At 33.3% G+C, this 104,578-nt stretch overlaps 20 protein-coding genes across 27 annotated transcripts; 14 read left to right on the top strand and 6 right to left on the bottom strand.

Moving 5' to 3' along the window:
- Window positions 1-6,740: 6,740 nt before the first annotated feature.
- On the top strand, window positions 6,741-11,052 carry Bm5821 (Uncharacterized protein; the record flags this gene model as incomplete). Its single annotated transcript, XM_001897527.1, has 5 exons — window positions 6,741-7,219; window positions 8,666-8,735; window positions 9,318-9,401; window positions 9,533-9,706; window positions 10,864-11,052. The coding sequence occupies 5 exons, from the start codon at window positions 6,741-6,743 to the stop codon at window positions 11,050-11,052; spliced, it is 996 nt and encodes a 331-aa protein (XP_001897562.1).
- Window positions 11,053-11,875: 823 nt separating this feature from the next.
- On the top strand, window positions 11,876-12,477 carry Bm14192 (Uncharacterized protein; the record flags this gene model as incomplete). Its single annotated transcript, XM_043074662.1, has 2 exons — window positions 11,876-11,931; window positions 12,321-12,477. 2 exons carry the CDS (start codon window positions 11,876-11,878, stop codon window positions 12,475-12,477), a joined length of 213 nt encoding a protein of 70 aa, XP_042930596.1.
- Window positions 12,478-14,678: 2,201 nt separating this feature from the next.
- On the top strand, window positions 14,679-21,764 carry Bm4182 (Uncharacterized protein; the record flags this gene model as incomplete). The annotated part of the gene is made up of 15 exons (XM_043074661.1): window positions 14,679-14,728; window positions 15,453-15,613; window positions 16,272-16,447; window positions 16,560-16,802; window positions 16,925-17,122; window positions 17,445-17,601; window positions 17,859-17,945; window positions 18,140-18,257; window positions 18,380-18,516; window positions 19,398-19,562; window positions 19,953-20,142; window positions 20,574-20,700; window positions 20,784-20,974; window positions 21,243-21,390; window positions 21,549-21,764. 15 exons carry the CDS (start codon window positions 14,679-14,681, stop codon window positions 21,762-21,764), a joined length of 2,364 nt encoding a protein of 787 aa, XP_042930595.1.
- An 869-nt stretch (window positions 21,765-22,633) lies between these two features.
- Window positions 22,634-27,421, bottom strand: Bma-ostd-1 (Uncharacterized protein; the record flags this gene model as incomplete). The annotated part of the gene is made up of 14 exons (XM_043074660.1): window positions 22,634-22,649; window positions 22,928-23,060; window positions 23,491-23,566; window positions 23,652-23,837; window positions 23,989-24,093; window positions 24,248-24,452; window positions 24,695-24,819; window positions 25,073-25,291; window positions 25,636-25,803; window positions 25,934-26,023; window positions 26,148-26,265; window positions 26,442-26,710; window positions 26,856-26,930; window positions 27,278-27,421. The coding sequence occupies 14 exons, from the start codon at window positions 27,419-27,421 to the stop codon at window positions 22,634-22,636; spliced, it is 1,929 nt and encodes a 642-aa protein (XP_042930594.1).
- A 1,315-nt stretch (window positions 27,422-28,736) lies between these two features.
- On the top strand, window positions 28,737-34,273 carry Bm9784 (Uncharacterized protein; the record flags this gene model as incomplete). The annotated part of the gene is made up of 12 exons (XM_043074659.1): window positions 28,737-28,864; window positions 29,224-29,300; window positions 29,716-29,854; window positions 30,084-30,195; window positions 30,386-30,614; window positions 30,723-30,883; window positions 31,249-31,325; window positions 31,401-31,550; window positions 32,050-32,123; window positions 32,196-32,357; window positions 33,484-33,611; window positions 34,178-34,273. The coding sequence occupies 12 exons, from the start codon at window positions 28,737-28,739 to the stop codon at window positions 34,271-34,273; spliced, it is 1,533 nt and encodes a 510-aa protein (XP_042930593.1).
- Window positions 34,274-34,603: 330 nt separating this feature from the next.
- Window positions 34,604-35,660, bottom strand: Bm9785 (Uncharacterized protein; the record flags this gene model as incomplete). Its single annotated transcript, XM_001897531.2, has 3 exons — window positions 34,604-34,816; window positions 35,154-35,358; window positions 35,539-35,660. The coding sequence occupies 3 exons, from the start codon at window positions 35,658-35,660 to the stop codon at window positions 34,604-34,606; spliced, it is 540 nt and encodes a 179-aa protein (XP_001897566.2).
- Window positions 35,661-36,415: 755 nt separating this feature from the next.
- Bm1302 (Uncharacterized protein) lies at window positions 36,416-38,443 on the top strand (the record flags this gene model as incomplete). Its single annotated transcript, XM_043074658.1, has 5 exons — window positions 36,416-36,545; window positions 36,966-37,165; window positions 37,600-37,687; window positions 37,906-38,091; window positions 38,289-38,443. 5 exons carry the CDS (start codon window positions 36,416-36,418, stop codon window positions 38,441-38,443), a joined length of 759 nt encoding a protein of 252 aa, XP_042930592.1.
- Window positions 38,444-38,554: 111 nt separating this feature from the next.
- On the top strand, window positions 38,555-40,312 carry Bm18162 (Uncharacterized protein; the record flags this gene model as incomplete). 2 transcript variants are annotated; one of them, XM_043074657.1, is made up of 5 exons in its annotated part: window positions 38,555-38,777; window positions 39,217-39,281; window positions 39,530-39,612; window positions 39,919-40,078; window positions 40,247-40,312. In XM_043074657.1, 5 exons carry the CDS (start codon window positions 38,555-38,557, stop codon window positions 40,310-40,312), a joined length of 597 nt encoding a protein of 198 aa, XP_042930591.1. The 2 variants fall into 2 exon arrangements, with proteins under 2 accessions (XP_042930591.1, XP_042930590.1); XM_043074656.1 differs by having other exon boundaries at window positions 39,443-39,612.
- Window positions 40,313-40,336: 24 nt separating this feature from the next.
- Bm9786 (Uncharacterized protein) lies at window positions 40,337-41,904 on the top strand (the record flags this gene model as incomplete). Its single annotated transcript, XM_043074655.1, has 4 exons — window positions 40,337-40,379; window positions 40,663-40,844; window positions 41,230-41,435; window positions 41,730-41,904. The coding sequence occupies 4 exons, from the start codon at window positions 40,337-40,339 to the stop codon at window positions 41,902-41,904; spliced, it is 606 nt and encodes a 201-aa protein (XP_042930589.1).
- A 1,447-nt stretch (window positions 41,905-43,351) lies between these two features.
- Bm3630 (Uncharacterized protein) lies at window positions 43,352-45,300 on the top strand (the record flags this gene model as incomplete). 2 transcript variants are annotated; one of them, XM_001897534.1, is made up of 4 exons in its annotated part: window positions 43,352-43,537; window positions 43,814-44,011; window positions 44,441-44,741; window positions 45,191-45,300. In XM_001897534.1, 4 exons carry the CDS (start codon window positions 43,352-43,354, stop codon window positions 45,298-45,300), a joined length of 795 nt encoding a protein of 264 aa, XP_001897569.1. The 2 variants fall into 2 exon arrangements, with proteins under 2 accessions (XP_001897569.1, XP_042930588.1); XM_043074654.1 differs by lacking the exon at window positions 43,352-43,537 and having other exon boundaries at window positions 43,835-44,011.
- Window positions 45,301-47,372: 2,072 nt separating this feature from the next.
- Window positions 47,373-49,995, top strand: Bma-dhhc-10 (Uncharacterized protein; the record flags this gene model as incomplete). Its single annotated transcript, XM_043074653.1, has 5 exons — window positions 47,373-47,584; window positions 47,891-48,083; window positions 48,463-48,711; window positions 48,926-49,020; window positions 49,872-49,995. 5 exons carry the CDS (start codon window positions 47,373-47,375, stop codon window positions 49,993-49,995), a joined length of 873 nt encoding a protein of 290 aa, XP_042930587.1.
- Window positions 49,996-53,110: 3,115 nt separating this feature from the next.
- On the bottom strand, window positions 53,111-58,905 carry Bm2774 (Uncharacterized protein; the record flags this gene model as incomplete). 2 transcript variants are annotated; one of them, XM_043074651.1, is made up of 14 exons in its annotated part: window positions 53,111-53,246; window positions 53,940-54,092; window positions 54,540-54,690; window positions 54,827-54,947; window positions 55,409-55,536; window positions 55,627-55,658; window positions 55,959-56,059; window positions 56,356-56,547; window positions 56,831-56,924; window positions 57,085-57,287; window positions 57,387-57,561; window positions 57,990-58,134; window positions 58,353-58,563; window positions 58,792-58,905. In XM_043074651.1, the coding sequence occupies 14 exons, from the start codon at window positions 58,903-58,905 to the stop codon at window positions 53,111-53,113; spliced, it is 1,956 nt and encodes a 651-aa protein (XP_042930585.1). The 2 variants fall into 2 exon arrangements, with proteins under 2 accessions (XP_042930585.1, XP_042930586.1); XM_043074652.1 differs by lacking the exons at window positions 53,111-53,246; window positions 53,940-54,092; window positions 54,540-54,690; window positions 54,827-54,947; window positions 55,627-55,658 and having other exon boundaries at window positions 55,527-55,536.
- A 589-nt stretch (window positions 58,906-59,494) lies between these two features.
- Bm14758 (Uncharacterized protein) lies at window positions 59,495-65,960 on the bottom strand (the record flags this gene model as incomplete). Its single annotated transcript, XM_043074650.1, has 17 exons — window positions 59,495-59,593; window positions 60,000-60,190; window positions 60,334-60,421; window positions 60,581-60,704; window positions 60,976-61,211; window positions 61,351-61,494; window positions 61,657-61,778; window positions 61,903-61,981; window positions 62,201-62,768; window positions 63,111-63,219; window positions 63,537-63,666; window positions 63,866-64,002; window positions 64,201-64,444; window positions 64,751-64,837; window positions 64,995-65,150; window positions 65,682-65,739; window positions 65,860-65,960. The coding sequence occupies 17 exons, from the start codon at window positions 65,958-65,960 to the stop codon at window positions 59,495-59,497; spliced, it is 2,673 nt and encodes an 890-aa protein (XP_042930584.1).
- A 2,357-nt stretch (window positions 65,961-68,317) lies between these two features.
- Window positions 68,318-75,280, top strand: Bma-tbc-7 (Uncharacterized protein; the record flags this gene model as incomplete). The annotated part of the gene is made up of 15 exons (XM_043074649.1): window positions 68,318-68,374; window positions 68,654-68,833; window positions 68,995-69,133; window positions 69,404-69,535; window positions 70,605-70,939; window positions 71,350-71,454; window positions 71,656-71,800; window positions 72,026-72,168; window positions 72,331-72,495; window positions 72,765-72,974; window positions 73,232-73,411; window positions 74,038-74,237; window positions 74,351-74,603; window positions 74,946-75,065; window positions 75,260-75,280. 15 exons carry the CDS (start codon window positions 68,318-68,320, stop codon window positions 75,278-75,280), a joined length of 2,385 nt encoding a protein of 794 aa, XP_042930583.1.
- A 949-nt stretch (window positions 75,281-76,229) lies between these two features.
- Window positions 76,230-78,178, top strand: Bm3915 (Uncharacterized protein; the record flags this gene model as incomplete). Of its 2 annotated transcripts, XM_001897542.2 has the most annotated exons (4): window positions 76,230-76,329; window positions 76,676-76,874; window positions 77,278-77,482; window positions 77,948-78,178. In XM_001897542.2, 4 exons carry the CDS (start codon window positions 76,230-76,232, stop codon window positions 78,176-78,178), a joined length of 735 nt encoding a protein of 244 aa, XP_001897577.1. The 2 variants fall into 2 exon arrangements, with proteins under 2 accessions (XP_001897577.1, XP_042930582.1); XM_043074648.1 differs by lacking the exon at window positions 76,230-76,329 and having other exon boundaries at window positions 76,690-76,874.
- Window positions 78,179-79,338: 1,160 nt separating this feature from the next.
- Bm5207 (Uncharacterized protein) lies at window positions 79,339-80,648 on the top strand (the record flags this gene model as incomplete). 3 transcript variants are annotated; one of them, XM_001897543.2, is made up of 3 exons in its annotated part: window positions 79,339-79,520; window positions 79,825-80,005; window positions 80,478-80,648. In XM_001897543.2, 3 exons carry the CDS (start codon window positions 79,339-79,341, stop codon window positions 80,646-80,648), a joined length of 534 nt encoding a protein of 177 aa, XP_001897578.1. The 3 variants fall into 3 exon arrangements, with proteins under 3 accessions (XP_001897578.1, XP_042930581.1, XP_042930580.1); XM_043074647.1 differs by having other exon boundaries at window positions 79,825-79,926; window positions 80,478-80,511; XM_043074646.1 differs by lacking the exon at window positions 79,339-79,520 and having other exon boundaries at window positions 79,829-80,005.
- A 226-nt stretch (window positions 80,649-80,874) lies between these two features.
- Window positions 80,875-81,941, bottom strand: Bm443 (Uncharacterized protein; the record flags this gene model as incomplete). Of its 2 annotated transcripts, none has more annotated exons than XM_001897544.2 (3): window positions 80,875-81,029; window positions 81,347-81,455; window positions 81,729-81,941. In XM_001897544.2, the coding sequence occupies 3 exons, from the start codon at window positions 81,939-81,941 to the stop codon at window positions 80,875-80,877; spliced, it is 477 nt and encodes a 158-aa protein (XP_001897579.1). The 2 variants fall into 2 exon arrangements, with proteins under 2 accessions (XP_001897579.1, XP_042930579.1); XM_043074645.1 differs by having other exon boundaries at window positions 81,019-81,020.
- A 2,567-nt stretch (window positions 81,942-84,508) lies between these two features.
- On the bottom strand, window positions 84,509-99,056 carry Bma-inst-1 (Uncharacterized protein; the record flags this gene model as incomplete). Its single annotated transcript, XM_043074644.1, has 34 exons — window positions 84,509-84,715; window positions 85,133-85,319; window positions 85,753-85,936; window positions 86,272-86,388; window positions 86,595-86,776; window positions 87,064-87,293; window positions 87,515-87,609; window positions 87,759-87,867; window positions 88,110-88,283; window positions 88,586-88,768; window positions 89,198-89,398; window positions 89,922-90,005; window positions 90,069-90,209; window positions 90,449-90,649; window positions 90,918-91,031; window positions 91,262-91,345; window positions 91,801-91,950; window positions 92,187-92,348; window positions 92,473-92,602; window positions 92,711-92,899; window positions 93,047-93,199; window positions 93,274-93,367; window positions 93,791-94,001; window positions 94,384-94,507; window positions 94,701-94,840; window positions 95,034-95,210; window positions 95,444-95,585; window positions 95,921-96,075; window positions 96,467-96,667; window positions 96,903-97,114; window positions 97,408-97,495; window positions 97,916-98,116; window positions 98,367-98,495; window positions 98,925-99,056. 34 exons carry the CDS (start codon window positions 99,054-99,056, stop codon window positions 84,509-84,511), a joined length of 5,283 nt encoding a protein of 1,760 aa, XP_042930578.1.
- Window positions 99,057-99,590: 534 nt separating this feature from the next.
- On the top strand, window positions 99,591-99,961 carry Bm1303 (Uncharacterized protein; the record flags this gene model as incomplete). Its single annotated transcript, XM_043074643.1, has 2 exons — window positions 99,591-99,626; window positions 99,905-99,961. The coding sequence occupies 2 exons, from the start codon at window positions 99,591-99,593 to the stop codon at window positions 99,959-99,961; spliced, it is 93 nt and encodes a 30-aa protein (XP_042930577.1).
- A 1,541-nt stretch (window positions 99,962-101,502) lies between these two features.
- Window positions 101,503-104,139, top strand: Bm9788 (Uncharacterized protein; the record flags this gene model as incomplete). The annotated part of the gene is made up of 7 exons (XM_043074642.1): window positions 101,503-101,516; window positions 101,908-102,023; window positions 102,226-102,386; window positions 102,468-102,545; window positions 102,721-102,772; window positions 103,010-103,620; window positions 104,128-104,139. 7 exons carry the CDS (start codon window positions 101,503-101,505, stop codon window positions 104,137-104,139), a joined length of 1,044 nt encoding a protein of 347 aa, XP_042930576.1.
- Between the last annotated feature and the right edge of the window lie 439 nt (window positions 104,140-104,578).

Below are 104,578 nucleotides of genomic sequence, written 5' to 3'. Positions count from 1 at the left end.
GCCACACTATCTGCTAAGAAATAGGAGTCATTTTGGGTTGTTCCATGTGACAATACAATGCTTAGATTTTGGACGTGAAATAATATCTGAGGTGAAGAAACCATAATCCTTATCGATCGGAAATTTCTGAGATGATATCCTGAGTTCTTGGTATAGTGTTCATTACTTCTTTTAGTTTAACTTACTATATTATCGAAATAAAGCTATTGAAAAAGAGCAATCATATTTGTCTTTGATTATTATTGAACTAAGAATCGATAACTGTAATGTAAAGCTCCGATTTTTTACAGTGGGTAACTGCTGTCACTTTTTTTGATATACAAATGGAAGAGAAAGAGGATGTAGTTCATCACAGTTGACAGTATGTGTATGGTGAATGCACCGGAAACAAAGTTCTGAGCACGGTCGCATTCACATCCCATCCAACCTTTCCGTTCATGCCATCATCTATCTTCTTCCATATATATGATTTCTGGTTTTGCATGAATTGATGAATACATACCCACTGCAGCACTGTTCAACGTTCCATCAGCCATTTCCTTGCAAAATTTTATGTCAGATCCATTTTTTTCTTTATATATATATATATAGTTATTGGTGTATGCTTCTTATTCCCAATCATTTTTTTTTTTATCCCTCTTAGTTACACTGTACGGAAATATTATCAGGAAATAATCTCTTTGTACTTTTTGTTTTGCTGACTGTCTTCCGGTCTAGAATTTCATGAAATGTATTCTGGTTGAATAAATGGAGTGGATGCTACATTGCTGTAATTGCTCAGTAAATTGAAGTTTTCGTTTTAATTAGGCTTCTTGATTTTTTCGTTCTTTCAAGAATCATTCGCTGGTATATCTTCGGACTGATTATATTTGTCATTATTAGAGCAAGCGACAGTATTATCTTTTGATGAACAAAGTATACTAGTTGTTGGTTTACATAAATTATCGTACGGTTGTCACTCCGGTAAGCTGATTGATTCATTTTCCATTGAAATATTTGACCTATTTGGCTCTTTCCCACAACTAGATGTCAAAAATAGTTTTAAAAGTTATTTATCTGTTGGGCAGATTTGTATGTTTTTTAATCATTGAAAGTCAAGAAGAAGCTTTCGTTTTACATGTTTTTTATCCGGTTATCCAGCCTTGTTCGTCGTCTTATTCCATCTACCATTCATTATTACCGTAATTTTGAATCATAAATATCCAAAGAGTATCAGTGTGAGTCATCTTCATTTGGATCAAGTTCTCAGATTTTGAAAATGATCATTTTAACGTTGTTTGAAAGAAAATACTAAAAAAAAAAAAAAGAAAACGAGTGTAGAGCTAAACTATTGTGAATTGTTAGCCTTCGATCTGTCATATTTTCTAGTTATCCTAGTTGGTTTTTTTCTCTGTGATTGTTTATTAACCTTTTAGATAAAGCCATCGATATCGGAAAGAGTACCATCATAGAAACTTTCCATTTAATGCCCTCAACGATTTTTCAGATTGATTAACTACAGTGGAAATAAAGCATGAATTCAGCATGTGAATGATGATTTAGTTCTGAGACAAGGAACGTATGACTTACGATTTGCTAGATTGACCATCCTATGCTTCGAGATTATTTCTTTTAGTTTCTTTAGGTCCTTTAATTTATTCTTTTAATTAGGAAGCGGATGAATTTTAATTTCGGAGTGAAGCTTAGTTTTCAGGTTTTTCTTAAATAAAAGATCGACTTTTTGCAATTTATTTATTCTTATCATGCTAAATTTGCAGATAATGATTCCAACATAGTCATTTAATTGTGCCAGTTGTCACTGCAGATTAAATGTTATCATTATTAAAATTATTGGTTAAATGTTCTTGCTGAAGGGATGAATCGGCCTAAAATTTAGTCATAGATTAAAGGCAGCAGTGGTTTGATGTACTGGGTAAACAGTGGCCGTTTGACATACATGCATTTATAGAAACCTATTGAAAACATTTGAATTTAATTTTCTTGTTTGCTTTTCTGATTGATTGTTAATTAAAAAACGGCAGTGTGAAGAAACTTTGTAAATCGGACACGTGACTTGGAGGAAGGAACATTATGGGCATTAACTTTGAAATAAATTGAATAAAGAAATAAAGGTTTGGAAGAGGAATAAAGTCTTTTTGCCAGCCTCAGTGAAACAACTTCCTTATTTGAAAATTGGCTTCAATGACTTTTCATTCTTACAAGGCAAAGCTATTTATGTTATATAGAAAGATAAATCTTTTCTATCAAGTTTCGGTTCTGAAAGGCTTCGAAGTATGTGGAAGTGCTAAATGGGTTGTTAAAGTATGCAATTCTTTTGTGGTTAGTTTCCAGTCGTTTGAGAAACGTTTAAGCTATAAGCGAAGATGGAAAGGATATTGTTGCCTTATACGAGGAACATTAAGTTATTATATGCTTTCTTGTCACATTTTGTAAGTGGTCATGTGCTGGCATATTATTTCTGCTGTTTTGTTTCAAATTTTTTGTCTTCCAATTACGTTACCTATATGTTCCAAAATACTATAATGATTTGGATAGAGAGACATATAAAAATTGATCTTATGGTGGAAATTGCCTATTTATTATCCATTTTTTATTTCTTTTGTCTTATAATAGATGTGATAGTTCTGTTACCAATGCGATCGATTAGTTGTGCATTTTTTGGATTGATTTCTAGAATATCGAAGAAAGAAAGATATGGGAGGGTTGTGTGGTAACTTCGTCATATAAATTTGACTTATAATACGCTTATATGTTGTTTCATCACCCAAATGTGTTACGAACGAATTGTATATGATAACTTGATTCGTTTACCAAAAAAGGGAAGTGGGAGATGAGCAACTCATGAGTAGCTTGCTTGTCTTATTCATATTTTTAGTTTGCTTCCTCTCTCAAACATTTCACCTTAAAATTTGGCTGTTTTGTTAGGGGCAGAGATAAGAAAGGCGAAAATATTCAATTATTCACATTTTGCCATTACTGCCTCAGTAATGATTTGAAGGAATATGTCATAAGACTACTATACTGCCACAGTTCTCATTATATTTATGTTATCATACCCTTAATAGTTTTTCCCTTTCAGTACTTTTTTCTCTTTTGATTCTTTTGTATAGTAGTTTGAGAGTTTATTGTAGAAAGTTCTGTTCTGTGCTTGTCGTATTTCTTGGTGGTTCATGGTTCAGGCATTCTCAGTTTGCACTTTGTGATGTCGCCTGATTCCACATATGCATATGCTACCGATTTGTCTGTTCGGAGTGGATGAGTGATTTGTGACACGATACATTTATTTCTTGCAGAAGTGTTGATGGGAAGGAAAGGTTGAAAGAAACGCTTTTTCTAATTGTACCGATCTTTTTCATTCCTTTCACTTCCGGAAACAGCTGGTTCCTTTAGAAAGGGTGTGACAGTGAGCCTTTCAGTGGTTTACTTAAGCTGATTAATTTTTCTCTCTTCAGAAGGCTTATTTTTCATCGTAATGTAGTCTCTTCTATTTTCGTCAAATGGCTGTTCCAGGTTGATAGGCGAGAAACACAAAACAGTTATGTCGAAATTTGAGAAACTTCGTTTAGGTTTTTCTTCTGATATTTCATAATTCTGAAAACTTGAAAAATTTGATAGCTTCTATTTTATAAGTTTCAGCTACTTGATATTTATCTTCTGATTTGAATTGTAAAAATAATTTGTAGTTTAATGTATGCTCTCTATGAGACAAATCAAAATATATTAGTTTTGACATTAACCTATCATCCCAATCCAGTGAGTACGAGGAATTCAGTAATGTGTAGCCTGAAAGAAAAATCTATCTCCATAATTTCAAGGTTTCTCCTTCCCTTCCTTTTTTGCCTTCTTTATTTATTTTTTTTTTTTTTTTTAGAATAGGGAAATAATTGAATTTTTGCTTCTACTTTCCCTTATCAGTAAATATTATCATCTGATGATGAAATATCTTTTTTAGTTTCTGAGTGGAAAAAAATAGCTTTAATAGTCCTCTGATAACGTGATTTGTTTTTTCTGTAAACTTTCCCTCTCTTGCTTTTTTGATAAAGAAAAGTAATTTTAATGTCCTAATCAACTTCGAAAGGAAATTTTTTAGGATTGTTTGTATAAATTAAAAGTGCAGTTCGGCAAAGAGATTGGAGAAATAAAGCGATGTTTTTCTTAGAAGTGCTAAAAACATCCAGAGTGTTTGCTGAATACTTTGGCTTGGCTCATGGCTAAGAATGTTTGAAAATTTTCAAAAGTACAACGACATAAGATAGTTTCAAAACGAATAACATTAGTTTCGTAAGCGTCATTCCTTAAATGTTGCTGCTTTTTGTATTTTGATTTTTTCCATTACTGGTTCGCAATAAAATGGGAAATTACTATTTGCGAAGCACTTTGACAAAACTTTTTTGAACTAATTTATGGTACCTCTGTGCTCCTTTTTGAAAGGAGCGGAGAAAAATTATTTCCTTTATGTAACACTCATGCATTCTGTAACAAATAATTTCTAAATTTTAAAAATTTTTGAACTTTCAAACATTTTTCCGACAGCACTCATTACGAAATGATTTTCTTAATTTTTGTTAAAAATGCTTTCATATGAACTTTTACTGCATTTCATATGTTTAGAGTCAGCATGTTAATTAAAAGCCATTTAAAATTTCAGAAGATTGCCTGGTTAATGTTTATTTTGGTTTTGCATTTTGAATGAACCATGAAATTTTTGATCAGAGGATTTTTATTCGAATTTATTATTTTTTCATTTTTGCATAAATGCAGATGATAAATTATTGACCTGTTTGTCTCGTTTTAGAGTTTACTAAAATATTCTAGAAAATTATTTTTCTATATCATTTTAATATAAAATCAAAGGGAAGCAACATTTCTTCGTGTTTTCTACACAATTTAATCGTTTTTTTTTCTTTTGATTCGGAGTGGTTTTTGAATGAAAAGTGTTGATAGTGTCGCATTATCATAGCTATATGCTATTTAAATATATATAATTGGGTTTATAGTTATGTTTCGGAGGCATGGTAACATTCACTAAAGGTGAAGCTCACTTACTGCCGAATTTGATTAGAATTAGTCACAGATAAATATAACTCGTATAGTTGTCCTTTATATGGGATGACAAAGCATTGTTTGGAATGTTTAGTGAATTTGAAGTGAAGTTACGTTTTGAAATATTGTTTAAATAAACTCTATGAAACATCGCTCCTTTTCCCCACTTTTCATGCTCATATCGTTGCAATAAACTTTTTTAGACGGTTCGTGCTCCCAATTTTCGTAATCATTAAATGATTTGATATGATGCTCCGTTAAAGAGTAAATAAAGTTAGATTTATGAACATTTTCATATAGTTTTAACTATCAAAAGGTTGTTCTAAAATTTTGATAACTTGATTGTATATTGTGAAGTGCAATCTCAACAGTAACAGACCAAAACCATGAAATCAGCATCATTCTTTTTCCTCTCACTTTTTCAATGTATGTGCTCATGTAGAGACAAAAAAGAGAGAGGAAAAAAGTACTGAAGGAAGAGAGGAAGTGGTGATTGGTTTGGATGCTGCTAGCTTTTTTTATAAATATTGCCAGGAGCAGTTGCAGTTTTATTGCAGTATAATGGCTGGGTAGTCTTAGAATTTATTGTTAGATATCTTCGGGTACATCAGGAGTACCATTTTACCTCTTGATACACTCTCAGAAATATGATTTCCTAGTTTTTCAAGCAGGAAGACAACTTATTTTTGGTGGGAGATTCTTCAATGACGTATCTGTTAGGATATAATTGCAATCGACTGAGTTGATTTATTAATTAAAGTATGTAGTTTTGAATTTCTCTCCCTCTCTTTCTCTTATTCTTCCTAACATGATAACTAGTGTGTAAACAGTATGCCATGACAGTTAAACTGCAATAAGCAGGTATATATTCCAAATATGTATCGTTGATTCTTGTAATTATTATATTCTATAATGATGGGATATTTTGATCTTTTATAATATAGCTTTTTTTAAATCTAATATACTTTTAGAAGTTGAAATGAAACAGTTGTAGTAGTAATACCAGAGAAAATTTCTCGTTAGACATCATATTTTCATTGTTTTTATCCACTTATTTTTGGTATTCATTCGAACTTTGTGGTCTCAGTTGACCAATAGATTGCATCTTCCCTACCAGTTTACTTGTTGTTTACATGTTATAGGTTAATGCTATTTGACAGATGTGAAAGTTAGAAGTTTGAACGATTGTGTCAACCAGCATTCGTTGCTTGTTTCGGTATTATTCGGGAAAAGTTCGCGGAAGATTAGTTTCCAGAAATTTTCGGATGGAAAAATGCATTTTTCATGACTTGCTATTGCAGAGCAAGGAGAGCTGGAAGCAAAAACGCCTATATTTATATTTTTGGTCTTTATTTTTGTTGCTCTTTGAATTTTTCTTTTTCCACCCTTAATATCATTCAATCGTGGATGCGCTATTCATTCAGTCATCTGCCAGAAGGTGCACACATGCAAAGCGCACATTAATTATTGGAAAGGTGAATTTGCTGGTACTGGAAAGTTGAGAGAAAGAATAAATATTACTGAGATAAAAAGTGCATATTCTTTCTTCTTTGATCGTGGATGTTTGGTATAAAATCCACCATCGATCATATGTTGTTTTTCTCCCACTAGCAGATCTGTTGCCTGTTATTCTGGTTTATGGGAAATATCCAGAAGTTACTGATAACTAATCGATAAGTGAACAAAAGACAATAAAGATGGTTTTTCTGCGTAGCTCACCTCCAACATCACCTTCCACCTGTTGTATGGAATATGCGCGCATTGTATCGATGAAGGACTTGGATTCAAGTTTGGCGATCCTTTGCAACTATAGTCAGTCAACCTCTAAAGCACAGCGGCGACAAACTATTGCATCGTGTATGAGTGGAATGTTAGTGACTAACTTGGCTACAGCAACAACATTCGATAATCAATCAGGAGCCTTAATTACCCCACCAACTACGCCGGATACCGCTCAGGGTAATGCCGTACATCGGTGGAGTGCTTCATCGATTTCGTCGATCAGTTCTAGAGGTTCCGCTAAGATCCAACCAACATCACCCTCACTGTATACAAGTCAGCAGTCTAGTTCGTCTACTTCGTCAAGTTTGGGTTTCGGTGAGATGCCCGACAAACCAAATCCTAAAATATCCACCAGCTCATCAACTGTATTTCTTGATTTTGTCGAAGTTATGAGGTAAGCATCGTTCAGTCTCGTGTCGTTGATCCATTCGGATTTCGTACAAACCAAGGAGGAAAGATCTGATTTACGATAAATAAGATTTATGATTAAATTTGAAGTTTAATCAGCTTTTTATGACTTGTTTGCTTTCCTTTTTTGCTATCCTTTGTAGAACAAAGTTCGGGGCAATTTCTCGAGTCGCTGCTAATTTCTCGAATTTTTTTGGTCTAATGTATTAGACTTCTTAGTATTTTGACTTTGTTTCATGCAAAGCTTTAAGTGTTACAATTGGGGTTGCTATCAATGCCAAAAAGAGATAAGGATTGTTATATTCCCATTACATTGGGATTTACCTAGTGGGTATGACAGTGTGATAACGAAATGTTTATCACTGATATCACTGCCACTCCAAGTACTACATGATATCGTGTGTACGGTGAAGGGAATGGTATGTCAGTATAACCTCTATCTCATGATTATAATCACATACGTCGATTTTGGATGTATACCACTATTTCACTGTTTCACTGTTCTTTTGTAATTTTGCATATTATTTCAATTTAAATTCAGCTTTACTTTTTTTTTAAACCCCGTTCTTGATACTCTACCATGAGATTTGTTTTTGTATCTGACATTGATAGTTGAAGAGTTTTAAGACGTAATCCTGATGACGTTAAAATAAGTCAATAAAACAAAAATTAGAAACTCTAATTGTAATCAGTTTTCGGCTGAATTAATTATATTTGGTGTGCTTACTTTATTACTCTACCGAGCATTTTTTTTGGTTATTTATGATAATTCATTTAATTATATTTTTACGAAATCAACTTGAAAAAATATGGCCAGGATGTATTCATTAGTACAAAATGTAGTTAGTGATTATCAGTGAGTCAAAAGTATGTTCTTCAAATCTTTTTTTATACTTCAACTTTTGTTACCTTATTAAAATAAAGGATTTAAAAGTTGGTCGGGACATCCCTGCTTTTCCTTGCACTTCATTATCATTCGTTATTCTTCTGGAGCATTTTACTAGATACTTCTCTTTTTAATAACGTGTTTATTATAGCTGAACATTGTGTCCTTTTTTCGCTCTCCTCTTCTTTTTTTCTTTTTTTTTTTATCTCTCTTTGTAATTGATGCTAATTCCAAATATAAGGTGTATCTTTTCGTTTTGACTCATTCAGAGATCTTTTTTGAAATGAATGAATTCATCTCAGGAATGAGTAAGGATGTGCCAGAGAGTACTGTTCAAATTAAAAATCGATTATTACCTAATTTTGCGGTGACTTGCTACCTAGTTAGCTGCATACTTATTTTTATATTCGACAAAGAATTTGAAGTGAAAAATTTCTGCGAAAATAAGGCGTGGTTTTTATATAATTAAACAGTTTTTAATTGAAATTTATGTTAAAGTGTAACGAGTTAAGATAAAAATGTTAATACTCAATAGTGTGCTTACAGGGCAGCAACAAGTACATCAACAACCGGTCAAAATGTAGTACCTATTGATAATAAAATTGAACAAGCTATGGTTAGTTTGCTTTGTCCCATTTTTTCAGAATGGTTTCAGGTATATGCATATAGTCTCATTATTATCACAATCCCACACCACTTCAGTTTTATAGTTATTCATACATTGTTATTGTTTGAAAGCACCTTGTTATATGCTGAACTCGTTTTTTTGTTTAAGGCTACTTTTAGCTTATTCTTCGGTCTAAATTTTCGATCAAATTTTTTGAATCAGGAAATGACTTTTCTATTTGTGTTGGTTGCGGGTAGAATCTTCATTAGAATTGTTATTATTAAAATTTAAAAGAGTATTTCTAATGTTGTTTTCTATGATCTTTGAGAAGTTTAATTATAATGCTCAAATTTTTGGGATTAAAAAAGAAAGGTCATCTCTGATTTCAAAGTTGTTATTTGAATATCAGCGTTATTTAAGCGGTTGGTATTAAACATGAATGTTTGATGTTTGCTCATTAGAAATAAAAATCGAATCTAGCAGATCATTATCCATTATTAGTAAGTCATGAGTCATTAGTATGCCATTATTAGGAATATTACTACTCTTTTCTGGTCTTTTAAAAGTTTACATATTCTGTTATACTTTCAGGATTTGGTCAAAACCCATCTGACATTTGCTGTCCGCGAGGAAGTAGAAATCTTGCGCTCTACAATTGTTGAATTGGAAGCAAAGGTAAATAGTGATTTGCTTAAAACTCTGGCCCTGTGATTTTGTGACCAGGGAAAAAATCATTTATGGATAGTTTAAACTTATCTCATGATTTTGTTTATTGAGACGTAGGAGTGTTATTTTGCTGTTTTCAGGTTGCGCAGTTGGAAAGCCAAAATCAGGTTTTGAAACAATTTGCTCCAGTTGAAGTAGTCAATTCATTGACAGTACTTGTACAGCAACAGCAACAAAGGCAGTTGCAATTACAACAGCAGCAGCTTTCCTCCGGTGCAGTCTCACCAAATCCTGTGCAGCCCCTTTCTATTCAAGTATTACATCTTGTATATTTTTAAAAGTAAATAGATCAGATTTTATTGAATACTTAAGCATTTGAAGCACTAGCTTTTCGTATTTCAAAGTAAAATTTGATTATTTCTATTATTGATTTTGAGTTTGAGGATATTTAGAAATTCTAAGGAAGCTCGGTCTTTCTTCGAGCTTAGAAATTCAAATTTGTAACTTATTAAACAAAAGGTTTTTTTTTTTTTTTTTTTTTTTAATAAGCAGTTTAAACATATGGAGAACTGACGGTATTGGAATGATTCTAAGATGGTTGCCATTACTCAAGAAAAAGATAAAGAAAGGGTGCGAAAGTTTAGAAAACTAAAGTACAAAATTTATTTTTTAAAAAAAAAAACTCTGAAGTATTTTATGCATTTTGTTTTTCATCCTTTTCAAAGAAACTAGTTAAAAAAATGTGGCGGAAAGTATGAATGAGATGACAAAGATTTTATTCCATAATTTTTCTGTTAGTTATCTTTTCAATAGAGCTCGGGCAACTACACAAATAGTTGGAGATTACGAAATGTTACTTCATTTAACAGCAGCTGTTTAAATTTTTCTTTATGTTCTAAATCTATCAGTTCATTTTGTGCTACTGAATGACTCATGAAAACATTTTTTCCTCCCTTTGTGTTTTAATTCTTTTTCCAACTTGTAAGACAAGCCATATACTTCCATCTAAAACTTCAGTTTTCCTGACTTTATATCCAGTGTTTAATAACATCTCCAGGGAGAGTTTAGTAATTGAATTTCTTTATTGCTCTCCTAAATTTGAAGCAACAAAATATTTATAAACAATCTCTAGTTCACAACTTATTTTACTGTGAGTTTTATGTTTTTACCGGAACAATGCAGTCATCTAGTAGATGTAACTTTTTCGTGACATTTTGGTTATGACTTAATGGCTTACGAATGAGTTCCATGATGGAATCATTATCAAACTATTCAGTCTTATATGCCGTTTGCTTAGAATACCGAATTACTCTAACAAAAGCATCATGAAATCTGAATTTCCCATCACGTTGGGGAAGAAAACAATGTACCGAGTAGTAAAATATTTCTGGGAATCTACGCTGATAAATTTTTTCGGTAGTGTAAGCATTTTGATATACTTTTATCTTTTGAGCAGTCGATAATGTTGCAGAATGTGTCAGTATCAGTTCAAGGCACCCAAAAACAATCGATGCCTGCGATGACATCTGAAATTTCTGTTGGTCCAACTTCTTTTCCAGTCTTTGTTCCTCCTGTTGGTTTACTATCCGAAGTACAACCTGGTATAGAGCAAAAGCAGCTTTCCGCCACTGGTAGTATCACTGATTCCGACTTGCAGTAATTAACAGTAATGTTGGTTTGAATTACTTGTGCTGCGCTTTCTCTTTCTCGTTATTTTGCATTCATGTACTAAAATTTGTACTGCAGTTGCAAGAGAGCTGTGTTTCCAAGAGAGAAAAAAGGAACCCCACTCCATCATACCATTAAGGGAATTACGGTACTATATTCCATCATCTGTAGTCTTGATGAAAAAGATTTTGGCAGTGTCGGGGAAAAAAGAAGGTAGATGTTATTATTATAGGAAATACTTAGGGATCTGTTGTTTTTCACTAGATTGTTTGCATTGCTTCCTGTATTATAACAGATTATTAGCCTATGTGTTTCAAGCATTTCACATTTGTTGTATACTGGTAGGAAGTCAAGTTAATTGAAGTTAAATGTTAAGTTATTACCAAAGTTAAGTTATTGGGATCAATCAATGATCATTTGTAAACAGCAGTTGACATTTCTCAGATTGCTGATAGGATTATGACTGTTTTTTGCTGTGAACCTTTCCAGTCTTTGTACGGTGGAAGAATGATGGACATCGGTAGATGTGAGACATTTGATTTGTAATATTTTGTTCAAATTAATGTTACGCTTGAGAGAAATTTATTAAATGAAGTTTGGGTGTATGCTTATGGGAAATTGGTGTTGTGAAGTGAAAATGCTAGTATCCATGTGTATTCGGAAATTTCATACTAAAGATTCGTTTTAGTTTTTATTGTTCCTATCTTATAACATCGTTCATCTGTAATTATGGTTTGTGATATGAAGCAGCGGTGTCTGCACATTTTTCATATCAAAGTCTATTCACAATTTATGATGCATGTGGTATGATGTTAATGATTCGAAGCATTGGTTTTCAAAGAAGGATTGATATTTGGCTTATTTGTTCAATGTATTATTAAGTGATCTTGTTACTATCCATGGCTTTTAAATTTTTAACTGAAATTTAACCCATTTATAAGGCAGTCTAGGCCAGTGTGATCCATTCACCATTATAAATGGAAGTGGAAGCATCTGTTATGTTGGGGTTAGATTGCAAATTGTGCTTTATGATGATAAATGATAAGAAGCAATGAGGAAAGGGATTCATGATTTGTTAGGTCATCTGGTTTAAATATCCATCCTCCTCTAATGATATTGGAATATATCTTAGACATTCTTTTTTCATTCAATCGTCACTTATCCGGAACAGTAGTAGTAATAGAGTGGATATATTCTTGTAAAAGCAGAAATAAATCAATTAACGATACATTTGATAAAGGATGTTTATCTGTATTCCAGGATATTTGTATTTGTGAATATGGATATTTGGCGCTCCAACTTATTTCGTCTCATTTTACCTCTTCTATTCCACTCTCATAGAAGAATAGCAAAGAAAGATGAAACTTCTTTGTATGCAATAAATATCAAACCAGAAGAAAAAGGAAGCAAAGAATAGCGAATTCATTATTCTATTGAATTTTTATATTTGCTGTCCATAACTGGTATAAAAGAACAATTTTCACTTCTTTCAAACAGTTTTTTCTTTCCTTTTTACTGTATGCATTTACTCTATTCATACCTAACTTTTCCTTTAGATAATCTGGGAATGTAGGAAAATTTAGCAACATATGTTGAATTTAATGATTAGTAATGCTTTATTTTTTTGTTTTTTCGAAACCATTAAAATTTTGCAAAGTGGTGGAAAGAAAAGGGAATGAAAGAAGGCAAAGAATCAGGAAGTAAAAGACATTATTTTTAAAAACTTTTTTAATGCTTAAAAAATGAATAAGGACGGAAAGTATTCTTCCTACAGGAGGCATTTGCAACATTTAACACAACAGCAATTAACAATAGTTATTCAACAGATAACAACACTGCTACCAGAAATGTTTCCTATATTTTAAATAGAATAATTTGAAATAAATTAATTGCTTCTTAGCTATTTTATCTTCTATTTCTTGGGTAATTTGATTAATTAATCTCATACCGTATCTTTACAGAAGTTTAATTTAAAGTAAACTTAAACAATAATGAGGAGAAGATTAATCATCCATAACGTGGCATTATCCCACAAATTTCATCCACTTATACTGAAAGTTTTCCTTTGTTGCAGACGAGTTATCAATATTATTAGTAATAAATGAACTGAATAGTGTGAGTCACTGTGATAGCTAATTCTCTCAGTGTTGAATTTCTCTTCCTTTTTCTCCCTCTTCCCCTTCCCTCTCTTTTTTAAAAAACCAGTGCCAGCAGATATTTTGTAAAAAAATTTCACTCGTTTCATTATTTGATCACTTAAATCGGACATTTTTATTGTTCCGGTAATTGACATATTTTATATTTGACTTGTTTTTGCATTTATTTGATCACTTCTGATGTGTGTATTTGATAATAAAAGATAAAGAGTGCATCGCGCGATAGTTCGTGTTGTTTTCTTTTTTTTGCATTAATAAAGAATGAAACCATCGGTTATTCGGAAGCCTGTGGAAATAACAAAGAATTGCTTATCAGTTCATAACTTCACTTTCTTAGCACTAATTCATGAATGGAGTACAGAAATTGGCTTTATGTAAACTATAATTTCTCGAGATTATAGTTTATTCTTGCTTCAGATGGTTTTTCTGAAAATTTTCGTGCTATTATTTTTTAAAATGGTAGCAAGTTAGTGGATTAATCTCGACCTATGATTTGCACTCCTAAATTTATTTCTGAACAGCCTTGATTTCTCTTGCATTTTAGTACAGCATAAAATGCTAGTCAGCTAAATTGAGCAAATTCAGATATCAGCTTGACTATAATATTCATTTTCATGAATACTTACCCTGTTCAAGTCAAATGATGCAGTTCTAACCAATCCATTAAATGTTTCGAATGCATCGAGTAGGAAACTAGCGAAACCGATTAAGCAACGAAAGTGAGGAATGTATCTTGGAATAACTTAACTGCTTGAAAAATTTTTAAAAGTAATACAGTTGGATGATGCAGTTACCACTAATTGTCGTCGTTTGAAATTGGACGGGTTTTTTTTATTATTCGAGAAGAATTGATCAAATAATTTAATTTTTGGTAGAATGATTTAAAACGATGACAATCGCTTTTGATAACTCGTTTTTTCCTTCTTTTTTCTCTTATTTCCGATAATATGTTGCAGCATTCCATCTGATCTTTGTTACATACAACAACCATTTGATGTTCAAATAATCAGATAATAAGTCGACTTATTTCATTGCTTCTCACTTTCATCCTAATTTCAATTATCACTTGACCTTCTCACTTATTGCTTAATTATTTATTTAAGTAATTGGCAATTTTCCTCTCAATTATTATCGATTGGATATTGTAATGTGTTTTTGGCTGTTGTGTTGAATTCTTCAAGCATTTCTGATTGCGTTATCAAAGTTAGATTTTGATTTTTTTTTTTTTTATTTGTTTCTGCGTTTAAGTTACTTTGAAAGCGCCATATGATCGTTTTGGCTTCACAAAGCTTCTAGGAGTAAATGACGTCATGTTTGATTCTTCATCGCAATCTCTATAATTCGCATATCGCGTCGATGGCGAACTACATTTTTGAATAAAAATATACTTTAAGTGCCAATTACCGATTTTCAAGCTCTAAATTACGATTGGAATTACTATTTTAATTGGTAGTAGTACAAAATGGTAAAATTAAGAAACGACAATGGCGGCATATGGTCGTGCCTGATAAAGTTAGTATATTAATATTAAGTGACGAAAAATCAGGTAGTGAAATTAAGTTACCCGGAAATTGCTAAGTACGGTAAAAGCAAAAAAATTTATTGTTGACTTTTGCATGCATCATCGTGCCGCGTACATTAACAAATTAATTCTGATAAATTGAAATTTTTATTAAATTGTAAGTTTTATTTTCCTCAAAACTCTTTCATTTTTTGAGGGTGATTTTATTGTTTGATTTTGATTTCTAGACAAATATTTAATTTTACATTTATGAAGTGAAAACAAAAATGGAAAATGATTTTTCTCATAGAAAGAAGGAGGAAATGATAGGAAAGAATGCATTTGCTTAATCTAATGAGGGAAAAGAACTTCAAAGATTCCTCTGGATACTACTAGAAATAATTTTAAAAAATATTAAGATTAAAATTTTTCCGAGAATAAATTTTTTCTAAATATTTTCCTGAAATGGGGTTATACGCCAACCTTATCTCCTCTTCAGATGAGGCAAAATTGTTCTCTTTTTTTGTTGAGTTGATAGATTTGCTTCGATCAGAGATTAAACAGATGTTGCGTATTATCTAAATTTCTTGTTAAAAAAAAAAAATATGGAAGGGAAGGGAAAATAAATAACGAATAAATAATCAAAGGAATTAAACAAGTAATTAGAAATTAAATCCCACAAAAATGTGTTTAATGTTGAATATTATAATAGCTTAATATTCGTAGCGATTATAGACGTTTCAAAAAAGTGAATCACATGCATATATTTTTCGCAGTATTTGCGATTGTACTATTAGTGGAATCAATTAGTGTTACGTATATCATTTCCACAACCCAAGCAATTGAACGACAGTTCCAAGTACCATCGAAGTTATCCGGTTTTATGGTTAGTGCCAGTAAGTCCTCCAATTTTTCCTTCTAACGACATTCAACGATTAAATTTAATAATTAAGGCCCAATTAACCTGCATATTGTATTCTCGTAAAGCTTACTAAATATGCATCTGGTGGATCTCGTGGACAATTATTTTATTCAAATTATTCAAAAAAGACTGTTTAGAGGAAGAAAAGTAAGACTAACAATAAAGAAAAGTCTTTTAAAAGACTAAGGCTAATTGGTATGACAATTTATACGATGAAATATATGTATGCATAAAATACTAATGATTTTATTAAAAGTGAAAAAATAAAAAAATGATCTTTTGAAAACTAATGCTTCTCATGGAAAAGCAGTAATTTGCAAAAATTTAAATTAATGTAAAAAAAAAAAAGAAAAAATATAAGAAATTATGAATGATTTAGAAGATTGTATAAAAGACTAAAGGAATTATTATTTGCTACAAATATGTTTTGCCTATAGAATTACATTTCTGGAAAATTTGTTATAATTTAGTTAAATGTCCATGAGACTGGATTAATTCAAATATCCATACATTAAATTTTATATTTCTGTCTTAATTGGAAGCTTCGATTAATTAAACTCATTTTAATGAAGTGAATTATGTCATATGTCATTTGTAATTAATTAACTGATTACAGCTACTTGCTGTTGCAGGTGATTTTGCATACATTCCTGTGGTTATCTTTGTGTCATATTTTGGCTCTAAAGGCAATCGAGTTAAATGGATTGGTATTGGTACTTTCATGACAGCAATTTCACATTTACTCATTTCTTCATCCAATTTTTTATTTCCAGTTGAACAACAAATTCTTAATTACACCACTCTTCAAGCATGTTTTTTTTTTTTTTTTTCCAGAATTTTATTCAACAATTAAACGTCTAAGAAAAAAGTTGAAATATTTGCATTGATATGATAAACATTAAATTCTAAACTAGTTTTAGAAACGTTTGTTACCATCTGACGAACTTTTGTTGCCGAATGCTGAATTAGCGAAGTTGTTTGATTATGAACTTATAAATGATCGCATATTTGGAAGTGTAAGAGAAGATTTTCTGAAGAAAGTAATATCATTGAATGATCATTCGTTCCACGTAATGCCACGAAATGCCAGGAATTTGCAGAATAGCAATGAGATATCGATTGCCAATGATAATTATACATTGAATGAACCTTTATTATCCAAGGTACAGATAACCTTAACAATAATTTTGTTTGCTAAGAACTAACAGTGATTGAAAACGATTATATGCGATCTGTTTCTCTGTGACAAATGCTTGGATTAAATTACCAAAAAATAAAATTTCAGATTATTCAGAAGATGCATACAATGATTGATGGGAATATAAGTAGCAGTGATATGAGCGAAGTTAAAAATCTGCTACAAAAATATGTCACTGAGAGAGCTAATGAGACGCTTAATGATTTGAATAAAATACAAAATAGTGTTCAAGCACCATTTGCTTACTGTTCGAAACTTATCAATGAAATGCGACAGATTATCCGAGTAGGAATTATTTCATGTTTCCAATATTTTTCCCAAAAGTAGATTGAATTAAAACAGATTCAAATCGATTTTTATTTTTGCTACTTAACTATACCAATGATAGCACACCTGATATCAGATATTAATTGTGAATGGTAAGCAACTTCTCAAACGAAAAGCTTTTAATGGGTGTAAAAAAAATGTTGTGTTTAATTTAATTTACAAATTATCGACTTGAATTAGCCGAAATATATTTTGATTGAGAATAAACTGTTTGAAGCTTAAAATAATCACTGGAAATTAGTTGTCCTTTGATAAAATTTTAAAATATTTTTCCTTTCAGACAACTACATGTGGGAAAAAATTCCTGTATAAAGCACCCATTCTGATGTTATTTTTTGGCTTAATTGGCTTTGGTGTCGGCCGTTCTATGCCGTGGTCACTCGGTGTACCGCTCATCGATGATAGTTTTTCTAAAAAGAATCTTCCGGCATTCTTTGGTAAATTGTTTCACTTTTGCAGGACCAATAAATCATGAACGAGAAATAGTTCCAAATGGCATTACACATTTAACATTCGAAATTATTTGCCATTTTGTTGCTTTCCAAGCAACAAAATAGCATTTAAATCGCTAATGTCTTCTTAAATTTTCATTTTGTAAAAAGAAAATAATCTAAACATATAATAGCATGGAGCGTGCAGTACTTACTTATCAATAAACCAAATGTTATTAAAATTACCTCAAGAAATATTTTAGCTGGTATGAATTTTATTCGAATTCTGGGACCTGTGTGTGGATTTCTGATTGGAAGCTTTTGTAGCAGTTTTTACTACACCTTAAAACGTATGAATTTATCTCAGTTACTCTTAATATCTTAAAAAGTTCGTGGTGAAAAAAAATCAGGAAGACATTGCCTTCCAAAAGTTTAATTCAACTTTATGTGAGAAAAGATCAGTAATTCGTAATTTCCGAAAGTTTATCTATCTTCGAGAACATTGAAATTTAACAAATTACTGGATGAATGTAATTAATTTTAGCTCCACCTGGTTTATCGGCAAAAGATCCCACTTGGATAGGCGCATGGTGGTTGGGTTACTTGCTCATTGGTCTGTTGCTAATCGGACCATCAACAGCACTGTACTTTTTCCCAGTGAGGTAATTTTTATGTTATTTAAATTCAAATATTTCTCATTTTAAGTACACTGAAATAACATAAATGACAAGGAAACAAGCACTGATAACTCACAAAATCCTATTTGCAAAAAAAATAATTTCAGGACTAAATCTACAATAATAGATGGTAGCGTTAAGGATAACGGTTGCGTGGATCAAAAGGATATTAAAATTTCAATATTTGACAAACATCGCAGTAATGATATCATAGAATCACCGTCTATTTTTGCCAAATTTCGAGGTTTGTAAGCTGCCACATCTTTTTCTCATAGCATCACCGGCTAATTAAAATAACACTGTTAACAGTAAGTAAAAAGTTATTGTACTTCCCGGTCCCTACAATGACTAGCAATTCTTCTGTCGAATTATTTGATTTTAACTTGTGATGATTTGCCGACTGCTGGGGGCATCTCAAAAATAATTGTTTATCGACTTTTCACCATCCATCAATTTTTCTCACCAAGTCTTGCCATCATTACAGTCAAATTCTAATGACAGTTGTTGATAGACTGAAAGATCATATTAATAATTGCAGTTATTCCTATGAAACTTTATAAAATGCAATTAGCAAATTTATTTGTTACGTAAATTAAGCATAGGAAGCGCATTGCTGTCTATCAGATGTTGATCCATTCGCAAGGGATTAATATAATTTAATGTAGCAACGTCATTGGGAAATGGTTGACAATAGTGAAGTGAAAATAGTGAAGGTGAGATTGAGAGATAGTAAAATCTGTTAACTGTGCTTCAAGCCAAATTAGGATAGGTGTGAGTGGTGAATGTGGGTTACTTAAGGTTACGTGAAAATTTTGATAACGATATCCTCTCATTATTCATTCCTAGTTAATGCGTCACTAATAAAGTGGTACTATTGGTAGTAATTCGCATCAATAAAGTGACAAATAGGATAATTAATACTGCAATTAACTGAAAGTAAGATCGAAAAAAAATGAACTGATTTTTTAAAAAGTTGAATAGTTTAGTTAGATGATTGCAGCGATTTTAGTAGAGAAATAATCACTGCCACATTATTAAATGTTTTAATTAGTGGATTATAGGAGAATTACAACAAGTAATACTAAAAAGCAGCACTATTTGTTCTCATATAACTTTTCATTTTAGCGCTCCATAAAGCATATGCAGAAATATTGCAGTCGAAAATATTTGTTGGTCTCTTAGTAGCTCGATCGCTTGATCTATTAGCATTTCGTGGTTATATGGTTTTCTTGCCGAAATATCTCGAGACGCAGTTTGGTATACCACAATATAACGTATACATACTTATGGGTTAGTTTCTGCTTACTCAGAAAGAGGTCAATAAATGTGCAATTAGGAGGAATTGGTACTTAAGACGATGACAGGACTGAAAAGAGAGAAATGAGAAGTAGAATACAAGACCATCTGCTTCCTAGTTAACTTAGATTACTTCAGCATAAGAACATTGGAAAAACATTAAAGAAAAGTTGAAGAGTTCAGTTTCACAAATTATTAGTTTCTTAATATTTTGTGCAATTTATTGAGTAAATAATTGTAACTTTTCCTTGTTTTTATTTGCTGAGAAAAAAAAATTTATTGGAATATTCTTGTCCATTTTACCCTTTTACCCAAATCTCACAGTTCTTTTTTCGACTACGCAACGCAACGTACGTAATCACCAGAAGATAAACAGATTTTTAGCATTCTTTGGTATATTTGGACTTGCAATAGGTGCAATAAGCGGTGGTGTAATCGTACGACGTCATAAGTTTAGCGGTCGTGGGGCAGCAATATTAATTTTAGTCCTATCTATGGTTAACATTGCCCTCTTCTTCAGCAAAGCCTTTTTTGGTTGCTATTCGACAGTAAGTACAGTTGGTGCTAATGGCCGGTATGTGTCATTATTCATTTTCAACGCCTTTTAATCGATCTGTGACCTTTAAGAACAGAGTGAATCCGAATAATGAGAAATAAGAACTATTCCTTATTCCCACTTTCAATAAAACTTGTCGGAGCTTTTGGCTATTATTATTTCTTGATATAACAGTGTTACTTCTTCCTAAAATCGATGATAGGCGACAGTAATAGTATTTCGGACTTCGCAAATAACTAATTTAGGTCTCTCATGTTTGTGTCGGAAGAAATAACCGCTTATTAACCATATTTGAGCGTAAATTTTTCTTTAGAAATTACCAAAAATTTCGTAGGATTATGATTTAAAGAATGTTGTATATATTGAAAAGTTTTGTTTCTTTTATGCTTCTTCCTAAGCGAAGCGGAACATTCTGAAAATCTAGAAAACTTTCTGGGACTCATTTTCAGGTTAACTAATTACAATTATACACAACCGTGTAATGCAAATTGTGACTGTCAATCAGCACCATTGTATCCGATTTGCGACAAGTCCGGATATGCTTACTTCTCACCTTGCCATGCCGGTTGTCATGATGTTTGCATTTATTTACTCATTAGTCGGTACCAGTCATAAAAAGAGAAAAAAAATGATAACTACCTTTTAATACTTCATTTCAGGTTAGAATGATTGATGTGAGAAAGCAGGAATTGGAATTTTCATCATGTGAATGCAAACCTGAGGAAGTGTTGTCGAGAAAGAACTGTCAGGATAACTGCAGCCTGAAAGCAGCACTTTTCTTCATTCTCATTATTATTGGATCATTTGTCGTGGGTAATTGTTTGGTACCTGGAATGCTTTTACTTTTGAGGTTATCATCATGTCTCATTTCTAAAGTTGAGGTATAAACGAAATCTAAGTCTAAACTTTTTTTGAAAAATGGAGAACTAACAAAACTTACTAATCTATTCTTGTGTTTTACATCTTCTGAGGAAAAGAATCTCAGTTTCGCTGCAGCAAAAAGTTTGATATAGCTAAAAAGAAAAAAAAGTGATCTATTGCAAGATTACATCCCCATTAATTAAACAAATTATTATTCAGTTCTTTCTAATCGACATAAAAGTAGGCAAAGCGTTTAGGTCAGTACCGCCGGTGCACCGAAGTATCGCCCTTGGTTTTCAAGGCTTTGTGGTAAGTTTGTTTGCTAGCCTGCCCTCACCGCTTATTTGGGGAGCCGTTGTGGATACCACATGTTTGGTTTGGAGTTATACCTGCCCTGAAGCTAAGGTACTTTTCCTTCTTCTTTTATAATGACTTATTTTTCAACTTCATGATTAGATTTATGATGATAATCGATAAGCCTATGTCAAAGCATTGCATTAATCTCTGACAGTTATGACTATGCAGTACATTGTTTTATCAGACAGAAAAGTTTTTACCTTAAGGGTGCGTGCGCAATTTATGAGCCCGTACTGTTACGTCAACGACTACACTTCACGTACGTCGCTTTCCGCCTTGCATCAGCTTTAGCCGATCTTTATGTGATTAAACACGCCGGTGGTATAAATATTCTTGGTGAAGAGGATGAAAGACAGAAGTATCCTGAGGATATGGAGGCACCACAAATAGCTGGGCAATCAGTACGGTGTACTCTTTGCTGAGGTGCAATTGTACACCGAGCGAGGTAGAGCATCAGCTGCCACGATAAACACTCTCAGTCAAATGGTCTGCAACCGCACTCGACCTCCGATGGAATTTGCCAGATACATCTGGACATTGTACGTTATCGATTGTGGAACATTCCACGTGATGATGTTACTCTGCTGGTGTGACATTGTTTGTAGCAATAAATGAACTAGCAACATTTCCTTATGATATAATTGATCGATTTACATTAACCGGTAAACAGCCTATTGTGTATATCGTCCTACTTCAAATAAATCACTCTCAGCGTGTGGAATGGTTACTGACAGGAAACCAATTCATTCTTACTTAAATAGAACGATCGATACCTGTTCAAAACCTAACACCCAGTAGAGTGAATGTTCTATGTAGCGACCAACAACCATCCTCATTTCACTATGAAAAATACTGATGTATCTAATCCATTTTAACGTTAATTATCTGCATTTTGATTTTATTAGCATATATCTAATTAATTTAAGCTGTTTCAAAACTCTTGAAATCCATTATCGTCGCATCGTTTCATAAATTAGAACAAGTAACCATTTTTGCCATATGAAACACACAGAAATACATATATTATTTATGGATCCTAATAGCGAGAACAGTAACATAATCAAAAATTGAGGGCCAAGTACAAACCTGCCGTAGCAAACAGATCAACAATATAAATAAATGAATAATCTTAGGTCTAAATTCAAAATCCAGAGAACTCAACAATTTATTCATCGAGACAGCTGTAAAACTCAAGAAAGCTAAGGAAAACTGGTGTTCACAGAATGCGAAGTAAATGAAAATTATGTAAGCAATAGCTCCATTTCCCATTACAGCAGTTCGTTCATTCGTATTAATTGGTTTTTTCTCTGCAACAACATATTTGGCATTGTGAGTCTTATTTCTAACATAGCACTTGAAGCTACTGGAAAATTTTAAGTACCACTTTTTCCAGAATTTCTTACTAAAATATTCAGTTCAACATTCAGAAATTTTTTTTTGCACCCAGGACTTTGGTAGATATCCAATATGATACTTTGAATTTTCATTATTCTCCAAAATATATATATATATATATATATATATATATATATAATGAAGTTTTATAACACAGAATAATTACCAAAATAAATTTCAAATTTCTTACTTTCGTCTTGCTGCAAGTATTCTCAACAAACGGTTTCCCGAAATAAATGTTATGGTACCAATCACCGATAAATATTTCAGTGTTTCAAACATAGTTAACTGCAGCCAGAAAATAAAATATAATCCGAATATTCCTTCAAAAAATAAATGATTCTATAACAAGGTATTATGCAAAGTCCTTGGAATGTACTAAAAATTGGAGCAACAATTTCCAGTATTTGCTAGATGACAAAATTATTAAAATACGGCAAAGAAGTGAAATTTATGGTTGGTTACGACATATACATAATCTAAGTTCATCAAAAGGGCATCTTAATTCCGATGAAAGATGTCACTGTATTCATGAATGACATCTACTAGTGGGGGGAAACCTGGCACTATTTGTTTCAGCCCAAAAAGCCGAAATAATGAACTGAACTTCTTAACAAAGCAATTACCTGCAATGCTTATAGCATAAATAAGTAGAATCACTTTAAAGACCTGGTTTGTTGCTTACAGTTTGCTTAGCTCATGATCATTATTGCTTACTAATTGAAAACCATAAAATAAAAAATTTTGGCTTACCTATTAAACCACCATGAAAAAGCAAAATAAAGGGAGATGCTGGCAAGTTTCCAAAATTGATTCCAATGAGTAACCACTGAAACCTTTCATAAATCAAATTTGCATCTGAAGTAATACTCTGATACTGTCAACGAAAAGTTTTAAATATTCGACCAACATACCAAAATAAGGACAATGAGCAATGGAAATGCAGACAGAAAAACAAAAATAGTTGAAACAATTCGTGGCGGCCGTTTTTCCGGCTCCCGAAACAAATGACTGATTTCCGGTGCTTTCTCGTAGACAACGCGTTCGGATTTTTTTATTTTTGAAGCAACTACTGCAGGAAGCTTCAAGTTAATATCCATCTGCAAAGATATTAGTAAAAACGGATAAAATCGCTGTTTGTTACAAATGCTTCATTCCTAGACCAACTCAATTAAATGCTAAACGCTTATCGAGATTTATGTCAAATATAATAGGCATTTTATGTTCCTTGAACAAATTTCATGTTCATACTAAGTTCCAGTCTAAAGGATGCGATATTGCTGAATCACCCACTACCAATCGAACTGCATATCGGCCTGATAAACCTTCAAAGTCTTTTGCAACTTTCTCGAAATCCTAAAAAATCAAGCAATATACGGTGAGTATTTGACGGCTTTCATGTAAACCTATCTTTTGAGAATAGCTGTGCACAACACATACTATATCAGTATAAAAACGTTATTTTTTCGATATAAAAAGATACTTATTTTAAGAAAAAACCCAATCATACCACGTCAAATACGTAATTGTTGTTGTGATCCGGTGTGGCAACAAAAATAATTTCTTGACGGGTATTACTATGAACAAATGCTACGAATGCCTGATGAACCAATATTGTTTCCCCGGTTTTTGCTTCTTTAACTTTGAATCTGATCTCCATCTTGTTGTGTAGATCGGTTTCCAAAAATTTTCCGATCTTTGAACTTTCCCTAACTCTGAAAGATATGAATTCCATCCTTCTCAAATTATAATCGTTTTTGTTCTTTTTAACAAATTAATTTTAAAATAAGAATAAAGCGTTCATTCAATCCTATTCCAACAATGGAAGTGAATTCACAAATTTGAAGCTGAGTTAAATTTAAGGAGAATTCTCCAATAATATCGAAACATATAAAATCTTGGGCGAACGAAATATTGTACTAAACATCTTGATTTTGGACTATATTTTGGCACCTACGAGATGACTGATGACGGCTTCAGAAGTTCCCGGTCGAACACAGCCACTGTGACATCTTCGATATGCACTTTTACAAGAACTCTCATCATGAGTGATACACCATTTGTTCCAACCAAACGTTTGTCCTAGAATGGAATACACCTAAATAAAACAAAATAATATATAAAAAAAACAATAGGAAAAAAGAGAAAAGAATACACAAAAATACTTTAACTACTTTCTGAAAAAAAAAGCACCAATATTAAATCCTTCCGGATAATCAAATGCTTCCATCTACAATATTACTTAAAACACATCTCTTTCAGATATTCCAAAATACGATTATAAAATAAATTCTTCGATTTAAATCTCACGTAGTGCGGTATGATGGATGATTACCTGACTTCCAGCGCTTAGGGCAAGATTATAAAATCCACGTTGTTTGACATTTTTAACATATACTTCATATAACGTGTTGGTTTTATCAGATACAACTGCTTTTAACTGTTGTCGTACAACTACAATTTCTTTGGAAATTAAATGTGTCACTGTATCCAAAATGACTGATAATGGTCCAACCGATTCGCCCAACACATTCGAAACACGAATTACCAAAGGCTGTAATGAACTTTTACTATCAATAATGACAATTTTGATAAGAAATTAGTGAAAGTTCAATAACGAGATCATATATAAAAGATTTGAGTAACTCTTTTTTTAAGTACCTTCATGCTTTAATTATTTTCATTTTCTAGAAAAATTATGACTGTAAAATTTCAGTGCAGCATAACAAAAATATGTCGCAGATTTGAAGACCTTTGGTGTGGAAAATTACCCTGTATCTTTGGTACTGAAGATTTTTTCAGAAAATGTAGTTTTGATAAAACACATCAATAGTAGCACTACTACTCCGGAAAAAATTAGCAAAAAAATAATAGAAATTGATTGCGAAATAAACTCACTTTGTCCGTATCCAATAAGAATGCGCTTGATGCCAAAGAAAAGACAGCTGGAATTTGGAAATGGTTATTCGCAAGCTTCTTCAATGTCAACAATAGGAGATACGCACCGCGATCCGACTGTACATTCCTACGACTAAGCAAGTAATTTACTAATTTCACTGCTTCGTCCTAAACAAGGTTTTCTTAGTACCACTGCTGAAGCTGACTTGTGATTTCGAAACACCTTTATGGAAATCAGAGACAAATGATGAACATTACAACAGTTTCTCGTTTTGTTGACGTTTAAATAAAAACTAACGCTTTTTACACTTGGTGACTTGTCTAGTTTATCAGCTAGATTATAAATTCCATAAACGCCAAAAGCAGTGATTGATAAGCCACCTTCCAACTGCAACGGTTAATGTTATGAAATTCATTAACTTCCCAATGTAATTTTCCGTTTCCCTCCCTCATCTAGTTCACATTTATCCGCTTCCCCACTACACTTCGATGAGCAAATTTATAAAACTTACATGAAGATATTTGCCATCCACTTCTTCCGCCTGACCCACCAGATCCTCGACTCGTATGAAGAACTTTCCAGCGTTAGTGTTATCCAGTAGAGCTGCCGCATTCAATCCATATGAAAGACTAAAACATAATTTGATACAGAACAATTAATGTTAGCAAAGCAAGGCAGATAATATCAATGTTAACGTTCAAGTCAATATTTTTTTTAAAGATTTAAGGTTTCCAACAAAACTAGAGGTAATTCGTTAAACTGACAGAAAGGCAATATCAGATGAGGTATCGGAGTTAAAAGTAACCTAGAAGCACCATCATCCTTTACCAGTGCAGCAGTTAAAGCTTCGGCAAAATCTTTATAGTTCACTTTCAATTTCAATTTATCCGCAATAGAAAGTGCCAAAAATATGTTCTGAGAAGTTGGAGAATCTTGTTTTAACACTGCTTCGACAGTTCCCTTAGCATTTGGTATGGATAGAGAACAATCTTTCAGAGCAACCGCAGCACTAACTGCATGATATAGTTGTCCCAATTCTTCACCATTTACTTTTTGAACTCTACTACAGAGAGCCTGTAAAACAGTTAGCAATATCAGTACTGATATCAAAAGTTGAATATCAGAAGAGGAAAATGAATCATATTTTTGTAGATTTATCTACTTTTTAAAATATAGGAAACTTGAAAGAAATGGATAAGTCAAAACATTTTAAAATCACTTTATTCTTGCTAGCTTCAATTGGGATGTCCGCAAGTTTCAAACCAGCTGCACCACGATGTATAGCAGATAACTCCTGAAACAAAGAAAATATATTTGTACTGGAAGATATGCTACTGCAAATAAAACACTGCCCCAAAAACTGATACCATAACTATTATAGCTAAACCAACACAACTATAAAATTATGGTTACAGCTCAAACCTGCTCAAACTATTACTACGAGATTCCTAACCTCATCTTCATAAAATCGTTCCCTTTCTGAGGTCAACTATCTGGTAGACACAAATCTTCCAAATCGTTTATGTCTTCAGGACTATAACGAAGAGCTTATGAACTAAAATAGACAGTAAAAGAATTTGACGATATTGTACGGATTTCAAAAACTTGGATTTAAGTTTAAAAACATTTGGAAAACCAAACGTTGCTATCAAGAGCACTGATCAGAACTGTGTGTAATGACTTCTGACTTCTTTCATCCAAATAAGCATTCAAAAACGGTATTGCACAATCGACCGCAAAAACAAACAAAGATAAATTGATAAATGATACATGCCACATCCGCATTAAAACTCTGCAATTTAGAAGTACTCAATTTCGAATCAGAAAATTTTCCTTGAAATTTCGAAATTTAAGTGAAATTAGGCATGAAAATATTGATTTAACATTTTAACTTCTAGCCCTACAGCTCAAAATTTTGCTGGAAACTTTAGAATTAAAATTCAAGCTCGGGACGAATTATCCAAAGCCCTCGTCTATGCTTATCGAAAACGAAAGATGTACTACCCTCTCACCCCCACACCTCCCCGTCAATAGCGCTAAGTTCAATGAATTATGGGACTGATTCCATTATGCAATTTTACATTCCCAACCATTTTTGTTGGAACAAATTACATAAAATTAATGCTTAAATTTTAAACTGAAATTCTTACTGCCAGGTCCAAAACTTATTTCAACTCTATTGGGAACAACTTCAAATCATCTACTATCGTAAGATTTTACTGAAAAATTTTTATGTTTTTGTGAAATTCTGTAGAGAATTGAAAATTTAATTTTATCTTAAAATTAGATTTCTTTTTGCTTTTGCTAACATTTTATTTAATTATGGACCAAAGCATATTTGAAAAATAAAATGATACTTTGAAGAAAATTTTCAGTCATTGCATTTGGAAGAGATTTATTTCAACTTTGAAAATTTCACAAAATCAAATTAATTAGCTTCGTCAACCGAAGTTATCAGAAGTCGAATGATCCGGGCGTTATTTCATACTTCAAAATTCAAACTGACAGCTTTTTGGCAGATTTAGCATAATAAAATGACTATTGCTATCAAAAATATTGAAAGGTTTTAGAATGAGTTTCTTTCATTAGATTAAGACATCTTTCATCTTCATTCGCTACATTTCTACTTTTAATTTAAGGTAAAATTTAAAAAGAATTAAAAAGCTTTTTGTACTTATATTTGTCACAATGATACAAAAAGGTAAGAAAAAAGCTTCCATATTTTTTGAGAAATTTGGAAAAAAACTTAAACATAAAATTTTTATAAACGTATTTTTAGCGAAAAAAAAAAAAACATTACATCGATGATATAAGTGCTACTTTTTCTTGTTGGTCATTGAACTTTCTGGATGGAACAAATTTTCTTGGAAAATGTTACAGGAAAGATGTCACAGAGTTTGACGAGAGCTTGTTATCTGTTATAGCATCTTCAAGTTAAGCAGTTGTTTCTCGATATAATACAATATTCTTTCCCCTTCTTCTCAGTCAGGTTCAACAAATTTTATAAACCACTGCTTCGATGCTTTTTGAAATTTTGATTTGTATATGACAAAAAGGTCGTCCATTGATAAATCTGTAAAGTTTTTCAACTAAAATCCACATGATGGCACGACAGTTACTATTGTTACTACTATTGCTATATTCTCTCATGTATAACTTCTGTTGTTCGGAAGAGACAATGAAAACTAGCGGTGACATCAATGAGGAATCGAATTTGACCTCTTCAAGGTCCCCATCATCTATCCTTTTTTCTTCTTGAAATTTATCACAAAATTATAATTAACTCTTTTCCTCTACTTTTAAAGGAACGATTGGATAATACTAAATATGACAATATATATGAGTATTTGTGTTAGACAATGGATGAAGCTAAACTGATCAGAATTACAGTTGATTTCATATGAAATGGTTTGAGATTGATAAGTGGGTTACCAAAGATAAGTCATCCATTGGATTATCAGATAAGGTAATCTTAGAAAAGTCAAGCGTAACTTTAGTGATTTCCAAATTCAAGCAGTTTTTCCTTTTTGAAGTTATTTTGGAATCTCGGAAAATCGAACATTGCATGCAGATACTTCTTTTTTTAGACTTCTTTATCATACAGTACCTGAAGTGCCAAGGGATTATGCATTATATTTAAATGGGTTAACAGGATTACGGTTAAGTACGCCAGTATGGCAAACTTTTGGAAATAATATGCGTTTCGCATTTGCTGGAAATATGGGCAACAAATAGAAGGTGGCCAGCCAGATTCGGCAACTATAATTGGTTTGTGTTTTTTCTATCTTTCATAAACTTTTTTCTGATTTTAAGTATCAGTGTCAAACACTTCTTTTTACTTGGCAAATTAAAATAGCTGTGTTAAAGATCTTATGTCTCCTTTGAGAAGCCAATACTTAGTCATATCTGCACTCAGTTATCCTATCACGATTTGAGCAATAATGAGAACACACGAACTCAAAAAAAATGTCAGACTATTTACAACAAGTATGATAAGATTTTCTTGATTTGATATCATAAACACCTGTCTACTAATTTGTGTTAAAGATCTGCTGCCAAGTTTGTTAATTGAATTAAAGGACTTAATGACATATGCGGAAAAGAGAGGGATGTAACAACGTGGAGGATTTCAATAGAAACGGAGTTCAATGACGAACACGGAGCTCATTTAGCAATATCATTGACTCCAAAATTAGCACCTGGATCATATCAGATCAGGTTATCTAGCCACTAACTTTATCATCTGAACCAATCATTTTAACTAAAAGACATGGAAAGAAGCAGTCCATGCGTCACCTAAGTAAAATCATTTTTCCCCTTCGACTTCGAGAAATTCTCGCAGAATTCTGACTTAAAAAATATTTGATTTTTTCTGATCTAATAAAGTGAGAAAACTTAACAGAATGTAAAGAAACCTTGCAAAAATTTTCGCAGTTAATTATTTAAGAAATGAGAAACCTTATCGTCTCGATGAATGGATTCAAATAGCAATTGCATATGATTCGCATCAACTTTTACTTCACGTGAATGGTGCACGTGTTGATAAATTGGTACGTGAGGTAACGTTTTGTATTCCAATTATATCTCATAGCATGATCTTTTTCTATCAACAGGATGCAATTTAATTTGTTGGAAAACATCTCGCAGATAAAAATTATCCATTTTTCAAGATTTTAATGCAGTTTTCCTAAGTTCAACTCTTAACTTACAAAAATCATTGTAATTTAAAAAATTTTTCAAATACTCAAGATATTGTCCCAGTTTGGTGTTCTTTATTCGGAAATCCGGAGTGCATGCAAAAAATTGTATTTGGCGATAGACAGCAGTGGTCGTGACCAAATCGTCGGATTTCGGGGTTATATTGGGAAACTGCGCATATCGGATCGCTTTATGAATCATTCAGAGTTAATTCGAGAACAATGGGAGGGAAATGTCACTGAAGAGAAATTTTCAGACTTCCGTCATTGGAAACACCTTGGTATGCATCATTGGTTGGGTGTTAGTATTTACGATTCAAAGAGATTTTAAGCTTCCCATTGCTAAGAGATTTCTTATTAATGGGAAGCATAATCTTAGTCAATATTAGGGAGTCATTTGGGTATACGAAAGCAAGAAATCCTGCAGAAAGACAAACCACGAAATATAGAAATACCTTATTGTGGTCAGACTGTTTGCGATAATCCAACAGTTGAGAGCAATTATTTACATCAATGGAATTTGCAAGCCGTCAAGAAATTGAAATATCGGGTAGTATTGATTAGTGATGATAATGGAAGGTGAGACTATTTGCTCTACATTGAACTGTCTCTTAGCTTTCTCTTTCTCCTTTTCTCTTCCCTACCTGTAAGAGAAATTAATTGAAAAGAAACCAATGGAATGAATAAATAATTAACAGAACTAAGGGAATGATAATTACCACTTTCAAATATTCTTTATAATGGTTTTACCTTATACTTTGCTCATTATGAGATAATAGAAACAGTAAAGGGTTCAAACTATTAGAAACATTCACGAGAAATAATTTGTTTCTTTTACATTTGGTAATGAAATTTGTCAGAATTCGAGTTATTTCAATTAATTGAACTATTAAATAGAATCCTATTTACTTGCAGCAATGTGAATATACGGATGGTTCAGCGATGCGACAACACGCCGGACTTCTGAAGGCTTTTGCGTCATACAACATCACGTACGTTCAACTACTCGTCTTTTTTCCCTTAGATTATTTGATGCTAGCAAATTTCCTACTAACACTGCGCTACAGATGGGATCTTGAAGTGATCAATATCCGCAACACGTCTTTAAGACGTAAAACTATTGTATTTGGTTGTCGGTCATCAGTGATCGGTAACAAACGCTGTGACACTGAATGTTGTCGTGCGATTACCGGTGATGACGGTGGTGATTGCAAGATGTAGGTAGTACAGATTTCATTAAATTGTCTGCTGCCATTTCACTTAATTGACTCTTTTCCGTGTATTCTCAACAATGGAGAAAAGAAATGGAATTTGTTGAAGAGTTAGCCTTTCCGTCATTTAATCCTTTGAATTTTGTTTTTTCAGAAAAAAGTTTTTGAATTTTCCATGCATTCCATCTCGCTGTTTCTGTTATTTTATTCTTTTGAAATATTTCACTAAAAGAAAAACTAATCAATCGCTTACATCAGTGGAATAATTTGATTGGGAAAAGTTGAATTCCCTTTTGCAAGTACTAAATTTATATGCAGAATGACTCGATTTGAAATAAGAATTAGGCGTGCCACGAAATGTCTTACACTAAATCACTGGCCATAACCAATAATGAAAATCATTCCTATTCCAATTTAATTGCATTGCTCTGAGAGGAATTTAAGTGTCATTTGCTTTTTAAAATGCTGAATTTTAATTTCAAAGACAGAAAACAAATAAATCCAGGCGTTATATCAATGTCGAAGAATACAAAGCAGTAGTTGGAGTAGACAACGAGAATGGATTGACAGTACAGTTTGGTGATTGGATGGTAAGTGATCTAGTGGGCTTTTCAACATTTCCATGGGAAAAAGATATTTATATCAGTTAAGGTGGAATACTACTTCGCTATGATCGTTTCGGGACACCTGGACAAATCAATAATTTAATTCATGAGACTGGCCATATTCTCGGTCTTTGGCATGTTCATCACGGGACCAGTGAAGTACCATGCAGTAACCCCTGTAGGGAAAAAATACCTTCTATGGTGACTGGTAATAACTCTTTCTTTCATCAGATTTGTTGCACACGTATCTTGAAAGAATTTGAAGGTGTTGCGTTTTGATTTACAATTCTGATGCACAGATTTTATACTATTTGAAAGGAATGAAATAAAGTGGGACGAGTTGTAGTAACATAGTACTGATATAAAAAAAAGTACTAGGGCTAAAACTTTATACGAGGACAAAAAGGAAGACATGGTTAAAGATATAACTTATGTGCGCAGGGGCAGTTACTGAATAAAAGTATTAAAGCAAAGCTGTCGAAGCGATCATTAAATTTAAGTTTAGATGACTGGGCACAACAAGTAATACGCCCTATGAATTCATCCTTCCAGTTCCTAACATTATAGGAAGTTGATTAGTTCGAATACTTATGCAGATGCTTATTAATATTAACTTATAATGTTAGATGATTACATCAGATATGAGACCAATGCTTAAAATGCGTCAAAATATAGCCTACAGCTAATATCAAAATATTTTCAAGAATGAGGATAGAAAAACCTATCCAGTTATTAATACATTAAGGATATAGAAAAATACGCTGCTGTACCAAATGAAACGAGTGACTTCACTTCATGCTTCGAACCTACTTTGATCAGGCTGTGAAGTCCTAACATCACAGTTTCTCCTCAGCAATTCGACTGGAACAAATCGGAAAGAAAGTTGAAACAATAAGCACCAAAGTATAGCAGCTTGATTTCTTATTTTATACCTACATGTAACAGAAGGGTAGAAAGTTCTTAGATAAGGGATAAACTGGTCTTAGCATAGTTTATTATAATTAACTATTCAAGTTCAAGCCATAAGAGATTACATTCACACTACATCAACAACATTAAAATCCTTTACAACAATTTTATAAATAGAACATAGCAATGGCCGTCCCGTAATTTCTTGATAATAAAGATTGATAACGGTTCTAGAATCTCAACTGCTTTAAAGGAAATACATTATCTGCAGTACTTTTGCCTTCTTTTTAACTCTTCTTTCTTGGTTGTTCAAAAAGATCATACCACATCTTCGCAAGATGCAGAATCTTAAGAGAAATTCTTGTGAGAAATATCTTATGCAAAATTACCTCTACCGTTTCTTTCCTATTTAATACATTTTTCAGGTGATATGCTAAGCGATACGAATCCAACGGTTAAAAATACAGCGCGTGCTGACCCAGAAACAGTTGATCCATGTGATGCAACTCAACGATTTAAAAGTACACCTTTCCGGAATTACATGAGTTACAAGGTGCCTAGAACAGTATATGACTAGAGTGGTAATTTACATCATTTGAAAAATATAAATGAACCATCAATAATCACCAATACATCTATGCAACTGCATATAATTTCAAAAACTTTCGGTTCATCTATTTGGATATCCATATAGCTTCTGTTTAGAAGACAGTTGTGCCAATACATTCATTGCGCAACAATAAATATACAAATTGGATGGTACGTCCAGTGACTCCTAATTGTTATCGGTCCACAAATTATACCATGGCCAAAAAGAATCTCTAAAAGTATCAAGATTGTAAGTGATTACATCGCTTAAAAAATTAATGAAATTAACCAGTAACAAATGTGGCTTTATAATTAGTTTCATCTGGTCACGTAAAGGAGAAGTCATTTTATAAGCTAACAAGTAAAGCAACGGAAACGAATTAATCAATATCTTTTCAAAAATTGGTTGAAAACACCAACGAAGACCAGCTATACAAAATAAATGAACTTAATGTTAATTTTGACAGTTGACAGTAATACTTTGTGATGGAAACATTTAAATTAAAGTGATTGTTTTGATGATTTCTTTAGATGTGGGCATCACCATTAAGCAGTATGAATTGCGGTCCACGACAAAAAGGTGTACAAGAAACGCATTGCACCACAGACAGACGTGTCATACAATAGGCTATCTCAGCTAGTTCATCTGAACCATTCCAAATGTCAGGCTTTTGGGGTCCAGAACAAGCTACCGGTAACGCTTCATTTTTTAATCAGATTTGATCACTTTTCAATCTAATATTTCTCACACTGATAAGACTGTTCTGTTTCCATTTTACTAAGGTTTTTGTAGCGTTCTCGTTAAATCAAACATTTTCTTTCAGAAACTATGAGAAAATATGAGAACACTGCTAACTCCCTTAAGTTGCACTTTTCTTCACTCTCAGTATATTTCCGCTCCTTTTCTGTACGCAAAATTGAGTAACAAAAGACCTGCCTGGTCTGGATCACGACAGTTTAATCAATTCGATCCAAGCTGAAACCAAGATCTACAAGACTCTTGCAGTTTTCCATTTTCTTCAACTTATCCACTTGGTTTTTGATACTTTCTCGAGCTTCGTTGAGAGTCGCACCAATAACCTTCATGTCATCTTCAATCATTTGCTTTGTTTGGTCGATTGTAACCTTGAGAAATGTAGTACTTCCAAAGCAAACCCAATTCTTCCTTTTCTGCAAAAGAAAAGAGATGGAAGCTGTTTGTTGCACCGATACCTTTTTTGTAAAATATCTGTCAGGTAATTTCATTAAAATAACGGAAACGTTTCCGAGAGAGACTAACCGCTCTAGCTAAAAATTTTTGTTATGGTGTCTTTAGTTCAGTAGGAGCTGAAATCATCAAACTCATTTGAAACTTTTAGAACATTTATTCGACCATAACTTATTCTGTGCCATAAATCGCTAAGCTATTTCTCATTAACATTTGTCCACATTATCTGACAACTCTTGTTCTAAAGCTGGACGTCATTAGTTTCTTATACAGAAATAGAAATTCATGCTGTTAAACAACCTTATTTGCACTACTATTTGCTTTATGCAATTGCCTCAATGCTTCGCGACATTTCTGACGTCGTTCATCCAACTCTACCATCGTCCTCTTGCCTGTGATAATACTTTGTCCTAAATTTTCCCATTCAGTCATATTATCTAGCATTTGTTTTGTCTTATCATCCAGCGACAAGTTTCCCGACATTGCTTCTGCTGACTCTTCCATCCTGCAAAACTGTGCAAATTTGAACTCTACTGAAAACTCTATCTAACCAATCCTGCTCACCTAGCAATCTTATCACACGTATAATCCTATTTAACAAAGAGTTTTGGTGGACATATAATTTTATTTGTCCGACAACATTATTTAACTGCTAAGTGAGAGCTTATTCATTAACCAGTTTTACTTGTTAAGTTCGACAGTCCCTCTTTCCAAGCAAATGAAAGAAACGCAACACTTATAACATTTAGCGGCCCCACTGCATTTTCTCGTTACGAACACATTTTGGGGTTCAGCCGTCCAGTCCATCGCATTGTGGTGAATGAAATTGTTAGGAGTTGTGGGATTTATGTCTTATACAACATTTCTGTTGACGTGTAATACGTAAGGGACAGATGAAGCTGAAATACACTCATAAGACATTTTCCCTGTCATGTCTAGTCCGACTTCCATTGACAGAGAAACGATTAATGAAATAGAGAAATGGATGGGACTTCATCTAATCTAATTCGACGTTTTTCAAGCTGTGGGATTTATTATTCTAAAACTAGTAAAATGCTATGTAATCTGTTCCCTTTATTTAGGTAAAAAATGCATCGCATTCTTCAGTAAATACCAAATCCTATCAAGCTGGTGAAAAGATGGATTAATGAAATAATCCGTTCCTTTCCACTCACAAAAAAATTTACCGCATTTACTTTTTGAGTAAATACAGAATGCACATAATATATAGGTTAATAATACTAATTTTTGAATCAAATACGTCGACTGATACGATGAGCAATATTAATGATCTTTTCATAAAACTGATAATAGCGTAAAATGATGAAAAAACTGAAAACAAATGCCAAGGAGTGCCGGATTCTGAAGTTTGTACCGCATCAACGAAAGCTTGGCTTCCGGATGTACAAGATTGCGATGATGGAACCGGTAAATGCACATTGAAATTAAAGCCAGATGTTGAAACACAACTGGAAAAGCTTTCCATATGGTTTGCTTCAGTAGCAGTAGAAAGTGCAGGAATTGAGGGGTTGCATTCACCAAGTACCATTTACTCTTATGATATGAGTGTGTGTGGAGATGGCAAACGGAGTAAGGATGAGCAATGTGACGATAGAAATTTAAATGATGGCGATGGTTGTTCGCAGAATTGTCTCGCTGAGGAGAAATTTCACTGTGTTAAGGATAACAAATGTATCGTTTTTTTTTTTTTTTTTTGGAAAAAAATCTCGTAGTCTACAAATTTAAATTTAATTGATTAGAAGTAAAAAAAAATAGGAGATTTAAGGAAAAAATAAGAAAATGTAAAATAATTGTCATGTAATTGCTGGAGAAGGTAAAATTTATCCAACAAAACATGATTGCATATAAAATTGGAACAGATAGAAATTTTAATCATTACTACTACTTTATTCTCACAGAAATGAAAATGATTATCTGATCGGTTTGCAAAAATATGACACATTATTAAAATGAATAAACTAGGGAAGTCGAACTGATAGCTTTGTCCATAATAGTTCAGAAATAGCATGAACTCAAAAGATTTTCTAATTGAAAATTGACAGATAATTCGATTGATCCTAGTGATTGACCATTTTTTGGTTGTTCTTCCAGTGTCCTCGAGTGTGTGTTATATTTACGAAGGAGACGGCGAATGTGAGCCGTTTGAATGGGATGGTTATAATAAAGATTGCAATAATATCACTGCTTCAACACTTCATTCACAGTACTATCCAGCATCGATCTATGCATATTCCACTATACTGCAGAAGAACTGCTCGTTGCAGTTCCTTTCCTGTGCTACCTTAACTACAGTAAGGATTGTTTCCTTCACTTATTTTAAAAATGATTGCTATGAGAATGCCAATCTTTACGATTCCATCGATCGGATAGTAATGACTAGCTATATTTTTTAGCAATATTTTAAATATTGCGTTCGCAATTTTCGATTTAGAAGGAAAACAAATTGATATATTATATTAGCTATTCAGAAACACTTAGTTATGAGTAAGATCAAAATGCTAAAGGTTGTCAGCTTGCTCTACTCGTTCACCCTGGTTAACCGGCACTGAAATCAGTGTAATCCAACGTACTTTGAATGTTCCCTGCTTTTTGCTATTTCCCACTGTTTCCAGGGCGGTCATCTGGTTGGGTTACATGTTCTCAGCTTGCAGAAGCGGGTGAAATTTCACTGCATGCTTCATTCACAGGTGAAATCTTTCCAATCAGCATTCTGACAGGTTTTGAGATTGTTCTGTCAACTGAATCAAAGCCAGTGTTGTCCATTATTGGATTCAATTTGCAATATGCCAACAAAACGACGATAAGTATGGAAGGTGCATTACCATTATAGTATCTTTTTACCGCATGTTTAAATCAAAATCTCGAGAAGTTCTAATTAGTAAATAAATGGTGCATATCGCAGATTGGGGTTGTTAGAGGATTAAACCATTAGTATTCATTATCTTTTAAGCTTTCAGGACTTTCCAGTCTTTGTTTAAAAAAAATGTCACTTAATAAATTTTTTCTCATTTTGCATAGATGCTTTGTTCAGAACAAGGAATTCTGTCGTGTGCTCAGAATCCTTTGGAGATTGCAATACCGTATACACTTGTTGACCGACTGTCAAACGTCAAAGCCATCCATCTTCATGTGTCAAATGCATCTCGAATTATTGTCACTGCAGTCATTCTGCAATCATCCAAGATGTTCAACTTGTTGGCTCTTCAAAATTGTGCAGGTAGACATAAATAGTTTGTAGAGAATCTCTTGGCGGAAAGAGATTGTTCGTCCGTTCATCAGTTTTGGTCCTTTTTCGCTGGCAGACAAAAGAAGAGAGACGAAGAACGAAGAGTATTTCTAAATTTACGGCATCAATATTCGGAACTTTAATTATCATCGACTGTTTGATGCAAACAGATTGTTGTTTCCTTGCAGTTGAAAACAAGTACTTCGATCCGGTGAGTGCTTCTTGTGCTGCAAAAGATTGCAGGTCATTAAGTATTGGTTCACGTACTCCATTAAATATCCCAAGATCATGGGTTAGATTTTATTTTGTGTTCTTAATCCTTTCAAGTATTGCCAATAACTAAAATGCAATAATTTCAATTTTTTTTCCGACATTTTATTCATTATTTTTAATTAGTTTCTTGATCATAGTTAACTTATTTTGTTTGTCTTTTCATCATCATTGTCACGGCACAATGTGTACGTATACATGCGAAGCCGGATTTATGTTCGAAAATTCGCAAAAAACGGTGACAGTACAATGTTTGAACAGTCACTGGATCGGAAATATGAATTTGGCTTGCCAAACAACACAATATGTACTTCCGAAAATTGAGCAAGCTGACGTTAATTGTCCAAATGGAACAAATTATCGTGATCGCTGTATATTTCGCTGTAGGAATAATGCAATAATGATTGGTATTACTTCAGAATGTTAAGGAATTGTAGGAAGTTCATCATTCCTTTAACAATAAATTTAATCAGCGAAAGTTTCTGAAAATTATGAAGTTCTCGAATGAAAGAAGAAAATTACAAAACTAACTAAATTGCTTCTTGATAAACTAGATTGTATTGAATCTATTCCGCTTTTACCATACCTTTTTGCCATTCTATTAAGACTTTCTGGAAGTGCATGTTCCATTTTGCGCTCTTCAACAATTCTTTTAGTCTCATTATGGTGTTCAGAGAAAATTTCATAAAGTTTTGAATTAATAGATTTTTTAACTTTTAGAATTTAATTTGCTAGCAAAATCTGCTTGCTACTCTAGTTCATTAATTAACTGGAGTTTTTTTTTTTTTTTTTTCAAAACCATCGATATTTTCTATGAAAGAAATTTCTGAGTGTATGCTTTTACAGGACAAATAAATTATATCATTTGCGAAGAAAATGGTTTATGGACACTGCCGAAAGCATTTTGCCAGGTATATAAAATTGTACATTCATCTAATTATTTAATTCAACGTGCCATTCGATGATACTGAAATCAGAAAACTGTTAAAGGAATTTTTCCATTCAGTTTGCGCATTCGCTACTGTTCCATGTAGTTTTCGCAGTCTCACAAATGAGATCTCGTGGATTCTAGATTGTTTGTTCACAAGAAGGGTTATTGGCGCTTAATATTTCATATGATTCAATTAACTGTAAAGTGAAACGTATTTATGATATGCAGACTTCCTACCCAGTATCCATCGTATGCAGACTGAATTGCTTTCGACAATACCGTGCATCACAAATGCAAACATTGCATACTAAGTAATTCTTGAATCAGAATTTTTTACGGAGTTTTCTTGTCACCATATATTGTTAGCATCTCTTTGTAATTGATATGGAATCATTTTTACTTTTTATTGATACCACCCATATATCTTCGTTATATGGAGTAGTTTAAAGTAAGTTGAGAATTTGAAGTGACACTAATGAAAGGTAATAAGATGAATTTCATCAGTTGACAGGGAGTTTTTTTTTTTTTTTTAAAAAATTGAATATTTGATAGTTATATCCTTGTTAGTCTTCCGAAATAAAGTTGCTCCCAAAAAAAAAATAAAAAATAAACTACAGGATTCGTTTGGTCTGTTCGGACGACGGTGTTTGGATTGGTCCATCCTGCATACCAGTTACATGTCCCTCACCAAAAATTGTATATATCGGGTCGTACAACTGTACAAACGGTTTCGAGATTGGTCCCAGTTATCGGTTCCAGTGTCCTGGAATAGCTCAAGTTAATTTTTTCTTATTCCCTGATTTATGCTTTTCATATTCTCTGAGGCTAGCCAAGATTGCTGATAGCATAACTGATGGCATCAAAATGTTATTTGTGAATCGAAGTACATTTTCAATTCATAGAAACTCTAAAATATCATCTACTTATTGCGGTTCTGTTTTGTAGCACAAGTATTCGTTGTGCAAGAAGGATGGTACCTGGTCAAATCGCTTTCAGCGTTCATCGCCATAAACAGCCTGTCTCTCGCCACCGAGTATGCGGAATATCCAGTTCACATGTCCGAGAAGATTGTATCCCGGTAAAAGAACTCTAGCGCACAAATCTCAGTAGTTTCGAATATATAATAAACTTCTCTTCCGTAGAAATTGCATCATTTTCTGATTTCGTTTTATTAAGTCAAGTATCAGCAGACAATTTAAGTAAGAAAATTTGACGCTCGGCATCATAACTTCGATTTCTAGAACTGTATTCGGCTTATAGGCAGTATTTTTTCTTGCACAGTATTTTTGTAAAGCGTTTAATTGCAATATGCTAAGCGGAATGGCCTTTTAAAATGCTTGCAAATATAATTGAACTTTCAGGTGCTGTGTGTGTGGTACAATGTCGTAAGCAAGGTTATGATGCAGTATTGGAGGAAACACAAACTTTACCAAGTGGTGAAAACTTATTGGTACTTCGTACGGTGTACAGTATTTCATGCACCATTTCATCAACATTTTATCCTCAAGTGGATGCTTTGAGTTGTGTACGTTCTTGTAATAGGGTACGTCTTCTTCATCTAAACACAATATGCTTAGCTTGGAAATTCATCTTTTAGAACTTTTCATAATTTATTATTAGCAAAATGCATTAAGCCTTAACTGATTCTATTTAATCGCTGAAACTTGAACCATCAAAGGAAAATATAGATTAGTATTGCGTACTTCTGCAGTCGATTGAATGAAAATGCAATCTAACGGTAAAGATGCGCATTTTTTTTTTTTGATGTTAGTTGGTTTTACCTACTGTATGGACGAGTTATGCCTTGTGACACGCAGATAATGAACCAGTAGACAGAGTCAAATATACTTTCTTGGACTGTGAAAGTCCCGGAAAAAAGTTCTTTTTTTTTTTGTTAGCGGTTGCAACTAGCATCGTTCCTATAATAGGAATTCATGGATGATGGTTGGTGTGATTTTCAAAACAATCGCGGTTATTGTGACTGGGATGGTGGCGACTGTTGCGCGAGTACTGTACGTGGTGGATGTGTTCGCTTGATGTTCCCCTCCTTATGCACTTCATTTCTATGTCAATGTATCGATCCATTTGCTGCAGAAAACATGGCATCGATTAGTGATGCCGGTAGTTCCAACAAGTGTGCTTTTAGTTATAATAATAATAATAAATTTAATTGTAATAATAAATCAATCGAAAAGGAAAGACTGAAGCAGAACAAGTTCAGAGGTCATACATTTTGTGGATTGAAAGGACAGAATTTTGTAAAAGAGAATTTAAACGGAGAAGAATTTTGGGGGATATTTTAAGTTGAAGTATGGCAGTTTTTGAAAAAATAATGTTGTTGGTTGATTTTTGAGAAAAAATCAATTGGAAGCTGAAAAATATTACTAAATTTGACATTTCAGCTTCTTTTTCACATGTATAATTTCAGCGCATTACACGAGCGTAAAAGTACAATAAAGCGTACAATTCGATACGGACGGCATCATTCCATCACTGAACCGATGTCATATCCAGTTGTGGATGCCTCCCCGGATATGTTCACAATTTCGTTAGCAGACGCAGCTTTTTTATTACGGAATGACGTATATCTGGATCGAATCTGAGATTCAAATCAACACCAACAACGTGACAATAAACCAAAAAGTATGTCATCAAAGAGAGCCAAGGACTGGGAGGCAATTAAGCAGTTTCTGGAAAATGCCTTGACAGTGTATCAACAGCAATTCAACAACAAGGTTTGATGGCATCGAATTAAGCCTTAGCCATATACTTGATGATTTAATTTTATGACAGTAAAATGTTATCGCATACATTTCTGCCGTATAAACAAAAGTTTGTCCACCCCGCGTATCTGTTCTTACCCATGCAGATTAATATAGAAAGAAAACATCCAAATACGAATGGAAATATGACCCCAAAAATAAAAAGTAGAATTTTAAAATTTATTATATGAATGAATATATTTTATATAATATATATTATATATGCTATATATTATATATGCTTTCCGAAAATGCTCACGTGCACTCATGTGTTTTTAAAGAATGATTTCCAGTAAGATCAACAGTGCCGGTTGATGCATTTAATACGTATATTAATATATAATTAAATATAAATAATTAGTATTAATGACCTTTGCAATTGCAAATGAATAAATGTGGAGTTTTGCGCGTAGAAGATAAAACAGAGTTGAAAATAAGTCCTAATGCGTTTCTGTATGCAGAAATTAGTGTGAGTGTTATCTCGCAATGAAGACGGTAAAATGAAAATGCTAACAGAATCTTATGTATTGGTAGATAGTTGATCAGTAATGTAAATTATATGGGCTATTTTCGGGTAGAATACATTTACACACATTAATTAGAGATAACCCGTTACTTGACGAATATTCTGATGTCATATGACGCCTATTTACCTGGGCTTAACAAACATTTCATAGAATCCTAAGATCTCCTGATTCTGACCTTTGCAAATACCTAATGTGAGAACAATTTAGTCTACTAGGAAATCTTCATACGTCTATAGCAATACCATCAATATTTAGCAGCTGCTCATGGAGATTCAGATGTTCCGAAAGACTAGTAAAATGTTTGATATAAAATTTTATAGTATACTGTTTTGAAATAAATATGGCAAAAATGAGAAATAAGTGGAATTCTTACAAATAAAATTTGCAGTAAAGAGTCAACTATAGATGGGTAATTAATGCAAAAGACAGAGTAAGTGAGTAGTGACACTCATTCACTCTCTTCCACGTGACATGAAAAAGTTAATGCTTGGAAGCTGAAACCTGAAATAATTAACTTAGTCTTTATCATCTTTTGATTCAACTTTATCAAATCATCCTTATGCAAATGGTCCAAATATTTTTTCATATCGTGTAACCGTCAAAATTTGTTTCTGAAAGATAAATTAGTGTCATACCTGGACAGTGGATGGTAAGCGGTGGTTTCAGGTGTGGCGTGGGTAAGTTACGTATAACAAAATAAAGCTTTCAGGATGAGTCGAATTTAAAAGGAGCAAATCAGGAAAGGAAGGTGGTCGTGTATGATGGTCGATTCGGAAAATGAGGAACCGATGGAAATCCATTCCAGTACAGTTACAACTGATTATGAGCATAACCGACCGGGATCATCCATGTCGACCGCCACTTCGTCAACACTTTGCCAAAGTTTCGAAGATTTTGATGGTAATAATGCCGCTGAAATGGAGGATACTATTCCATCTGTCATTGATGTATGTATCATTTGAACTTTATTGTATAAACGTATGACTGGATTCAGCAAGATCGTTTCAAAGTTAATTTGTACTCTGCAATATTGCACAGCCCTTTGTCAGTTTTTATGAATAGTCACATAGGATAGAAATTCAAATAGATAATCCTGATTTTGGTTTCTAAAGCAGTTTCGAAGTAATTGGAACATCTTGTGATACATAGTTGGTGCGCTTTTTTTTTTATCTGATGCAGTGGAATAAAACGAAATCTTTGTAGCTGCAGTCTCATCTTTGCAGTTTACAAGGCAGTCAAAGCTAATGGCAAAGATACGCGATAATAAACGAAAACTTCCATCTCGTTGGGACGATGACGATGATGATGGCATCTTGGCTAAGGATATGAATGATCCAAAAGAGCAAGTATTGACTGCAGCTGAAGATGGTAATTTGGAATCGCTTAAAGATTTGATCGAAAATAATCCGTCTTTGCTATCGGTTCGAGTTTCTCTAGTTTTGTGAAAAGAAATTAAGATTAAAATGCACTTTGATAGATGAATAGTGGCTCTACCACTAGAACTAATTGGGAAGTACCACACACTATAAATTTTGGCACTCTGTTATTGTTGAAAAGAATTTGTGAGTTGAAGCGAGGCAAGAAGGAGTGAGATGAGAATTGAAACTTTTCATTCCAACAACAGTATAGTATCACCACTGCTAATTTATGCAAGATTTTAAAAGAAATTATGAGAAAAAGTGTTATCCGTGACCAGATATCTTTCTGGCCTTTGTTCCACTCATCTGTAGTGGGATGAAAAAAAAAGTAACAAGTATAAATAAAAAAATTACTTATTTTTATCATTAAATTTTAACGTTTGCTAGTTCTATATATAGATTGCACGATAGAAGTGCTAATTTCTTTAATAGGCTCGCGATGTGGACGGGTATACGGCATTGCATCGAGCTGCTTACAGTGGACATACTGACATTGTCGGATACTTACTATCGATTGGAGCTAATCCGGAATGGAATACGAATGATGGTTGGACGGTGTTACATTGCGCAGCAACGTGGTCGATGTGTGAAGTTGTAGCGTTGTTGCTTCGTCATGGCGTTGATGTTAACAGTCGTTCGCACGGCAATCTTACACCATTACATCTTGCGATCACGTCGAATCAATCAGAAGATCGTGTTCTTACAACAGTTCGCTATCTTCTTGAAGCACCAGGTTTTATTTCCTGTTATGCTGTATAAGTTAATTTTGGGATTTTTGCTTGGTGTCTGGAACAGAAAACTTTCATTATGCATTCTGCATTCATAATTGATATGCACACACACACACAAGAAACACAAATGAATATGCATTCCTTGTACAAAGTATAATGGAAATTTCATAAGAAATGAGAAATAATTCAATTATAAAAGACTTTTGTGTATATCTAAGATGACGAGTATAATATGATAGGATATTACTGTGCATTTTAGCTTTATATGTAAAGAAAATGAGTAATAAATTTTTAGGAAAAAGTATCCGCATTTGTTATGGCATTATGCAATAATTGGGATTAAAAAAAATCTCCTATCGTTACCTGTGAAAATAGAGTCAAATTAAATTAAATAGGTTAATTCAATAAAATGATTTGTTAATTCTCACTTATATAAGAATAGTGTTTTCAGGTATTGATGCTGCAGCAGTATCGAATTCTGGTGATTCACCCTTACGGGTTGCAGAAAGGACGTCAGCCAAAATTACCGAGATGCTGATGCGTTACTTCAGCAAACCTTAGCAATTAAATTCGCATCTGATAATGCCAGAAGTTGGTTAAAGTGGCGGGAAAAAAGGACAATCATTCATTCAGATTAAAAAAGGTAGAATATATTATCGTGTTCATTGTATTTTAGGGTTTCCAAATAATTCTTATCATACAATTTTATTATCATTTAATTTCGATTCAATTGAACTGGCGATGACAAAAATAAATGCTTAAAGGAATGAAATCTTTTGCTTCTTTCGAAAAATGTTAAATTTAGAAGTGACTTGGCACTGTATGTATTTGTCCGGATAATTATTCACGTATTCTATAAGTCAGATTTACAAAAAACGAAAGCACTAGAAATTGTTTGGAGATACATTTGGTAGATAATTAGTCATGAAATAACAAGTTGATTTATGCTGTTTAACATACTGTTGGGATTGTTATGCCAAATACTACTGCAAGTGCCATTCAGCTTTTTGGAGGTTGATCATTGAGTATTTTATAAATAAATCCGATGTGATGCATCTGCGGATGGCGATGCAACAGTTTTCCAAACAAAACTTAGGTCAAACTTTCTTGCTAAGTTACTAGTTGATTTGGCTATCGATAGGGCTTACTTATACACGAGGTCACATGTGATGAAATTTGAGCGTCATTATGTCTTCGTATTTTTTTTTGTCGTATGTTTTATAGATGTATTTATTGAATTGTCATATCTAAGATTTTTTTCGCTGTTGTAATTCAAATCAGTCGTATAAATGAGATTAAACATGTTTGAATACTACGTTATTTGATCCATTTTTAGTCTTTGTGACAAAATCACCAGGAAAATTTTTTTCGTGCTTTCTTTGTCCACTGCCATTTTGTTGTTATCACTATTAAGAATAGATTACACTGAAAAGATGCAATACTCAGCATGGCGTAGAAAGATATACATCCATTGTAATTTTTTTCTATATGTTACGCTCGGATACTCGGGTACTTACTATATTATTGCATCTTTGGTACTTTTTGGTAAATATTTTGTATGTTTCTTGTTTTGAAAAGGAAAAACTAAAAAAAAATATATCTCTTTTATCTTTTAATTTTTACTTGGACGAGTTGTGTTTATGGACGTAGTTGACAAATATTTTCTAACTTTCTAACCTGTTAATTTCCTTATTACTTTATTAAGTTGAAAAATATTTAGTTTTTTGGTGATTCAATAATATAGTGTATTTATGAGTGCTGTTATACATGGTCTCCATAAACTTTAAAAGCAATGTACAAATGATCTTATTGTTGTGATATATATATGATGTATTTGAAACATAGGATACTGTAGATTGAAAGTATAGTTGAGTTGGGGTATAATTTTAGTGATTAGAACCTTGGGTTAAATTTAACATTTATTACAGTTGGAATAAATTTCAAATGTGTTCACTTGCTGATAACCTGTTAAGTTTTTGACGTTTTAAGCTGCAAAGCTTCAGAGAGTGCTTATAGGTTGTGCTTTATCTGATGGAACTTGTAGCTCAGTGGTGTTTTAGTTGTGAGCGGTACCAGAGGAAAAGCCGAATTGAGAGATGACTCGGATATTGGGATTGCTTGATAAAGTTTCTAGGTTTCGGATCATGGCACTTGGTAATCTCGACAACCAGTACAAACTGTCTGTTATTGTTTTGTCGGGAGTTTGTGCATAAGGTCAGTTAATAGATCCTTTGGAAGATTCGAGACATTCAATAGGAACAGACGAGCGACTTGAAAAATATGGAGCATTTTGGATAACCTGCAATTTTTGTAGAAGGTAAATCGAAACGACAGGATTGGGGAGTTAGAGTATAACTTGGACCTTTTAATTTTAAAGATCTGAGAGCGGCAAAGACCTGAGGTAAGGTTGGTTACTGTCAGCAGTCATGCTTTTATATATGATGAAATGAAACATGATAGTGGTGAGGCAGGGATGGGGAACTAATTTGCTCCAGGTAATATATCTCGCTTCAATTCCTTAAATGATAGTGGTGTTGTATATTATCATATGTAGGGTACCTTCTTTTCGAAATAATGAGGTGTAAATGAATCGTCCAATATTTAAATATTAGGAATCGAATTTCCAAGACGATATGCGGCTAAAGACATGGGGAGTGTATGAATGTGCCAATATTGCTGGTGTTGTTTATACGCTATTATTAATCTTTGGTATCTACTTTCTAATATTGTTCTATACATGTCCAGCAACTTATCAGCCTGATCAGTGTGCTCAGGCAAATTGTTTTGGTATTGTCATCATTTTGGAATTGCTCGTCAATTTTCTTCTATTCATCATTTATAGCAGGTATTCATTATTTAGGTTCTAACATTAACAGCATTGAACTTAAGCTTCAGATCCAACATTAATGAAATTGAACTTAAGCTTCGGTATCGGTAGAAAAACATGTTACAGAATTGTGTAGTGTATAAGAATCGCGATTTGTAGTTTGTCTCGGTAGTACTATTCATGCGACAGAATGAAGTGGTGGTACTCATAATTGAATCAGTTCCACAGAATTACTTTATAAATTTAGTTCGTAAAATTAAGACTAATTTTCTTAATTCTGTCAAATGAGCTGATTGGATTTCGCAAATATAATCATCATTTTAGGCGTAATGATCCACAGCGTTGGTTGCAAGGCGTTGCAGTTTTGACAACCGTGAAAGGTGCTGGTAAATACTGTTTAGAATGTAATCGAATAGCACCACTAAGGAGTCATCACTGCAAACTCTGTAATATGTGCATTCTGAGAAAAGATCATCATTGCTTCGTAACGGGTGCTTGTGTTGGAATTGCTAATCAGGTTAGCTAATGGAAAAGAAATTTTGCAGACACTTAAGATGAAAGATGTTGAAAATTAAAAAGTATGGAATGGTGTTGCTCATTTTGTTTATCATTTTATAAATCTATTTTAGTCATTGTTGCATGTACTCCGTGGAAAACGGTTTGTGTAATACGCTCAATTACTCAAGCAGAAATGCATTAATTTTATAAGTTTACAAAATTAATAGAGTAACATATTCAAAAAGCTATTATCATTACTGACTGGACTTTATTGTCAGCGACCATTATTATTACTATTATCAACTACTCATTTTATTTCCTGTCATTATGAACTACTCATTTTATTTCCTGTCACTTTTCATATTTTGATTTGATTGTTCTTAATAAAGCAGTTTTAGCGTTTTTTCATCGTTTTTGTCCTATGGGCAAGTATTGGTGCTGCGGTAGGTTCATTTTACAATCTGATGTATTTGCTGCGGTACATGGATTTTAATATTTACCCATTTGGTTGGTTAAAGCTTCTGGCACCGGTTGCTGTCCTTCGGTGGATTATTTCCTATGAAATATTTACCAACACAGCTATTTGTGTTTTATTCAGCATATGCATGGCCATCTCCGTTGTTGCGCTTATCTTTTTTGGTTCACAGGTGAAGTTTAATTTTCCAGCTCCTGTGTTTTTGATTTGATTTTTCTCATTATTGTGCTTGTTTGAGATATACAAGTATGCTGCGGAATGAAATCTTGATTTTTTGAATACCACTTTATCATTGTCGTCAAATCGTTGTTATTTCAATTGATTCAAAGCCATTTCTAAAATTTTATTTAGAAAAAAACTTGCTTAATAAGTTTGTATGATTTTAGATGTTTTATACATTAAATGGTTATACGATGTACGATTATCACACATTAAGCAGAAAAATTGAATTGCATGGTGATGGTGAAACTTATTCAGAAAGGTATGAAGCTAACAAAAGTAGTTCTTGTTGTCGTTATTATCGTTTTCTTTTTATTGTTAAATACTCTATTATTTTATTTATTCCTTTATGGTAATCTAGTCTCAAATTGCACTACTTATCGACCAACGTGTAGCATTTCTATTATTGATTCGCTTGAAGTTTCTTAAAGCTTTCATCATAAAGTCGACACTCACTGTTATACCTTTATTTTCTGTTCCCTATGTTGATCCAATCATGGCGTTCTCAAAACAGTTCAAATTAATAAATTCTCTCTAATAAGTATATAAATTGCATGTTTACGTACAGTTTATACAATACAGTACACAGGAAGCCAACGATTACTTGATTACTCGTTTCATCAATGAATTTTGGAGATGACGAAACGCCAAAATTATGAGCCCATGAACACGCATGAAATTTAATTTGTAACATAAATTCAGTACTAGTTATACTCTGAGGTGATAGATTGATGACAATTATTTAGAAATTCGCACTCGGAAGATTGTTGTCTGTCTTCTATCATTATGATAAGCTTTTTTTTATCTAGTCTTCCTTCAATTTTCGTTTTTTCCTCCGGTTGACCTTTGAACTTCCACGAAGCAACCCACACGATATCGTGAGATCTATTGTGAAGGCCAGTATCAAAAGGCTGTAGGGCAGTTTTTGGTGTCACTTTACAGAGAAAAAAGAAACATTCAGTTTCGCAATAGTGTGTGAGAAAAAGGATGTCGGAATGTCAAAATTCAAGTTTTATAAGTAGAACTTGGATCAGCCTGGAGTGAAGTTTTCCAAGAATTTGGAGATGGAAAACAAAAGGATTGTAAATGCTACCGCTATACTTCTCTTTCCAGGTTAAGGATGATATTTGGTCATTATTGGGCGGTGAACTTCATTGTCCCGTTGCTTTGTTTTCCAAATCAGTTAACTGCAGATGTTGCTCGAAATTTATTTTCGTCTTATTCGAAAGATATGTAATAGCTTTCCGATTTTTACTTGTGTTTACAATATGCATTTATAATTTTGTTCTTCACTTATGTTTATCTGGTTTCTCAGTTTTAACTTTTCAACTTATTTAGTATTGTCCTAACTCAATGACATAGTATAATACTAAGGAATCCCAAGGCACTGACAATTCGTCTTGCTACTAACCTGTAGCTTACTTGCTGCTTTTCTGATTTCATTTGGAATTTTCAGTCATTTTTTTTTTTTTTTGATCTCGCAAAATATTGATTTATTTCCACTGTGATAAATAATATTTTTCCTTTAGGAAAAGTAGGTATAATCGTCCTTAATAGTTCAGAGAAAATTTTTAAAAATATTAATTAAAATATTCGACACTCCCTATCAGAACAAGGAGATGAGCTTGTTTGCAAGAAAGCCCTATCTTGTTTTCCAAACGGAGAGAACTAGTTGTAGTGAATTTCGCAAATAAAAAATCATACGAATATTCATATGAGATACAGCTTAGTCGTAACGCAGATCATCTACGAGTGCAAACAATAACAGCAGCAGTTGATCTATGGCGTCTACTAATTATATGATTGATTACGATAATAACTCAGACAATCCTCTCCACATCTAACAGTGGTACATAATGTCTTACACTGTTTTTACAGCCAGTCAGATTGATGAATTATGTGATATTTGTTAGTTTGCATTATATTTATAATCTTGTAAATCATTTTTGTCAATTTGCAGTGTTAATAATCAAGTTTTCATAATGTTTACAGCCTATTTTGTATGTATGTATGACCGGGCCTATTTTTTTAATGCTACAATCAATTCTTCATGATATTTACATCTTTCAAGAGGACGGCAATTTACCACGCTGGTGACAATATTAGAATTTATTAAAAAACATAAGTAGTGGAATAGAATAGAATTCCAAATTTGAAAGCAAGTAGTGCCACTACTTGCTTTCAAATTTCACGTGGGTTCGTCTTTTCAATGAGCAAAGACTTTTCTTTTTGCACTGGCCTCAAACCACTCGAACGCACAAACTTTTTCAGTATTTTGAAATATTTCTTATAATTGCTTGTTCAAAGGAAGCAAACTATCGAGCACATGCTGTAATCTTTACAAACTATTAAAATAAAACTGTTGAAAACATGAAGCTTATATGTGCAGACTTCCATACAATAAAATGAGGTAAAGCTTTAGGATGATCTGAGATACTCTGCTAGGATTTCCATGTCTTGTCTTCCATCGGTGCGCAAATATTTCTAAGAAATATTGATTGTTAAACGGAAGTAAATAAGCAGTAATGTATGCGATTATAATGAATCCTACTTTATAAACATGATTTAAGTGCTACTGAGTCTAGTTCCAATTTTTAAAATATTAAAGCAACAAAAATTAGCCATTTCAGGATAAGAGAGCCAGGGACTTGAGACAACTCTATTCAGATGATGCATGTTTCAATGATATTCGAAATCACATAAAAAGCTTAAGCTACAGGACTTTTCATTTTCTGGTGCCGAAAATGCCAGATAGGACATTATGCTTTGTGTTAACCCAGTTACAGCGTTTTCAAGACAGTTCATACTATTAATACTCTTAATGAATTCTGTCTGATAAATGCACAAATTACAAATGATAAATGTACAAAAAAAATTATACGTTTACGTACCTCCGTGTCCCATAAGAAGCCAACGATTACTTGATCATTCGTTTCATCGAGTTCTACATGTGACGAAAGAGATGGCGAAAAGCGAAAAAATGGGATACATTGATCATGAGCCCAAGAACGTGCACGTGTCACACATGGTCCATTGGAAGCTGTAATCTGTAATATAAATTCAGTACTAGTTATACCGTAAGATGACAGCTGAATGATACTGGTTAGAACTTTGCACTCGATAGATTGTTGTCTATCATTATGGTGAGCTTTTCTCTTCTTATCTACTCTTTTTTCATTTAATGTTCATTACATCTTATGATTGACCTTTGAACCTCCATGAGCAACCCACACAATATCATGAGATAGTCTAGATGCATATGACAGATGTGAATGGTAACGGAGCGCTCTCCGTAGTTTACTATTTTTGGGACGTTCCGACATCGAAGGGTGCCGGGATCAGACTTGGGTATATAACTGGAACTTCAAACAGGACAACAGTTCTGCTTGGTAAATAATCTCAGACTTCATAATGTTTGTGCTCGTGTACAGGACGTTACGAAGACTTAGAGCTCTGAAAACTTATAAAAATTGCCGGGAAGTTCTAGATTTCATCAAAGAGTATGGGCTTAATATTAATGATAAAGTAGCGATGTAAATACGTCATTTTTTTACGAGTTAATTGCATCAGAGTACAAGCAAATTAATTCAATCAATTCTGAACAATATCGTTCTCTTCTGCATCCGAACTGTTATGAATGCTGTAATGTAATAAGCAAAGAGAAAGAAGTATGAAAATATTCTTCAGGTCCATCTCAGACTGCACTACAACTGGATTGCGAAATTTGAAGTAAATTGACTTAGAAATACCCAGATAAACGAGTAATGTGCCCTATAAGAAAATTTATAAGTCGAGTAATTCATGTCATGCTTGAAGAAAAAGAATGAAGAGATGAAAGAATTTTGGCCTTTTAAGAGATAATAAAAACTTATTTTTACAAAGAAATTGTGTAAAAAATCGTAGAAAACTTGGTGGAACTTAGTCAAAATGCCAAAAATCCAGAAAAGATGTGAATAAACCGACCTGTCCTATAAGAAGATTTTTCAAACTCATCAAATCCTGAAACATAAATGCGCCTTCAACAAGACTCCAGGCAGACTAAAATTCCATCTCATACTTTCTAACTCTTCAGGAGGCGCTCGACCAGTTCCCAATGATACAATGCAACCAATATGTACAGTTTCTTTTTTCTGAAATTAAACATTTTCACCGGAGATATGGAGGAGAATCATTTTAAATGAAGACACCAATCCGTTGGACAAGTTACTTAATGTTTCGGATCCTTTTGTTAAATGACTGCAAATGAAATGCTTCTACATTTCTGGTGATTACTTAACACCAAGATCTATAATTTTATAAGCAAGCAATAAAATGATCTATTAACAAATGCCACATGTGAAATTAAAAAAATTTCAACCATAACTTGCCACTTTCATGCATGCAGCGTTATAAATATGTATGTCTGACATAAGATCAAGTGTTGGATTATTCGATATTAATCCGCCATCAATAAAATTATCTTTCGGTGTAAAGAACGTTGGAGCAGCGCTACAAAATATAATCATTGCAAAAAAATATAAAGCTTTCATTTTTCGAGTCAACAATTCTCTCTTCCTTTTTTCACGTCCGTTAATTGCAATCGACAAGATAACAAAGGTATAATTAAAGAGTATATCTCTTTTATGTGTATAAAGTGATATTAAGTAATGAAGTGATTAACAAATTTCATACGCTTTTTTGAAATAAAAAAAGAATTTTTCAACAAATAAATAGCCATTTTCATATTATAACGTTATAACATGCCGCACTATAAGTTAAAATATATTACAATCTAAAACCATCACGCTATGTTGACACTAGGACCACTGTAATCTATATACTTAACCCATCAGAAATCCTTCCTTCATCATATAATGCTTGAATTTACAAAGCAACTTAATTCTAGCAATTTCTACTATTTTCAGTAAACATGTATATAGTAAAACCACGCGTTGACAACTAAATAAATCATCTCGACCAGTATAAAGCCTAACATGAAGATTTCTAGCTTTTTTAGTACCTGATGCATTATGACTCATATTTGCTGACCATCGGAAAGATCTGACTTTACCCTACAACAAAAAAATCCAAGCCATTATGTACATCCAGTTATCTATTACGCATAAATATCCTCAAACATTTCTTATATATAACTTCAATAGATTAATAAATATATGAAGTGATTAAGCATCCATGGCTAACCTGGAATATCGTGCACATTTCCATACTAAATTCTCACCAGGATCATCAAATCCCAAAGCTTTGTTTTCAGCTTTGCTAACTGGTAAAGTATAATTGCGAAAGAGTTTTAACAGCGGTGGGCTTTTTTGTACACATGAAGCCGTTACAATAACCCTGAAAATAGGAAAAGGAAAATAATTTGTCTCAAATATGATGTATAAATAATATTTTTTGTATTACAATTTAAAATGACAACATTTAAGATAGTAAATAAATTGTAACAAAAGTGTTATTTGAAAGAAAACCCTACCATAACATGTCTTATAAATTTTTCATTATTACAGATTTTCCTAAATTAGCAAAAGACAAGTCAACCTTCTTAATTTTTTTACTTTGCTTATGCAATTAAATTACGTTCTTTCACATCTTTTATCGGTCCATCATTTAGTGATCTATGAGATAGGCAGATTGATCCTTGAAATTTAAAGACAGTGTTACACGAATAAATCAGTAGTAAAAATTGCACCTTATAAATGATTGCTGAGTAATAGAGAAGTACAGTAAAACTTAGAAGGAAATACAAAAAAAAATAATTTTCTAAAAAATGAAACTAAAGAATACTTTTTGGATCTTAACTGCGCCATTACTGTTTCCTCCCCAAAAATTTCACAAAAAAAACTTTCGATCATTTTGTTTGAATAAGGTCGTCGACCAACAAATAGTTCATCCTTTATGCGTAGATAGAGATTTTGACAATGCTTCAATGAATATCCTGCAAGGAGACTTTTTTTTTTTTTTAAACAGGAGGAGAAAGAGAAGAAAAAGTACTATGCGAACTTACAATTTGTATACTTATATAAAAGTTGAGAAAATAACACTTATTAATATAAATGTCAAAAATTTTGGACTTGAAATTAACAAGCCTTTTGCTAGTCCCAGTGCGATCACTGCTCCAGTACTAGTTCCGCATAACCACTGAAAATGTTCCATAACAGAATGACCCAACAATTTCTCAATATGCATCAATATCTGAAATAGAATAATTTTGTCGAAGAGAGCGGTCACTGCAAAAGCCGATTAACGAAGGGATAAGGAAAGGTTGGTTAACATAATTAATGGTTTTCTCTATGATTATTACATTTATTTGCTATATTTAACCACTCAATTTATTTTACTCCTTATTTTTTATCGTAGGCTCAGTTATTCATGCCTTCTTCAACACACCTCCAATTTGAATAAACAAGCAAGATGTATATAAACATTATTATAAGACTTCTTAGACATTTTATGCTTGAATGCCGTTGCAGAAAGAAAGATTTTTTTCAATGTTTTGAAACAGACACCTGCTCTGTGAAAGGCAACGCAGTATATTTAGCAGCTCACTACTTATTCCTTTAATTAAAGGACCAGATGGTAAGAGAAAACAATCCCCTATAGCAACAGAAAGCAGCAAAAATAAAATCAACAGAAAGAACTAATTCGAAAAATACCTGCAAAAGTATTAAGCCTCTTATTCCACCACCATCGAAACTTATTACATTGACTAAACGCTGCTTTTCTTCTGGTGTCATTTGCTGTCGTTCCACTAATACTTTCTCTTGCATAAGATCAGAAAGAACTAAAATTCATTTCCTATAAAATAATCATTAAAAGCTGAAGTCAAAACGGTCAAAACTAAAGAGATTTGCAACACTTGAATTTTTAATACCTAGATGAAAAGCCAAAATTAATCGTAAACTTCTTGAAATTAAAAAAAAAAATAGCTAAGCAAGACTAAACTGTTTACAAAACAGCTCCTAAATGAGGTAGAACGATTGATGGTGAGTGAACGAAGAGTCTCAGACAATCCATAATTTTTGTGCTGAATTTGTACTAAATTTTAAGATCTGTTATTATTAACGAGACATTCACAGTTCTTGAACAAAATTTTCGAAGGGATATTCAGCAATCAGAATTAAAATCAGTCACTTTTTTAATTCCACTCCTCAGAGAAGTTTCCAAATCTAAATGTATCTCAAAAAAAAAAAAAAAAAAAAGCACTTGTTTCTGCCAACATCCAAAGCTGTTTCTCCACGACCATTCTTCAGCTCTGCTGATGCTCCAAAACATAACAACAGCTTCACAAGATCAACGTCCCCATTCTGAAAAAGTTATTTCCGAAGAATACCAATATAAAAGCATTTATATTCTATCCTTTGATCTATTCGTAAGTACATTCTCATTCTTTTGAATATTAACAATAAGAACACATAGCTTCAAGACCCATCACAATGTTCCGGAAATTTGAAACAATTCGGGAAGATATGAATTCTTATTGCAGAGAAATAATATTTGTCCGATTAACAGTCGGTAATTTCAGTAATCTCAAAATGATTTCTTTAATGTCTAATCTAGAACGGCATAATTATTATCCATAGCTTGTTGAGAATAAGAATACCTTGGAAGATATATGTAACGGGGTGTTCCCGTCATAGTTTGCGATATTTAAATCAGCACCATAAGTCAGCAGCGTAAAACTTTGTGACAAATCATTTCGTGCTACAGCACAGTATAGCGGTGTTTGACCCAAATTATTTCGAACATTTATATTAACGACATTCCTAAGATCTCCCAGAATACGGTGTAACAACTGCAACGCATTTCTTTCCGAGAAATAAAGAAATGAGATAAATAGTTCTTTTTTTATCGTGAGTGCATTATATTTCTTGCTTTCTCATTTGCATGTTATGAAGTTCTTTTCATGAATTTGAATTAATGCGGCAAAAACTATTGTACCAAACCAGAAAATATAAACTAGATACAAATATTCTACTTCAACATAGACCAACTTGGTACATTGAATTACATGATCAAAAATAATCATAATTATCATGTTTTTATGAAGCTGCAAATACACACATGATTAAGCCTACTTTTGATTCCAATTTTTCATGGAGTATAGTCGATGAACCATCGATTTCTTCGACTAAAAACTGTGGAGCTCGTATTAATAATAAATCGACTATCCTTGAAAGAAATTACTAATTTTTTTGAGTTGTTGGAAAATTGGAATCTGGCCATATTAACAACCACTAGCTTTGAGGAAAGAGTATTAAAGAAATATACTGTAAATCTCAAAAGAGAGAATAGAAAGAAATAGGGTAGATAGAAAAGACAGAACAAATACCTCGGTAAATCTGGTGATAAAGCAACCATAGAAACCATGGCCGACAAAGAACCACCTGGGAAAGGACCAGTTGAACAGTTTGCATCCAACAACACTTCCACACATTTTGCTTTGGCTGAACGAATAGCATGACAAAGTGGTGACAAGCCATCTTTGTCAATTACATCAATAGCGTCCAAGAAATCGTGAGCCCCAGCTAACAACTGAAAATAACAAAAAGCAATGTTATTAGTGTACTACAACAGAAGAATGCAACAAATTATGCATAGGAACAGCAACAGAATCACTACCAAATAACATACCTTCAGTACTTCTGGATTATTCCCCGCACCATAGTGCACAGCATTTCTAGAATGACAATCCTGTTTTGCAGTATGAGCACCTAAACTCAGTAGTACTTGTACAGCTTGTTTAGCATCATTCTCTACTGCTATGTGCAGTGGATAATAGCCATCAATGGATACATCATTAACAATGCTGCAAAGAAGTATTTTATCTTGAACGGTCTGAGCAAAACTGTGTTTCTTATTAATTCCAAAGATGATAAATCGTCATAAGATAGGAAAGGAATTATTCAGCACTAAATTTTATGTTGGTTTACTGGATTTAGTCCTTTTTTTCTCTTTCCATCGAACAAATTACAAAGCTAGCGCTTTCTAGTAGTTGTTTCTATAAACTAACTTTTGTGATATTTAATAAATTAAAAACTTTGAATCCTTAAAAAAATTTCAAAATACACCTCACTATGATACTACTTTTAGTTATGTCTCAATTCAACTACATTTCAATAGTTACCGTTGCCAGTAAACATCTGAAATTCTGTTATTTCTGAACAGTTCCTAATAAATAAACGTACGCGCTTCAGAAATTTTTCTTTAATGCCCTGTTGAATCAAATTTATGAACCTTGGACGATTCTTGCACAATACAGCGATAACTCTCGGGAAATTACAAGCAGCTGCATGATGTATATCATTAAAACTGGGATTTTTGATCACCGAATCTCTCAACTGTTCCATCTCAGCCTCGAAAAACTTAGAACTTATTTTTTCTGAAAAAGAGTTGGTGAATACTGCGTATGAATTATATCGTATAAGAGGGAAACTTACGAGCCAATTTAACTTTTCCTGGTTGCTCCACATACTATCATTCCAGCAGACGTTCGCTGTTGACTAATCACGCTACTACTCAGATGAGTAGATGAGGGAAATATCCAAGAAACACCTTATAATTTTGTTCAATACGCTTTTGAATTTTCAAAAATATTACCTAGAATATTAACAAGTAGTTTTAGACTGTTCAACTGATTTCTTAGCAATTCTGCTTGGTGACGTTCCTGCGTGCGCCAAATCTTCAACGATCTCGGCAAATAAACAACGTAATATGTCACACCCTTTGGTTTATCTACATATAGTGCAAACGTGTAAGAATTATCACATTTTTCGAAGGTTTTCAACTTCGAAGCATCTATGGCTTCCACCTGAATAGAATAATTGTTGTTCAGTCCCATCCAAAAAAGAAACTACCACAATTTTTAACCTAATTCAACGGATATCGTTTAGCTAGCAACTATTCGTTATAGCGGCTATAAAAAACACATTAGCATCTCGCACACTTTACTAAACTGTCCGATAGTTCTGTACGGTATCCTGCAGTAATGACTTAACAACATCGCTCAATTTGGAAGTATTTCGAAATAAATTTGAACCTTTTCTGGTTTCGATGAAAGAACAGCAGCAACAGCCCTGCCACACGCATTCACCACCGCTTCGCAATTTTGCATCGTTGCCACATCACGAACCTTTTGTAAGATCCCAAACATAATCCCGCGCTTCAAAAATCTTTTCATTCTGGACCGTTAAAGTTTCCTTGCAGGTGGAATCAGATGAAACGAAAATTAATGCAGAACACATCCTTAATTTCCATTTTATAATCTGATTCCTTGATGAACAATCTCGCTCATATATAAACCAGTGTTTATTCTATGGAATGCAGTTATCTTGACACCCGGTAATCTCGCCGTTCCAAAATATAACCCAAATAGTAAACAAGATCACTACGCTTAATTCCACAAAAATAACAAAAGCTTATAATGGACATTCTGCACACATCTAAGAAAAATAAATGCCTAAATCCACTTTCTTTCCTTTACTTCTGATTAAAGCGAAACCTAATACTTCTACTAATGGTAAGATAACGATTAAAGTCAAGAGAAAAAGTGAGTCGAGGGAAGTATACTAACCTTCAGTGCATTTTTGTTATATTAAATATAAATGAAAAGAACTGTCACTATAAGGGTCGAAAAAAATTCATAATAACACAGCATTCTAAAATTTTACTGTTCTAAAACATTTCAAATAATTTATTGCATTAGAAACCAAGAAACTATATTCATGAAAGAAAAGATAGTACTACAGAATTAACAATGGCCGCAAAAGACGAAACGATTGCTGCACATATGAGAATGAATCTCCCGCTGCTAGAAAAACCGCTGTGACCAGTTCTTCTATCTGCAAGAGATAAATAAAATTAGCATTATATGAGAAACATGAACTAAATCTTCGTTCAAGCAAACCAACATTATTAGCTGAAAATTAAAACATTGAATATAATTGTTCTGAATTATACTCAACATGGTATTCTAAAACTCCTCAGTCACTCAGCTTCACTTTTAAAAATAAAGTGAAAAAACAAGTAAATAAAAACATGTATGCCGAATAAAAAGAAATGAAGATTGTAAAAATATGTAACCAACGCATATTAACACAAGCAAATAAGTTTTCTCTCTATATATATAAGTATTTGCCAAGTCATATATATATATATATATGTAGAGAGAGAGAGAGAGAGAGAAATCCTAATTTACAAACATATGGACATGCATACGCAGGAAAACATTATAAGCAAGAAACAAACTTCTTCAGAAGGTGTATCAACTGCGCTAATGTGTTGAGCAAACTGATTACTGAAAAATGAAATTTGTCGTCCAATTAGGCTATGGAATTCAGAAAATGGTTCCTGCTTCACTGTTGTATTCGTAATTAATAGCAGCTGTCCCAGTTTATGAACTGACTGCACACTTTCAGCGGTAAAATCAGCCAAACATTCTACACATGATAACATGAGATTTCCGAAATAAGATAGAGCGAGAGTATAAAACTGCCCTCGATTTTTATATTTTTATTTGAAATTAAGATGTAATTTCTGAAGAAAAAGAATTACCAAGTTTAGCTTAACAAGCTGAAAATACCTAAGAAAAGTTCGAAAATCTGGTCGCTAGAATCCGATCTTTCCAAACGTTCTTTACATCGTCTGTAGGAATCTATCAGACCCGAATCCTAAAAAATAATCGCATAAGACAAATCCAAGATCATCCATGAAAACAAACGACATATAAAAGATAACATAACATCTTGGAAATATGTCAACACTGGTACAGAACATAATTTCAGTATCCCTTCATCCAACAACATAAAACAGATGGAAACCAGCCTCACGTTGTAAGGTAGAGGGATGGATAACAATATTTCTTTGAAATCTTCTACGAAATCTTCCTGTTGATTCTCCTGATATTCCTCCAAAGTATTTGCCAAATCATCAGCAAAAATTCCGTTTACTTCACTGGAAAGGTTAAAAACCTGAATAATGAAAGGCTGAATTTTAAACTACAGGATCCAAAAATCAGAAAAGAATAAGAAAACTCAGGTGACTCAATAGCCACCTTCTTTAATATGATTTCCAGCATCTTTTTTTCTTTTGGTATGTTTTTGGACAATAAACGCTTCAGCTATGCTTTCCAGTATAAAAGGGAGCTTTCCAAAGTCACAGAATATAAATTAGTGCATTGGAACTCAGAAATTCAAAATAAAAAAATTTAAGAATGATAAAATACCTTCTTCTTTGTGGTGGGATTTTTCTTAAATGATTTTTCGAAAGCATTTCGAGGCCTTCCAGATGAAGCATACCACTAAATTTCTCGAAGGAATCAATAAAAGTCAGTTCGCGCTTTGAAATATAACTAGTTTCAAGAGCCGCTTCTTCTGCTCGATTTTCACGTAGCTCTCGCAAAACTTCGGACAAATTTTGACCTCTTTTCGGTTCGAAAATAAATCGTCTTTTTTCGGAACCCTAATTTTTAAATATTCCGAAATGAGAAATCGATAACATGTAACTCATATCAAACTCGAAGCAAAACAATGACACACTTTATTTCTTCCATATGTGCACTATTACTTCATGCCACTGTATAAATAAAAGAGTCGCAAACCTGTTCCGGAACAGTTAGCTTTTCAAATGTCTTCTTACCAAGTGCTTCAAGTACATCTAATGAACCCGTTACAACGTTAGCCCCAAAACCTGCGAACAACTTGCCATATGATTTTATACCAGAGTTAGTTACTTCCTCTCTTTCCTGCAAAATCTAGCATTTTGAGTCTTTGAAACGAGAATAGAATTTAATTTCGAGTTTTAAAACACTGTAATAAACTAATATATTCTGAAATCAGAATTAGTAGGAAATCAAGATTAAATTCATCAGAGATAAAATGAGCGGCTGTGAAAAAAAAATGCCAACTTTCGTAATTACTGCAGAATTATTTGTAGATCTCTCTACCGATTGGTTTCTTACCAGTTCTGCTGGCGCCGGCAATCCAAGGCCTGATTCGACAGCACTGGATATGTTTGTTAGGCCTTCACCTCAAGACGTAACATTCATTAGGTAGCAAATAAAAGTAGAATCCAAAGTATTTGAAGAAAAAATTAGAAAAAGTACCACCAACATGTTGAATTTCACCAGCGGTGTGATATAAGCATTACTCACCAACAGCAGCGACCACATCTCCAAATTCGGCCCAATCCCAAAATGATTTATTTGTTACTTCTTTTGTTTTTATTTCAGCCTGAAACATATAAAAACTGAGTTTTTCACAGAGTTAAAGACGGCATGGAAGTCATTAATCCCGTACTTAATTTGAATGCCATTTCAATTCAAAAAGTGACTTAAATTGAGACATATGTCAATCTTCTGAACAGGATTTATGCAAAGGAGACATTATTTGTTCAATTTCTCTACTTGTAAGATATTCACCGACTAGAACAAAGGATACTAAAAGATCAACCTTTGATTTCGAATTAGTAATAACTCCATTTTCCACATCAGATGTTCGCATCCACGACGGTTCACAGTTTTCATCTAAGATTCCGCCATCATTACCATCTTTTCCTGAATAATCCAACTCCCAGTCATCCCACCCGTCATGACCACCAGTGATTTTTTCTTCTGATCGATCTGTTTTTCCTGTTATATTGTGATCATCCACATTGTTCATAATCTCCGATACAAGTCCCCACTCAGAACCCTTACTTCCAATTCGAGACATTTTATGACTATCTATCCTAAACTCCTGCACTCCTCTGCATTTTGAAGGTTTGTCGAAAGTTGTTAAATTCCGAAACATTTGTTTCTTCCGGTTTGCTTCAGTTACTCTGGATTTATTGTCAGAATACTTATTTTGTGTTTCATTGGATCCACCGAATTCATATTTATTATCTCGGGCAGCGTCGACCCTCTTTCCTTCACCAACCTCTTCATTCTTTTGGTTAATGGCACCGGTAGTGCTTGCATCGTCCCGATCCGACAAGCTATCGACAGCACTGTGAAATGATTCCGTATCCGAGTCAGTCATTCTAAAATTATACACAGCATTAGATTTCAGAACACACTGACAGTATGAAACATTCATAGGCGTTACGCACATTAATGACAGTGAGATGGCTTGAATGACGCATACGCTCTAACATCTAAATAGTTTTGCAAATCCGAAAGGAGCTAGAGGTATAACCTTCTTCTCTATCTTCGCCATCAATATTCCACCGTAAAATACTCATCGGCCTGGGCCGGAAGTCTCAATAGGGTGAGATTATGGTGCTACGGATGTGACGACCGCACGTATAATTGTATAAGATACATGATTTATGGACAATAACACCGTAAAGGTAGATGGTTACCTATCGATAAGGTTCCCCTACGACATTTGCGACAGAAGGACGATGCGAACACGATATCCAACACGGCTCACCGTTTCATGCAAGCAGCATAACACTACCACTTTTAAGCAGAATATACTGCACAGATTCCCTGCTACTTACAGTCTTACATTACCGTCTATTCTCCCACTCATAGTTTAAAACAATTTACAGCACTCAGGCTTATGGTAAAACATCCAGAAGAGAAATGTGGTTCATGGGATCCTCTTTAGAAAATATTCCGATTTTTATCTCTGTTAGTAATTGCAGCAATTGATAGATGATTGGACGGCTGTCTTATATTAGTCCGGAACCTGATACATTGTGGGGGTTTTTAGGCTATTCCAGAAATAAACTTCACAAATGTGATATTTTTGATAGAAAAAAAGAGGCAAGAAATTTATTCGGAGTTTAATTTTTGCTAATTACAGTTTTGAAATGAAGTGAAATCTCGATTCAGCACCGAATTTTCTGTGAAGATATCCGAGGAACCGTTTCTAGCAGAGCTGATCTTTCTTGGTTTTAGCAAAAATACAGCATCGTCAAGATGGTAAAATGGCTGGAATATTTGAAATTATGGATTTCAGATCGTTTTTAAGGTTTTTCTTTTCGGGAAATCCTAGATCAGCGACGATTTTAACCTTAAGAAAAGTTATGATTTTTTGGAAGGTCTGGAACGACTCTTCAGCAAAAAAAAAAAAAAAACAAAAAAAAAAAAAAAAACAAAAATCAAAATAAAGTAGACTGTAGGATCAAACTCTTCTGAAATCTCCTTCGCTTAAATATGGCAGTTTGCCCCATTTAAGTAACTCAAATCCTGCTGGTTCCAGAATATCTGCGACTAACGAACCCGCCTGCTCTTCGAACGTTTCACCTTTGATCGCGATTTTTACATCTAAAAAAAAAATTTCGTGCGAACCAAAATGACCATAATTTTTTTGGGTATTCTGGTGTAAAATTTGATCCTGAAAACTTCATACAGAAGCGAATACATGCAAATTCACAAATATGAATAACCTCTACTGATCTACTTGTAAAATATATCGCGAAATTATATACAGGTAGTAGAAGCCTCTGAAAGAATACACGATACCTGGTCGATTTGCTCGACTTGTAGGATGAAATTCCACATATTGATGCAATGGTAAGACAACAGTCAACAACAGCAATGATTCTGAACGTAGAGTTACTGAGTATAATTGAGCTAATAATAAAGATGGATTGTAATGACGATCTAGCAGATTGAGCGCTGAAACCAAATGATACGTCCCATACTGATACCACATATTCATTGGAACAACTTTGAATCCACGTTGCTTCAAGCGCCATTCCATTATCTTTAATAACAAGAAAGGATAAAAACCGAAAACTTTAAGTGATCAGAAATGTAACTTCACGAATCTCTGTTCGTTAACTTCTTCCGTAATTTGTGACTTATATATTCACAATACCATGTTTAGCACTCTCCTTGCTGCAACTATCAAATTAGCACATGCGTTATCAAATTAGGGATATATTAAAACGGAATGCTAACAGCTCAAATAATCATCGGGAGACTTATTATATTGGAACAAGCCTAATTCAAAATATCCAAAATGAGATTTTCTAATACCCAAAATAGGCGACTGAATCACTAAATTTACCTTCGACGCTTCTGTAACTGAAACAGTTCTATATAGTTGTGCCATTATGGTAGTTATCTGACCATCTCCAGCACCCAAATCCAGAAGCTGAATGAAAAGATTTCCACATAGAAGTTAACTGCATTAGAATAAAGACCCAAAAGAACTTCCTAAATTGTTGAAAAATTCTGAAAACATTCGAAGCAGTGCCAAATCCGAATACAAAAATGTAAGAAAGAAATGATATCTGATTGAAAACTTCAACCTCTTTATCGTGAGAAACCCATTCAGCCGAAACGTCCAAAAATTCTTGCAACTGACTGAGGGAGAAAAGATGCATACCACCTCGACCCAGGACACCATTAATGCTTGTTTTCGTCAGTACCATTGACAAAAACGAAGTAAGAAATGTATACCAGACCTGAAATTTCGGAAAACATTAAGATACTTAATTTGTTCAGTGAAAGCAAAAATTAATGATTTCTGATGACTTTATCTTTACCACACAGGTGCGATTTCATAACATTCATAACATCATCTAATATTGTAGTCTCTACAATAGAAAACCAATGGAAAAGAAAACCCAAAAAGCAACATACCTGGGAAGGAATAACGATTTAAAGTAAATTACTATATGGATAAAAAACTAGAAAAGCATCCACATGAACCATCATTTACCCCAGCAGTCACCGAAATACAATATTTTTTTTTCAGGGTGCAAAAATCTTCGTTTCCTTTCTAGAGTTCATTGAGTAAACCGTCTTTTATAGAATCATTTTGCATTTGACTTCGTTATTTCTTTCAAACATCACTGACAAGATGATAATCGGATATTAATACCATCGAAAAACCGAAATAGGAAAGAAGTAAATAGAATCAAAAGTAAAAAAAGACATGCCTGTAAACATAGTGAATTACTGGTCTCAAGAGAATCGTTTAGAAACGTTTCCACACCATCATCCATGGAGAATTGATGGAATTTTTTTTGCATATACGAAGTTACAGCATTCCTTGAAATCAACTACAGCAATTGGCACATTTCCATTCTCTTCCCTCGATTTACAATAAGTTCTGAATCCATTAGACTAATTTGACGTTTCTTCATCTGTATGGTGATTTCAGTGACATACCTGTCAATACAATACCACTCGGAATGATCATCGCTAAGCAGACAATCATCTAGTTCTTCCTTTTCCAACAACAAACGTGCAATTTGCTGACTCCGAAACATTGATGTTAATGCCACCTCATTTAGAATTCATCAAAATAGCTACAGAATTTTTTAACCTGAAAATAATCCATCAAATCTTCTATGCCAATAGTTAGTGAAATAATAATTGAAACTCCGATGATGTAACACCTGACCAATTTTATAAGTCTGAATTACAAACTTATCAAACGAAATAATTTATCAGTTTATACCCATGTGAAACTGAAAAAAATGAAGTGCTATACTTAATTCAACATAATAACATGTTCAATACTTGGTACACTACAACATTCACTCGAGAGAAATAAAACCTCAATGATGCATTTCAGATCTAAACTTTATGAATTCAAATTTTAACTTCATAATTCAGACCCGAAGTAATACTGAGGTTTTCGGAAGAGTAATAGCTTCTTATAAATTAGTGAAACTAAAATAAATACTCTACATAACATACAAATTATACACCGATAGGAACAGAAACACAAATATAGTTGGTTCAAAATATTCAAATATTCAAAAGATTGTAGAATTTAACTCAAACCTTAAATCTCTAACGTAACTGGCACGGGGCATTATATGATGTAACAAAATAAACTGCACATATGATGATGCATACAATGCAGTCTTACGAAGAATATGGTAAACAGAAGAGGGGTGAAGAGTACAGTTCAGTTGACAATAAACTATATTAAGTAATGGTTCAGGGAATTACAAGGTTAAATTGCACAGTAAGACTAAACTATCTTCCTACTTTATTCAACAACTATTCACAAATATATATGCATACCTTTTGTTAAACGTATTACTTGGCGAGACCACGTGCACCTGCCCCAACGTATACGCTCCAAATCAGATGTTAACAAGCGCCGTATACGAATTACTTTTCGTCCAATGAGTTGTTCGAATATTGTTCGTCTGTCTCGATATGCAGAACTGACTCCTGTATGTGTCCTGGAAACTTTATCTTCATGTCATTTAATTGAATGTGGCGATAGTGATCCAAATTTAAAAGTCTAGAACTCAGCTTTGATAATTTTTCGTTATATTTAGTTTATTTCACTTCTAGTTATAATGTTTTGAGTTGAATACTTAATTCCTATTTTCGAGATCTTGCAACTGTTCTTACTTTGCAATCGCTTGGTCCGGATCACACTGTTTACATCTTTCAAGCTATCCGTGATCTTGACAAAAAGCGAATTCAAATCTGTCAAATTAAAGCAAGCTAGAAAGGACTTATATTTAAGTTATCCACGGTCATAAACAAATTCATGGTTTCTATCTTCCTTGGAGAAGCTAATGGAAACAAGTAAAATGGAGTGAAAGAAAAAAAAGGGGGATGGAATTCGCGATATTTTCTGAGTGGATTGTAGCATCCACCATGTTGAAAATTTGCGTTTTCCATAAAAAATGCAAATCTTCATCTTAAATGAATTGTAACCTTTTTCCAGATAATTCATTCATCTCTTCAGTGATGTTTAGTTTCTCATCCCGAACATCTGTAAATGAACATGAATGATTCATTTCCTCTTTCATTTAGTGATTCATTTGTTTCAATTTGCTTTTCTGATCTTTAATCAGTCTAAATTTTTCGACACTGGTAATGATCATAATAGTCTTATGAACACATGCGGAAGGCATCCAACTGCAAATTATCTGCTAAATTTTCCTTTTCCCTTCCCTCAATGCGACAAACAGTACCCGTTTTGCTTATCTAAAATTTGTGAGGATTAGTACTCTGTCATTACGATAAAATGTCCAAATCGGACTTTTTTGTGAATTAAATATCTTTTAATCATAAAAGATTAGTTCAGTGTAATGACATATTTGTATCGTATTTTCTTATTTTACTTGAATTTTTTCCACTCATTTTTTTTCCATTCTATCAAGAAAGTTCAGTATTAAGTGAATTTCTGTTATGTTATTATCCATCCAAACGGCATAACATTATCAAGTGGGCGAGGAAATAGTGGGAGTGTAAACTAAATGGGAGGATAATTTAGGTAGTTTGAATATGAGTGATTCGATTAGCAGTGATTTGAGACAAAGAGAAAATGATCTATTCATGTTCGAAATGAATCCGTAGATTAAGGCGGTCGGGGAGCTTTCTCATCGAAATCAGGTCTAGGATTAAAGCAATGTAGGAATTTCCGAACAACCTGTAAATTTCATTGCAGCAATGTGTTGATACTGACAGAAGGACAAAGATCGGCGACTGTTTGTTGTGTTAAAAACAATGCCTTTGGAGAAAATAGGATGATTTATGTGCTTTGGAAATGATCATTAACTTTCTAGTCTTCAACAATTGATCAGTCGTTACCATCAGTGTCCTTCACAATAATATTCGATCGATGGCCTTATAATGGCACCCTGTTTTTTAAATGGCATTATTACAGTACCGACCACTTTTGGGTTATCAACCAATAAGATATTACAAAGTACGTCCCGTTTTTTTCTTTTCCTTCTGATAACGATGAAAACATTTCTATTTTTCAGTTTTTTTTTCGAGAAATTCAACACTGATTATCGTTTCTTAAATGATTTTGGGAAAATATGAATAATTTTTGTGATTTACTTAATATCTGAGCAGACTTGTCGATAGATCCACCAGCAAAATATGTGCTAGGTGGAATATGTGAGATTCATTACAAAAACTGAGAACTGTAAGAAATTTGGTTCAGATTAGGTAATAAGTTTGAATTTGTGGTGTACTATAGATTTCTGTGGAAAAATATGTGCAAATAATAGTATTAAAACAAATATGGAGATCTAATTGTGGATCACGTGCATTACTCGTTTGGTATGGGAGCGCCTTATTCTTGGTGAAGACGATGAAGAAATATGGTACTAGAAATGATAAGTCGAGACTGGAGCAATCTTTATATGGTTTTCGACATGTAATTACATTGATGAAACCAAGCATGTACCTACTTTTATTCCATTCCATCGTCGGCTGAAATGAAATTGGTATGCTGATGGTATTCTACTGCTGTAATAATTTTCGTACTGACCTGTAGGTAAGAAATAGCACTCGGACTTCAAATTTAGTGCCTTTTAGCATTTTCCATTGATCATCGAACTTTTAGTATTTTTTTTAACGCTTGGACCATTATCATGTTTCATTAAAATGTATGGAAATGCCGTAGATAGGTTTATACGAGGAAGTAAAGATGAAGTTAAAAAACAGTTGGGTAAAGGTACAAGGGACTGAAAATGGAAAATAGAGAAAAGGAGCGAGAATAAGTTGACGGATGAAGACTTGTTGAACGGGTTTCTCAAGTTTTTACTTTTTGTGGAAAATTTTAACCTGAAAATATTTACACATTGTGTTTCATTTGCTACTAAATTCTTCAAATACTTATTGCAGAAATTGAACAAGGAGTGTGGACAGTAGCAGACAAAAAGGAAGAAAGAAGGGAGAACGGTTTCAAATTTTTGTCTATGTTTGTTTGGTGGTCAAATGTCAGGAGATCACAGTAGCTCCACGATGAGATCATTTTATCGTAGCAGCTTGATTGTATTTCATCGTAGCACCTGGGATAACTTGTATCAATCATTTGTCAAGCGCAGGAAATCGATTAATACGAAAAAAATGACAGGTAAAACAATGCCTTTCTTCCTACTCTTTTAAAGTGGATTATCCCATCGATCATCTTTTAGGGTAAGTTCTTTTTTGGTTTAACAATTTTGAAGATCACGTATTAGTTTTTTGCCTCTGGGGGGAGGTAAGGATGGGAAGAAAGAGAGGGATTTAACTTCTACTGAATAATTGGTCAAAAATATTAATTTTTACTAATTTTTTCGAGCTTTTGGACGTTATCAAAATTTTTATTCTAACATTTTTCCTTACAACTATTATTTTCCCGGTTTTCTAAAATGTCAAGATTCATTTCAAACGTTCAAATTTTTAATATTAGGATTCTAGGTAGTTCTATGTGGTAACGTATTCTAATTGAAATCCTAATTGAAACTTTCGAGTGTACAGTTTTTCACGGCTGTCATTAGGTTTCTTCAGGAATTTAGTGTCACATCGTAATTAAGTTTCCTAGCATATCGTCAAGCGAAATAAAATAGGTATATATATGACATTTACGATTATGATGTTAAGATGTCTTTCTCTCAGGAATTCTTCGTTTTTTGCCCGTTCAAAAACGATCTTTGTTACCTTAACCATATCCTATCTTGCAAATTACTGGGTCATGAAAGAAGTGAATGGAATCGTGAAAAAAAAGGGAACGGAAACGAGTCTTTCAGCTTTTTGTTTTCCTCCTTATCGATCAGTATCATCAGTTTATTATCCTATCCATTCTTCTTTATGGATCAGGATCTAGCCTGCATATTTTACAGTTCTGATCCTAATACAGATTAATGTAGTGAATAACTAGGTTACAGTCATTGTAGGACTTACCAATCAATTTTTTAATTAAGGACTCCTAATGCTTGTTTCCGAATAGTCCAGAATAGAGATTATATCATAAAGGCAGTGTAGTCTTAGGATTCATCGGAAATACTGCTTTTGAAAATCTTTTCAAACATATACTCGGCTGTAATACAAACAAATTATTTATAGAAAAAAGCATACTGAAAGCTTCTTTTCTCCACATTATAGGTTTCCCAGTTGGAAGAGGCCATTTCCTAATCGATCAACAAGTATTTTGCTCATTTCAGATGCGCATACGACTGCTGAAGAGGTTAGAGATAAGGAACAAGCATCGTTCTTTTCTTTACCCACAACGTCCGCCATGACTTCATTGCCAGATGTTGAGGATGATGGAGCTGGGCCCAGTAGCATAGAACTTCCAACAACACCTATAACGCTGACGCCATTGGTCTTACAACGCACTGAGTCAAGTACATCGTTTCTTTCGCGGTTGAGTGGTCGATTAAGACGTTCACTTCATTTGCCTTTGAATAAACGTGAACAGTTCGTGAAGTTTCTAAGAGGTGACGAAGTGGCGGTCTGCGAGGAAGTGAGACAGTCATTGTTTCACGAATCTCGTGAGGCAAGCTTTTTATTGTATTCATAGTTGACAACTCAGTATCAAGTGAATCGAAATTCAATTTCTGTTTGAAAATTATTGAGTTAATTTTGGAATATTGATTTGCCTTATGGGTTTATTTCATATCTATTCATAAATCCTTTCCAATAAATTTAACAACTATAACTGGCTAAATATTAGTCTCTGGAAAATAAAACTGTAATGCGGCATAGTTAGTTAATCCATGAAATAATCTGGTAGTAGATATGAATTAAATCATTACTCTTAGTGGTAGATATGAATTGAAATATTAAGTACTTATGTTTTACATCAGTAACATTGATAATGTAAAGCCGTTACCTCTAATCTTAGTAAATCCAATTTATATATGAAATTTAGATCAAACATCTTTGCACATAGCATTCTGTCTGCAGGAAACATTCACGAATTATGCTCGTATCATTATTGTTAATTACGATGAGTCATATGGCAGTATTAAATTAATTCGACAAATTCTACACCGGAATCGACCTGATGAAGTAAGAGCATCGATGTGAGCAGTAAACAAAGATCAAACAATCATTGATAATGATTCAACTAGGCATGAGCTAAATGAAAACTGAAAGATGTTGACATTGAAAGGTAGCAAGCTCTGAGCCCCTATTTAATGTTTACTGTACACAATTCATCAAAAATTATGTGATATTGTGTTGTGATTTCAATTTTGTTCTTGATTTTAGATAAAAAAGATGCTTCGAAAAACAAACTGGCCAATAGGACACAGGATACGAGCAAATTTATGGCAAGAAATCTGTAAATTAAACAATCCAGACTTTAATGCACACAAAGTTAGTTATGAATCTGATGGATGGGAAGAGAACGTTGGTAATTTTTTCATACGATTTTATTGCTATTATCCTGTCTATTTTGAGTTGCTAAGGTTAAGGCATGCAAAATGCAGAAATTTGTGCAGCAAAGGTATCAGTATCATGTTGGTAAACAGAGAAGCATAATGTTTTTAAAAAACCTCTTGTTCTTATTACAGTCTATTAAGAGCTGGTTAGACTTTTGAAAGGTATGAATCTAAAAAATTAATTTAGGTTTGTTTAGGGCATTTTCCACCAAAAGCTCGTTTTCTGCAATCTTCGGATACTATACATGAATGTTATGAATTAAATGCAGATGGCTTAAAAGCACTACATCGTCTCATTCGTGCTTTAGATGCTACAATCCCGACATTAAATTATGCACCGGTTAGTGTTAGATTGATTTTTATTTATTTTATATTATTTTTTGACTTACTTAACATATTTGTTCCACACTAATCGGTGTTTTTGAAAATATTTCAATCAAACTATAATAAAATGGTTTTATTTATTCTCAGCATTTTTTGTAATTGTGGCTCTTTCTTATAGTTGATGCAACCTATACTTGCATTATGTTTGCATTATATGAGTGAGGACGATGCATATGCATGTGTTTTTTGGATCCTTAAAAATCATTCAAATTACATGAAATGTTCTGCTTTGGCAAGTAAGGCTACGGGGTACACACTGCTTGCACTTATAAAAGTCCACAAGGTATGCTTTCCCCACCCTTTTTTCTCTCTTCTTGATTATCTAAGACATTTTGTTGTTAGAACCGACTTAGATATTCAAGCCTTAACATTTCTCAAACTGTTCTCCTTTTTTTTTTTGAGAACCATTTTTTTTCCCTTAGTTTTTCCTGATTACTTTCGTTAAAAATTACTGGTGACAAATTATGTAGTCACTTCGCTTATTTATTAGATTGTTGTTAATTGAAGGCGTCGAACTTTAGAAAACAGCTACATTTTAGTTTTTCTTTTCAGACAGCAGTTTATAAAACATTGAAAAATTGGATTGGGTCGTCTGACGAAAACATTTTGGCAAGTGCTTTGCAAAGTTGGCCAAAATGGATATTTTGCGCCTTGCCGTTTGAACATTTAATTTGTGTTATTGATTGCTACTTATATGAAGGGAGCAAAGTATTAATGAGAGTTGCCATCATATTGCTTAACATTTGGCACAAAAACATCAAAGTTGGTTTTATATATTTTATATTTCCATAGAAATTGTAGAATTAATGATAAAGTTTTGTTGATATTTCCCAGTGAACTCCTCGGCAGCTGTTCGGAAACTGTGAGATGATAAATTGCATATTGAAGAATCCTATTACAATTTTGTAAATTTTCTTTAAACTTTTAACTTAACCATATTTGTATGTTCCACTTTATTTGACATGTTGAGAATTTTTAGGACTACAATTTATGGTTCTTAAAAAAGCCTTTATCTTCAGATGCCTGACGATTTGACGGACAAAACTTGCCAAGAACGGATTGATTTATTTGCGGAAAGGATTGTTCAGAGCGTAAAACATCAAAATATTTCTGTTACGGTTTTACTCGAAGCCGCTATAAAGATTCGGAATTTTAGTGGTACAAAAATTACTCGTTTTCAGGACAAGTATGAGAAAATGGTAGATTTTTTTTTTTTTTTTTTATCGTAAGTAAAATAGTTTCTGCACTTTTTTCTATGGTTGATTACGGCGTATTTTAGACAGAAAGTTACTGGTGCCACTGAGGAGCAGAATTAGTATAAATACAGAGCTAAGTTTGGCTGTTTTTTCAAACTGGAATTGTCACTGAATTTGATTAACCTTGAGCATGTCCTCTTAACTTTCCTGCTAAACTAAAAAGCTTAAAGAAAATCCCCGTACGAAGTAGGAAACAAGTACTACCATCTAAATCGATGATTAGACGAAATAATCTCATTTTAATGAACCAAGCAAGACAATTGCTTTTTTTAACAACTAGTCGCAGTGAAGAAATGAAACTACAACCTTTTAAAATATTTCATTATCATAAAAGTAAAGGGAACGAAGATTACTGCATCTTTTTGTTTTTTTTTTTTTTTTCTTTTACGTGCTCTGCATAAAAGTGTCTCAATGTTAAACTAACAGTACTTATACCTTCTCCATTTTATTCGCAAATAATGTCATTTTCATATAACCGTTATATATTTTTTAGTTCAGCTAATTACAGCACATTTTTTTGGGAATTTTATGGCGAGAAGTGACTTGATAGTTTTGGTGATGGTTTTCAGATTTTGAAGTCAGAGGGTCCTGATCTTCCAGTGGTTGATTTACCAGCCATGTATATAAAGCCCTTTATTTCAAGCATCATTTCATCAGAAACTGCCTTTAAATTAATGTGTTATTTGCCGGAAAAATATCAACTCAAAACTCCGATGCTGATTTACCATCTTTGCGATGATGGGACCTCATTCTATCGTTTGTGGACAAAGTGAGCGGATATTTTATTTTCAGTATGAAATTGTTTAAGTTCTAAAAAAAAACCACAACACATAAAGATGTTAGCGTAAGATTATCATCACAGCTAAAATTCAGCTTTTGTAGGATCGATGAAGCGGAATCAACGTTGTTAATTATCAAGACTGATAAAAGTGAAATTTTGGGAGCTTTCTGTGACGAACCGTGGGGAAATCGAATAAAGACATGTGAGCGTGGGAATGGAAAATACTTTGGCGGTGGTCTTTCGTTTGTTTGGAATTTAGACGATAATAATCAAGTGAATAAATATGATTGGAAAGAAAATCAAGCAGAATGTTTTATGGCTGCTCCGTGTGGTCGAGAGCCTACTGTTTTAATGGTACGTTTTCTAAAGTTCACCTTTTTGTATCATTTATATATGCAGCATACTACAGTTTCAAAAACATATGCTCCGTGGTTCTGAAAATTTGCTTATTTTATTGTACGGCCATTTTAGAATTATGACTTGAAACGTATTTTTTGTATCGTGAATTGACTAATTTTTTTAATTGCTTGAGCAAGTGTTTGAATTTTTTCATTAACCAAGATTCATCTATCATCCTGTCTTTAACTAGCTATCATTTATAGACTGATAACTAATTGTGCACCCTATATTTCACTAAATAGTGTTGAAAAACTGAATGAAACAAATCAATTTTTTGGCGTAATTCTTATTTTGTAGATTGGTGGGAATGCAATATATATTGTGGATGAATTGATAAAAGGTTCAACCTTACCGGGTAAAACATTCCAAAATCCAGAACTGGTGAAGGGTGGTACATTTAAAATCGATGACATGGAGGTAATTTTTTAACGATTGCAAAAGCTTTAAATATTGACAGAGAGACTATAAATTTTCAGGTATCTATTTAATCGAAATTGTAAATCTGTGTGCTGAACTTGTCTTTTTGAGATGAAATTGAAATTTCGAAGAAACTTGAATTTTTAAAAATCTGGAGAATAAAGCAGTAAAACAGACACTTTTTTATTTTCCAGGTATTTCAAGTATTTGAATAAGAATCAAATGTTGAGGAAAAAGTCAAGGGTTTGAATGCAAGGAGTTCTGTAAAAACATTTGGATGCATGAGAGGACAAGTTTCTTTTTTCCGGGATCTGTTTTTTTTTCTCAGTTGTATTTTTTTTATGAAGTTTTGAGATGTATAAAATAGATTGTATGGGTATATGAATTTTGTCGCTGTTTTGTAGTAGTATTTAATAATAATCAGTAAATACCTACCGAATATACCTATTTAAGAAGACAGATGAGTGATAACTTGTAGTATTAAAAATTACTTGAGTTTAGAATTGTTCCAAAATTTTTATTTCCAGCCGCTTTCAATTTCAGTCCACTTCAGTATTTAAATACATGGTGAGAAAGTTTATTTTTTTCTCAACGGCTGTAGAGGTAGTAGCAAATGTTGTTACTTTTTTATTTGATCTGATGTCAAATGTTTAGTGTTTTTTGTTTTCAGTATTTTAAATATGTTGACAGTGAAGTGATTTTACGGTGTATGTGATGATCTTTTACTATGCTAATTTATATTTTCATGCTATATTTCGAGTATTGTAGTTTAATATTGCATCTAATAATCGCAATTTCCCAAAAATTTCCGTGGAATTGTGATTTAACGACAAAAATTACTTATTGCCTAATGACATTTCGTTTGTCGCCGTGATTCTGTTCGTGGTGACGTTATATATCAACACTGATTGGAACAGTAAATTTTAATTTCAAATTGATGGATTTCTGAATCTGTTATGTCAGCAGTTAAGAGAATTTTTTAAATATTAAGAGATTTCGTAGTGAAATCGTGGAAAACTCGTAAAAAATGGGGGCGAGATATCGTAGTAATTATTAGACATGGAAATCCAGATGGTGATGCGGAATTTAGTTGAATTAAAATCAGACTGATATTTGGTATATGACATTTTATCTATCCTATTTTTAGTTAATAGTTCAAAAGTGATGAAGAATCTAATTATTTCAAAAACTGATCAATTATTGCATTTCGTATTTCCAAATCGATGTTACGAAATAATGCTTCTGAAATATAACCTCCTTCATCGTAAGTCTTTGATACCTATGCCCTTGACAGGTACTGTCCTGGAAACACCTGTTTACTTTTTTTTATATAGCAATACAAAGGAACCACCAGCAGATAGTGTAACTGTTAATGCATCTAAAATTTGTCACCATTGTAACTTAACAGTGGACTTCGACAGATTAATGAGAAATAGTTTAGAGAGGTCGCCTGTCAGATAAGCTTTGCTAATTCTGAACTGCGATAAATCAGTACAAATGTCACTTTTTCTGCTCACTTTGTACTATCTAAGCATCGATGGTAGAACTTACTTTATAAACCGTAATGAATTTTTATGAATCAGTCAGTTATCCAATCAGGAAAATTGCAGAGGAATGTGTATCGATGCTTATGTCGCGACTGCTTGGACTTGGTATAACTGTTATGTCATTGCTTCTATTCATACCACAAATTTTGAAAATTCAGTTTGCACAGTCGGGTGAAGGGATTTCATTGTTATCGCAGTTGTTGGGATTCTTTGCCTGTTTTGCAGTAACATCTTATAGTTACGCTAAGGGATATGTTTTCGTGTTTGTTTATTTCTAATTTCCATTTTGGTTACTTTTAATTGTGTAGGCTTGTAAATCCGTCTTACAATTTAGTTCCGCAGAGCAGCGCTAGGAACAGTATTTATTGAAACAGATAATTCATAAAGGGAAATGTACATTGTTGATTATGTTGATTATTCTTCTGAAACACTGTTAGTGAGTCCAACATCATTTGATAAGAATCGATATCATCTGAAATATTTCCCATTATTTCAAATTATGTAGTGTTAAGGTAAATTCTCTTCGTGTTGAAGAAGATAAGGAAAGTACAGGATAGAATTGCTGAAATTAATAGAAATAATTGTTTAGTCTATTTATTCCAGTAATCTATGGACAGGCTGTTTGAGATTAAATTCATATAACTCATATGAATGAATCGTTTCAGTCAGTGGGGTGATTCATTCTTTGTGACAGTCCAAATGGTCATAATAATTATCCAGATTTTATGGTTTTCATCACGGCAAGCTTACGCAGCAGTATTTCTTGCATTTTGCTGGACAATTAGTTGTGCAGTAATGGGTGAATATATCCCAACTGACGTTCTTGCGTTGCTTCAAGCTATTAGTATCCCAGTTGTTATTGTTGCCAAAGTAAGATTTAAATGAATATTTGTTAATTTCTGAATGCCTGCTTGCTAGTGGAATGCTATTACGTCTTTGGCTACGTTATATAATGCATCAGTATGAAAGTGACAGTTGTGTTAATAGACATCGTTCAATAATTAATTATATGAATCAAGTCGAATCACTCAATTTATCGCTTCAACATTTCTCTTGCACATAGCTATTTGGAAACTGTTACATGAGACATACCATATACCCCAACGCAAAATCCAACGATAATAATGTCAAGGCAATGCAAAGCAGACCTTTGGACGCTGTAGACTAACTGAAAAAGCACTATGGCAGGATGTCCGCTATAAAGCCCTTAAGATGGGTGGATAAATGATACGGCGCAGTTATGTCTTTCCTGGAATAACTTGCCAAGATTGGCTGAATAATTCTGATAATACACATCATTTGTTTTATTCACAGCTTCACATATTTTCCTTTCAGTTTTTACAAATTCGGGCAAACTACCAGCGACAGAATACTGGCCAACTATCAGTGATCTCAGTATTTCTCCAATTCGCAGGATGTTTGGCTCGAATATTTACTTCCTTAAAAGAAACGGGTGACCAGCTGATGGTTATCACTTACATTATTGCAGCTTTATTAAATGGCATAATTTTTGTTCAGTTTCTTCTCTACTGGAGCAATGTGGAAATGAAGAAAAAGGTGTCTTGAAACACACAAATATTGTTTTAATTATACCATCAGAGTTTCGCTTACTAATATCAAATAAAACTGATACACAAGAAAGTTGCCCGCTACAACTCGTCCAAGGTAGTTGGAAACTTTGCATCCAACAGTCATTCAGGACTTTCTCATTCTTTTTTAAGACAAGCTATAAGTCCTCCGAAAAGTATTGCTAAAACCAGTTCCCTAAAGCTTTTAATCTAGATATCCCATCGAACACGCCAAACGTTCTAAAACTAAATGCTTTCGATTTACCAAGCGCTATGAACTTGCTAAACGTCTTAACTTACCGACTGCTCCTCTACCTCAAATATATCCATCATTAGTAAGGCATAATGGTTTTTGTTAGTTCTAATTAACAGTAATACAAACACTGATTTTTTGAAAGAACGTGTTAATGAAATGATATCATAGTGAATTAGTTGAAGTAGTCGTTTCTCGATGTTATTCACTTTCGGACTAATCAGCTGTGTGAGAAAACGTCGCATGAAAAGTGTAATATTAGCCCGCACTTAAATCCCTTTCTGAAAGACGAAAAACTGATGTCAAGAAAAGAAAGAAATTGATGTATTTTCGTTGTTTATTACCGGCATATTTCCGGTGGTAGCTGAAAAACCTTATTCTTTATTCTCACAAATCCCGAACAATCACTCACACTAGGCACCGTGGATAAAAAAGTGGTACATTCAGGATGGAAATGCCTTGATACGCCTGGCTTACTACGTAACGCATCCCGTGGCCAACAAAATGAGGCCACCCTTTCCATAAAGTTGGTAGAGCATTAAGTCCGATTGGTATTTCGTGGTCGATGACAACTTTTTTGCAGTAATCACTTCTTGAGTATAGAGTCCGTTAAAATGAAATCAGCAAATAGATCGGTACTCGCTTCATCCTTATATTAGACTCTTCGCGTGTCCACGTAACCTGCTGGACCATTTTACGAAACAGAATCGAATGACTGAGAGAAGTTTGAGTGGAATCTCGAACTCCCACTCTTTCTCTTTTGGCTTCAGAATTATTAAGTGTAAAAGAATGGTAATAGCCATCCCTTTTCTAAATGTTTAAATCAGTTGAGGATAAGTAAATAGGAAAATTGTTGAGTCATTCCATACGAAAGACTTTTCAGGATTTTATTTAACTGACGACTAATGGCATTCCTGAAACGATGGTGTTTCACGTTCATTGACTATTGGAAAATGGTCGGAAATGACTACCTGGTGGTCGTTGAAGATTTGTTGAAAGATGCGAAAAGGAGACCGATTATAACGGCAATGAAGCTATTGCCATTTGGAAGTGCATTTTATGCTTATAAAACTAATCCGAATGAAAGGTAGTGTACGTCCGTGTATAGTGCACATTTCATACGCACATTTTAACGTTTGCCATCGTGGTTGATGTCCTGAAAATAAGCCAAGAATGATGCGCATTGTCGAAGTTTCCAGATTCCTTTCAGTTTCAGTTTACATCTTCTTCCGATGTTATGTAGTTTTCACATTTATATAGTTATTTTAATAGCTGACTTATTTACATTTATCGCGTACACAGTTGCATGCATTTCGGTAAGACGAGGTTTCTACGCTAAGTTTGCTGAAGAAATTTTTATTCATTTTGACATTTCAGTAATTTTCTTACAGAGATATGCTCAATTCGTTGGTGGAAAAAAGGAGACAAATGGTGCTTGTACCAAATTCAATACACAGTAAAACGGCGGACGATGAAATTGCATCACGTACACTGTATGTAGATCAAAATCGACTCAAACTTATTGATTGCATTCTATTTTCCATCCTCATCATACTACCTGAGTGTGATGACGTAAGACACCACTTCACTGTTTCATTTATTTTATTTTGTTTTGTCCGTGATGGCGTTATGATATTCCGTTGCAATTTCTTTTAGAATCTCTCCTGTCTCGTTTATTGTTATTTCATTATGAAAGAGTATTGACCATAAGTATTAAGTTTAATTAACCAAACACTATTAACATTGGGATAAGGTCTTCGAGAGTTCTGGAAGGGGGAAGTGAGATATGTAGTATGTCAAATACAATGCCGCAGCAGAAATGAGATATCTTACTGATAAGTAAAAGCGACGGGATGCCTATGATAAAAACAGTTACTAAAACGATCATATAAGGAAAATTTGAGATCCGTGAATTCAGAAAACAGTTGGATTTATCTCCTCAAATTGAAGGATGGCAAAAAAAGATAAAAAGCTTCATCCTAAGAGTAATCAACAAACTTTCTTTAAAATTTGCTATATTGTTTACCATATTCCTGCATTGCAGGTATGCTTGTATGAGAATCGAAATTCTATTCTGAGGCGGTGGTGGTGGAAGCGATATGATGATATCATTGATATTGGTGCTTTCAACAAATGGTTTAGGCTTGGGAAATTTTTCGAAAATTACGACATTAACGAGGATGAATTTAATAATTCTATCAGTAAACTTCAGTGAATATTCAGTAGTGACGTTTTACTGACAAAGCTTCCGTGATAAAAAACTGTTATGTGGATTTTTGCTCACCAAAAGTTGTTGATGACGTTAAACTTAATTAAATATGTACATTTTTTTAAATTTAAATTTCCTATTGCGAGAGAAACATATAAACATTCCATTACGTATAAACACTTTCTTCTCACAATTTAAAAAAGATAAGAACAACTAAATTGAGAGATGAGAATCATTTCATAGCCTGGGAATTGTTATTTTCTTCTAGATCAGCGCATCGAAAATTAGCACATGCTGTTACTGCACGTGAAAGATCGGTCACCGATTCTGGTGACGGCCATCGATTGGCGGCGATAGCTGCGGCACTAAGTAAATTTCCTGAAATGCCTGTAAACAAATTTATGTACACTGCATAATAATTATCTGATTTTCATTCACTTGACAGGACGGTAAAATTGATGTCGAGAAAACAAAACGTATGGGTTGCCCGATGTTGTTCTTTGAGTGTTGGTAATTATATGAGAAATTAATGCCATGTGATGCATATACAATTAACGAAGATGTCTTTGACTGCAAGCTAGACTCAGTCCTATTAACAACAGCTTTTTCAATGATGCTAACTGTATAAGCATTCCATTTAAACTTAGTTGATAATTGCTGTCTGTCAACTACTAATTTTCTAATTTTATATTAAAGGAAATTACATCGAGATGCGGTTATGAATTCTGACAGAAATGATAACGCGTGCAGGCTGATATCGGCACTTCTGTGTAACAACGCGACAGAGTAAGCGCTCATGAAATGAACACTCATCTATAAGAAACGAAGCATTATAAAAGACTCTTGAATTTTAATTTCATTTATTACTATTAACGAAAAGGGATAGAGCACACGCTAATTCCCAATTTCTTTTGCTAATTAATGGCAATAAATTATTAGTGTTATTCATTTTTTGAATTTGCATTTCTGGTGCAAACAACAAAGGTCTAGATATACTAATAAACTGCAGGTGAAATTGATAAAATAGCTTTCTCCTGAAAAGAAACGACCAGCAATAACAGATTTCAAAATAACAAAAAATTGTACAGATGGATTCGAGGAGATGTAATTCAGTGCACATTGATAAGCCAAAATTCGAATTGGACGCGAAAGATCAGTGAATGCACTTTGAATGAAATGCATGAATGGAGCTATGCGATCCGGAGATTCGACCGTAGTGGCACGAAGTTCATCAAGCAGCATGGTGCGGTCGCATGATGTTTCTGCTGTTTCCAACCTGGATAGTAGTGATGCGCTCATTCCAGAAAACCCGAAGAGGCTAAAAAGACTAATTTGGTTGCTGTCTTTGGGACTATAAACAATTGCTTCATGGTTACGAGTACTTACTGTTATCAATCATAATAAATGCTTTCTGCAAGTTTACTGGCCTTAATTTTGTCCAGATTAGTCTCGCTTATAAGGAATAATACATGAAATCTGATAAAAGTGAAAACCTTAGCAGATTTCCTAATTCTAAAGGAAAACTTGTTCTAAGGCGTTATAGCCTGTATTCAAATTAAAAATTTTTTAAAGTTATGATAAATAGTTGGATAAATTCAAATTGGCATCTCTCGGGAGTTGTCAAAACAAACTAAGCAGGGTAAGTTCTGTGGGAAATTTCGAAAAGAATTTCAAATTAAAATTGTTTTGAATATTAGTTTTGAAAAAACAAAAACATTTCTCCTACAGATATTATCACCTTATATCAATTTCTATGTGTGATATTTTACATTAAAGGATAATCCGAATGGTCCAGGATTTGGGTTTAGTACTGCTGGCCAAGAGTGCACATAGTGAGCTACCCTAGGTTTCAGCCCAGTAGCCTACAAAAACCTACCTCAAATACCTTATTTTTTTTTTTTTTTTTTTTTGACGAACAGGTGACCGGATAGTAGAAAAGCAACATAGTGACAAGAAACGTGTGATGGAAAGTGTAAAAGTTTGACTAAATCTCTTATATACCAATTATGAAATTATTTTGCGGGACATTTTCAGAGTGAATAGAAAAAAGTACTGATGAGTTTACTCCATTTGTTATAGCTTCATCTAGCGGTACATGAACAAAATTCAATAAATAGTATTCGGAAAAGCATGCTTTTTAATGTTACCACTTTTCCCTGGTTGTCATCAGTGTGGTCAAATTAATGTCAAACTGGACACGAAATATTTGAAGCTTTCTTACCACTAAATTAGTACCACTTGGGATGGATAGCACGATGATATGCGTGGGATACTAATGATGTCCGTGTATGTTGGACAGTAAGAACTAAACTAGCAAATTGGTAGCCCCTTTTCCGAATTTATTCACCTATTCATCTGCTGGTTGTAAATCCCTGAAGTATTAAATATGATATATTTCACAAATTTCAATGAGTTAACAACTATTCCTATGTCAGAAGTATTACGAAATATCCAAGGAAATGAGAAAGTTGTCCTCAACTTGACTTAAATTTACAAAACAGAATCACCGAATATTTCATGTCAATGAGATAGCAAGAAGATGTACCTTTTCTAGACATATGCATGACAGGTCCGAAAAAAAAAAAAAAAAACAAAATATGGATGTAAGCAATTACATGCACCTTTCGAGAAAGTACATCTTAGACAGCAAGAAGCGAGTATTCTGATATCAGCAGGAGAGATACGGCACCTTGTTACCCTTCAAAGAGGACACTACAGACCGGATTCGGAGATGGAGAGCTTTCTATTACAAGAACTGAGAGAGACAGAGAGGAAGAGAGAGATTCCTCTCAAACTCCGCTCTTCTGAATCTAAAGCAGTCCTGCAATGTAAGGTATTCGCAGTAATTCTTGAATTCAAGATGACTTGTACCTCTCAATTCAAATCTAAACAAGTGAGCACAATAGCTACACCGAGTTACAGTTTAATTTCACCTCGTTGCTTAAATCCATGACTTAAATACATAGAAATGGAGCAGGACTAGCACTAAAGGATGTAAACGATCTAAAGATATGCATATCATGGTACACGTACATCAGTCACTAGCGATATGACCAACCTAGCCACATTTGGTAAAAATTTTGGATATGAAACACTCATCGTCCCAGTTATTTATCCTTTTTGGATTTTAAAATAGTTGAAGTGCTTAACAGCAGTTACATTTCTAAGCAAAAAGCAGTGGAAAAGGGAAAAATAACTCCTGAAATTCAGAAACATACACTCATAGATCTTTCTCATCCTACCTTTCATGACATCACAACAAATTAGTTCAGGACGTTATAAGGCATGATAATCTTATCCATGAAGCAGTGATCATCATTTTAAGTTTGTAAAGAATTACATAATAGTCCGGAATACACGATTAAGGTAACTTGTATGATTTGAAAAATCTGGGTAGTCCCGAATCAATCCTATCCATTCTATTCTCAGTATTACCAATACATCAAAATTGTTCTGATTTCATCAAAACCTCATTGGGAATTAATTAGAATCTTCCAGTAGTGGATAGTTTCATGCACGACATAACAAGAAATGAGTTTGCCGATGAGAATGTACAATGCTAGTCATTTAATCCATTAATAATATTGTTGAAATCCATTAATAATATTGTTGACAGTATTCTTTTTCCAAACAAGAAAAATTAAAATAAGCGAGCGGTAGCAAGACCAGAAGAAATAAAATAAATCCTCAAACATTCAAATTTAGAAAATTTATGGATTTAAAAAATTTATATACTGAGAAATATTTATATCATCGTAAATAACTCTTCATAATTGAATAAACAATCACACTGTGTTCGTTACAATTTATGTTCATGAATCCAAATTTACAAAAATTTTTAAATTCGAGCCGACAAATAAAAATTATTATTCTTCGACTCTGCTCAAACACATTATCGTGTCGATCAGTATTTTCGAGGAAGGCGATTTCAAACATAAACAAAGCTGTTTGATCGCTTCAATTTGCGTTAGGAAATACGATTTTGCTGATTTCGCATTCAGCTCCAAATATGCAACACAAACATTCTGTAGTGTTTGAGCCAACGGTACCCATGTTCGTCCACACCCAACATTCTGCAATACTTATTAATTAATGAAGTGTTTTATGAAGATAAAATTCTGCAATACTTATTAATTAATTAATGAAGTGTTTTATGAAAATAAAAGAAATTGGGTCCAAATGCTTATTTAATTGTTCAATCTCAAATACTTATTTATTTCAGCTTTGTTCGTCACTGGTACCACATGCCACATATTTCATCTATTAGCACTTAACGCATACAAGAATTGATATCGTAACTGCCACACTTATCAGTGGCAATAATGATTAAAAGGATTAAAAATGCTATTAGTTTCATTTTTTTTTAATGGTTATATGGAAGACGGCTATATAAGTTAGAACTGAATGTATGAAATATGAAAAATGTTTTCTATTCATATATTCACTCTAAATGACGGTGGCAACGATAGCAGCAAGGAACAAAAATAGACCTCAAAAAGAGTAAAAAATGTCTGCAAAATGGACTGTAGACGATCGACTTCTTCAAAAGACTGAGGAGCCAGATCTAACAATAATTTCAGGATATACTGTAACAATGACTGATAATTGTTCGTTCGTAATTGTCGTGCTGGAAGCTGTGCAACTGATGCTAAGCAGGCGGATAACAACGGAAAATGCCTGAAATAACATTATTTGGCTTTATTAATTTTCTACCTCCTAAAAATGATTTAAAAGATTTCCATTATAAAGAAAAAATTCATTACTTACTAGCTTATTTATTTAAAAGAAGTACGCTTTAGTTTGAAACTCAATCACAACAACAGTAACAATCAAAATTGTGGAATATGACAAAGGAACACGCATGCAAATTTTAAAGCAGCAAGCTTCAATATTTGCATGGAAAGTTAAATTTGGACATATTAAAGAACAATATATATATGCAATTAGACTGATATCTTTCTACATTCTATCGTATAAACAAAGTAGAGCATCTCTGCTTAGTAACTGAAACTACCAAGGTAACGAACGAATATGACCAATTCCTTCACTGAAAAATATTGACCTAATGTGTTTAAATTTATGCAAATATTGCATGGCAAAGAACGTCTACCTTAATACGACACATGGTTGACTACGCGCAATTTGAGCCAATGTACTGATTTTATGATCCATTGAATACATAGGAGCAGCTGCAGTAGAAAATAATTCTGCAATAGCATTGTGAACTGCTCGATCTTGAATGCAAACGGAGCGATATGAGTCGATCACTATTGCATCGCTTTTTAGTCGAGCATCTGAAATACATCCAGAAAATGCAACAAAATATGGTTGTGATTAACAGCAATTCCTGTAACTCTACTCCGCTATCTTCTTTATGAGATTTTATGCCGAATGTGACATGAATACAACAGAAATCATTCCTAAAAAAACCTTACAGCGTCACTGACCGAATATTCCTTCAACATTCGATGTTTCAGTTGCAAGTAGCAAACAAATTTGATAGAAAAAGTGAAATATGACTCTTCGATAAAGTAATACAAAAAAAAAAAATTGGAGATGACTTGACGTCATTCAAAGAAACAAAAGGTTTGCGTTGTTTGAAAATAAATATTAGTAAATTAAATATTACCTGGAAAACGTTTCACAAAAGCAACAGCTATCTGCTGTGCGAAACGCTTCCGCTGAATGTTGTCTGGTGAGGTTAAAGCACGGGAAACTTCTGTTATTATTCCTTGTGTTACATCACCTAAAAAAAATCTAGAGCATTTTGAAACGATAGAAACAAACTATCTTATCCCTTATTATTCCAGAATTAATTATATTTAATCAAGAACGACATGAAGATGAAGTAAAACTCGTGAATCTAATGACATATTAGATATGAAGGCAACAAAACAATCAAAAATAGATTGATTTGAAATACACATTTGAGAGTCATAACGAACAACATACGTCGAATGTTTGCATTATTTTCCAAAAATTTCATTAACAACATTATGACATCATCCGAATGACGTTCCATTTCGGCCAGAGCGTAATGAATGAAAACACCACATTGTTTAGTCGAAAGGACATATGTTTTAGAAGCATGAAAAGCACTGATAATGGTTCGTATCACTGACATACCTACAAATCTGCAATGAAATAATTATACTTTAAGATATATGAAATACGTTTTTTCTTGTATGTAAATTATCGAAAATAGCACATCAAGTCAGAATTTATGACTTATAATGGTTTTACAGAAGCTACTAAGTAAGACTGAATATCAGTTATCACTCAAATACTACATGAGATTGACTTTCGAAATATTTATTTGATTCCATCTACAAGCAATATAATTACTTTAGATATCACCATATTTTACGTTCCGAAGAGAAATAGCGTAAGGAGAATGAAGGGCTAAGAAATCAAAACTCACTGAGATCGATGTGATTCAAGCAGGTACTCAATTATTTTAGCTAATGTAGCTGAAGAACATGTTGTAGGCAGCAACGAAATGATATACTGAAGTGTTGATGCTTTGGATGAGAATAATATTTCCAGTATGGTACGCGATTTACTACCAAGATCATCATCATCATCTTTATGAGGCAATATCTCCGGACAAGTGTCCAAAAATCTTTCCATCAGACGACTTTGCATATCATCCTACAAGAAACAGTAACTTTCATGACAATATATAGCATTGTATGCTAAGCAGGAAGACACAAGCTAATTATGAAGGTTTTTTGGAAGCAAACACAAATAATCACATAACTTGATAGAAAAAGCACGAAATTATATGTGTGACTGAAGAGTCCGTTCAAAAATATCTTTAATACCCAGAACGTTTAAGTAAATTATTTTATGTATAGATATCTTACACTAACCATACCAACAGAATTTGACAAACGCATGAGGATACTTTCCGGATCATACGTATCATAATTTGGCGAGCATGGACTTTCCGTTTCGATCGCATATTCTATAAATCTATCTTTCAAAAAAATTATATATATATATATATATATTATAATGCTGGGATTTAGTACCAATAATCATTGTACAACGATGAAGTGAAGGTCGAAATTATTTCAGGTAATTTCACATGAAAGTAGTAGCAATAAAATATACCTCCACCACGACTGCATAAAATTCTGCGTACAGATTCCGGAATGTGAAGATTCGGTGTGTTGATCACATTATTGCACAAGGAGTCAAAATCACCGACTAGAGAAGCATCCTAAAACATTTGCATATTGACATCAATTCTATCCCATGTTTGATTAACATCATTCTTCCAAGCCCTTCAGACTAAAGATTGAGTAAAAGACTTATATTTCCCGGAAAATTGTAAAACACTAATCATCAAAGCAACAAGGTGTTTTCATTATTAAATCAGAAGTTCGAATAGTCCGTTGAACGCGGTAAAAAACACGACCGATTGCTAAATACTTGCTAAAACTAAAACTAAAAAAAATTTACTTTATTTCTTGAAATGACTAGCGAAATCAATAATGGTATAGCAACTGCTGCAAAAGATAATATGGTCGGTTTAGCTTTTAACAAAGAAATAACAGCACGAGAACATTCCAAGTTGTTTGACAGTTCAAAAATTACCGATGGCCATTCTTCCGGTTCGTTGCCTTCTTGGACTGCCTTCAAAATTTCTTCAAATTTAAAGATAGATTTCTTCAATTTAAATGAACTATATCTGATCTACTTTCTGTATATCGTCTTCATCATATCTACTACCTATGGGAGCAAAAAAAAAAGACGCACTGCTGTTTCCGTAGACAGTAAGTGTTGGTGAGATGCATTTTGATGAAAATTTACCATATTTTTCGCAATCTTCCAAGTTTTCCTAATTCGGTGTAATTTTGGAAAAGTTTTGAATTACAAGTTCAAATAAGTTTGAAAATAGACTAATACGAAAACATGACTAAATCCGGAATTTTTACCCGTTCAATACAACTGATTAGTTCAGTCACGCTGATATGATTAAATGTTATTCGTTTCATATCAACATCATCCGCATCGAATACAGCTGGCAATGAATTCAACTTCATATAGATATCATTTTCATCAACTTCCACTTTTACACATTCATGTAGACTTTTAGCTTCAGTTACACGTTCCAGAAACTATAATGATCGACGAAATTTGGCAAGCACTAATTTTTCATTAAATCTAATTGGAAGAAAAGTAGAACATCTTCTAGAAAAATGTGAGATTTGCGGCTATAGTTTAATCTCAACGCTAAAACTTCGACTCTGAACTTCTTTAAAACATGTTTGTTGTTAAAAGTCCTCGAAACTTTCTAAGACAATATGTTAAGCAAATGACTATATGAATATTTCAAATAAGCAAGACGACTATGTGAATATTTTATTTTTCCTTCCTGCACTGTGAAAAAACTCAAAAATCTTGTTACTTACTTGAAATGTTCATAAAGTAAATCAGTATGAAATTTGTCAAAAATAAGTCAGAAAAAATTAATTTGCCTCAGTTAAATTACATAAAAAACTTCACTTTAATAAATAACAAAAGTGGTTAAGTGCAGAGAATTATACCTTCTCACCACCTTTGGCGTCTCGTAATTTATAACCCCGAACAAACATTGACGCTCTTTGAGCTTCTTCTAATAAGTCACCTTCCAGTGGTGTTTCATCACTATCTAGAATTGCTAGTAACTTCGTACAGCTATATGATGTCAGTGCAAATGACTGAACAAACTTCAAAGCATCTTTAACTTTCATGTCGTCCATTGCAACCTAAAAAATACCATACAAAAATAGAAAATAACCTTGACAATTCATTAAGTCAGCAAAACAAATTTGAAAATAATGAACATACTAAATTAGGACCCAAAATATTGGTTAATCTATTAAATCCTTTCCCTTAGAACCCACTCTTCTTCATATCACGTTTTTTAACTGATTTGGTGTAACATTGCCATATATAAACAAACTGTCTCAAAACACCATCACGATCATAAGAAAAAAAACTCCGAATGCAATTTTTTTTTAAAGATATATGGTGAAACGTAAAGAAAGAGATGAAATTCAACACTTCACATAATATAATTCTTTCTTACATAATCGCCAAATAAATTCAGGAATATAAAGACTGGAATTCCAAAAGTTGAAAATTGTCAGAGATTTTGTTACCTTGTCCACAGTTGATTTTTGTATCAATGGACAGATCGAATTGCATAAAACTCAGATTTTACTATGCACAGTAATAGCTCGAACTCAAAGTAATGAATCAAAAACAAATAAAATCAATAAGACTAACGCGGATGATTCGATCATCTTCAGTGCGAAGCATTTTAAGTTTCAACCAAGTAGGCAGAAGTTCAACACCATCCGCATTGAGAACCTTCAACAAATGAGATATCAACTATAAGATAATACTAAATTTAAAATGTATGTAGGTTATCACCTTTGGTCGTTTTCCTGATGTCGGAAACCAAAGATCCATGAGAACTCGTGTAGCTAACCTATCCTTCTTCTTCCACTGACTGCACAATAATTGCAACATCCCACTAACCGCTGTTGAAATCATCGTCAATGAAGATATCGTCTAGAGTAATATCATTTAATTAATGATAATTCACAAAGATAACGTAAAAAAATCATTATGATTGCTAGGAATATTTGCATTATTTAATTACCAATCCAAGTTATTTGAGCTCATATCAATTACCATTGAGCAGACAACGAATGAGTTACTTAATAACTTTTTTTAATCAAAAATAATGAATTGCCTAAGAAACAGTATCGGAATAAGAAAACATTAAGATGAAATACAAATAACTATACCATATCTGGTTTCTCTACACAAACTGTCACTTTTTTTACATTTTGTGGTAAAAGCGCTTCTAATTTTTCTGTCCACTCAACTTCATTTTGCTCAACTTCTTTGAAATATCTTTCGTAGAAGCTTATGGCATTTATTCGAATGATATCCGCTTCTCTGCCATCTTTCAAGCGTTCAACCATATTTGAAATGTAATGTGCAACCTGAAAATCGCTTCCTCCAGGATAGTGTAAAAGGATATCAACCTAAGAGTAGAAGACTTTCGGTGCTTGCGTAGTAACAAAGCACACGTCTTTTGTCGACACCCTCAAATTAGATTCTTCCTCATATGAGTTAGGAATCAACTGGTTTTTAGATATCATCTTAATCAACCTTTAGGTAAGATTGCCTAAACAATATAACAGTAATGGCTAATGATCAGTCCTTTCCAAACAATATAATTTGAAACGAAGCAATTAACAGAATACTCACCAAATGCAGGTTTTTTGAATCTGCATATTCAAAAAGAAATGTCAAGTAATCTGATAAACGATTTAAATCAGTTTCCACAGCACAAGCTTGCGACAATAGCGCACAAATTCGATGCTAAAAAGGACGGAAGAACAAAATGAAACAAACAAGATCTGTTTTAGAGGACATCCTATTTCAATTTTCATAAACGCATTTGAATGCACGCATTTAGCAAAAGATTTTCAAAAACAGAGTCTAATCTATCTGCAATGAAAAAAGGTGGTCCTAATTATAACAAAAGGAAAAAAATCTGCTGAATCGTAATTATGGAGAGATCAATGCAGCAAAATAAGGAGATAAGGAACCTTCAATTCACTGAAATATGCAACTTTATGAAGACTTCCAGCTGGTGTTGCATTCGTTGCTATTGGCAACACTTTTGTATCATGCTGCAAATGCATGTGTTTTTTACTTTTTTTTTTCTGGTTTTTATTTACTTTACTTAATACTTAAAGCAGTCAAATGTTTACGTTTAATTTTTCACTTGATCACCACTAGCTTAAATTCTTTAAGTAAAATATAAGCGGCATTATTTCGATTTGATTAAAGGTTTAATATTACCTAAATTTAATTTTTAATGCAATTATTTAGTCACTTTTTCTATGGAAGAAAAAAGAAAATTTCAGGCAAGAAGCCTATAAAAAATGTTAATTTTAACAATCACGAATTAATAGAATAAATTGAAGCCAAAGGCAGCGAATACAAATATACTGTTTATATATATATATTGTTTGATAATGCTCAGAAATCAAAATGAGAATAAAAAGAAAATTTCTAAAAACATAAAAATAAAAAGAAAAGAAAATTTTCAAACATTAGTTGGAAAAAAAGAATTATGGCTTACATCAAGAAGCAATGCCATTGAGTGAGCAGCAGCACAACGTTCAGATACCGAATGAGCAGCAAGATGAACTGCCAGATATTCTAATGTTTCCAGTACCGATGCTCTGGTAGCAGTTGGACTCGTTATGGCATTACGCAAACGCTGACGCATCTAAATTGGGCACTGATTGTTGCTCAAATCATGACTTTTGAGACTATCACCCAACGTAATATGCATTTAGACGCTTTTAGAGCATATGGTACTATAAATCTCGAGGATCTCTGCCACTCACTCCTTGTCATACAAATTAGGTGCTGACACAGGTATTTTCTATAACGCAAATGAACGAATTCTTATTTACTGCAACAACAAAATAGCAATTATTAAGGAAGATTCAAAACACCAACCGCATTCAGTTTTTCTGAGCTTGGCGTTATATTGCCACAGCATGACGAAGAAGCTATATAGTGCAGAAACAACTCACAAATACATTCAAGAGGTAAGTGAGCTATAGCGTTTGAGTTTGATTCTACCAAATTTATTATGGATGGCAGAGCTTTCGAGCTACCCTAAAAAATTATATTAGTAGAATATTACAATAAATCTAAGAGGAAATATGACTGCGTTCGAGAATCACGGTCGTCATGCTTCAAGCAACAGAAAACACAAATTCTCTGAAAGTTAGCAACAAACTTGAGATCTGACAATATCTGCCAGCAAATCAGGATCTCTGCATTCGCTCAGAAGCCGTGACAAATCTAAATCTTCATTGAGTTTTTCCAAATCCCGCATGATGTTGTCCGGAGGTCGTCGACAGACGCCACTGAAATTAAAAAATTAAATTTTGTTCAATACGAATAAACAATCGCCCATGAGTATATTCTTGATGTTATAAAGGACAAAAATTTAAATGAAACAAAAATCTACTTACTTTATATCCAAATTACATAATTTGTGCAGAAGCTTCGAATTTGAATCACTCACTTCCATCCCGGCCAATCGAGTTTCCAAAGTTTTGATTGCTATTTTTTCCTCATAAGCGGCCTTTTCATCATCTTCAATAAGTTTCTCTGCATATATTCGATCACCCATACTCGCCATCGGTGGAAATGAATAATCCCTGAATTCATCAACAATCTTTAATTTTAAAGGTATAACTTCACTCCGTGCAATGAACATCTACCACAGTCAACGTTTCATTAATGTAATCCAATAATATTATGAAAACTCAGCAATTATTCAATATGTACTTTTCAAAATGACTTACCACGTCAAAACAATTTGCATAATAAGTTTTAAATTCGGATACTTGTAGTAGACCTCCTTAACCAATGTATCTGTGTTCAATGATGTCCATATCAAAGAAATGAGCCATGCCTTCCAATACAACGTTTTAACAGCCAATGGCGGAAGATCTTCACTGAAGAAGTAACGGGTACAGATTTAAGAATGCTTAAGTTATTATAGGGAATTTTTTTACAAAAGAACACTCACTCCTGAACGTTGAAAGTTGGCGGTGGTTTGTATTCCGTTATTCTGAATACAGTTTCCAAAAGAATAGAGGTGCTGATTGGAACCATACTGCCACCTATAAATGACCGATTAATTTTGTGAAAAATGACTGGCGGCTAATATCGTTAATTTTCTTCAACGAAATCATTACTTATGTTAATATTTACCAAAAGAAATCGACCTCCTAAGTTCACCAATCAAGATTATTTAATCGCTTTAGCACTATATAATTTAAACTACTGAACTTAATCGGCAACACTTTGCACCATGTTTTTTTTTTTTTTTATTTCTCTGAAAAAATATCTTATGCATCTCGTACTTTATAGATAGGGATATATTTTTTGATGTATTTTCCGATTTCTATAAAACACACAGTGTGAATGCAAAATTATTCCGCTCATTTGTGCTCATTAGTATTGCCGACTGACGAAAATCAACAGGTTAATGCTATTCTTAGTCTGAGTTGAATTTGGTGAAATAGCAATAAAAACGAGCTAACCTGTTAACGTAGAAGACAACGAAGCTCGTTTTGTGAGATTCTCAATAATATCAATCGTATCTGCAGCATCAATTGGAACTGAGGGATCAGAACCAGCCTCCAGTATTGTGCACAGTAACTGTTCACTGATAGGAACATCGGAAATAACACGCATATATTGCATTACATCTGCTTCAATCGGCCACTGATCGATACTAGCGTAATACTCAGCCTGTACGATAAATTTGTTATGAAAAAGATCAAAAATAAATTTTCCTTCTCAAATAACGATGTGTTGTTAAAATAAGTAACCTAAACCATCCAATACTAACAATTATTAATTCTCCAGCTCCTAGTAATTTGGGACAGCTGCAAACTACAAAAGTCTTATGTGTTTATGCCGTCTCGCTAATTTCACAACTCACAGTGCATGATGTAATTAATAAATCATAAATAAATATTCCAAGAGACAAATATGTAGTAATCTACTCAAACATAATATAGTGTGGTTCACAGCTGCGCTTTTACGTTAAACGGTAAGAAAATGAGCAGATTATGAAATAATTGAATTTTTTCTAGCTAAAAAAAAGGATTAAAAAGTTCAAAATACTAACTGGGGCCAAATAAAGGATTCGATAGTATGAGTAAACAAATAGACGATTATCGGTGCATAATTCACAATGTTTGCAAAAAAAACATGTACAAATTTCGAAGAAATTTCTTAAATCAGCATAAAACCTGGAAGAAAAAATGCGATTAATTTAAAGCAAAGAAAAGCTCTTATATATATTACTACACCATATATTCAATAACATTTCCTTTTTTGCCTTTTATAACATGAACAGCCGGAAGCTGTCTAAATCTGATGAAAAAGACATCAAGAAATGTAAACAGAAATGTTTCACGGAAAGAAATAACAAAGATTGCAAACTTCTGCAAAGCATCAATATGGGTTTGCGTCAAATTGCCATTAGCACTGCGTCGCTGTTGAGATGCTTCTCGAATAGTAGGTGTTATTGCCAAAAATGGTAGCATCACACAGAAGTCAATCAACGATTTAAAGAAGAAAGTCTGAATTTAAGTGGTTAGAATGCTTTAGAAAAAAAAAAAAAAAAAAAGATATTTACAAAACAACAATTATTCTACACAACTTAAGTATCTTCTGCTTTTACATAATTAGTTCAAGTATTAGAGGATAGATGTAACATGTACATAAAAAGTCAAATAAGTAATGTTATTAAGGAAAAAAAAGAAAGTATCCTACGGGAATGGCTAAAACTGAGAAATCTTCAGTTGCGGCGTTGAACAAATGGGAAGTGAAAAGAGCAAAATCGAAATCCATTCGTAACAATGATCGTACAAATTCTCGAAGAAATGTTCTAGATATTCGCAGATATTCCTCTTTAGCTGCGAGCATTTGAGCAATTTCCCGTGCTATAACCTAGAATGAATGGTGCAGAGATAAAGCTAACATGTTTTTCACTCTCGAATAAGAACTTTGTCTGTCCATCATTATTACTTTGATCTGGCTCTTCAAATATAAATATCTGAAAACAATAAATGAATAATAGTAATGCAATTATTGAATAGAAAGCCTAATAATAGGTAAAACAATCCGATTTTCCAACAATAGCTCTAGATCCTGGTAACGATAATCTTCATAATTTTAGTTACTTTGGATGCAGAATGGTTGTCGAAGGAAAATAATGAATGTATCATTGTCATATTGTACGGGAAACGATTCGCCGAGAATTCATTTGATAATAATAATTTTGCTACGGAAGAAATCATTTCTTTGTCACTGTTCAGTATTTCCCTGAAAAAAATTAATACAGACAGTACCGTTAACTGACATTTCAAGTTTCTTCCATAGGAACTTTCAACGGAAGCCATATAAAAGTCTTACAAAACGGCTAATTTTTCACATATGACCATATAATAAAGAGGATTTCAGATGAACAGGATCAAAGTAGTGTTCATTAATTATTAATCCCTCTTAATATTAACCAATAATGAGATGATTATTGTATGATCTTCAAACTCACTTTCGACTTCGTTCCATTCATACATGTTATTCAGAAACTACACCTAGTTTTCTTGGGCAGAAAATAGAAGAGAATGTGAAAGTCAACTATATAAACTATCACTTACTTTAAGGCGATATTGAATAAGATATTGATTTGTTTGCTTTTCAATGCCCGTAATTTTAGTAAAGAGCTTAATGTTTCACTATCTTCTTCGGTAAGCTCACCCTGGCCTATATTACTTGCAATCCATAGAAGTAATTCCATGGCGTATCTTTGAAGCTATAAAAAAAGAACTAAATGATATTTTATCAGGAAAAAGAAAGTAAACAAGTCCATCAAATTCCAGATTACTTTGAGTAAGCAAATCCCAATATTTCATTTTTAATTACTGTCACATTTTAATTGATTAATGTACTCCTTTAACATTATGGTACGAGCATTATGTCGGATGTGAAAACATTACATACTAATATACTTATACAGTAACAGAATTAAAAAAAGTATAATTAAAATCGAGAAAGTTAAAACCAAACAAAGACAAAAACAAAGCTGTATTCTATAAATAATAAAAGACAACAGTAACATACTAATAATGTATGATAACTATCTTATGATCATCTCGACTAATATCACATTTCTATAATAGAATATTTCATTACCAATTACATACCTTCCCATTCAGCAACCATGAATCCATTTTTCGTGCAGCCAATAATCTGACGTTTCCATTTCCCGCACATGTACACATTGTCTTCAATAAATTTCTTGGCGCACTTTCGCCTTTCCGTTCACATATATCTCTCATTTGCATCACAAACGCATCAATTTTCTGCTCCTTGTCACTCACTTTTGTAAATCGATTTATTTCAGCCTATAATAAAAATCTTTGGAAAGTTGCCTAAGATTATTCCTTCATAATAAATTTCAACCCAAACAATATGTGGGATGAAATATTACACAGAAAGCTTAAAAAAGGAGAACTTTTTGATTAAAATAGAACAGGTGAAAACTGTTCGTCAATATTTGTATCGGATGTCGACACAAATATCCCGTTTAATTATATCACATATCTCTAGATAATTCTGATCCAGGCTGAAAGTTATTACCACAGTCCGATAACGTTCCGGATAAGTCAAATCACACGCCGTATACATTGATTCGTGAGGGATCCGAGTACCAAAAGCTGTTATGATATTCACAATCAAGCCATCTACTGATGGTCGATCACTCCATTGTCTTTCATGCAAACTATCATCAATAAAACTTTCAACCAACCGCCAGTTCCAATCGGTCGCCCCCATCAAAAGTTTGTATAACACTACAAAAATATTCGCATATAATATCATTACTAAAATTGAAAACTTGTTAAAACGTATAATTCAATGAAATTGCAACAGTACGCTGCAAATCTAGCAAATGAAGCATTGCCTTTTAAAAGAACTACTGAATGTCAGCTGTCTGACCCATTTCATGCACCAGTTTCTCAGTTCTTTTTGGCTTTTCAACTTTTAGACTCTATATATCATGTGAAAATTTCAAAAGCCAACGACCAGTTAGGAAATCAACCGGAAAAATAACGAATAAAGATTAGATTAAGAAATAAAAAAATACGCAAAGGAGCCATTGCTGAGCCAGGCGAAGAAGTCGGGAAATTCGTTGATAGTAGAGAACAAAGTACCTCGATCAATTCTTCGTGCGGCTGCAATAAAGTTAAGTTCTTCAACATCAATTCAATTCAACATACTGGGACATGAAGTCTACAGAAATAACACTGCATGTTGGACACATGTCTGAGAAATTTCAAGAATTTCAAGAAAAAAAAAAAAAACATTACATCAGTTTGATTCAACAATGTGTTGTTATTAACCTGCTCAAAGAATAGTTCTAAAAATATAAAAATAAACAGTAAGTCTTACGTTTACAATAAATGGGAAGAGTAACCAGATAGATTACAAAACTCTAACTATGTAATTCTCCTAGTAATTATTTCCAATTGATTCAGTCCATATTCACAGAGTTAACCAATTGGTCATAAGTCCCAAAGAAAAAATATTCGTAATGCTAATCATCAATCTTTTCCCTTATTTTTAATCTATGATATCAGATAAAGACTAGTTACCAACAAAAATGAGGTATTCATTTTTACGAAGAGCATAAGTGCTGAACACATAATTGGCTCCTCAACCCAACTACCGGTTTCTTTACGGTGATCAATGATTTCTCGTACTGCAGCACATATCAGTCGTGCGGCTTTTTGTGGCTTTTGTTTCTCTTTCGCCGATTCCAGCGATGCCAATAACTGTTTAGGTTCTATTTGTATCTGAAGTATATCCAAAAAGACATAAATCAAACTGCAGACAGTATGTTTGTTGGATAGTTCATCCATTTGCTATAACTGTGCTACAAAAAAGAATCTTTCAACTGTCCTACTGATCTGCAAAGCAAAATGTTCCCAAAGATGCGAAAACATATTGCTGTCATTACTAGAACCACAAAATACCTTTCCAGGATTCGAGATTACGCGAAATTGTGCATAATACCATATTTCTATTGCATAGAAAAGCGCTTACTTCCGCACAGAAACTACGCCATCTTGAATCGTCGACTTCGGCACGCTTGACGGAACTCGTTGATGGAGTACTGGAAAGAAGTTTCCCAGAAAAGTCAAGACGAGGCTTCTTCAAAGCACCACTTGATAACTGTAACCAAACAATTATACTGAAATAAGTTAGATAAAGATTTGAAATTCCTCCAACCTTTTTACTCAGTAACGTGCAATGGTAAAGTGTTATCCTGCAACATCCAGTGTGAAAAAAATAAGGTAGTATGACGACTTATATGAAAAAGTTTCCCTAGGGATAGAACAATAACTAAGTGATGTTAGGCAAATGAGAGATAATCGTACTTCATCATATTAAGTCATTATTTTTCTGTAGGTTAATCTCTTAGCTGAATTCTTATCTAATATTTTAATATTTTTTCGAAGAAACAACCAAAATAATTCGGATTTAAACAAAATGAGTTCTATGAATACACAGTGAATGAAAGGAACAAAAAACTTGCAAATACAGATTCGGAAATTAAAATCGCAAATGGAAATTACGACCAACAATTACTATAGAATTAACCTGTGGCAATTCCCGTTTATGAATTTGAGGTTTTGAGCGACTGGTATCGGAAGTTGATGTGACATCACGTCCAATCGCCAAAAATCCACCAGCTGGTAAGTTTGCTCTTGTTTTATGTCCTTGTTTGCTCATGCTTTGCCTTTAAAATTCACTGAAATTTTCGTAATTTTGGATTTGGCACTAAACTCATCCGAATAAAAAAAAATCAAAAAATCAAGATGAAAGTCAGAAATAATCAAGGGATTGATTAAGGGATTGATTATTTCTGACTTTCATCAGCTCGGAAACACTGTTCCTATGTCATAAAGTATAACGTTGACAGGTTCAGTTATATTTATCCTGCATCCCTGCTCCCTTACTAAACCAATGTTTTATATCATGAAAATCGCCCATATGGAACGTGTTTTATCTCTCAGATCGATGAAGCTTATTTGAAGATATAGAATATTACCTTCTCATTGGAGATCTGAGTCAAGAATATCACATACTTTATCCATTCACATCGACCTCCTCCTACCTTCCTTACGTCCCACTTAAACTTTAGTTCAATTTGTTTTAATATTTCATTCCTTCAATGCTGCCAAATTTTTAATTATGCAAATTCTAGACAGCGAAACGCATATAAACAATAAGGTACTTAAACGATTGTTATTACAATTTTCTGCAATGCACGGTGGTAGAAGCAACTGCTTTATTTTCGCGGTTAATGTTATCATCGTCTTTATAACTTTATTTGTATCCAACTACTATTGCCAGGCATACAGCTATTGAGGTTTCTATTAGCTTTAGAAAATCTTGACATATGCTACAAAGTAATGAACAGAACTTTAAGTAAATTTAAAAATGTAAAACACATTGGTGCGTTAAAACAACACACCCATTGACAAAGCACTTTTCACCAGGAAACTAGCACACTTAAAATCCGACTTGTCGTCTCATGTAAGTCATTACGCATTATTCATTAGTTTATTAGTTTGCAGAAAACAAAGTTCAATATGCAAAGTTTCTACAATGCTTTCACAACAGCTGTCATATAAAATATTCAACAGAAGTAGGTCCTTTGTATACGTGCAACTTCTTTGCTGTATGAAAAGCTGTATTGATTACTCTGCCTTTACTAATTAATTTTAAGTTGTTTAAGATTAAATACCACCTGTCTTACCCTTGTCACTGCCTAGATTCCAGGCAAACCACCTTGGGTTATCTCGGAACATGAATACAGCAACTTAGCGAAATACCCGTTGACTGCCAAATGAAGCCAACACAGTTAGGGAATCTGAACAGATTCGAAAGATGAAAAATGAGGTGTAATCATGGAATGGAAGAAGTAGCTTAGCCAGTAGATCCAGCTACTATTAATGTTTATTGTTGACTTTCTTCGTACACATTCTAACTCTTGGCCAGTTGTAGGGACATTTTTACACTTGAGTTAATGCTAGAGAATTACCTATAAATTCCAACAAATAAAAGTAAGATTTTTGAAGACATTGTAATCGCCCTTTTCTCTCAACCAATCTGTGTCCATAACCTTAACTCGAACCTACTCCTTTATTTATTCAGTTTTAGATTGCTATATTTTTTCAGGCCACACGCAAGACGTTACCTAATTTATTTTTCTTGATAGAAGACCGTGAAATGTTAGAAAGCTGAATATCAGACGTTTTCTGTTTACATTCATCTTATAATTAGTTTTAGGAGAATCACCGATAAACCGAAGGTACTAATTACTCTTGCAGAACTGCTCCCATCAAATGATTATACGTGTCAAATGTATTATCAAACTACATGCTGATGATTGTATTGTAAGATAGTAATTGCGAAGTTAACCATCTTAACTCTTCGAGTACACCTGTGTTGCTGATTCACTCGCCATTACTAATTTATTGGACAACTCACTTTAATTAACGTATTATTTAGATCACGTGATCAGTAATTAGTTAATAACTCTGAAACCAATGTATTCGTAAAGTTTTGAAAAGTTACACATTGCTAGCATCCAATCATTCACATTCTTGTATTAGATATAATGTATATTTCATGACGTTCTGCAACGAATACACGCTAAATTTAAAATTCTAAATTCAAAAAAATTTTTTCGAGCCTCACAGCTGGATCCTGGCAATTATAACATATATTATAAACGACGAAAACCAATTTATCATTTAACTGTTCCACACACTCGCAAATCTGAATTTCTATCCAAAATTAACGCACGAAAAATTCACTTCATCTATCTCAATAACAAACTTAATTTGTTGTTTTGTGAACAGACTGGATAGTACGTTATTGACACTACAGTACTTCACATATTTTAGCTTCTTTTCCACTCTCTATGAATTAGGAAGTTCTAAAAAATAAATTTCGTTATATCAATAATACCAAGAGAGATTTGATATCACTCTGCTAAAGCTACACTCCTAAAGAATGTGATGAACGAATATGATAAGCTCAGTAAATTCCCCATACTTTTTTTAAAGTTGGATTTTATTTCAAACATGGTCTTTTCAGTGAAGCGACGTACAATGTGTTTCATTACCGTCTAAGAACCCGAAATTGTATCTTACAAACAAAATTGCCAATGCCTTATTCAAGGTTAAAACATTAAGTTTTTCAACCGGGGTAAGCCTATTCAACAGTTCTCTTTCTTTGAAATTTCCAGCAAATATTTCCAAATAAGGATAACTTTTACAATGAATTATATCAGCAGAGACAGAAAATTACTGCAAGGATGAGAAAAAAATAATTCATATATGTTAGGGAAATTTCCGAAATCTACTTTCAATATCATTCTGTGATTTCGTAACAAATCCAATAAGATTAAATAATCAGCAAAGTGACGTACATAAGCAATGTTAACATCATCCTCTTCATAATCTAATAACATATGATTCCTGAAGATTTTATAAAATTTCCTGCTAGATTATAAAAGACCGTGTAAGCATTATATGAATAAAAAGAGTTTCAATAGTAATAAATTTTTCAGAAGTGGAGGAACGATGCTGGCAATCATCCTAGTTTTAGTTATAGGTGTACCTATATTGATTATTCTTACCTCTCTTTTTATCATTGTTGTTATATACTGCTGTTGCCAAAAAAGCGGTTGGTGTTCATATAACTAAAAAATGTAAAAATAAAAATGTCTGATTAAAATTATTCAGAATGATGGTCTGTTAGTAGTACCGCTGATTTCCGACAGACACAGAGGACACGTTTACATGACAAAGTTTCTGATCAGTAGTTATCGTTAGAAAAGATCAAGTGGTGAATATGTCTGTTAATAGCTAACAATATTATTGAATAGGAGCAACGGAAGATGAACTAGCGAAAAGTCTGATCGAGAACTGCAGGCGAGCGGAGCCACCGCCCGAAGAAGAAGGAAAATACTTGCCGGAGCCATTCGATGCTTCAGCATTCCAGTTCAAAGGACCACTCATTATTGAATGTCCTAAATTACACATTCTTGTTAGTTAATCAATACAAGTCGCATGCTTTGAATATTCCCCTTAATCAGTAGCATTAAGTGTTGACTTAATTTAAATTTAGGAGCATGATCTTACAAACGCGAAACCAACTGGAAGTAGTGTAAAGGATCATGTTCGATTCGATGAAAACCTTAATGTCGTATGTTTTCTAAATTACCACTAGATTTATTTCCCGTTAATTCCAATGGGAATATCTCATCGAGATTCTGGAATATTTTACCGCGATGCATGCTTGCCAGCGGTGGAAATATGCGTGATATGTTCCAGAATCTTCTCTATTTTAAAACTAGAATCATCTAATCTTTCCGTTTTAGGCTTACAACATTGGAGAAAATGTTGAAATAGTTATTAAAAACTGTGGACAAGGTAAGACATTATATAAATTCCAAAATAGCTCCCAACTACTACTAAGTTTACTGCTTCACTTTAAAACTAGTCTTTTCCCTATTTTGATTTAATCATTGAATAAAAGAAAGATCTTTATTGTTTTATTAAAACCTATTACAATACTTCGAAAAATGTTGAATACCAGGTCTACTGTTAACGCTAAGAATAAGGAGTATCAAATTTATATTTGACCTCCTAAAAGAGAAATTACAACAGGGACCAAAATCGGAAGTACTGAAGTGATCAAACAAGACGGAGATGAAGATGATGAGGCAATTAATGAACAAGAAAACGATTCCAGACATTCGATGACCGAAAACGGAGAAAAAATAATAGCAAAATATTGCAAAACGCGAAATACTCAATCACAAGAGAAAAAAAGTGGAACAAGGGAAGTGTCAGATCGGAGAAGGAAATCCAGACCTGTATCAGTCCATGTAGAAAAAACACAGCCAAGCAGGTATTCCGAATCATCCACTCAAACTCTCAGGGTTGAGGGCGAAGCCAGTGTTAGGAATGGGACGGATGTGCGAGAATGTAACTCCAGCATGGAGTATGAAGTCAGAACAAGAAAGAGTAAAGTGCCGCGGGAAAGAGCTTCAACTATCTTACTTAAACAAACAGATCTGGATCAGGCACCCGCAAGATCGAAAAAGATAATTTTAACCAAGGAACATGATGCGTTATCCATCGGCGCAAATATCATGCCAACAGTGAGGACGGTGAAATCCCAACAAAGGGAAGCCGAAGGTACTGATCCTTCTGCATCCGATTCATCCGGAAGTCAATACAAGAGTTGCAACACATCCGAAAGGATGCGGTTGGAAGTGGGTTACAAGTCTATATTTTTACGATATTTCAACCGTCTTAGAACAGGAGGGCATATACAACAAGACTATTAATTTCAAGGTCATCATTTCGATAGCTAAAATTCAGCCCAACTAAATCTGACCTATCTGCCGAGATCTAGAATTTATAGTAGATCAGTAAAACTACATTTACGTAAAACTAGAAAAGAATATTAGTTAGGTTTTAGGAGGGAAATGATTTCTGTGGTAGTGGAAGGAGAACAGAAGACTTCAAAATAGTGAGACAATAATGGCGACACTAAAAGATTTATATGGGAAATTAGTATTTGTAAGAAACCAATTTTTCTAAAGTTTTGCAGAGACATAAATTTTAAAGCGTTATATGAGGAAATCCTCCTTTAAATTAAATTTTAAAAAAAAAGCTATAAATTGTCTGATTGTATGCGGTTAATAAAAAATAACAAATAGAAATCGAGGCCATGTCGGAAATACCTTCAATACTATAAATCATTCTTACATTTTTAGGAAAAACGGTGACTTCTGGAAGACAAAAGACATCCGAATTATTCGCTTCTATCAATCCTTACACATTAAAATCAAGTTTCCCAAAGAGATTAAAATAATAAAAATAAATTCGAGAATTATCGACACTTCACAGGAAAAAATAAAGCGAAGAAAAATAATTATTTCATGAATAAAGAAAAGAAAAAAGAATAAAAGCAATATGAGTTTACTGCAGTAAAAGGGATTCACAAATTGATATAAGGTGTCACATCGTATCATCTATCAAGTTTTCGTGTGTGTGTGTGTGTTTTTCAAAACGTTATACATCTTTTCTCATGACTAACAATGAATTCAAAGTCCACACAAAATTAAAAAACTATTTGAATAATTTCTTAAGATTTGATATCTTATTAAAACAAAAGAGCACTATTCAACTTCTGTAGTTTTAACATTCAGAGGGTAATGTACATAA

The sequence above is a fragment of the Brugia malayi genome, assembly GCF_000002995.4.
Source record: "Brugia malayi strain FR3 genome assembly, contig: Bm_v4_ChrX_scaffold_001, whole genome shotgun sequence".
Taxonomy (NCBI): Eukaryota; Metazoa; Nematoda; class Chromadorea; order Rhabditida; family Onchocercidae; genus Brugia; species Brugia malayi.
This window is presented reverse-complemented; position numbering and strand designations above follow the sequence as displayed.